The 125194-nt window shown below is 37.8% G+C and overlaps 2 protein-coding genes across 2 annotated transcripts; one reads left to right on the forward strand and one right to left on the reverse strand.

Moving 5' to 3' along the window:
- Positions 1–51008: 51008 nt before the first annotated feature.
- On the reverse strand, positions 51009–99079 carry LRRIQ3 (leucine rich repeats and IQ motif containing 3). Its single transcript, XM_063299860.1, has 8 exons — positions 98809–99079; positions 96664–96987; positions 93503–93636; positions 83742–83898; positions 79468–79600; positions 65784–66504; positions 60094–60296; positions 51009–51334 (listed from the first exon to the last, which is right to left on the reverse strand). Exons 1-7 carry the CDS (start codon positions 99070–99072, stop codon positions 60098–60100), a joined length of 1932 nt encoding a protein of 643 aa, XP_063155930.1. The 5' UTR covers positions 99073–99079; the 3' UTR covers positions 51009–51334; positions 60094–60097.
- A 14898-nt stretch (positions 99080–113977) lies between these two features.
- On the forward strand, positions 113978–120815 carry FPGT (fucose-1-phosphate guanylyltransferase). Its single transcript, XM_063298130.1, has 4 exons — positions 113978–114089; positions 115109–115276; positions 117074–117166; positions 118940–120815. The coding sequence occupies exons 1-4, from the start codon at positions 113993–113995 to the stop codon at positions 120382–120384; spliced, it is 1803 nt and encodes a 600-aa protein (XP_063154200.1). The 5' UTR covers positions 113978–113992; the 3' UTR covers positions 120385–120815.
- Positions 120816–125194: the final 4379 nt, after the last annotated feature.

The raw sequence follows: 125194 nt of genomic DNA on the forward strand, positions 1-125194 counted from the left end.
TTCTTTATAAACAATGCTTTCTACTATAACATTATGTCAGATTAACTACCAATTGTAAATCCAGAATAAAATTAATCCATATATTCCTTGGATACCATCTAATTACATGTCAAAATATACACTGATTTCCACAGGAAAACTAATTGTATAATTAAATGGGATGGGATTGTAACTTTTTGGTAAAACATTGAAAAAGCATAGTCCTACATTCAATCTCCAGCATCATTCACTAAGTCTGAAATTTTGGAAAATTGCTGCTGATCACCACCACTACCACTCGTGCTCCCATCATCAAGCACTTTGCCCAAAATAAAGGATGTTTGTGACTGGGTGGTAGTTGGCAAGACCCTTTGGACACAGAGGGCTTCTTCACAAGTGTGTGGATCACTGTCTCCTTTGAAACTGGTAGCAGGAATATATTATGCAAGAATGCCTTTAAAACACCCTGGATTCACCTTGTCAGCCTTTTTTGGCTTGATGTAATGGGCTGTGAGAATGACCTTGGGGGAGGAGCCACAGTTTAGACCAGTGTTTCTCTACCTTGTCAACTTTAAGATATGTGTACTTCAACTCTCAGAATTCCCCAGCCAGCATGCTGGGGTTAGGTTAGCATGCTGGCTGGGGAATTCTGGGAGTTGAAGTCTACACATCTTAAAGTTGACAAGGTTGAGAAACACTGGTCTAGACAATGGTCAGACAAGAGATATCTCAGCCCACAGAAGGAATGGGAGGGGAGAGAAGGCATCTCAGAAGGGATCCTCCTTAATTCTCTGGAAAGCAAAGGCAAGGAAGGGGAGAAGTGCTTTCAGACTTGGAACATACTGTTACTGTAGCCTTACAATAAAGGTAATGTTAGTCCTCATGGTTTTAGTTTCTTGTCTGGACTACCTCGAAGGGCTGACACTTACTCAAATAAGCTAAAATGGGGAGGAATCAAGCAAGCATCAAGCAGGCAAGTGAGCTCTCTGTGTCTTATCTGTATCCCTAAGCCTCAAAAATTGAATCAATTAGGCCAGACAGTGCACTATAAACCTCACATGTACTGTATCAAAAGCAGTGTTAGCATGAAGATGAACAACTTTATCTCAGGCTGCCTTGCAAATCTGTCACAGCAGATCTTTGAGGTCTCCAAAGGTTTTCTGGGAAAATGACTATAAGCCTTTGATAATTCTTATAGATTCTGTTGGATATCTACTTAAGGAGATAGTGCTGGTTACAAAGTATATTTTTGGCAGCATTCAGTGCCATACAGTAGATACAACTTTGTGTATTAAAGTATGTTCGGTCATCCCCATAATGAGACTAGTTTCATGTGCATTCTAGTCATCTCTTGTCCTGTTTCATCACCCAGAGTTCCTTGGAAAACCAAGATGAAGCCCAAGTTCCACACTACAGAATAATTCTGTAGACAACCCATTTTGTTTGTCTATTTTATAGGTCAGATGATGGTCTGATCTTGACAGTGATTTCAGTCTATATCAAAACTTCCTCTCACATTCTGAGGTAAAATCTAAATCAAGGATGTGCCCTGCCCTATCTATTGGTCCAATGAAGTTTGAGACATGCCCTACTAGGACAACTTCACCATGAATGTTGAAGTCCCCTGGCCAACCACAATCCAGTACCATACATAAAACTGTCTCAGTCAGGTGGGTGGGCAGAAATATGAATGGAAACTAGCAGCATCCATAGGCTGTCTCATTGACTCAACACCAAGTAAATGTCCTTGTAGCCTGATCAGTTTGGAGAGATTTCTTGGTGATTAAGATGGAATTTCTGTTTACCACAGTGTTTCCCCATTGCCCCATGTGTCCAATCAAGGCTGATGTTTCACTGAGAAACTAGGTAGCCAGAGTTGGGACAAATCTGTATCATACCAGTACCTCTAGCCTGGCCCCAGTAAAATGCATCAGATCAGTTCCTCCATCCATAATCATGTCATGAATGAGTCTTATTATGAACCCACCTGATATTTAGAAGCTAAATCATTAGGCACCTGGGGACAGATGCAGTGGTGACCTACAGCCATCTCTGTGTTATAGCTCTTTAGTATCTTCTCCCAGTCCCTCTCCCTTCCTGAGTGGTGATTACCTGAACTGGCATGCTGCCAATCTCTTCCCACTTGTCAGCTATGGTAGAGGAAGATGTAAGAAGCAGACCCTGCTTTCTTGGCATTGAACAGGTCACCACCATAACTGCTTCTTCGCCACATGCTCTTTCCTGGCCATCCTCCTGGCCCTGAAGATGAGTCATGGATGACTTTGAGATTTTAGTCTTCCACCAATTGTAAAAGATTCTTCAAAAGGAATGACAGCATTAATATATATTTCTAAGAGAATGATATTTTAAGACTTTCAAAAACAGGCAACTCAGTTCAATAAACATCTGGAAAGAAGTTTTGTAATAAGATGATAAAAAATAAGAACTTTGACATACTTACTATACTCTTTACCGCAGCTGCATCACCATTAAAGGGTAATTTTGTTTTAATGAACTAGATTAAAAGCCCTATCTAACTTTAATAGCTAACAGTTTTTTTAAAGTTAATATTAAAACCTTAAGTGCAAAAAAACTGGCTGAATATTCTAGTCTTCAGTGGTACTAAATATAAGTATATGTATGCATGTGTGTGTGTGTGTGTGTGTGTGTGTGTGTATTCAAAAGAAAAAAACTTCATGTAATTATAATGAGTATTTCATATATTCATGATAGGGATGATTTATTCTTATACATAAACTTCCACACAATGTAAGTAAAAAGGTTTCATGTTACTTATTTAAAACTATCCTGCAAGAGAAATCCCAAAATGAGCTCAGCTCAAAAACAATATATAAAAATATGCACAAAATGCAAGCCTTTGTTCAGCATGGCATTTCTGTGATCAATAAGAACTTTTGTGAGAAACATAACAGCTAAAATCTCATCTGTGATTCTGGATATGCTAGCTATTGATTTGACGTCCTTGTAATTACCATTGAAAGTATATGCATGCCTATTCAGAAATCAACCCCTACTGAATTCTATGGGACTTACTCAGAGGGAAGTTTGTATTGGATTACAATACAAACCCAAGCAATTTCTTTTTCTATCCTACTCACTTTGGACTTGACTGAAAAGAAATCAAAATAAAGATTGATAATATTTTTCTCTGCAGCCATTTTTAAGGCGTTGGCTTTCTATTCCCACCTTTCATGAGGAGGTGAGTGAGATTGAAGTTTCTGGTATCATTCCTTCTTCTGAATTCCTACCACTTGGTTCCATGGATCTTCCTGCTAAGGAAACCCAGGTTCAAGTCTCTGTTTGACCACAATCAAGTGATTTGAGGCCAATTTAGGGCTTCCATATTAAGAAGGAACCAAAGAGTCAGAGTTTTCTGTATCCCTTTGCTCCCATCTAGTGGCTGTCTGATTTTTGTAGCGAAGAATAGGAGTAAATAGACATTTCTCACAATGGAGGGATGTGACTAGTGGGGTCTCTGAGGGTTCTGTCCTAGGCTGGGTAGTTTTTAATATATTTATAAATGAGCTGGAATTGGGTGTGACTACAGGTAGTCCTTGTTTAATGACCACAATTGGGACTGGCAGCTCTGTCATTAAGTGAAACAGTCGCTAAGTGGGAAACCACATTGCCATGACTGTGATTTCTTTTTCTCCACTCCCCCGCCCTTTGGAATGCTCACCCCAGTGCTGGGATAATTAGCAAGAAGGGAATTAATGCATGTATTTACATTTGTTGGAGAGCAAGAGATTACAAGACAGTAAGCACCCAATGGGGAATATACATCGAAAGGAGCATGCTCGGGGCTGGAAGCTGCAAGCGTGCTATGCAAATATACAGTATATTACAGTATATATATGGAATACTAATTATAATTACATGAATTAAGGTTGTTTTTTATTTTGAGTTTTGAATATATATCTATACACTATTTAGTATTATTGAACACTAGATATATTTAGTATTACTGAAGACTAGATGCCCATTGTATTCCCCATTGTGTGCCTGATTACTCTCTTATAATCCTTCCTCTTCAATCTCTCTGCTCTGCGAGGGGAGGGGAGGGGAGGGGAGGGGAGGAGGAAAAAAAACCCAAGCAATTTCTGTAGGCAAACTCTGCTGTATCTGACCCATTTCCCTCATATTCTAAGCCTATTGTATCACATTTGTTACAGCAGGTGTTTCTGAGTCTTCATTTGTGTATCTTTTTCTACCAGACTTTAACAAAACCCTTAAGCCCAGTATAAATTTGCTGAAGACTACAGCCCATTTACAAACAAAGCCATCATATGAATAAGGCAACACTGGTTCAGACCTCTGGGAATGCTTTTTGGTTTAAAACAGTCCAGCAGCTTAGAAGGCTGTACTGTAGCTTTATACTCCTCTTCCTTTCATTTGTAATTGTGTTTGTTTCTGGTGACAGGTTTGAAGGGAAAAGAACCAGACATCTTTCCAATACTATATTATTTTGATATAACAGTAAAAAAAAAAAAAAAACAGTTCGGGGAGGGGGGACTTCCCACCCAAGGCACCCAAATCCTGAATCCTGAGTCAAATCCATCTGCTCTACACCAGTTCTGTGTTTCCATGAAGCAGAGCAGTATTCCCCCAAAGCAATCCAAATCTGGTTGGCAACAAGATGAGACTCCTTTGTGAGCAATTTGATGCTTCTAAACATTACTGGATGGCCTCACCCACCACTTTTAGCTGTTGTTTCTGTAGGATGAGGACAGTGAGGAAGGAGAGGAACCAAGCCAAGTAGGTGATATATTTATTTTCCAATTTGAGGAAACAATTCATCAGGAGTTCTCCAAAAACACTGCTTTGAGGACAAATATTAGAACTTGCCTGCAAATGCCATTTAATTCTGCCTATCAACCAAGTTATAGAACCTTTTTAAACAATCAAATAGTCACAATAAAAAAGTTTAACCCCCAAATCCCTATACTGTACCTATTCTTTGGTAATCTGGCCAGTTTCTTAACATAGGGGCACCTTGAATCTGTCAGCAATTTTCATAAATATCCCCCACCCACCCACTCACCTCCCAATATCTATAAAAATTGTTCTTGCACAATCCACTTGCATCTGTCAGGCTGAATTTGGCAGGCTTGATCACTACAGAAGGGGGCAACTGAATCTGAGTTTAAATCTAATTCTGCCAAAATGAAAATACCACCCCCCCTTTTTTTTAATGGAACAGCATTAGTATTAGGTATTGCTAGATTTGTGAGTAGGGCATTTGTTTTAATTTCACTTGCTTCTCTGATATTTATTATTTGCATTATTTTATGCTATAAATATCATGAGGAGTATAGTTGAAATATTTTAAATAACTGAATAATAGATACAGATTTATCAGATATGTTTCTAGCCAACAAAACATTTTGCTGCATTGCCTACCTCCATCTTTTCTTCTTTGTCCTCCACCATCATCAACATTCCACCTCTTTTCCTTTTTCTCCTTCTCCTGTTACTCACTTATTTGCTATATTTTCAAACCACCATATTACTGAGGACTCATGGAGGGTATATGCTGGAAACTCCAACTGTGTTCTAGGGATATACAACTCTCATTGATCCAAGAATGGAATGTTATGGAAAACTCTGGAATGTTCTATTCCTCTTCCTGTCTATGCAGATCCAGATGTTCCAGAAGTGCTCTCGAGGTAAACGACAATTCCTTACTTAAATATATAAATATTTATAATAACTTAACTGCACTTAGCCTGCTTTTCCTAGTAGGAGGCCTCCAGTCCAAGCTAACTCCTGATTCTATTCTTTCTGTCCACATAATCTGTTGGCTACATCTTCTCCTATTTTCCACTTAGAGTCATATTTTTCTACACCATTCGCAGAAAGTAACCCTTTCCTATTTTATGGAATTCTTTAATACCAGAGGCTCTTCTAGCTCCCAGTTTTCAGGTATAACTTCAACAATCTTTCCTGGGTTAAGTTAGTTGTTTTTCTAATTTTTTTCTCACCCTTCTGGAATGATTATATGTATTAGGATTGTGAGTGCTTTGAAAATGATTTGGAAGAAGTGTATGAGACTCTATGTGAGCACAACACTTCCTTGCTGTTCATTAGAGCAATCCCATTTTAAGAGTACAGAAGGACTCTTTTCCTGAACTTGAAAAGCTAAATGATGTTGTTGATTACAATTCATATGGAAAATGCTTTAAAAACTTTTTTTAAACAATCCAATTGTATCAATATGTTAAGATTAGTTGCACCTCTAAACTCTATATCATCAGATCCACCTTAGTTAGCAGTTTCATGCATTTGAAACTTCCCCTTGTTAGAGATATGTCATGAGGAAAGTAAACTTAGTTCCTAGGATAGGGTCCAGGGATCATAGGGTATGTCAGATTTCTCTGACCAAAGAGGAATTCCTATCCCTGTCTCTGAGGTTAACTCTTGAGAAATGTGGGGAGATCCCAATCTTGGAAAAACCCATAAAGGAGCATATTTGGGATATATGGAACAGGATGCACAGGGCTAAGAATCCCTCATATCCAAACTCCTTTAACACTCCACTGTGATCCCAAATGCCAAATAAATGTAGAGTAGCTTATCCATTCATTGTTTATAGTGGGATATCTAAATCTATATATTTATATTGAAGCTGGAGGAAACAGAAGAAAAGGTATACTATTGTCAGGCTTCTTCCGAGCAAGCTGGACTGGAGCAGATAAGCAAGCACACAAGATGTAAGAATTTCTGGTTTATTATAGAGAAGCTAAGAAGCTATTATGAAAAAAAAAAATCCAGCAACTGATGTGGATAAAATATAATTTCTATTTTTGTTGAAATCAATGGTCTAATTCTTGTACCTCCTTCTCCTGCCTGCTCTACATAAAGGGCTAAAAGTATGACTCCCTTTGGGGTATGACGGACCATTTCCATCTGTTCCTTGTTTTGGTAATGGTCAGATCTGAAATCAGGCTGTTTGCTTTGGACCATGTAAGAATTACTCCCACGCCTTGTTCAGCATCTAGTTTTTGTTTTTGTCAGCAGGACGCTTAGAAACGCTGGAGGACTCTAAAGACAGCATAGAATTGCTCTCTAAAGCTGCTGTCCTATTCACACTCGCTTGGAAGAAGTCCCATTGAAGGAAGTGGGATTTTCTTCCAAGAACTCAAGATCAAGTCGTACAAATAGTTCTGTTAGTGATAATTACTCCCATAAAGCAGGTTATTATTATTTCCTCTACTTTAAAGCTCTTTTAGTGCGAATGTGGTTTAGTACAAAAGGGCATTTCATATTTCTTCTTTAACTACACGTACAAATACACATATTGGAGCATGATTTTTCAAATTTGAAGTGTGAATGTATCCATATCAAATAGATTTCTGATGAGAACCATGAGAACTCAAATTAGCTAAGAAACAGTTAATTGGCTATTCTGGACAAGCCTATAAAAGGAAGGGGCCAGCTGCTGGGTTATGTGCTGGACTTATACTGAAGTGCTCAACACTTGGAAAAGGGCAGAAACAAATGCATCTTGAAAATGATGACTTCTCATAATGTTGGCTCCTTGAGCTTCTCTTACTAGGAATGTGGCCAGAGACTCAATTAATGGATTACAGCATTGCATGTTCACAACAGTCACCATAGAGACTATTCATTTATTGCTCAGTGGCCTCTCCATATGCCCCTCCTAAAAATAAGCAGTTGATATTTTTCTGGCTAACTGTTGTGCCAGCCTGGTGTCCTTCTGTGTATGTTGGTGATAAATAAATATGTGAGTGTGCACACAACCCCACCCCTACACCCCCACACACAGGTCAAGCAAATGGCTTTCCCTTTTTGCAATTAGGAAGTCAAAGAACATCTAATGTGATTGAAAATATGCTTCCCACTCAAAGTGGCTTTTGATTGCAAAGCAATTTACACAGCTGGGCAGGCCCCTAGGTGGTCCAAAGTGTGATAGGCAGGTGGTCACCTATTAGAGAGTAAAGGAATATGCAACTGATTGCCTATCTCCCTGGGATACGATTTTGCCAGCTATTAGCCCCTGTCACCATTGGTAGCAGGTGGCCATAAGTGCACGTTTGGCTGTAAGGAGGATCTCTCATTATTAAATATTAACTAGCTCATTATGGCAAACTATAGTCTGATAAGTCTTTTTCTGGAAAAGGCAAAGAAAAATTATATTTAGAATTTCTACATATGAGGAGCTTCTACAAACACCTCTGCAGTAAAACCCAAGGACGAACCTATAGATCCCAGATTCCTCAAATATCTGGGAATCTGAGAGCCACAGAAAGGATGCCCAAATAGCATGTCAATTGGGCAAGTGTGGTTTTTATTAAGTTTTAGAATCAGTTGTCACTAGAGGTAATAACTTAAAGATTTAATTGTACTACCAAGTGAATCAAAGAAGGAATAAGAATGACTTTATGCACTAATGGTAATTCATTACAATAGAACAGGGCATTTTCTAAAGCTTTTATAGTAACTGAAATGTTGCGTTAGGAGATTTTCCCCAGTGCTGAACTGAAGTGCTCTCTACCCATTCTGGGGTCAACAGAAAGCCATACAGGCATGAAATTTGATATCCTTGTGCTGTTCCCTATGCATTGTTCAGGCATAATGAATGGACAATCTAGAACACATTCTACACTCCTGTAGTTAGGGTTATTAGCACACGTCTTGGTGTGGCCATGGAGTAGAGACAATAGCATCCCACTTCCCCTGGTATGTTGTAGACCTGGATAGAGAAGTTCCTCTTTCACCCTCCATTGCCTCCTCTGCCCGGTGTTGCTACTGAAGGAAGGACAGTTCTATTATCATGGAACAATGTATATGGAGAACTTGGTGAGATACTCTAACCCTACTAGCATGGGTTCTGATTTCTTTAGGATCAGAATTGTTTAGGTTGAACATAGGAGAAGAAAGTGGCTTAATAACAATTGATTCTTGGGTCAAAACTTAAACACAAACTCTCCAGTATCTCCCCCACTCTTATTTTTTTAATCACTTCACAGTTCCTACCTACAGTGACTTTTGAGACTTGAGACTAGTATTCTACAGACAGACAGACAGACAGACAGACAGACAGAGATAGATAGATAGATAGATAGATAGATAGATAGATAGATAGATAGATAGATAGATAGATAGATAGATTTCTCAGGGGATTCTCTTCTCTAGGCACAAAAAGCTTGAGTGATCTTCCACTCATGCTAATTATCCCCTTTGACTTACATACAGGGTGTCCACCAAGCATCTTTTTTGTATGCCTGTTCTTGTTTGGTCTTCTAAAAGTTTTCCTTCTGACTGGGTCTCTGCTCCTCAGTGTCTCTCCACACTCACCAAATGGCCTGACATATTTCTCCTGTCTCCCTGGTAACCAGCACATTCAGCCACTCATTTCCATTTCACCACCAAGCCCTCCATGCTCAACAGTTAACACCCTATATAAACTCCACTACAATATGCAAAATGGGGGCAAAATAATTCCATCCACAACCCTTTAAAAAAATAGCAAGAATCCATATGAGACAGAGGTATGCACTTACTGAAGCATAAGATGCAATAATAAACAGCAAGGAGGCACTCCATGAAAGACTGACTTTTCCTTGCACAGTATAGTGAGAAATCAAGTATATAATATTCTATCAGTTTTTCCATTAAAACAAAGCCTCCCGTACAAGGAAAGCAAATATGCTTTCTTCTTCTTGTTCTGTCTTTAAGGTGTGGGAAGTGACAATTCTACTTAAGACAGGACAGACTTATGATTCCTTCTCTTCCCTCATGTCCTGGTTTGCCTTCACAGGACAGTTGTTCTTGCACCACCACTGTGGCAGGAAACTGACATACTGGTCCAGGAGCAGGCATATCCTGAGGAATGACTGTGCAGAATATCATTAGAAGATTTGGATTCTACAGCATCTAAGCATCCTTTGATTGCTTATGATGGGTCAGTCATAATGTTATCCCTTCCCTCTTTACATTGCTAATGTCCTCAAATCATAATAATCATACTGACTAGACAAATCAACTTTCAGCTTTTAGAGATAAGTTCTTATTTACCTCGTGGAACTGAGTATCATATAGCATGTTTGCAAATTCAGAGACGCATGATAAATATAGACCATAACTGTGTGGATAAGACTACGAAATAAAGGCTAACAAGCCATCTGCTTCATGACACATGCTTTTATAAATGTCATGAAACACCACTCCTTAAAACAGTACCATGGGAAGGGAGCATCTCTTCTATTGCAAAGGGCAACTGCTCTTTTATTTTCTTTTTCTGCTTCTTGATAGGACTTGAATCCAGAAAAACAAACAAAAGGAAGTAAACCAGACAGAAATGCAATGCATAAAACTGGTAAAGTAGAGCCATTTGGTTGGGGCAATTAACAAATGTGGTAAATTAATTAAAGTGACACATGCATTCATTGCATCTCTCAACCACTTCTTTATAGAGTGATGCTTCCCTTGCTCAAGTTGAAACTACAAATTTCCAGAGCATGTCACACTCCTTAAAAATCTTGCTTTATCCAGCTATAGGCATCGTTAGCACATGGTTTAGGTCAGCTAAACCACACTGGGAGTGATTGGAGCTGTAGTCTATATATCTGTAGATAAACATCTTGGGAAAAACTGATTTATAGTGTTATTTAATTAAGTCATTCTATATTATTGGAAGGCAGTGATAATAAATGAAAGGTATTTCCTGCATTGTATGTGATATTAACAAATCAAAAGCTTTAGTGTGATCAGGACTGATAGATTATGCATTGGACTGGATCTGCAAGATCCTGAAGAATTTGACTTATAATTCCTAGTCTGTTGCCTTGACTGTAGAGCACTGCTGGTTGACTAGAATATTATTTATGGAACTATGAAAACTTTTGAAAAGTTCAGACACATAAATAGGTGCATGTGTATGCAACTGCATGCACACACACATACACATTATATAAATATATTCAATTTATACGGCTGCCCACTCAGCATATGACTGGGTGAACAGCAAGTTAAAAACAATAAATTAACAATAAAATGGAAACACATCATATATGGTGCAGCACACATTTCCACATTAATAACCATCTAAAAATGGGCTCACCTAGTTTCATGCCACAGCACCCAGGGGAAAAGCCAAATTTTTAATGCCTCACAAAAGGACATCAGGGTCAGACAAGCAGAAATAATTGGAGACAGTTTATTTATTTATTTATTTATTTATTTATCAATCAATCATATTTTTATCACCGCCCATCTCCCCCACACGGGTGACCCTGTGTGGTTGTCTCAAAAATGGTTTGGCCCTGTGTCATAAAGGGCTTTAAAGGTGACATCCAGCACTTTGAACTGCACCAAACCCCTACTGGGAGTCCATGCAAGAACTGATGTTACATCGGTATACTGACGTGTGTCCACAACTATCTGTGCATCTGCATTCTGGATGAGCTAAGTGGTCTTCAAGGGCAGAGTCATGTAGAGTATACTGTAATAATCCAAAGCGGTGGCCAAAGCATGAGTGACTGTGAGCAGGGCCTCCCAATCCCGGAATGATGCAATTGGTACACAATACGTAGTTATGCAAGGACCCTCCTAGCCACAGCTGCCACCTACTCTTTAAGCAGGAACTGGGAGTCTAGGAGGATGCCTAAGTTGCATATCCATGCCATCACATTCCAGTGAAGAAAAACGTGGCTTTGTTTTCCATCCACATATTAAGGAGGATTGAGAGTAAATAATTGTCTCCCTGTTATTATTTTTGTACTAAATTTGAAGATTTATTTATTTATTTATTTATATTTCAAATTTCGATCACCGCCCATCTCTCCCAAAAAGGGGACTCTGGGCGGTTAGATATTCGCATTTTCCTACTGTCGAATCAGCTGTTTTGAACTTTCAGTTTTCTGCTTCTACTTTCCCTGGGGAACTGTCTGCATACCTCACTTTCACTTATGTAAACAAATTCCAGAATTCTTTAATATCTCCAACTTTTGCTGGTTAAGCTCCTGGGGGCACCACAATCTACTGCATGAGACATGGAGGATTTTAAACAGACTTCCTCTGACTTCCAACAAGATTTTAAACAGATTCTTTCTTATTTTTACCAAGTTTTTATGCAAGGCATTCAGGACATTGTGGAAAATATGAGGTCTAAAATGTGTCATCTGATTGGAGGTATCATGGATGAAACTGAAGAATTTAACAACAACAGTAATGTCTCTTCTAAGGGTGAGATCGGGACTGCTGTTGATATGCTGGATGAAGATTGGATAATTGAGCTGAAGAAATTAAAGGGAAAGATCGAGTTGCAAGCCACAAGTGAAATTGATCTTCTGATGGGACACCATGGAAAAGAAGGGGTTATTGTGTATGGGAGGTCTCCTGAAGAGAAGTTGGAGTTTTTGAGGGAGGCAGTTTGGCTGTTTGATCTTTTTAAGAAAAAAGCTCTGTGCACATTGTGGGGATATGTAAATGCTCTGGTTTATTTTGAAGTGGGATAAGGGTTTAAGAATATTTATCTGGATTGCTTTTAGGGTTTGGCTGATTTCATTTATCTTTAATGATTTGGATTAAGATTCTTAAGGTATAATTAAAAAATATAAATGTCTGGTTTTGCGTTTAATATGATTAAGATTATTAGAATTGTTGTATTATCAAGTACAATGGCATAAAATTTATATGTTCTTTAGTTTGATCTTTATTGTAGTAGGCAGGAATGTATAGAATAGTAATAGGAAGGAAATAATTAAATAAATGTTCTCTTTGGGGATAATATAGGATATATATATTATAAGGGGAGGGGGCAACTGTATTTAGTGATTTTTATAATGTGCCAATGGAATGATTTATAGAAATAATGTGATTTTGGTTTAATATAGAATAAGGGACTGATTATGGAAAATTGTGCTATATCCTTGCTGTTAAAAGTTGGAAGTCACCTATTTTTGTAATTTTGAAAAATTTTTCTCTTGTGTTTCTACACTTTTTTAGGGTTTTTTTTTCTTTTTTGGTAGTTTTTGTTGTTGTTTTTCTGTAGCTTTTATCTTTGCTTGAAACTGAATAAAATTCTTATAAAAAATAGCATCTCCTTGTATCACATTTTTATTACCTTGGGACACATGGATTTGACAAATAAATCAAAATCCAGTAATCCTGAAAACTCTCTATTTGGAATAATATTCAGTAGGCATTGATTTGATACCATTCTAGATCCTTTAGCTGCTATGACTCCAGCTCAGGTGATGTTTCTATTATTCTTCCAGTCCTCTGTACCCTTACAGGATCCTCTCCCTAGGGTTCTAAAGTACTTACATAACTATGGAGTGGTTTGTTTGTTTGTTTTTTGGTACCTTCAAGTCAGTTTTTGAATCCTGGCAACTACCTGGACTAGTCCCTGCAGTTTTCTTGGCAAGATTTTTCAGAAGTGGTTTGCCATTGCCTCCTTTCTGGGGCTGAGAGAAAGTGACTGGCTCAAGGTCACCCATCTGGTTTTATGCCTAAAATGGGACTAGAACTCACAGTCTCCTGGTTTCTGGCCTGATGGCTTAATCACTACATCAAACTGACTCTCTATGGAGTGATTTAGGAGAGCTATTTGGTCTTAGCCTGAGACTTCAGTCCTAAAATATGGAGATCCTAAATCTGGCCTACATTCCTGGGTTTATGTTGAAAGAAGTAACAGAGAAATTCAAAAAGTAGAAAAGAGAGAAAAGGTGACAGCAGGGTAGACAGCATAAGAGTCTACCCTTATTTTCTACTTCTACATTCATTGGTGTCATTGCAATAGCTTTACTTGTATTGTCCTGATAGTGATATTGAAAATGATGACATTATGGGGTGTGGATGCTTTGAGAATGCTTCAGAACTTGTGTGAGTGCAGCAGCTCTCCTGCTATTCATTAAAGCACCCCCCCTTTTTTCCAGGCTTCGGCACAACGTTGGCCAAAATTGCAGCTGCTTTAAAGAGTCAATGCATTAAGGACCTGTGACTGTTAAAGCAGCTGCACTTTATTTGAGCGGAGGGGTTCATACAATAACAAGCCTTTCTAGAACTCAGAATGCAATATAAAATGTTGATTGGAATTAGCATGTTACTGTTAAGTTTATGTTTTTTTTTCCATTTTTTATAGTATGTTTTTTGGTTTTTAAATGCTGTCAGCTACTCTGGGTATGTATCAGAATGAAAAGATGGGGTAAAATCAAATAAATGAATGATCAGGTAGTATTTGATCCCTTCTTTTTCTGCTATATCAGAGAAGCCATATAAGGCATCCCAAAGCCCTTTCACTGGATTGTAATTTTGTTTATGTGACCGCACAGTGAACATGAATTTGAGTAAACTCCAGGAGACAGTGGAGGACAGGAAGGCCTGGCGTGCTGTGGTGCATGGGGTCACGAAGAGTCGGACACGACGTAATGACTGAACACCAGCTCACGTTTGGAGTGTAGCTTTGCCCACATATCAAAGTGTTGTGCTTTGTCTGAAAAAGTATGTGGTCTGAAAAAAAATGTGATAAACAAACCTGTTCCTGCTTTCCATTTTGTTTAGCCAATGCAAAACAGCATATATTAACATTAACAAGATCATGCAATAGACCAATGTTTCTCAACCTGCAATAGACTGTAACAAACACAAGTTACACTATATTTGGGGAGAATACAGATATTCTGTTCAACTCGCTCATGATGTGAGTAATGATTTTCCAGGTGAACTGTAGCAAGGAAGCTTGGTACCACCATCACTCAATTATACAATCTACAATTTGAAAACTTTGGAAAAAAGTTTTTGTTTGTTTATATTACTATTCTTGATTTTTATTTCTTTTTCCTTTTGGGGTATGTGCAGCCTGGATGAAGGAAGTTAGAGCAGATGCCATGTGGAGAAACTTATCTTGGGTGGTTTCTAACATTCAAATCTCAGCTCCTAGAATTCAGTGCACTGAATCAGCAATAACAAGCAAAACTATTGGAACACATTAAAAAACTTCCTAATCAGTCTGTTAATTGAGGCTATCAGCTTCCCATTATACGGAGACAAATTAAGCAGGTTAAAATGGCTCTCAAAAAACATCTGCTGAAGCAAGTCAAAATTAATGATAAATAAAATTGAGTTCCCTTTGTGGTTGGTTTTTTTCCCTCCTCTATCCATCTGCACCTATAAAAAGGCTATCACGAGAAGCCATTCATTACTTGTCAGTTCCAAACTGCTTTAGAATTTAGCCTTCTTAAAATATCTCTTCAACAACCTTTTCATCAAAGACAAACAGAAGTGTATGTTCAACCACTGAAGTACTGCTTCCTCAAGAGAGGTAATGTAATGTGATGTATGTAACAATATGCACAGAGCTCAGAAACAAAACTAGCCAGAGCAGAGGGAGGAAATCTGGAGGAGGAAGAGGAAATGAAGGTTATATGGATTTTTTAATAAAAATTTATGAAGTTTCAAGACAAAGATAAAAGCCACGAAAAAACAAAAAACTACAAAAAAAGAAAAAGAAACTAAAAAGGTGTGAAAATGCAAGAGATTTTTTTTTTTCAAAATTACAAAAAGCTGTGGCTTTCGACTTTCAACTGCAAGGATATACAAAAATTTCCATAATCAATCTCTTACTCTGTCTTAAACCAAACCACATTATTTCTATTCCACTTTAGCACATAATAAAAATCAATGTGCAGTTACTCCTCCCCCTTGTATTAAAAAAGAAATAATTCATATAGACCTCATAAACAACTTTTACCCCTCAAAAGATAATGCATATTTAATTATTCCCTTCCCACTACTATTCTATACATTTCTGTCTACTATAATAAAAATCAAATTGAAAAGCACATAAATTGTCTGCCATTATACTTAATAGTTAAAATCAGTCAAATCCTTAAAGCAAACCAGATGAACATTCTTCAACCCGTATCCCACTTCAAACTAAACCAGAGCATTTACATATCCCCACAATGTACACAGAGCTTTTCTCTTGAAAAAATCAGACAGCCCAACTTGTTGGCAGAGTGCTAGAAAGCATTTGGCCCAGGAGAGATCAGAAAAGTCACACACCAGGCATTTCTATAAAAATAATTTTATTTACAGAAAACAAACATATTTAAAGGCTGTTTGCTGAGAGGAGAGATTTCTCTCAGCTGCATACTCTCTGCAAGCCTACGCAGAAGGGAAACTGAAACTAAAACAAGTTCAGGCAAATTCCTCCCTTAGGCAATGCAACCATTAACACATGAAAAGGGGACAATTAAATTCAACCTTTTCACCCAGCCAAAATGATTAGTTACCATAGTAACCTTTATCTGTAGTAGAAAACATATTAACACAACTGTCCCCCTCCAGCTGCTCCCCAACCCCCCCCCCATACATAATGACCACTTATTTTTCATGGCATTGCACCAAGAAGTCCATTTCACTTAATGCTTGCAGATCTCTCTCCTTTAAATTTCTCCAACTCCACTATCTAAACTTCATCCAGTATCTCAATAGAAATCCCAATCTCACTCTTAGAACAAACGTTTCTATCACTGTTGAATTCCTCAATTTCATCCACCATATCCCCAACCTGATGGCACATTTTAGATCTCATATTTTCCATGATGTCCTGAATATCCTGCATAAAATCTTGGTAAAAATCAGGAGACATCTGTTTAAAATCTTGGTGGAAGTTAGAAAGAATCTGTTTGAAATCCTCCATGTCTCACGCAGTAGATTATGGCGCCGCCTAGGAGCTTAACCAGTGAAAGTCAAAGATATGGAAAAGTTCTGAAACGTGTTTAAAGAAGTGAAAGTGAGATAAGCAGACAGTTCCCAAGGGAAAGTAGAAACAGAAAGCTGAAGGTTCAAATCAGCCGATTCAACATGTAGGGAAATGCTAATATCTTCAAATTTAGTACAAAAATAATAACAGGAAGACAATTGTTACTCTCTATCCTCCTCTATATTTGGAAGGAAAACAAAGTCCAAAACTTAAAAAAGATTTTTTAAAAAGTAATCCCATAAAAAGCAACAAGCACCAAGAGAGCCAGCTTCTCCTTGTTTTAGAAAGCCTCTCTTAGGGTGTGCGTGCTTTAAAAATATATATATAAATTGGTGATTTAGAAATGGGGTGGCTGGTCTTAGTGTCCCTCTAAGGCTTGTAAAATGATGATGGCCGTGCCTCCCAGCTAAAGCTCTTACCAGTCAAACGTGAAATGCTGTTTGCAATTTTCTGGCTACAAGCAGCCATCCGGAGGACAAACGGGATGATTCCAGGCATTCTCCTTTATCTGGAGAACATTTCTGGGCTTCAGAGAAACCTGCCTGATCTCAAAAAGAGTCGCTGCATTGTCAGCTCTGCCTGCTTAGCCCACAGGCACAGCTGTTTAGTCCACCATTCCTCACCAGAAGCTCGCAGGAAATGAAGATAATATGATAGTTAGAGAGGCAACAAGATCTCAGTAGGCCCAATAACTGCTTTTTAAAAATCTGTTTTCATAAAATACTGTGTTGATGTTAAGTTGGAAGTTGTTCCATCGAATATCAATACTGCTGAAACACAGTGGATGGAGTATTGTATTTTGGCTGGGGAGTATTGGATTTGAATTCCTCTCCAGCCATTTCCACTCAGCCTAAACTAAACTGAAAGGTATTATATCCTTCATTTCTTGCAGGAAAGCTATGATACAGATTTGTACCTTGTTGATTACTTGTATAAGAGCTAAGCTGTATAGAAGATCATTTAACCATACATTTGGACAGGCACCACAAACAAATCAACCTGATCCCTACAAAGAATCATGTAACAGAGAATTGCTTCATTCCTTAGTCATGGGACCCCATGAGTCTGGCTTCTAACTGTGAAAATTTATGTAATTATTGCTCAGAAGTAAATCCCACCAAGTTACAAGGGACAAATGCCCTAATAAGTGGGATTTAGATTGCAACCTAATCTGATGATTGAGATGAAAATAATATTTTCCAATGACAATGAAATAAAAAAACACCAAATATTCTCACAGTATATCTATCAACATCTTCTTTTAGAAGAAAACATTGTTATCTACCTCCTGCCATCAGTACAAGAAAGATTAATAAATGGAAATTGGATTTGGTTTTCATTCATTTGTAAATGCCTTTTTTTTGGACTCTCTGAGCAGAAACTGCATACAACAAGGAGGAGACATCCGTAACCTTCCAGATGTTGCTGGACTGCCTTAGCCCCAGCCATAATTATTGCTAATTAAGAATGGTAGGAGTGCAAAATGGCAGGGAAAATTCTGCAGATGTTTCAAGAATCTGAGACAACCTGCATGCCTCATGCTGTTCAGATAGTATCTAGCAAGACAGGTGTCACATTTTTCACCTACTTGCCAACAGCAAGCTGATTTTATTTATTTATTTTTTATTTTATTTTTTGGCAATAAAAATTTTTGAGGAGGAAAAAAATTATCTACCCACCCTTCAAATTACAAACACAGAGGAAGCAAGAACAATCCTCTTCTTCATCTCCCCTCATCCAAGCTATAGCACTGACGTGAGAGCTGCAAGGACAAAATGTACCGTAACATCTGGGAAGATTTCCAGATTCATCTTGGTGGGAGAGAGATACTCTGTGCAGCATGCACTGCACAAGGTATTTTCCTGCCACTTTGCCACCGGCCTCACCAGATAAAGCATTGAAGATTCTGGCTGGTGCACTAGACAATAATGTTTCTTTTTTCCTCCACAGCCAAGTATCATCAAGTTTCTTGGTAAATGAGCAGGTCTTGGTGACACTGATAGACATGTCATTGGGGAACAATTCCCTCCCCTTAAAACAGCTTGAGAAAGCTTTGCCTATATTCACCAGTGGATGACAAATGGCTCTGAGAGTTTAGCTACTTAGGATTTTGCTGGGAGTTTTGTGTGTGTGTGTGTGTGTGTATGTGTGCTGCTGCTGCTGCTGCTGCTGCTGCTGCTGCTCCTACAGCTGGGGATTTTTTGTTTGCTGGTTTGTGATATCCTTAAATCTGCAAATGCCCAGGAGCCATTGCAGGAAGTCTCAGTTCTCAGCAGAAGACCAAAACCACAATATTGTTTTTGGAGCAGTAGTGAAGCAAACAATCATAGCTATTTAAGTGAAGATTTTGTAAAGGCACATGTTTGTAAGAGTGCTTCTTTGTTTGGTTTGGTTTTTTTAACACAATTTATAAAGAATGGATGTTTGGCTAACTCAGGATAAGAAAAATACTGAAGTATCATCCTTCACCAACCTTTTGTCCTTTCCAGTTTAGGGAGAATAGCTCCCACAATTTCAACCCAACGAAACTAAGAAAGAAAATGTTTTATATCTAAAATAAGACCAGATTTTTAGATGTCCGGTATAGTAAATTGTATTATCTCTTCATCACCTCTGAGAATAGATAGAGATAGATACTCATCTAAACAAATTGATATAGTAAAAGAACAGAAGAAGAGAGACAGAGAGTAAAAGTGAAAGGTTGGTAGACGCAGTGAGAGATACTGTTCATCTGTTAAGATCAAATCCTAATATTGTGCAAATACACAGTATAAAAGGATGGTGGATTGATCTTCAAAAGCCATGTGTAATTTTCAGAATACAGCAGTGGTGAATCACAATGTCCTCTCATATTCCTCATAGTATCAATCCAGTCCCTCAGCACAAAGGGTGAGCACTGAGAAAAACCATTTCCATGGATGGTTAATATGATTCACCTCAAACAAATTCTAGAATATTACCTGAGCAGTCCTACCTTGATAGCAAAAGGTTCAAGACAAATCTGAAACCATTATTGGGGGAAAAAAGTACATTCAAACAGGATTGGTTTTCCAGATGTATCCCAAGTGTGATTCCCCTTCACTGCAGCTAATGCCTAGGGTAATTGTAGCCAAGTATCAATGATAGAAGATAGATAATTTATCATAAGTGACAGTATATAGTCCACATTGTTTACTAGTAAAATATGTGAAACTGTAGCTGTTCCTTGAGTGTGAATATCTGAGTACCTGTTGCTGATGTCACAGCATTTTGTGATCATCTGGAAAGATATTTAAAATACCAATAATATCAGACAACTTTCTGAGTTTAATTTGACAGCTATGGGTTGAACTGCAGATGTTATACTATTGTTAGCCATAGAGTAAGTTTCAGGTCTGTGGGGAAACAGAAGAGGTTATCACTGATACCACTATTCATGGTTCTTTGGAAGACCTAATTAGAAGTCCAGAAACAATGAAATATCCCCTTTTAAAACTATGAATCATCCAGTGCCTAGGCTGGTCTCTGGAGGGTCATTTTCACAGTAAATTAATCTTCCCAATGTCAGGCTTAAATTATCAGCAGTGACATGCTTGGCCACTGTATTAGCAATTGCAGCAACCGCAACAGCTCCGCGGCAGGAAGGTGTGGTGGCGACACTGACATTATCAAAGCTGACACTGTATTAAATTGGTTTAAAATTAAAATAACTCTCATGACAAGCAAAATGGGGGGGGGGAACTCTTCATCAGAACCTAAGAATATCGTTTCAGTTGTAAGTTTGGTGACTTATTCTGGATGCTGGAGAAAGGGGGAATCTAATGAATATTACCTTTCAGGGAGAGAGGTGGTGGCTTGTCATGTAACTACACTCTGGTTGGGTTAGATATTTAAAAAGCCACCTAAGGAGACCTGAAATCTATGCTGCACCACAAATTGCTCCTTATCGTCTAAATAGAAGTCAGTCGTCTGGCTTCTTCCTGTCCTAAGAGGGCAGACACTTACTGTTGCTTTTCTTTCTTCAGGGGAAGTGAATGGAAATTCTTTCCTTCACAAATAAAGCTAGGAGACACAGCGTGGATATTGCAGCGATGGCAGTCAAACTGACTCTGCAATACTGAACAGATTGACAAGAAAGAGAACAGAGAGGAGAAAATAATAGTCTTTCTCCATGAGGTGGATACAAATCTGTAGGATGCAGCCTCATGATCTAACAGACAGGGATATTATGAGATGTTTTCTTCTGCACAGATCACAGCATTGTGATACAGAGATTCAGATTAATAACCTTATCCCATTTGAGGCTTAGCTTGTTCCAGGTGGGGAAAATAAAAGCTGAGAGCAGTTTCCAGTCAACCCAGAAAGAATGATCAATAGCTTCTGCTTTGTAGCCACATCCTGCCTGCAGACATGAAAACAGATGACAAAAATCTATTGGTTGTAAAAAGTTCAGGGAGAAGAGTTTCTTTATTTGAAAAAATGTACAAAGTCAGTAATGTAACAATGTTGTGAAATTGTGCAGGAATCCCTTCAAGCCCTTGGTTCCTTCACGGCTTGCACCCAGATGTTCAGAGAGGTATCAAATGCATGAAGTGTTCACAGACAGACATTCTTCCCAACATGAACTACAGGAAGCAAACATGCTACTCTACCTGTGAAACCATCTTTCTGGAATTTGATCCTGGTTATTTATGGCAAATTAGTGTACTCACTGCTGTGACCTTAGGGTATAAGTTTCATTAAAAAGACTGATTATTTATAAAAGCCACAGGAGAACATTAGAGAAGCGGCTGCTTGACATACTGAAGGATTTCCAGCCATCTTTGCTTAAAAGTAAGGAGTGGAAATTGGGGACTGTTGCTAAAGGATTGAATTATTTCTGTACAGTGGATTTAAGCACAGTGAGCTCCATTTCATGTTTGCCAAGTCAAGGGATGTGCGTTGCATTTTCCACTGCCTTGCAGGAACAACAATATGCAAAGCAAGAAGCAAGAACACTTCATTATTTTGAAATGGATTTTCCTATAAGGATGCTAAAGTCAGAGCATATAAGCAGTTATCTTGTCACAACTGCTGGATGGATATGCTTAAGCTGCTTTAATAACGAATAATGGTAGATGCAAATGTAAAACTATGTTGTGACATTGGTCAACAGAACCAGTTTCTAGGTCTTTCCTGTATAAATTCCTGTATGTATAAATTCCATTTTCTGTTTTCCTCATATTCATTCCTTAATTAAGGGGATTAAGGAATGAATATGAGGAAAACAGAAAAAAATATTATTTCCTTGAGAAAGTGCAGGAGACCAAAAAAAAAAAGTGTCTTCATAATCAGAATAATTTGAAAAGAGAGTTTTATATTTGAGGCTTTCTGCAGAATGAATACTACCATGAAGACAATAACAATCATTTACATTAAAGCAGAGTTGAGAGAGAAAGACAGTAAGTTCAAAACAGCTAAGTAGGGAAGAATATTTAGAATCTACAATAGAATCAGAGTAAGAACAATATAGTAGAGGAGAAAGAAGTGAAAATTTCAGGATCTAGACAGTAACAACAATTAAAATTATAAACAGCAAAAGAAGAAGAGAGAGACCAAAGAAGAAGCTGGTATGTTGTAGTGATTAAGTAGTTGGACCAGGACAAGGTGATCCAGATTCAAATCTACAGCCACTCATGGAAATGTATTTAGTACCATTAGGTCCACCACTTTATCTCACTTCAGCCAATCACACAGGGTTCTTGTGGGAATAAAAAGAAGGGAGATCCCAATGAAAGCTGTCCTATGCTCTCAGAAGAAATAAATCTATATCTATCTATCTATCTATCTATCTATCTATCTATCTATCTATCTATCTATCATCTATAATGGATTAATCTGATGACAGGTGACTTAAAATGAAAGCTTCTAGATTGATCTAGAAGCTTCTAGATTGATCTAAGGACAAATAAATTTGGAAGATGAATAGTGGGTTAACTGGACTGAGGAATTAAAAAGGGAGTTGCTAAGAAAACCAAAAACCACAGAACATAGAAAAAGAGCTAAAAGAATCAGGAAGTCAATAAACAAGATAAAGAGTAAAAAATAGAACCGCATAATCCACTGATTCTGACATATTGAACCCATGTTGATAACATTCCTTCACCTTTCGTTGAAATGTACCATTCAATTTGATTCACTTGCATGATTATATTCAAGTGATGCAATGCAAGGGTAGCAAACACAACTTGCAAATTCACCAGCTAAACTAAAATTATACTTGGTTGATAGCGGACTTTGCCTGTGAGTCAGGTCTTTTAAAGGCTTTTGGGTTCTGACCTATTCCTATAACAGACATTGACAAAGAATATTAAATAGCATCTCCTTAAGATAGTAATTCATAACTTTAATCAAGTTTAAACTTTATCAAACTGAAAACAATTTTGCTATTATTTCAAAACTAGTTATATTGAATTTTTAGGGTGTTGACTATAATACCCTAGTATTATTGAGTACTAGTAGATGTAGAGGATTAATTAACTAGGATTCTTTACTCAATTGACAGATTGATTAAACTGTTATACCATGTCACAATTTTTAATGAATGGCTGAAATAAAATTACAATCAATCAAATAATTACCAAAATGCGTACATCAAAATTCAAGAGCTTGTCTTTACACTCAGTTGCTACCCCATCCTATAATCACAAAACAAACAATGCAACAAGAATAAATGAGTGCTGTAGTTTGTTATAGTTTTTATTGCTGTAAAAATATGTGAGAGATTATAAATTGGGCTTTGTATTAAAGATCCTAAATCTAAGAGCAAAATTGTGCTAACTTGTTTGTGGTATTCAGCATATAAAGATGACAAAACTATAAGGGGAAAGAATAAAAGACCTGAGAGGGATGGAGCATATTGTGCTAAAATTCTGTAGATAGAAAGAAAAATCATAACTGAAAGTTGGAAGTACTGAGTTTGGAATTCTATCAAACAACTTGGCAATCTTTGTTCCCTTTGCTGAAGGGAATTGAAAGATATCTGAAGTGCACTAGCATTGGGTTGGATTCAAATGCTCCCTAGTCCATAATATTCTTGATTATTATAGGTTCATAGTTCCAAGAAACTGTCATTAGATTAAGGAATCAGACAGATACCCTAAAATCAGAACTAGGACACAGATGATGGGCCAGTGTGAGGTTCCAGCCAGCCTCTGACTCAGAAAATGAAACTCTTTTTGAGTCAGAGGGGGAAACAGAAACTTACCAGGCTGAAACTGGGAAAGCAAAACCCAGAAATGACTCAGCAGCATGGAAGAATTCACAGATGCTGGTTGCTCAGTCTTTGGAGGAGGATTTGAATCCTCCAATCAGCATGCTCAAAAGATGTGCCAAAAAGCATGTGAAGGAGAAGGCAGCCCGATTGGCTACAGAAGGGAATAGGCATGCAAAGGATCGTCATAAAAGGCAGAAGCGTGAAGAGCAAGTTGCTGGAGACAACTGATCCTTCGAGCTTGCAGTTTCAGCAGAAGAGTCCTTAACCGTGTCGGAAACATTGTCTGTAGCTGGAGGGGAATCAGCACCAGTGTTTCCTATTGGAGAAGACTTGGATCCTGCCACCACTGCCACAGAGGATCTTCTCCCTGCTGAACCCAGCAACCTCAGCCTTGTGTCCAGCTTCGGACCTCTTCGTCATTGTTGTGCGAGTTCTAGATGTGCTTCCAGCCTTGCTTCAAGTTTCCAGCCATGTCCAGAGTCTCCAGTCCAGCTTCGTCATGCTTCAGGTCCTCAGCCTTGCCCAGAATCTCCATCCAGCCTTGCCATGCTTCCAGCTCCCAGCCTTGTCCAGAGTTTGCAGTACAGCTTTGTTGTGCTTTCAACCTTCAGCCTTGCCTTGGATCTCCAGCCCAGCCTAGCTGTGCCCCAGTTGCCCAACGTTGTTCAGGAACTTCAGATCTATCTTGCTGTGAATTGGGTTTTCAATCTAGTCTAGAACCTGTGGTCCAGTCCAGTCATGTTTCAAGTTCTTCGCCTAGTCAAGAACCTCCAGTCCAGCCTAGTCATGTGCCAAGCTTCCAGCCCAGCCTGGAATCTCCAGCCAAGTCCAGCCTCGCTTCAAGTTAGCAGCCTTGTTCTGAGTCTCCAGCCCAGTGTACTCAGTCCAGTCTGAGTTACCTGGTTCGGTCCAGTCTTGCCTTTAGAGCCAAGCCTTGCCCATGGTCCAGCTCAGTCTTCCCCAGTTCTTCAGTGCCAGCCTAGTTTGACTGGTGTTTTAGGTCATGTCCGACCGCCTACAGTTCCACTGGTGCCACGTGCCCTAGCTTCTTCCAGTCTTCCAGCTCCCATCAGTGAATCCTGCTTCACTGTTTTACCACAGTCTTCTCCTGCAACATTGCTGGTTTCCTCACTGTTACCCAGTTGGTCTTGATCAGAACCAGCCTACCTCTTGACCATAAGGACTTATTTATTGTAAATAGTTATTTAATAAAGAGTGGTTTTGACAACAAACCTGCCTGGCCACCTCATAGTCTGAACAGGACAGCCAGATAGATTGAGATACACAGTGAGAGAGCTTCATATGAGAGAAGAAATGAACTTATCAGGAGCTCCTATACAAGTCTTCAAAACTGTAAGTATAAAAAGTGACAGGGATGCGTACCATGACATTATCTCTTCCAGTCTCAATCTCCCCATATTTGTTCTGAAGTGGAAATGCAGCTGCACCCAGCTGAAAATCTTGCCTTGCCAGATTGCTGCCTTTCTACTTGATAGCTTCTGGGTAAACATGGGTGGAGTTGGTAGAACCACAACATGCAGTTCCATCCTTACAATTTCAAAATTCATAAAGGGGCTATCAAATATCCCATAATCAAACAATCTATTTCCATCGAAATCAACTAAATCCCTCAAGAGGCTTCAAACAAGATCTGAACACAGTAGCTTATACACTCATTATATATTCTCTGCATCTGTGGCAAGCTATGCCTCTAGATGTGGAACTTCCATTGAGTTCTCCTAGATCATTCTGAATAGCATCTAAGTTAATACACTCTGGACAACTTCATGCTTTATTTCAGACCGGGACACATCAGGATACATGCAGTTGTAAAACAGGATAATTGTGCAGTTATTCATGCATTTTATTTGCCACTAGGCCATATTCTAAATGTTCCATTTCTGTGAGTTCAGCAAAAATAAAAGAAGATAGATGTAGGATTTTGTAAAATTAGAACTGCAATCTTCTACCCACTTCTGTCGGAATAAGTTGCATTATGTGCAATGTGCCTTACTTTAGAGGTACATATTACTGTATTATATTAAAACACAAAGGACAGCATGTTATACAAATGGGCATGATTCTGTATGAAAAGATTGTATGAACATGCATTTTTTTTAGATGCAAGTATGATAAAAGCTAAATCTTCCTGGCCAGATGAATTTATAGGAGCTTTCTTGAAAGCTAGGTGGATTTGGGTATTATTACACAAATTTGGGGAAAGGATTGTGACATTGTCCCCCCACCCCTACATGCAATCCAAATTCCCATTCTTCCCAAGCTAAGAAAATGATGACAGTATAAATGTAAAATAAAGTGGTTGATGAATAGTGAGGACTACTCCATGCTACCCTAGTTAGCATGCTTTTGATTTTCAAGAAGGCATAGATGAACATCTGCCAAAAATCTCATTGGCTCACTAAGTCCTGCACTAATGACAATGGAAAATCTATTAACTTAGAAGTCTGTGATGGGAAAAGATAGTTCAGAGGAAAGACTTAAATGAGCTCCATTACTCCTCCAGTGGGGAGCTTCTCTGTGTCCTGTGGAAGCTGATTTTATGCACTCATGTGAAGCAATAAATTATTTCCCCAAATGCCTAGTGACATCTCAGGTGACAGAGGAGGGTGGCCAAAGCCATAAATACTGAAATAGATGTTAGAGGAACAGACTCTAAGTGGGAGACACTTTAGGGTTCAGGGAGTAGATATAACTGCTCGGAAACAATAAGACAGAAAACCCAGAATGAGAATGAAGCCATGAAAAGCGGCATGAGATGCTGGGCATGAGCAGAATGCCGGAAAGAAATCTGGACAATTAAATGAGCTTCAATAGAAGTAACAGGGGAGCTATAGCTATCCACATGAAATTGTGGGTTTGGTTGCTTCTCAGATATTTCTGTTTATTAAGCTTTGCTCTTCCTAAAGGGACTTACTTCAGGCCAAGAAGTTGCTCACAATACACACCAATATTACTCTCACTCTTTCTGAAGACTTCCTGGCAAAATAATAATAATAAAAAAAAGCACTGAAGGATACTGTTTATGAATCATTGAACTTTCCATTTTCCATTCACATTCTAGAAAGCAGTATGAAGCTGTGAAGACAGGAAGTACCATAATGCATTGAATTTTTCTAAGCTTTATTAAAATGATACATCAAGGAGTGGGCAAATCTGAAATGCACAAAAGTGGAACGTTTGCTTTCTGGAGAGGCCAGAGGGAGATTGTATTGTACATTGCTTTAAATTCACTGAGTAGTTTTCCACTTTGAAAACTATCATTTAAGATCAGATCCAAATCATTTTGGTCAATGAGAGGAAACTTTCTTATATGGAACATACAAAGGGGGCTAGACCTCCTAAGAGTTATTTTAAGATGTCTACCCTAGACACACACTGCTTGTTGATGTCTGGCTTGTTCCTATCTTGTTCTGGAATTACTGCAACACAAGGTTACACACACACACACACACACAATTACAGCCCAAAATATTCCCAATTCCCAACCCTTTAACTATGGGGTTAATAGCTAAATATTACTTTATGCCAAAATGCAGCAAAAGTGGATAAACAAATTGCTGAAGCGCACATGAAGATATATCCCAAATTCCGGAAGACACTCATTTAATGGTCAGATTTGAAATTGCATGACATTGCCATTTGGAATATCAATGCAAAATAAAAATGTCATTTCTAACTTGGGGATGGGAATAAAAAAAATGGTCCCAATTTGTTCTGTTTTATTGCACTTCTAATTATGCATCAAAATAGCCATTCAAGGCATAAATATAATTTCCATAATTGATCTCATCCTTTTGGTTTCTAATCACTCCTGCCATCAGATTTCTGTGCCCTTCAAAAATAGGGGCAAACTGCATGCAACTGTGACAGCCTAGTTTAGACGGAGATGTCCATGTATGGTTTTTTCTAAACTGCTAGTCTGTGGGTAACCAAGATATAAACCAAGATGTGCACACTGGGCTTACTTTTTAGCCTTAACTGGGGTTTTACAAATTTCACAAAAATTACCTTTCCAAGTATAAGCATCTATAGGATTAGGCAAGGAAAACAAACTAACTATTAATATTAATATTTAGTTGACTTTTTTGGCAATTGTTTTCAGGGAGAAAAGATGGCTAAAACATGGCTAGGAGTTTCAAAAATATTCTAAATATAACATCAACCCATCAACTGATGAAATAAACAAGTTGATGGGATGCAGATGTATAGGAACAGACAGGCCCCAATATATGGAATGCAGCTGAGCAGTGAATGGAATCACAGCAATAATGCTTAATTATTAAAGCTAAACATCTATTCTTTCTCCCATAGTCTATATTTATTCTTTTAATCAATGTGTAAACAGTCAAGAAAAATCTACTCTTGTTTGTTAAGTGCTTAACTTTTTTTGAGTGTATAGCATAATTATAAGTGAATTGATAAGTAATGAAAGCATTAGCTGTTGTATACAGATTATAGTTTTGAAGTCTGGTTAACACAATTAAATTTGATGTTTGTCTCACTGTCGCACTTTGAATAATGATAAGGCTGCTTCTGTGAAAATCCAAGCAGTACATTGATAACATTCTTCTAAATAAATAAACATTGTGCTAAAGGTCTGATAATTGATACTATTCATTAATAAAGTATGCACTTAACAACCTCATTTTACATCTAACGTAATAATCTGTAGCATTTGTATTAAGACATAGGCTTGAATTAGCTTTCAAGCATAATATTTGGCCTGGTGAAAGACTGGCTGAATAGAAGGATTGAAATAACCAGTTATTGGAAATGATATCAGCTGGGTTCATACTTCATGCTGATTTGGTTTTGGTCAAGCACACTGCATGAATCTAGCCAATTGTGTGTGTTTATGTTATAGAAAAATGTGCAAACCCAGCCAATTGTGATTTATTTAAAAAGCTATACAAGTAGTCTTCACTTATTAATGGTAATTTGGACCAGGAATTCTGTTGCTAAGCGACACAATTGTAAAGTGTGACATCATGTGACCACACCGACTTATAACAGCAGTTCCAGCAGCCCCATTGGCCATCATTAGGCAAATCCTGCATGGTTGCAGCATCCCCAGTCACATGATCGCTATTTGCTACTTCTTGCCGGCTTCCCCATTGACTTTGCTTGTCAAAAGCCGACAGTGAAGGCTGCAAATGGCAATCGTGTGACTGCAGGATGATGCAATGGTGTAACTATGAGGACCTGTCATAAGTACCTCTTGTTCAGCACCATTATAACTTCAAACTGTCACTGAACAAATGAACGTTAAACAAAGACTACCTGTATTTAAACAAATCATGACATAACATATGTGAACCCAATCACAGAAGTAGTAGTAATATTATATAACAGTGTGGCACAGATATTGGAATAATGGAACAGAAGATCAAGAAACAAGTCTACATTTTGTGGATAAGAAATCTAGCATGGCCTAGTCAGTAGAGACACGGATTTTACAGTGTAGGAAAAATCTTACATAAAGAGATTTTAGCAGACAAAGAGAGACACTTTGCAGACTGTAATTTTATTTTACATATTGTAAATAAGATTGTAGATGAAGGTCTGTGTGGTACATTGGAAATAGAATCCCTTGCTATGCTTTTTCCTGCCTAAGAGCTGCCCTTCCATGTGATTTCCTGATTATGTTGCCACCAAGTGGGAATATTAAAAATTGGATAAAGGTTTTCTGCATCTTACCAACAAGAACCTATTATGGGGTTGTCCTTGCACCACTCTGGTCACTCTGACTTGTAATATTCAATCTTAAAAATTGTAAATGCCATTTCCTTGTAGACTATTTTTTTTAAAAATCTCATGCAATTCAATGGAATTGGTGTAGTGGTTAAGGTACCAGGCTAAAAACCTGGAGATGGTGAGTTCTAGTCCTGCCTTAGGTATGAAGCCAGCTGGGTGTCCTTGGGCCAGTCATTCTCTCAGCCTTGGGAAGCAGGCAATGGCAAACCATATCCAAAAAACCTTGCCAAGAAAACTGTAGGGACTTGTCCAGGCAACCTCCAGCAGTCAAAAACTGACTCGAAGGCAACAATAAATAAACAAACAAACAGTCCTTTTGGGCCAAAAAAAAGTTAGAATGCAATATATCTAGTACAGAAGCAATTGAATCATTCATTGCATATAATTTATTCAACCTATTTTAATGTAGTATATTCAATAAGACTTTCAACGTATTTTGTACATTTTCTGACCCAGTCTAGCAACATTATTAAATGTCTCTCTGTGTTACGGTATAATGACAACACAAACAATGCAGCCCTGCATGTGTGATCCTAGAAGCCCAATTGAGTTCCATCCAGCTTGTTGCCAAGTATGTATAATCCTTTACCTCTTTATGTCTGGGAATAAAGTTCATGGAAATCAAGGTAATTTGCTTCTGAGGAGACAGATATAAGAGGCACTGTAACTCAGACATTGTGACTATCAAGAATTTGTTGGTTGTTATTTACATTCCTCTTTGATGAACCTTTTGACAAACAAGTTAGGGGTAAGCTTTTCTTCTTATAATTCACTGGAACGCCTAGAAGAACAAACCAGTGAGTCTGCAAGAATTCCAACATATACCGACAGCCTAAGATGATCATAAAACTACTAGATCACAGACATGCTTAATCAGCCAACAACATTAGCCCAATACACTCTGTCCTAACCCAGAAACACAGATTTTAGCAAGCCTTGTGCCATATCAGATCAGTTCCGTCATCCTATCTGACTGGTGGCTTGAGATTTTAGGTTTCCCACAATCATCACAGTACATGGTAGAGAGGATGGTTAGAAAGAGATCATCTTAGCCTTGTGCTTGAATAAGCAGGACCTCTTTGCTCCTCCTCTGCATTTTTTAAGCACTATCCTCAGCTTTATAGAAGAATTTAAAGCCAGTCCTTTTGGGAGACTGAGTTGCTGTATCCAATCAGAGAAAATGATGTTGTTCTGTCTCTAGCCAGCAAACCCATCTTCCTAATGACTCTTAGTGGAGTTATAAAGATGCACTTTAGTTTTCACTGCCTGTATAAAATGATACTAAACGGGAAAGGGTTTTTTTAAGCTAAATTCCATTTATTCGGGCTTCTTAGCCTGAAATAAAAGCACCTTACCAGATGCTTTGGAGATATAATGGTGCCATACAGAAAAGCTAGGGAGTTGCAGTGACGGTGGATGGGTGTTGCCCACTAACACTGGTTTACTTTGAAACTATTCTACAGTATTAGTGAAACAGCCCCAATGGGCTGTCATTACAGCCATTAAGTCAAGGTCTGAATTTGTGTAGGTAGGCTCTACTATGAAATTCAAAACCACCCCAGTGATCCCCTTTGCCAGCTTAAGCAGGGATGATAATGGGAAGCAGGTGGGTGGTATACCAACAAATCTGGCTTTATGGCTCAGAACCAAGAATAAATCTTTACACTGTTTCCAAGAGGTGGCTTTCTGGTAAGATAGATCAAACTTTGATAGATGACCACAACACCTCCTTGTTCATTCTCTGACCTACTGTATATTGTTCTGCACCAAATACCAAGCTGGGCACAGCTATGACAGATCCAGTTTGTCATTTCACCCAAGCCACATTTCATGATAGAAACCATGTCAGCTCTTCCTGGGGAACATGCACAATCACCTCATCCCTCCAACTCTTCTGACATTTAGATTCTCATCCATCCTAAATGCCTCTTCTCCCCTAAACCCCACTATATTAGCTTTCTCGGGCTTCTTTCCACAACCCCCTTCATCCAGAAACAAATCATCTACAAAATCTGCAGCATAATTAGTCTACTCTATTTTATTCCCAGAAAACAAATGCAACACAAGCCAAAATGCAGAATGAACTATTAACACAGGACCACATTCTTAAGTCATGCCTCCTTCTTTAACCTTTCTTTTATGAAAGACCTCTCAGAGTGGTTAAGATGTTGGACTAGGACCATAGAGAAGCAGGTTCAAGGTCATCTGCTATGGAAATTCATTGAGTGCTTTGGACTAGTTACTTTGTCTCAACCCAACCTATCACATAAGTTTGCCATTGCGGAGAAGAAATGAAAAAGTTCCTTGTGAAGACTGCCCTCAGTGGCTCTCACCAAAGACCTCTCAGAAGCTTTTTACAAAAGCCTCTGCTTGTTGAGTTGTCCTGACTGTTATACGTACCACTTTCAACAATATAAAAACATATATTTTCAACTTCCCTTTATATAGCTCTCAAGAAGTATGAAAAAGTGACTTGCCTATTTAAATGCCAAAGGCAAGGCTGGTACAGGTTGCCATTACAGATGTTAGGTTTCAAGATTAAACCATGGTTTCTTGGTTTGCACATAATGAGAAATTTTGAATCAACAAAAAGAAGAAATAGCTAAAGAAGATGGAGTGAGGGAAGGAAAAAAATGTACTCTGATTCAGTACTTATTCTTAGTTTTATAGTGTGTTAGACGGAGACTGTAACACCTAAATTGGCCCCACGTCTTCTTTAAGCCAACACATTTGTTTACAGTGCTAAAGAAATAGTTGTGTCATAGAATATGCACAGAAACAATATAACACATACCTTTATATTTGTAATTAAAATTACTTGGCTTTGGCAGCAATATGCATCTAGTATTTTTGAGAGGTTTTCAAAAATATCTTTATATATGTATGTATGTATGTATGTGTGTATGTGTGTGTATGTGTGTGTGTGTATATATATATATATATATATATATACACATATATTTACAGAGATGCTGAAAAATAAACAGATGAATAGTCTTTTGTGCAACCATCAAAATTAAGAGAGCCTAATTAACAGAACTTTTGACTTTGGCACATCTAACTACTTCCATATGGCTGCCAAGAAAATTAAATGCATGTGTCCATATAGTGTCAGCAATGGAGCATGAATTAAAAGGGTCTTTTAGGGCTATGCAAATCCTTCAAAAGATGTGCTATGGAAAGTGCAAGATTCTATTAAAATAGCTACCAGTTGTGTCCAGAAGGAGGTCAAAAAATTGAAGATGGCAGGCAGAGCTGTGCTATCAAAGTCCAGCTCCTTTTTTAAAATGCTTGTGATAACGCATAAAAAAGGGGCAGAGCTATAATTGCACATCCCCTTGCCCCACGGATACCCTTTTAGCCACATCTTTTTCCAGGCTCCTATGGCTAGTTCCACAAACCATTTCCAGCTGTTTCTGTATAGTCTTTTCTTGTCTTGGTTGAATTCTAGATTTTAACCTTCTCAGAGCACAGATCTGTTTTCTTGGGCTATGTAAATTACCAAATAGCCTGATAATAAATTTTATTATTGTTATATATTGATAGCAATACATGACATAATTCTCTGAACAACCATTAAATATACTGTTATTGTTACTGTTAATTAAATATACTGTTACAAAAACAGCCTAAAAATATTAATCAGGCATATGCTGTACTTCTCCCTATCTGTGTGTCTATTTCACCCATAGAAAGCAAGGCTTCTCTGGAGATTCTTCCTTGACAGGCAGCAGGAAGTCAGTATAGTTGTTATTCTCGATTGTTACCAATGGGATGAAGAAAATGAAAAACAGAGACCTGGTGACAAAACATATTTTTTATAAAATTGAAAATCTGACTCCCCTTCAGCACTAACCAGTGCAAATCAGAGCTTACAATGTGTGAATTATTTAGGTTTCACTTTTTTAATCTGTACAGCAGATGCACACACACACACACTTGACATAATATCTCATTAGTTGATGGTTCATAGCTGAATGTGTAGAATATCCCAACACAGATCTGGCTGGGGACTTCTGGAAGTTGAAGTCCGCGCATCTTAAAGTTGCTGTTGTTGAGAAACACTGTCCCAACAGAAAGCATTTGCCTAATTTGATATGGAAGTTCTACTGATTGAAATAATGCATTCACACACAGAGCTCACTAGCTGATTCTACATCAGAAAGGTGTGTGGCATGGATATATGAATTAGCTTCTGTCTGATTTCAGATTCACATTAATTTCCATTAATGTGGACAGAAGCTAAGTTCTATAGTCATGTATAAAACAACAAGATGAAACTTGTTGTACAACATATGTATTAATAATTATGAAGTGGACAAATATGTTAATGGGTCAGTCCCATGGTCTTAATAACTTTGAGATTTCAGTACATTAATACCCGAGAGCCAGTTTAGGGCTGGTTTGTAAAAGTATTAATTTCCCTACACTATGATGGTCTTCAGCTTTACACTTGGTAGAATGGAGGCTGTACCATGTTGTAGAGAAGGTGATTGATTCTGAATTCCCTACAAGATAATTAGATGCTAATGTCATCATTTTGCCAGAATGAAATGAATGTCACTTCATAACACTGCAGTGTAATACTAATTTCAGAGGGACTGTAATGTCACCTTGAAATTTGCTCAAGATAATGATGATCCAATTCCAGTGTAACCCTATATGTTTAGATGTTCAGCTCCAGAATGGGAAAAATTGATTACTGTATTAAAAATACAAACTGCTTAGTAATTCCAGATGGTATTCCATAGGAAAAAAAAAACATAGACATAAAGCAAAAGCACCTTGCGTTATTTGGTCACGACACTTCATTCAGGAATAAACAAAATCTCAAGAATTGAGACAAAGGTAGTTTGTGTCTCTGCATTACTATGCTGCAGAGAATCCAGCAAATGTTAGGTATTGGGTATGATGGTAGAAATATTCCAATTAAATCAATGCAATTTAAAAGTACTAAATATTGGTTGGAAAGTGAGCAATATTATTTGCATTCTTTTTGTTTTCTTAAAAAAAACATAGTGAATGGAGGGCAGCTAGCAATTAGAATCTAGCGTTTTGGCTGTGCCTTTAATACCTGAATGGCTCTTTATTCCCAGCAAAGACATAACATTTTTTTGAAAAGCAGCTATTAAAACGTGTTTCATTTGCATGACAGTGACCCACACAGTGAATACCACAGACTCAGAAGTTTATATGAGTTTATTGCTACTGTTGAATAGTTTAACTACATATGATTTTAAATAATTCACCTGCAGCTTGGTGTGAGGAATTTTGTTTTGTTTTTTAAATATTTTAGTTGTAATGAAATTTGTCAGAAGGATGAACATTTTCAGTCAGGGAAAAGGGTGAAATAATTTCCCTCCTTGTCGTGATCCAGCCAGAAATCTACTTAGTAAGTCGCTTAGCAAGTGGGCAAATAAATCCTACTTGAACCTTTTCCCCCATCACTATTAGCAGGAGTGGAATGGAGTGGATGTTTCTCAGGAAAACCATGGATGAGGAAAAATTCCATCTTGCATCCTTACATACTGACCCCCCTCCTTCCTCCTTCTCACCCCTCCCCCTCTTTCTAAGCAGGACATTTAATGCCATATATACTTAAGCACTAAGAAAAACTGCCTTAACAGGTGAAAAATCACATCAAGTTCAAGCACTTCTTAAATGGAACGGAGAAATGCGATATTGGTAGCTGCTGAAAATTCATTAACATTTCTCTTCCCCCCTCTTCTAAAAGTGGTTGCTACTTGGGGATGATTTTGTACTCAGGATATAGGTTTATGTGTCATTTCTCACATTAGAATTAATATGTTGTCTCCAGATATTAATGAGACCAAACACAAATACGGCCTACCATGTAACAATACAAAAATTTCTATTCACAAGCACTGCTAGGAGCAGGCACATGAGGCTCTTTCAGGAATGTAAATGTTCCTTTTTTTTCCCCTCCACTGGATCTGAGGAGGTGATGAGGATGGGAATAGGACAGGGACTGACAACTCCTTGAGTGGATGTCTAGAGGAAATTTTTCCTCCGACCTTTTCTCAGCCAGCTGATTATTCCAAACCCCATCCCCATCCTTCTCAGGATCACCCGCTGCTTCTGCAATTCATGTCTGCAATCCTATTTCTTGGCTCTGCTGTAACTCTCATATTCTAGTTTTTCTATGGTTCCATGGGCACTGACCTCTGAAGATCACAAATAAAACATGAAAATATTACCTTTGACATCTTCAGTTTTCTTTTTTTTTTTCCTATAATAATTTTATTAAGCATTACAACTAAAAAGATAAAAAACTAACACAAACTAAGAAAAATAAAAGAATAAAAAATAGAAAGTGCATAAAAAAATAGAAATAGAAACAGAAAAGCATGAAAAAATAAGAATATAGCAAAGAAAAGAAGCGAAATATATAAAGAAATGACTTCCTCCTTCATCACAAGTATAAACCGCCCAGAGTCCCTCCTTAGGGGGGAGATGGGCAGTGATAAAATAATTAAATAAAAATAAAAATTGGTAACTTATCACCTTCTCTTAGAATACAACAAATGATCTCTTCTTCCCGTATCCCATCTCTTATCTATAAACAAATCCTTAAAACCTTGTTGTTAGTCCTGATCAGTAAAAGTCCATGATGGATTACCAGAGATGACAACGTATCTATTTTAACCTTGATCAAATAAACCAACTTTAAATTCCTTCCTTTTAATTTTAACAATCTTAATCTTTAATCCCTTCAAGTAATGCCCTAGAACTTGATTTCTTTTCATTTTTTCTTTGTCCCTTCTCACAAAATTCTTCAAAAGTTAACAACTCCCTTTTGTAAGTTCAATATAGGAAAATTATCCAGGTCACTCCTTCAGTTTGTTATTAGTATATCCCGTTGAATTATTAAGACATCGGTCAGTTTCATCTGAATGTCCAGTGTAGCATCTTTCTCTGTATCATTCTTGTAGCCTGTCATTTTTAAATCCACTTTCAGATCAGTCTCAAACTTGTCTGGTAAATGTTGTTCCTCTTCCAAAACACCTTTTAAACACAGTCTATCTATAGAGGCAGACACTCTTAAAATTAACTTCTGAGTCCATTGTTCACAAATATCCTTCAATACATCCAATGTTAAAATATTTTGCTACATTCTGTATTAGTAAGTCAAATTTAAGTGTTCTTCTCCTTTAATTGTAATTTAGCTCCTTCTGATTCCCTCTAGTGTCCAACCTTCAAAGTCCCATCCTATCATGTTTATTTTTAAGAGTTCAAAACAACAGCATTTCCCACAGGAAGGATTCATTCTTATAACTAATTTCAAAATCATATTTCAAACCTATCTGGGCCCTTAATCCATTTGTAACTTTCCAAAATCAAAATTCGAATCACCCCTTTTGAACTCCACAGTGGTGTGATGATTAATTTAAAAAGATGGTTAATTAAATGATTAATTAAACAATTAAATGATTAACTTTAAAAAGATTAATTTTTTTTTTTTTTAAATCCTTAGACTTGTTTAAAACTTCTTTCACTAAGGATTGAAAGAGACTCACCCAGTGTTATGAAACTTGTCAATCCAAAGGTTTCTAATAGCTGAAAAACAATTAATAAGCAATTGCCAAATGTGATTAGAAAAGGAAGTGTGTGAACCCAGTGTCCATAAAGGCTCTGACTGCAGTTTGGGTGAAGATGGTGATCCCTCACCTCCCAGAGCTCTAAACCCACCAGAGACCACTGTCTTGTAGTCTCTTTGCAAGAAGCAAATGTCTGGATTACTTGTGGGTGATCCCAAGTCCTCTCCTTGTCCAGAGAGGAATCCCAAAGAGCTGATCTATTCACCGGATCTTCATTCTGCAGCAGTCATTGGCTCCGCTCTCAGCAAAGCCATCTTCAGTTCACCATTTCTTCCCCAGAAGTCCCTGACATCTTCAATTTGCAACCAACCAATCTTTTTTTTTTCTCTCAAGATTGTCCATTCTGTTCTCTTCAATCTACTTTAGAGGTTTCCCACCATATTACATAGTCAATCAGCATTCTGTCATTAGCGTTATTTGGTTTTATCCCTTAGGGTTGTTTGTTTTTGAATTGCTGCAAAAATTGAAGTTCCTTTTAGCCCACCAATATCTCATTATGTGCGTGGATGTTGCCATTTTAATCAGTCTGAATTTGCTATTAGTATATTGAATTGCCATGTTTGTACATTGAGCGAAGTGTACATAGAGGCCTTCACACTAAACTTTAAAAAATCACTATCAAGCCACTGAGACCAACTAAAATCATCAATAGTATAGATGTAGAACTATGTTCATTTCCAACAATGCATTAATCTTTCCTGATTTTTATAAAAGACAATAATCAAAATCTGGACTCATTAACTACTCCAAAACAGACAAAAACCTTTTCATCTCAACTGGATTCACCTATTAACCTGAACCTCTGCTCCACCGAAATCAAAGAAAACACCCAAAGTACAATGGGGTAAAGAATGAAATGGCAAAAGAAGAAAAAAAACTAAAAATGTGTAAAGTGTGTCCAAAGCATATATCTAAACCTTCCACAAGATTATCTTATATCAGGAGGAAATCATTATTTGTATAAAGAGATGCCAACTAATGCTGGTGATTTGAGCTGTTTTCTTCTTCCATACAGCCAAGACATGAGAAGTGTCAGATGAACTCCAGTGACCTGTTCCTTTAGCAGGAGAATGAGACATCCTTGCAATAAGATCACCAAACAATGCTGTCTGGCTCTCCCCTCCACATGGATGTTTCTCTTCTTTGGATTCCAGTATCTGTCCTTAAAATTTAGTTACTGAACACTTTCAAGGACAGGCAAATCAAGGTGTCCGTAAATAAATGTCCCTGCGGTTTGTGAGAAACAAGCCCATATGTTTGATGCTGAAATGTGTTCTATTGGGAACTCTATGAAAACCCGATTCTTGAGAATTAGATGATTTCATGCCTCATAAGTTTAATACTAACTGGCGGAAATCAAAAGGAATTAACTTTTTTTTCTCTCATGCACAACCGTGTCAGAAGTGGAATGGCCCACTGTTGTGCCAAACACTAATTTTAAGAAACAAAAGGGAGAAAAGTCGTAAGCGCTTGGTACTTCCCTTGAACTTCAAGCAATGATTTTGTTGTGTGCTGCAGTAGTGGTTTATGTAGCGTGCAGAGAGGAAACAATGATTCCTCACTCCAAGGAGAAAATAAAAAGCTTTATAAAAACTACTAGGAAACATTTCTAAAAAGGCTAACAATAGCAATAGTCATAAAACTTACATAGAAATGCTTTACTGACTGTTCAAGGTTCTTTTTATGGGTTATCACAGTCATGTTTTAAACAACTAGAGTAAACTTCAGATTTTGCTGAATTGTCAACTGGATTAACAATAATTTTACCATGCTAAACCAATTAACAAAAGGAAAGCATATAAGTACATATATCAGTATACTAAAACATGAAAACATAACTTAAAATTTAAAAATCATACTAATAATTTCAAAAAGACAGATGGGGGAAGAGAGGAAGAAAACACCTAGAACGGAAAATCATGTTATAAACAGAATTCCACAACCATTGCCCATATTGATCAAAGGTTTTCTTCTTTGTTAAAAATAACTAATTCAGATGCTGACAATCTACACATATCTGTAATCTGTTGCTGAACATCAGATGTAGATTTCTCTTTCCGCTGAAGTACTCTTTTAGCCAACTCTCATGTTGAATCGAAGTGAGGTTCTTATGGCTAATGTCTACTCACAGTGAGTGGATTTATCAGGGTTCTCCAATCACAATGCTTCTCCTCGTTTTGCTTTATTGCTTGAAAAAAAGAAAAAAGAGGTGAAAGGAACAATTTTATGAAGCTAGATTCAGCAAATTCAGCCAAATTGACTAGGGTTGAGACAGAAGAAAGGTCTTCCTCAGTTAGCATTTATTGTGTTTGCTGCCACAAAATCAGAGCAAATAAAATGTGGATGAAAATCCTCTATCCTGGCAGATTTTGGGGGCAGGGGGCGCAGTTCTACCACTCTGATCATTGGATATGCTGGCTGTGGAAGTTGATTTAGCAGTATCTGGAGAGGGGCAGCTTCCACCCTTCGACAAAAGCTAACCAGATGTGAAGCCATTTTCCATGTTCATTGGGATCAACCATGTAGCTCCAACTATTTATTCTGAGGGGGGATATCAGTTCTTCATCAGCCCAATTCATGCCACAGCAAGCTACAAACCAAACAAGAATGAACAAGCCACAAAATGATACAGAGGAGGATGCTTTGATGATTCATGGTGGACTTCTAGGCATTTTCTTATTGCACTAATCCAACACTGCCTTACTTCTGAATTCTGTTACAAAGATGATGCCCAGGAGATACATCATCCTTAGTTCACAGCAGCATTCCCAGTTGCCTGCAGCAGTGTTGTAAGTGCAAAAACCTTGCCAAACTCTTCACAGTTCTGTCATAAGTCGGCCTGCAACTTTTGGTATTTAAACAATCAAAGTAGCCATTTGCACATCTTTGCCACTGAACTCCACAGAGTGTTGTGATAATTTGAAGTCTTTGCTCCAAATCAAGAGAGCAGAGCACACTGGAGAATCGCTTGTATTCCCATCATAAGAGACATCCAAAAAGGGTAACCAAAAGTCATCACCGTAGGTATGTGACCTGGTTTGCAGTGTGTGTGTTTGTGTGTGTGTGTGTATTCCTCACTATAATTGAAATGCCTCGTGGCTTTTCAATTATAGAGGGATGTTATTTAAAAGTCTTGCTGGATTTTCATTTTCTTTATTCTTGCTGTGAAGGTGCCTGGTGCCTATTTTCTTTTTATTTAAAGAAGTCTTAAAAGGGCAAATACAAATATCCACTATTTTCATAGGAAATGCCATTGATCCCATGACTCATCCTTCACACATTTTTTTAAAAGTTATAAATCATTCTTGGCCTGGATTTTGAACATACAGTAAGCCTGAAACCACCTCCTATGCTTTCAGAGTAAGAAAACAGTTAAGAAATATAGCCTGCAGACAGCCAGAGATGGAACTGGTTGTCCCCCAAATAATTGATAATATTTCATTATTGATTTTCTCTGAATTAATGCTAGGTTGTGAAATGAGTTACAATTTTTTTCATTTTTGAAAAATATATTTCTTTTCATTCTCATGGTCTAAAAATATTGACAGCTTTCAGCAAGGCAATATATATAAGGAAATGTTCTATTAGTCACCTGATCTCACTGCCTTATATCACAAGAGTAAGTTTCATTACACCTCCAATGACCTGCTCTCCATAGTTGACTGTTTCATTAGGTCTTTCTAGATTAACTTATATAATGTGAAAATTGGGAAATGTTTCATTTCTTGCATCTTTAAGCACGTTGTGTTAAGTTATAATAAGACAACAACAGTACATGTTCAATCTATTCAGTGAGCCTCAACATGAAGGTATCAATCATAATGTGAAGTCGTCACTTTTAGATGTTAGTGATACACTTTGAGTTATAAGAATTTTTTAGAAATTCACACTATTCTGCATTGTCACTTCTCTTCCTCCTGCTAATTGAGGAAAACCGTATGTACCATATCTGAAATGCAATAGTGTAATGCAAAATTAATTTGAATCAGATCTAAGTGCAATCTTCTGAATTTGGATCCATTCCACTACTGCTGACACATGCCATGTTGATACAACCTCACAATGTGCAATGCAATATATAGCAAATATGTAGTGTATTTTGAGTGCTACATTATATGCACTAATTCCTACACCACTATTGGACTGATCTGTGTTATTATCTCTATCTATGGATGAATTCCTGAAGCCATTGTGACTTGGTTAAAACTGTTTACTGAATTCATGGAAAGATTCAGGTTTGAAGGAAGTGGGATAGAACTGTCTAAAATTCTTCAGCAGAGCATATGCTAACATTAAAACAGCTTATGGTGATTTTCTATTGGCAGATGAGCCCTACAGAATTAATGTGGTATACTGTCAATCTAGAGCTAACAATACTCAAGTTCAAATCCCTTTTCATCAGAGAAGCTCATTCTGATCAGTTACTGGCTCACTGAGTTATTGCTGGGAATAGAATATTGAAATGGGAGAAGAAAACATAGTACACCATTTTGAATTCCTTGGGGAAAAGGTAGAATAAAAACATAAGAATTTGCATAAGAATTTTTTTTTTTAATCCTTCTTTGTACAACAGAAATTAGAATGACCTTGTTCTGTGTTCAGTAAAAGATTCATTTGAAGCATGAGAAGATATAACAAACATTAGCCTGGCCATCCATGTGATGAAAGCCTTTTAGAAATAATATTTTGTCAAGCAGTTACAAAATAAGGAAGTTGAGCCATATGAGATAGTATGAAGACGACATTTCCATTATAGCATTAGATTAGCTACATACAGTACGTGCACGCATACAGCCCTTGGGCTAAGAAAAAGACTGTAAATAATACTATTAACCTAAACCCCAACCATGTAAGATTCTCATTCACACTGTTTGGTGGGAAGTGTGAAAGAGAATTCCAAGATTATTAGTGAAGTTGATGACATTAGCAATTGTCTCACTCTTAGATGATTTCCATGGGAGAGAGAGAGAGAATGCAGCTACTGCTTGATCTCTCTGTGTCCATGATATCTTCCTGGATACCTTTGTGAGCTGGGTTGAAGGTGCTGTATTTTATACACAAAAGTTGCATGAAAAGTAATGCCTCCACCTACATAGCTTTAGTTTAAATAGGGGTATTTCAATAAATAAAACAGGAAACATGAATAATCCACATATTCCTGTGAAATGTCAATCTTGATAACAATTTTTCTTTGAGTGATCTGCTGATTGTCCTTAATCAGTTAATCAAACTTTCTCATGTGAAACTCATACTTTGTCCAGTTCGTTTTTGATCACACAAATCAGGTGTCCTTGGTTCACCATTTTTACATTTTTGGGCTCAGTAACACACAGTACTCATGTCAACACAATCATCACAATAAACAAACTGCATTTGGTGGTGAATTTCAATTGGAGAGACTCTTTCAACAATCAAAAATTCAATCACGGCATGTTACTTAAAGCACATTGATGAGTAGTCACTGCAGGCTTTCATTTCACAAACAACAGCAACACAATCTTTTCTGACAGCAACTTCCCACCAACTGAAGTGAACAAATAAATGCTAAAGAACATTGTAGTGCCTCAGTACTTCTATCTGTTGGCAACTTAAAACACTGGTTGCATTACTTTTAATTCAACCTTTGGGTCTGAGTGTATGTTTGTGTGCATAATTTTTAAGAGAAAAAAAAAGGAATAACCACACACACATTGAGAGAGGAGAAAAGAGGCAAAAAAGGAAAAATAAAGCACAAAGCAGATAAATGTGGGGTTACAAGCATCATAGAATTAATTTTTTCAATATTTTATTAGCTTTAAGTAATTGAATAACGATATATTTAAAACTACAAACCATTCTTAAAATACAAGTAATACGTGTATATGAATGTCAAAGCAAAAATCAGCACATAGAAATCATAAAATGAGATTAAGAATTCTTTAAATATTTTATAACAAGAGAAGCCCAAATTTTGGATGTAGTACAAGCCTGTATTATAAAATCTGTCATGTGAAATATTGTCTAAGACGTATGTTCTGAGTTAAATTACTGGTCTCACTTACTTTTGGTTTACTTTCTTTTGGAAGACCAATGCCAATGATTTGTCCTCCTATGACTTTTCTGCCCCATTCTAATACCATGTGGAATAGACAAAGCCACGCAAGTAGTTAATCAGAGACCTTGGACTTCTGATTCAAATCCTCCTTGGACAAATGGACAAATGGAATGATAGATCTAAAATTCCATCTTACTGTCTCAAAGATGTCTTTCATCGTACTTTCACATTTCCCAATTACCTCAATAGAATTACTTCTGATACACCCAGAATAGCAGTCATAGGAACAAGGTTTAATGCCTTACCCTCGATGCTGATGGAAGAGAATATAGTAACATCCCTTATGCATAATGTTTCCATGGTTGTTTTATTTCTGTAGTCAAATCAAGAGGGGATGTTTTCCTTCACTGACCTTTCTATCACATCTCATATACAAACGCTAATTCACTGTGTGGGCTGGTTTGAAACTAAAATTACTTGCTTTTTATCTGCTGACTTTTCTGTAATTTCCAGAAATATAGTGAGGTTTTGTTCAGTGCAGCTGCTGTTAGAAGACTCTGGGTTTGATTCTTATGCTGGTTAAGGCAATGAACTTCCACATGTATGTATAGTTTATCTTTATTGATTATTCTATGCTGTTCTGTTCTGACTGAAAGTTAGCATATTATCACTAATCTCCTTCTATGACCTGCTTCTTCTTATGGTCTGATCTTTGGGAGGGTTCTGACCATAAATTAAGAAATTGTGGCCAATTCCTGACTGGCTTATCTGGCCAGCTATATTGTTCTACCTTTGTTAAAGCAACTGCTTTGGCTGACAATTAGGGAACAAGTAAGATTTTTAAGATTTTGTTTATGACATGTAAGATTCTAAACCAGCCAGGACCAGGATATCTGGTGGAACTTCACTGTTACAGATCTGATTGATTGTTGAGGTTGTCCAATCAAATCTGTAACAATGAAGTTCCTTTTATGGTCTGTTTTTCTGTGCTGGAGTTGGGCTGTCACTAGAGGACACTAGATTAGGGAAGGCTGATTCCAGACAGATGTTGAACATTTTACTATTATGCTGAATTGGTATATTTTTATAAACATTTTATCTGAAACATACACATACACAAGAGATTGTTGGGGAGATCTACTCCATGTGCATAGAACTCTAGAGTGTCATCTTGTTGGACATTCATGGGTGGGCTTTGTCTCTCTAAACTGGAATGGTCTTTGTCCTGAAATTTGAATGTGCTTGTTGTTACACCTTGTAGGCACCTGTTGAAATTCTCTCTCTTCACCCAAAACTTCTCAGTACGAATGGTGGATGATTCCCTGACACACACACACCCAGCTTTTTTTATCCCTCTTTGTTTTTTACTGTATCTAGCTTTTAAAAAAATATTTTATTGTGCATTTTACATTCTTTAAATTGCTTTGAGAAGCAATATAAATATAGATAATAACAGCAACAAAGTAATAACAATGTGGGAAAATGAACTTGCATGACATCTCCACCATTTTGTCTGCAATCCACCTATGACTTTGTTTCTGTGCTTAAATCGATTGGTACAAACCAAACAAGCTAATTATCACTTCGATAATATTACAAGCAGCCCATGTTCCTAATCAGCTCATCAAGTGTTTAAGCAGAGCTCTATGTGGGAAAATAACATTTAAACTTATCTGTATGTTACAGTGTTCCCTATGGGGCAAAGCAGTCTATTAAAGCAGTTTGGGAAAGGGAAATATACAAAACAAAACACCATATATATTTGAATGAAGGGACACAAAACTCCCTTATTTCAAAGGGCTTAGTTCTTAGAGCTGTTCAGTGCTTCAGATGTGATTGGAAAGATCTGCTTCAGAACACATGGGAGCATGGACACATTTTCTATGTGTGACTCATTAATGCAGCCACATCTTTTTCAGACTTACCAGGCTGCCATGGAGAGATTTCCGCTGCAGCCACACAATAATGGAAACAGATGCAGCTGTTTTAATTAATCTGCCACAGGTGCTCTGTTCACCCTCCCACATGTTCTGCAACACTTCTTCCCCATTAAATCTAAGCCCTGCACAACTCTACTAGTTATCTTGTCATTAAAATTAGCAAGAAGTGAGGGCAAAAGACATCCAGTGAATTTGAATGTGGAGCAAGTCAAGGCACACAAAAAGAAATACAGTGCATAATTCAATGATGGCATTTCCTAACACGAGATGGAGAATTGCCAGTTTGGAAGAAAACTAGATAAATTTATCGAGGACAAGTCAATCTGTGACGACTTAGACATACCCTGGTTATAGTGTCTCTAGCAGCAGTCAGTGTATCTCTTGATATAGTGATATATTTGACATAGCAGTTGCTGGAAAATATAATTAGGAGGGTTCTCCTGCACTGATTGCTCATAGGTATCTGGTTGCCCACTGTGGGTTCAGAACACATGACATTGGTCTGATTGAGCATAGTTCTTAGATTCTTTAAAGGGAAATGTTATATTTGATTGCCAGCTGAAGTGCTTCTTTATATAATTCTTGCTGAGCAATTCATAAGTTCTCTACATAGTCCTGATATTTTATTGACTTTATATAGAATCTATAGTGGGTCCCTTCAGCAAAGGATCGTTACCTTGTCGTGGTGCTGGAGCTTGAGCACCTCAATGATGCCATGAGCTAAACCGTGAAGGGCCACCCAAGACGGGAAGGTCATGACAGAGAGGTCAGACTAAATGCGATCCCTGGGGAAGGTAATGGCAACCCACCCCAGTATTCTTGCCGTGAAAACTCAATGGATCAGTACAACCAGAGATATGTCGGTATACCATCGGAAGATGAGACCCCCAGGTCGGAAGATGGTCAAAATGCTACTGGGGAGGAACAGAGGATGAGCTCAACTAGCCCCAGACGTGATGACGCAGCTAGCTCAAAGCCGAAAGGACGGCTAGCGGCCGACGGTGCTGGTGGTGAACGGCGAATCCGATGTTCTAAGGATCAACACACCATTGGAACCTGGAATGTCAGATCCATGAGCCAGGGCAAATTGGATGTGGTTATTGGGGAGATGTCAAGATTAAAGATAGACATTCTGGGCGTCAGTGAACTGAAATGGACTGGAATGGGCCACTTCACATCAAATGACCACCAGATCTACTACTGTGGACAAGAGGACCACAGAAGAAATGGAGTAGCCTTCATAATTAATAGTAAAGTGGCTAAAGCAGTGCTTGGATACAACCCAAAAAACGACAGAATGATCTCAATTCGAATTCAGGGCAAGCCATCTAACATCACAGTGATCCAAATATACGCCCCAACCACAAATGCTGAAGAAGCTGAAGTAGAGCAGTTCTATGAGGATCTGCAGCACCTACTGGATGACACGCCTAAAAGTGATGTTATTTTCATCACGGGAGACTGGAATGCTAAGGTGGGCAGTCAAATGACACCTCGAATTACAGGTAAGTATGGCCTGGGAGAACAAAATGAAGCAGGACATAGGCTGATAGAATTTTGCCAAGACAATTCACTCTGCATAACAAACACTCTCTTCCAACAACCTAACAGACGGCTTTATACATGGACTTCCCCAGATGGACAACACCGAAATCAGATTGATTACATCCTTTGCAGCCAAAGGTGGCGGACATCTGTACAGTCGGTAAAAACAAGACCTGGAGCTGACTGTAGTTCAGATCACAAACTTCTTATTGCACAATTTAGGATCAGACTAAAGAGATTAGGGAAGACCCACAGATCAGCTAGATATGAGCTCACTAATATTCCTAAGGAATATGCAGTGGAGGTGAAGAATCGATTTAAGGGACTGGACTTAGTAGATAGGGTCCGGGAAGAACTATGGACAGAAGTTGGCAGCATTGTTCAGGAGGCGGCAACAAAATACATCCCAAAGAAAGAGAAAACCAAGAAGGCAAAATGGCTGTCTGCTGAGACACTAGAAGTAGCCCAAGAAAGAAGGAAAGCAAAAGGCAACAGTGATAGGGGGAGATATGCCCAATTAAATGCAAAATTCCAGAGGTTAGCCAGAAGAGATAAGGAATTCTTTTTAAACAAGCAATGCGCAGAAGTGGAAGAAGACAATAGAATAGGAAGGACAAGAGACCTCTTCCAGAAAATTAGAAACATTGGAGGTAAATTCCAGGCAAAAATGGGTATGATCAAAAACAAAGATGGCAAGGACCTAACAGAAGAAGAAGTGATCAAGAAAAGGTGGCAAGAATATACAGAAGACCTGTATAGGAAGGATAACAATATCAGGGATAGCTTTGATGGTGTGGTCAGTGAGCTAGAGCCAGACATCCTGAAGAGTGAGGTTGAATGGGCCTTAAGAAGCATTGCTAATAACAAGGCAGCAGGAGATGACGGCATCCCAACTGAACTGTTCAAAATCTTGCAAGATGATGCTGTCAAGGTAACGCATGCTATATGCCAGCAAATTTGGAAAACACAAGAATGGCCATCAGACTGGAGAAAATCAACTTATATCCCCATACCAAAAAAGGGAAACACTAAAGAATGTTCAAACTATCGAACAGTGGCACTCATTTCACATGCCAGTAAGGTAATGCTCAAGATCCTGCAAGGTAGACTTCAGCAGTTCATGGAGCAAGAATTGCCAGATGTACAAGCTGGGTTTAGAAAAGGCAGAGGAACTAGAGACCAAATTGCCAATATCCGCTGGATAATGGAAAAAGCCAGGGAGTTTCAGAAAAACATCTATTTCTGTTTTATTGACTATTCTAAAGCCTTTGACTGTGTGGACCATAACAAATTGTGGCAAGTTCTTAGTGGTATGGGGATACCAAGTCATCTTGTATGCCTCCTGAAGAATCTGTGTAACGACCAAGTAGCAACAGTAAGAACAGACCACGGAACAACGGACTGGTTTAAGATTGGGAAAGGAGTACGGCAGGGCTGTATACTCTCACCCTACCTATTCAACTTGAATGCAGAACACATCATGCGACAAGCTGGGCTTGAGGAATCCAAGGCTGGAGTTAAAATTGCTGGAAGAAACATTAACAATCTCAGATATGCAGATGATACCACTTTGATGGCTGAAAGTGAAGAGGAACTGAGGAGCCTTATGATGAAGGTGAAAGAAGAAAGTGCAAAAGCTGCCTTGCAGCTAAACCTCAAAAAAAACAAGTTAGAGGGAGAAAATGTAGAAGCAGTGAAAGACTTTGTATTCCTAGGTGCAAAGATTACTGCAGACGCTGACTGCAGTCAGGAAATCAGAAGACGTTTAATCCTTGGAAGAAGAGCAATGACAAATCTCGATAAAATAGTTAAGAGCAGAGACATCACACTGACAACAAAGGCCCACATAGTTAAAGCAATGGTGTTCCCTGTAGTAACATATGGCTGCGAGAGCTGGACCATAAGGAAGGCTGAGCGAAGGAAGATCGATGCTTTTGAACTGTGGTGTTGGAGGAAAATTCTGAGAGTGCCTTGGACTGCCAGAAGATCAAACCAGTCCATCCTCCAGGAAATAAAGCCAGACTGCTCACTTGAGGGAATATTAAAGGCAAAACTGAAATACTTTGGCCACATAATGAGAAGACAGGACACCCTGGAGAAGATGCTGATGCTAGGGAGAGTGGAAGGCAAAAGGAAGAGGGGCCGACCAAGGGCAAGGTGGATGGATGATATTCTAGAGGTGACGGACTCGTCCCTGGGGGAGCTGGGGGTGTTGACGACCGACAGGAAGCTCTGGCGTGGGCTGGTCCATGAAGTCACGAAGAGTCGGAAGCGACTAAACGAATAAACAACAATAGTGGGTCCACCAAGGAGTTCTTGACTTTAAAACGACAGGCTCTATACCTTCAATGTCACAAAGTGAGTCATTTGTGTTCATTTGTATAAACTTGCATTTACTACTTATTTAGATTGCTGCAAGGTTGCTGGAGGAGAGTTGAGAGCTATTATTAACCACCCAGAGTCCCTCTGGTGGGAGGAGAATGGTGGTGACAACTTTGATAAATAAATAAAACAAATAAATAAATTATGCACAAGACTATTAGTAGCACCCATAATTGTAGCTGTCAACAAGCAGGGCTGGGCTGCTCAAAGTTCAATTAAGTAGGGACAAAAATACCATTAGGATTAAACCAGTAACGATGCTTCCACGCTTAACGTAGTCTTCCAAATATGTAACATTGATGTTAATTTTTTATAGTTTTCTGGTGCTTGGTAACATGAGGCTATGAGAAAGGACACCATTTCATATATGGAATGTTAAATCAGTGGTCAACCAGTTGTATCTGAGTTGGAAAATACTATGACTCAAAAGTCACACCTAAGTAATAAGAACATATTTTGCATCTAACTGGTCTCAGTCCACATCTTTTCATTTCAGATGAAAGGATTTACTAGGGTTTTAAAAAAGCCTATGTGTATATGCTGAATAAATAAAATTGGCTATGTAAGTGGGTCACTAGTTATGTTATGCTGGCTAAGATTAAAAAAAAATAGAGGCAACAATATTTTTATTAGGCTAGCTGAAGATTTCCAGAATTGTTGCAAGCTTTCAATCACTATTTATCTGGCAAGATAATTACTATCTGGGGGAGTGGGGAATAGAAAGGGATAGAGGAAGAATGTACTTGACATCTAAGTTATGAAGAAATGAAGACTTCTTGGAAACTGAAAATCTTGCAATGCAAGGCAGCTTTTTATTGGTCTGAAGGCAAGACTAATCCAGACCAAATTAAAAAAAAAAGTATACATTGTATAGCACAAAACATGTCTCCAACTCTTTCCACACCTTTGCTGTGTAATTACATATGAAATTTCTCTGACCAAATCACAACTCTGCTAGATATTCCTCCTACATTATGCAACCAAGGACACAGCACTAATACTAGCAAGTTTCTAAGCAATGTTTCTAAGAACAGGTGTCAAACAGCATGGTAAACAGGCCTGCTGCCTCCCCCAAATAAACCAGAACATTTGTTGTTGAAAACAATTTAGCTGATTTTCTACCCAAAGGATAATACGGAGATTGTTATTTTGCTTTTCAACTGTTACAACAGTTTACTTCTCAGGATGAAAAGCCAAAATTAGATTTAGGAGGGAAAGAGTTTGTATAAAATATCCTGAGCCAACAATGGAAAAAAGTCAATTCATTCCTAATATATCCCAGAATTCAAATGTGAAATCCTGGCTTATCTACTATGAACTACATAGTATTATTGGCTCCATTCATGGGAAAAAACACAGACACACACAATGTGGTGTGGACTGAAAGACTACTATGAGCAAAAATAAAACTACCCTCAGCAATATAACACTATTCATAATTGTGCTTTGACTGTAGGGAGGCCAATCTTGTGAGGTGAACCTTGGATTTTCATTGTGTGAATATGTTCATTAGTCCATAGATTTGATTCTGAGGTGATTGTGATCTAGAGGTTCATATCTGATTGTCACACTAAAATTTGCAGAGGACAGGATTTTTAAGCATTTATTCTTGACTTCCTGGCAGCCAGAGCATTATTTCAATTTCCACAGAGTATGTACTGCTTTTGTATATGGAATAGATGTACATTGTTATGTGTTATGCCTAAATATGCCTATTTTGTGCCATGTGATTGTATCAGGAACCTCCAATTTGTGGCCAGTTCCTTTTAATGTGCAAGATTCTTTGCACAGAAGCTATGTAAGAAATACACAGCTCGAGTAGCATAAGCTTGTAGAATGTTGCAATCTGGGAAAAGAAAAAAAAATGGAGTATTTTAGTTATTTAAATAATGCCCTCTCTAAAGCAAAGGGACTTTTCAAATTCCATGTTTCTGATGGACTCTGAATTAAATACTTCCTGTTCATAACTACAACAATTTATCATAGCTTGCTGGTCGATCTTTAAAGCAAATCTGATCTATAAAACTCAGCTACATTTTTACTCCCTTTGTGTTCATCCTTGTTATATTGTATCTGTTAAAAAAAAGAAGAAAAGAAAAAAAAAGGCCTGGTCAGGCAAACAAAGATTCATTTTATCATGAATTAAAGTAAAATTATCCTCCAATTTGTTCAAGTGTTTATTAATATGAAAATCAAGTAATAATCAAATATTTGGTGCCTTCATCAAACATGGATACCTTTATAAGAGCGTTTCTGGACAGCTATTAACATTTCCTTCACAATTAAATGAGATTTTTGTTGCCATTTATTCAGTACTGCCTTTTAAAATGACTGAATGATGCTGCCATCTACTGGAAAGTTCTACTGAAAATTTATATTCAAAGATTAAAAATACACGGCATGAGTACATTCTTTTATATCACACTATATGTGTGTTTAAATAAGAACATAATATATAATACTGAGTCTTGAAAAAAGGATTGGTCCCAAAATCTCACTGAAAGTAATGTTCAAAGCAAAGTGAAGAGATTCCTTTTCAGATGAAATATCTGAGGAACGTCAAAGAGAGACTAAAGGGTTTTGTACTTTGAGATGAAATTGGAGATTCCTTTTCAAGCAAAATGCCTGTTTGAACTCTGAAGGAAGCAATAAATGTTTATAGTTCAATCCCATGTATGTCTACTGTAAAATAAGTCCCACAGTGTTCAATAGGACTTGCTCATGGGCCATTATGTTTAGACTTGATGACTGCTGACAATACCCTGAGGGGTTTGGGATTTCACTACCTGGAACAAGGAGTGAAAATTACATTGGAAATAAACACAAACATCTGTGAAAAGTATGTGTCTTTCAGCACATGGTGATATTCTTAGTTTGCATAATATACCCTTGTTGATCTCATCAAGAACATTTATAGGGTAAATGTAGCAGGCAAAATCAGATTTCTTTTTTTCTTTAACTGGGCTGCTTAACTGAATAAAGCTCACATTTCTATATCAACTGAGAAGTGATTTTGAATGAATCAAATCAGCCAACATGCCCACTGTCGGCATATTTTCATGATAATTTATAAATCTCTCTGGGGAATGATAACACAAAGGAGATATTCTCTCATGCCATGTGTCTTTTTAGAGAAGAAAGGAGGGGAAAAAAGAATAGAATGAGTTTCAGACATGACAGTAGCCACCACACCTGGCTGACATAAACATGATGGGGCTTACATTGTTTGCCATAATATCTCCTTCCCCCCTCCTCCCCCCCACCATTGGCTGGGCATATACATAATTCAATTGTAATAATTTCATGATTTTTCCTTTAAATACACTTTATTCATTTCTACAGTGAAATGGCAGCTATTCCCAACACAGACATATGGCAATTATTGTTGTTAGTTTTGAAAGCTTCTGTAGGACCACTGAATCCAAAGCCTAAAAATATCTTGGTGAACTGCACTGCACAAGACTAAACCATTATGTAAAATATGTGGGAGATCCTTTTCCCCAAACAAAGATATAGTTGTTTACCAGAAGGAATTTTACTTCAGCTGCTTCTATCTTGCAAATATATAACTAACTCTTCATTATATACTCAGCATATAATGTACATATACTCAACATATAATGTATATTACAGCATATAATGTACATAGATTTTAACCATTTTACTGTTATTTAGTAGTATTTATTTAGAATAAAGCATAGTAACTGAAAATAATTTCATACATTTATGTAGAACTTCCTATTATTAAAAAAAAAACATCATCCAATCTCTTCTGTTTCTCCTTGACATGACTACAGCTAATGATTTTTGCTGGTCTTGGAAAAATCTCACATTTTTTGACTGGTAAGAGCAGCCAGGAGGCTGGGACATCACCATTTCCAAGCTGCACTGTAGCCTCAAAGAGATACTAAGACTGGCCACCCCATTTCTAAATCACCCAATTTATATTTCTTTTAAGTATGTGTATCCCAAGAGAGACTTTCTACAGCAAGGAGAAGCGATCTCTCTTTGTGCTTATTGTTATTTCTGGATTTTTTTTTAAAAAAAATCTTTTTAAGTTTTGGACTCTGTTTTCCATCCAAATATTAAAGAGGATTGAGAATAAATAATTGTCTCCCTGTTATTATTTTTATACTAAATTTGAAGATACTAGCATTTTCCTACAAGTTGAATCAGCTGTTTTTTGAACTTTGTTTTCTGCTTCTACTTTCCCTGGGGAACTCTCTTATCTCACTTGTATAAAACACATTCTAAATTCTTTCATATCTTAGACTTTCTCTGGTTAAGCTCCTAGGGGGCACCATAATCTACTGCTTGAGACATGGAGGAGTTTAAGCAGACTTTCTCTGACTTTCACTGAGATTTTAAACAGATTCTTTCTGATTCCTACCAAGTTTTTATGCAAGACATTCAGGACTTTGTGTAAAATATGAGGTCTAAAATGTATCATCTGGTTGGGGATGTCATGGATGAAACTGAGGAATTTAACAGTGACAGAAATGTCTCTTCTAAGAGTGAGATCGGGACTTCTGTTGAAATGCTGGATGAAGATTGGATAGTTGAGTTGAAGAAATTAAAGGGAAAGATTGAGTTGCAAGCCACAAGTGAAATTGATCTTCTGATGGGACACCATGGAAAAGAAGGGGTTATTGTGTATGGGAGTTCTGAAGAGAAGTCGGAGTTTTTGAGGGAGGCAGTTCCGCTGTTTGGTTTTTTTAAGAAAAAAGCTCTGTGCACATTGTGGGGATATGTAAATACTCTGGTTTATTTTGAAGTGGGATAAGGGTTGAAGAATATTTATCTGAATTGCTTTTAGGGTTTGGCTGATTTCATTTATCTTTAATCCTTTGGATTAAGATTTTTAAGGTATAATTAAAAATAAATGTTTGGTTTTGGGTTTAATATGATTATTAGAATTAAATTAATTTTAATTAATTAATTAAAATTGTTGTCATAACTCCTGATGCATGGGTCATTCAGTGGGAAGCTAGGAAGCTGAGAGAGTAAAGAGTGAGGGGGTGCCACAGGTGGGTGGGGAGTTTCTGGGAGGCCCAGTGCAAATCATGCATGAGTTGCAGGAGTGGGGTACTGCAGTGCACTGCAAGCTCAGGAAGGCCAGGGAAACAGCATGTGGGGTGCATGCAAGTACAGGAAGGCCAGGGAAAGAGGGTGCAGTGTGTGTGCATGCAGGCAAACACAGGGAGGCCAGGAGAGAGGGTGTACAGTGCATGTGAGCATAGAGCAGTTGGGGAAAGAGGGCATGGGGTGTGTGCGAGCGAAGGGGGAAAGGAGGGCATGGTGCATGTGAACAAAGAAAAGCTGGGGGTGGGGGAAACTTATCCAGGTGACTTGTGACCTTCCCTGCTGGCTTCCCCATTGACTTTGCTTATGGTAAGTTGGCAGGGAAATGGCAATCTTGTGAACGCAGGATGCTGCAACCAGTCTTAAGTGTGAGCTGGTGCTTGGATTTTATTCATGTGACCACGGGGCCACTGCAATGGCCAGAACTTAGGGGACCACTCGTAAGTCCCTTTGTTCAGTGCTGTTGTAACTTTGAATGGTCACTGAACGAATGGTCATAACTTGAGGACTACCTGTACTTAAATGGCACAGAAGTAAACAAAGATAATCTGAAATATAAAGGATCATTTTGTTTAATTTATATCAATTAAGAAAAATGAGATTTATTAATCAGATTAAAGTTAATGTTTGAGAATTATATAAAATAGCAAAATAAATACAAAATAAACATTGAATTAAAATATGTCAGTGTTCTCTAATCCCCATTTGCAGTTTGTAATTTTATGCAATTGTCAGCCCAACAAGGTAGATCAGACTAAGAAACCAATGCCATATAAATCAGGACTACTTTTATTGTAACAGTTATAGTAGCAGAATCTTGCAAGTCTGAATGTACTTCCTCCTCCCTCACTTTATCTTCATGTGAACTAGGGAGGGGCTTGTCTGAAATGTTTTCTCAAGTTATTTTCTTGGCCTGGACTCAAGCCCGGTAATGGACCAACGTAGAGGAATATGGAGATATCCTTGAAGAAGATATGCAGCAGCTGTTAAAAAAACATGAATTTAGCCCAGAAAAATAGGAAGGGATAAGAAACTCAAGATAGCCCTGCATTGACTCTCTTTGGTATAAAAGGAAAATCTGCATCTGTGCCTGATAACTAAAAGAATGTTGTTATTGTTACTCTACACAAAAGGAAGTGTAACAAGAATAAATGCAATGGGGGGTGGGGGGATTTGTGTCTCTGGGAGAAGTTTGGCAGAATTCTGATTAAAACAGCAGAAGAGGAGACAATAAACAAAATTTGGGATGCGTAGTGCAGCTTTATAGTGGGCAGGGTATGTGTAGCCAGATTTTTGCTGTTTAGGAAATCATCGAAAAAGTAGGAAGGTGAGAAAAAAAGTTCCCGGTATATTTGTTGAGTTAGAGAAAGCATATGGTAAAGTAAATAGGCCTGAATTATGGCATGTTTTACATGAATATGGAAATAAAGGTTAGTTGCTGAATTACAAAGTAGATGATGAAAGTATACTATGCATGAGAATAAACAGAATGCTTAGCAAATGGTCAACTTTCAGCAAGGAGTAAGACAAGGCTGTTTGATGTCCTCTTGGTTTTTAATGCATTTATGGATAAATGTGTAAGGAATGCTTATGTTGACATTATAGATGTAACGGCTGGGGACACAAAAAGTGCATGTAGTTGTGTACGCAATAATATTTTGTTGCTGGCTGATTATATAGAGAGCATAATTGCGGGCTGAATTGCCAAACAAATATGTGAGAAGTGAATGTGTCAAGAGGAAGGGAAGACTATGGAAATTATGGTTGGATGGAGCTGATGAAATCCTCAAAATGAGAGAGGTGAGAAGTTTAAAGAAAAGGCTGTTATGGAGTAATATATGGGCATGGTGAAAACAAGAATGATTTGCAAGGATAGAAAGGAATGAAGATGTTTGTATAGTTTTACCCACGTTTCTTATGCTTCTAATATATTTGGCTTACTAATTCATACTCTTTTTCTGTTCTGTGTATAAAGTTGCTTACCCCAAAAGGCAATAGAATGATGGACATATATGTATGGCAATACATGATCTTACATAAAAAGCCATATTTTAAAATTACTACCAATTGTATATAAAAGTATGGGAAAATAAAACTGCAAAAGTGCATTCTTTTAAAGGAAATTAACAAAATTAATTTTGTTAATTAACAAATTAACCAGAGCCAGTTTGGTCTAGTGGTTAAGGCAACGGGCTAGAAACCAGGAGACTGAGAGTTCTAGTCCCGCCTTAGGCATAAAAGCTGGCTGGGTGACCTTGGGCCAGTCACTCTCTCTCAGCCCAACTCACCTCACAGGATTTATTTTATTTATTTATTTATTTTATTTTATTAAATTTATGCCACCACCCATCTCCCCCAATGGGGGACTCTGGGCGGTTTACAATAAAATGATACTAAAAACATATCCACCTAATTTACCATTAAAATTTAAATAGAAAGTGAATATAAAATCCAAGTGGAGATGGAATCACAATCAATAGGGGGTGCTATGATGCCAACCACCCCCAGGTGGAGCTGTTACCCTCCCCATCCCAAGCAAGGCGGCAGAACCAGGTCTTCAAATTCTTCTGGAAGGCTGAGAGCAAGGAAACCCATCTCAACTCCGGGGGCAGAATATTCCAAAGGGCGGGCACTACTGCAGAGAAGGCTCGCCTCCTGGACCCCGCTAGATGAAATTCCTTTGCTGATGGGGTCTGTAGCATGCCCTCCTGCCTGACCGGGTGGGGCGGGTCGATGTTACGGGAATGAGACAGTCCCTCAGGTACCCTGGTCCCATGCCATGCAGGGCTTTAAAGGAGATAACCAACACCTGAATGAGTAGCTTTACACCTCACAGGGTTGCTGTTATGGGGAAAATAGGAGGAGGAAGGAGTATTAGGTAAGTTCACTGCCTTGAGTTATTTATAAAAATAATAAAGGCGGGATAAAAATTAAATAAATAATTGACTATAAGGAATGGTAAAAAGAGCAAATCTGCCATCTTGTTCAAAGGTTGAACAAAAAGTATATACATATATTTAAAAGAAGAAATGTTGATTTATTTGCATGCCACTACAAGTGGTGAGAACGATCCACAATCAGATCTCTACTAGTAGGCCTGCCCTTTATTTATTTACCAAATTTTATCACCGCCTATCTCCCTCCCAAGGAGGGACTCTTTAAGTTTTCTGCGTTGTTTGTTTTCCTGTTGAAAATCAGTGGGAAATGGCTCAGCAATTTACCATCAAGTTTCTACATATGATCTTGGGGATTCGGAGGCCACAAATAAAGGGGCTGAGGGCTGCAGACTGTCTATAGATATCACACGTATAAAAGTGTTGAGTGCCAAAAGTGCCTTTGGAAATGAGTAAGCATGTATATCTGATTATAAAGATGAGCCTCTCTTAAAAAGCAACTGGAGCTATCAAATGGAATATATATGATTTACTGAAAAGCAAAACTATGAGCAGAGGTTGAAAGTTAAAATCCATGGTTTTCTCTGATGAGCAGCAATGATGTGATACAGTAAGTAATTTTATTGTTTATCTAGCAGCTAATGGTCTTTTAAGTCTGAAATAATACCAAGCTAGAGTATAACCTCTGTTATTTTCCCTGACTCATCATGCTCCATCCTATCCTTTTAAATTAATCTTTAGAAATATTACAGTCCTTTCTCAGCATTATTTCCCCACCATCACCAACACACAGACCGGCATTTTTGCCAAAGTCTACAACAAAGAATAATGATTTGGTTCTTTGTTGTAGCTTCCTCCAGGCTCTACGGGGCTGGCAAGACAGCTACAAATGATTCTCTGCCAGACAGAACCATTAATGTAAACATGGAACAGATTCTCTAGATCTCAAGGCTGTGAAAATGGCTGAGAATCCATTGACTCAAAAAGATGGTAAGAGAACGCCTACAATTTCAATCTTGGCAAGTATCTAGGGCTTCATTCCTATGTTTTGCAATAAGCAGATTTTCTATATATCCTCTTTCTTGTCTGCAATAAAACAACTTAAGTAGCATCTCAAGTCTGTGAAGTAGGGCTGAGTTTTTGGAGAGCTGGTATTAACTGCACTGCCTTGGTGTGAAGTCTGGCAGAGCTTCTAGATGACACCGGAGAAACATTATGCTTAGAAAAATATATTCAGTTTCACATGGTCCTTGTGAGAATATTGTGAACAAAATGTGAGTTTCAGTAATATTCCTTTTTTCAAAACTGCAGTCCCTGTGGGACAAACTATTACTTCATTATAGAATCTGAAGATTTTATATATGTATGTATGTATGTATGTATGTATTAAAAAGCAGGGAGGGGGACAGACCCTAAAAATAACCAGTATCCATTTCTGTAACTGTAAATGTTACAGAAGCATAATTGGAGTTCAGAGCATTATGGGCTTAGAAAAGAAACACAATACATATTAAGAAAAATTAGCAGGAAACTTTGGGCATAGAGGAGAATCTCAAAAAGTGATACTTGATTGGCTAATATAAATTTGGTTGGTGATACAAATTTGGAAAACAAGAATAATATTGTAACAAGTAACCAATCCTTACCACTGTGTGTGTCAATTCATAATTAGAAACTGAAACCCAAACAACAATCTCAAACTGAGCAGCACAAGAATATGACATGGTATTATGTAAAATAGACAACCAACTATAAAGAAGAAAACTGCTTCTTTACAAAGGAAATGGCGGGAACACCCCACTCCCTGCCCAGATCCAAAATGGAATCACCCGAGGGATAATGTTAAAATTTTCATTTTTTCTTTTCAATTAAAGTAGTAATTAATGCATGAATGATATAATGTGTAGCTTGGTCCCAGCTCTCCATAACATCATTCTCTGCATCCCATATGGATGTACAGGGCAAAATAATAATTAAAAGAGAAGATCTCATCCTGCCTATGGTATCATGTCTAAATTGCGAAAAGAGCACTCTACAAAAAATGAAAGGACACTTACATAAAATGGTGGAGGTCTTTAAATGGCTGTATAAAATTAAAATATGTTGATGACTGAATTAGGAGAAACAAGGAATTGCCTTACCTCTCTCCTACCAATTGCCTGGGTTTTCCATTCCTGTCCATGACACACACGGAGAAATATATATACAAAGAATTAAAGTAGAATCAACTAGAAACATAATTAATTACACATAGGAAAGCAGCTAATGAAACTAATCAAAGTACACAGCATGTTAATGAAAGTTAGCAGCTGGGACCAAATTATTGCATTAGGCATAGCCAGAGAGCAACTGAAAATACATTCTATCGAGAGCTAATAGCTTATGGCATTGTTCTATATACAGTTACGAAGGAATCACTGAGGCAAAGCTCCAGCAGTCCTGCCTGCAATAAGTATAGTTAACATGTTTAATTACACTCATGCTACTTGGCTACATTAGCAACCAGTGAATTTTTCCCCAATTATTTTTATATGGCATTGAATAATTTAATTTTAAAGCTAAATACAGAGGTAATTGTATGCATGCTTGAAATGTTTGCTGCTTAAAAGTCAACATTTGCTAACAATTAGCACAACAGGCTACAGCTGTGTTTTCTTCTTCATTTGGAAATGCTGAAATATTTCAATTTATGTATTATATTTAATCATCAACCTCTTTTTTCTGAGCTCTCTCTCAAAATCAGCACTAGAAGAAACAGATACAAGGTTAGTTAGGAGATGATTTAGTATTTTATCTGAAACATTTAAATGACACATCAAAATTAAGTTTATGATCACTTTCCATATTTTACATTACCTTCTTAACCATCATACTTCGCAATAGGCACTGCAGTGCCTGAACTGCCAATGAGAGGTAATGTATATAATTTTTTCAAACGAGGTTCCTTCATGGCTTTGACTTTTGCCTTGGATTGCTCAAATCTCTCCCTTGTCATTACATGCGTCACACATTCCCTAAATGTTTTCTCATTCATGTTTTGCCTTTGTAACATCTGTTGCCTGGGGGAAAAATGGAAAAGAATTCATAATTTTCACCAGTTCTAAATCAGACATTGAAAACCTGACTCTGTTCTACATGAATCCCTCCCTTCCATCATTGTCTTTATTGGGCTTGGTAAATTCAGTATGTTCTTCGTTTACTTTTCCATTTTAATAAATCAATTAAACAATGTCACACATTTTTTGAATGACATAAATGGAAGCCATAAGACCCTTAACCATCAGAATGTGCTTTTTCCCCAATTAGTGCCCCCAACTATTCTGTGTGACCCTATCAGTAACAAAGCTTGTTAAAAGAGCCTTTGGAGATTCCATTTCAAAAGCTCCTGTGCAGCACATCTGAACTGTTTTGCTGAAGTAGATTTGGGATTGGTCAATCTAAATGGAACTGTATGAATTTCACTTAGCTTCCACAATGAAAGAAGAGTAAAATATTTTCGATATATCTATCTATCTATCTTCTCCAGGCGTTAAACAAGGCAAGGCCAGGCTGGGATGAGAATGTGGGTGCATTAGAGAAGTGAGGCTGTGGCGCCAGATTTTTCTGTTTTTATTTTTATTGCTGTCAGTTTTATACTGTTTTATACTGTTTTTGTACTGTTTATTGGTTGTAAGCCACCCAGAGTTGTTTTAAGATGGGTGGCTATATAAATGTTTTAAATAAACAAACAAATAAATATCATTAGATTTACAACCTGCCTTTATTTTGTACAACTCTAGGCGGTGTTAAATAGATTTAATATTTTAGAATTTACAGTTGGTGTTGTTGTTGTTTTGGTACTATTTTATGTATATGTTACACAACATCTTTATGAAGTAATGTTAGTATTTTTTTCTTCCTAGTATTAATGTTATGTTCAAAATGTTAGTATTTTTTTTCTTCCTAGCATTTTCCCACTTGTGCAGTGTCCGCTTTTTGGATCAATCAAATGTTGATCCGTTGGTTGTGACAGGAATTGACCGACTTGTCGCCCAAGCATGACATCAATAAATAATCAACCAGGGACACACAATGCTATAACATTTTACACGTGGAATATATTGTATTTCATCCAAAAGGAAGCTGTTAGGACTTTTGGCTTCCATTTTTCCACCTGATTTTCCATAATACTCCCTTTTTCCCCATATGCCTCAGTCCCCTCCATTCAGCAAGTCAGCAGAAAGCATTTTCAAAGACTTCTGCAGACTAGGGGGGAAAGAGAGATGATAATCTGAATCCAACCCATATTCTGAATGAGAAAATATATCAATCAAAATTTAAATTAAATTCATTCCTCTCATTCCAATTGCTTTCCCTTTTAAGAAAACAGTGTAATTAACTATGCAAAAAATAATAATTTTCAGTTAATTAAATTCACTTTTACAGTCTACGCTAGATTTTTAGGCATCAGTCTTTCATTAACTTCCTTCTGTAAAAGTAACAATAAATGTTGGCAAGAATAGACATTAATTTAATTAATTTCCTACAAAACACAACTAACAAATAAAGACTTTTAACTAACATACATTTTTCCTGCTGTATGGAATAAGCCAATGCAGAGGGTAATAGAAAAAAAAAAAAGAATGACAGTTCACATTATATTTTAGCAGAAGATTATTCACTGACTTAATCAGGCAAAAGAAAATCTGCTAAAAAACAACAGAATTGCCCAGGTGTCACTAATGTCATAATTTAAAAACAATAAGATTGTTCAGGTGTAAATAGGCATAATTCAATATTCAAAAACTTTTTGTTATTGTTGTTGTTGACAAGGACATTGAAACTGAAATTTAACTAATTCTGAGGCCAGAGTTTCAGTTTGTGGTTGGGTAAGGGGGAGCCTTGGATACCTGTAAACCAAGCAAGAAACTAAGAGAAAATATTTTAAAAATCTGGAATATCATTCATAGAACTGAACTGGAAGTACTTAGTAGTAGTAGCAGCAGTTTTTATTATGTGCAGAATAAGATAAGAATTGAAACAATAATATATTACAATTAACCACAATTTCATAATATAAAATAAGGCATTTTATAACTAAAAGGTCCATAAAATAAAATGTCCTCACTTTTAAGAATTACAGGAAAGAATTTACAGTGGTTATTTTAACATAAACTGGGAAATACAAAGCAAGAGGTTGATACTTCCTCTTTCTCTGGCTCTAATGATTAAGAGCTGAACAGAAGAGCTGTGAATCAAATTCACCATTATAAATACAGAAGGAGGGAAATGGAAATCACTCAGGTTTCTTCTGTCCTCACTTTATACACGCTTTATGTTTTAGCAGTCTCAGATGTGCATAGTAATTGCTAATGAATGTTCCTGGCTGATGTCAAGAATTCCTAAATACCAACTTTTTCCATAAATTAGAAATATTTGTGGAGGACTACAAACTATTCATATTTTATTTTAAAAGACTTATTTCTTCTAATTAATTAATTAGTGGCTAATATTCAATTGAGAGCCAGTTTGGTGTAGCGGTTAAGATACCAGGCTAGAAATCGGGAGACTGTGAGTTCTAATCCTGCCTTAGGCTCAGAGCCAGCTGGGTAACCCTGGGCCAATCACTCTCTCTGTCAGATTCCCTGATCAAAGGTTTCACAGAAACCCTTATCAGGACATCTCCCATTGTGTCATTCTCATAAGTTGCAGGATGGGAAGAAGATGGGAGGAGGTGTGTGAAGTTGGAATGTAAGAGATTGTTTTGGCTATAAGCACATGAAGGACAGGAGGTTGAGATACGACAGGAATACCATCTGGTTGGGAGAGGGAGTGACACATTTCATGGGAAAGGGAACTAGCTAAGGGAATGTAGTTTAAAGTAGGTTTTGGCGGGAAGTCTTTATTCGCAGCTTACCGTTCATTACGCTTCAATAAAACAGTTCAAAGAAATCCAGTTTCTTGACTGTGTGTGTGAATGCTTGAATGAGCAGGTGCTGACACTCTCTCAGCCCTAGGAAGGAGGCAATGACAAACCAATTCTGAAAAACCTTGCCAAGAAAACTGCAGGGACTTGTCCAGGCAGTCTCCGAGGACTGGACACAATTGAACAGATAAATAAATAAATATTTCCAATACCTAAGAAGGTAGACTAGTGGGTAAGATCTTTGTGGAAGCTGCACCTCTGTTGTGGCACATTGTGCTGAAAGGAAGTTTTGACAGACAATAAAGACTATTCACTGGCTCTTTACTTATGAGATTTTGTAAGGTTTTTTATATATATTCTATGGAAGTTTGTTTTTTTCTCCTGTAATTCATTTTTCTTGGTTTTATATTTTATTTATAATTGCCCCAGGTATCTATGGTTAATCTGGTTAAAATACAGGATTCACCAAGTCCTAACTTTGTTATACTTTGGGCTTGCCTTATCTTATCCAAAGAACATACTTCTTATACAATAATGTTTTTTCAATAAACCATTCATAAAAAGAAGACAACTGTATGTATGTATGTATGTATGTGTATATATATATATATATATATATATGTATACTCTAAGACAAAGAAATAACCAGCTAAATTAGAGGTTCCAACAGCAGCTTCAGTTTTAATATTTTTTATTAATCATGCTTAAGATCTAATTTTTAAACAAGTCTTTTAAAATAAAATATGAATAGTTTGTAGTCCTCCACAAATATTTCGTTCTGTAAGGATAATCCACTGTCTTATCTAGCTTTTGAACCAAATGTAATTATATCTTCCTGACAAAATCAGCTGTCCTGACTACCAGGAAACACACTGAGACAATGACTCGGTCTCTAATATTTATTACTAGTACTTAACAAGAATCCTAACAAACTGAGGAAGCGTGGGAAAAACCCAGCCATATAAACCCCAAAGGTTAAGGCGGTCCCGATCTGTGTCTCTTTGAATGGCTGAACAGTTCCTCAGTGCTACGCATGCGCTTGACAGTCTGGGTGAGAGCCCCCTGCTCGCCATTCTTACTCATGACATTAGCACTGAGTAATATTTTGCACCAATGATTTTACTTTTATGAGAACGTATATCAAACCCATGAAACATACCAATAAGGCACAGTACTGGGCAAACAGTTCATTCTTATGTTTAGCATCACTGTTTAACTAGTTTAATGACCTCATACCCACCTATATTAGCAAAACAATGTAACAATAAGCATTTAAAAGCAAAATGGAACTATCATTAAAAACAGAAGAACAATTTCCTCAGTCTCCAAGTCCAAGAGCAAGTTAAGTTGGAAGTTGGGTCTTTGCACACCTTACCTTTGTTTTCCTACATAAAACTAAAGTTTGTTTATTGATTTGAACAAGAAAAAATAACAGTGCTATACATGAAGATACAATTGCTAAGGATAAATCCTTCTGCCCTAAGATATGGCTGAGAGCAGTTTCATAAGGAAGATAAAAATTTCTCAAAAAACATTTTAACTATAAGCTCTATGAATGTCTTTGGGCCTTTCCCAAAATTGTGGTGCTAGCTGCCCATCCTTGCTATTCCTATTGGCACTTCCCATCCTGCTTTTGTGGCCAATCACTGCCAGTCACCTAACCTTTCCCCATAGTATTAAGCCTAGCAGATTTCACACACTTTAGGCTGCTTTGGGATGGTGTCAAAATAAGGAGAAAACACTATTTTAACACTGGTACAGCTAACGATAACTTAAGTCCATCTCACTCATAAGCTAAGAACAGGATGATGGCAACACCAATGGGAAGTGGTAGAAAAGCTAATGTTTCCAGGTCATGTATGTGCTGTCCACAGTTGCCCATGGCAATAAGGGAGACAAGTGACAAAACATGCAACATGATGCAAACTCTGGCCTTTATCTACATGCATGAGATGTTTCCAATGCACATACAAAAATAAAGAGCTTTTATTGTGACATCTTGACATACATTTTGTCAGTTTGGCATCATCTTGGTTTGGAATGGGCTCCTGCAGGGCCGTGGTTAGGTGAAAGTGGGGACATTTCATTTATCTCTCTGGAAGAAAAGCTATGAGAGGTTTCAGAGAGAAAGTTGCTCACCTACATCAGTAAATAAATGAAGCAATGCCAACATATGAATTACAAAAACATTTCCCATAATAGATATTTCCATCTATTTTATTCACCCTTATTGCCCATATTCACCATAGATTAGTGAAACAGGATATGTTTTGCAGGCAGAGAACTGGTTCAATTCCCAGCATTTCCATGTCCAAAGTTCTCAAAATATCAGCCTTGAAAAAAAGTGGCCTGTGAATCCTTTCCTTTCCTTTCCTTTCCTTTCCTTTCCTTTCCTTTCCTTTCCTTTCCTTTCCTTTCCTTTCATCTCATTTACTTCTTTGGATATTATAAGATTGCTTCTTAAGTATTATTTTTTAGAAGCAGAATGTCTCAGAATGTCTCAGGGTTATAAATATTTAAATATATACATATTCTATTTATTTGAACCCTCCTTAAAATAATCTCTTAGCTATATAGATTTTAAAAACATTATATATAACATTTATATCTCTCAAAGCAAATAATCAATAAACAGACATACCTCTCCACCTGAAAATGTTTATACACCTCTTTTCGCTGCTTTTGTTCTTGTATAATTCCTTTAAGAACTGTTTTTTTTCCACTGAGGACTTCCATGTTTTTTCTCCACCCATCAAGTTTTAATAAACCCCTAGTCAAAGAAGTATGCTGAGTGCTAAAGCGCTGAATGAATGAGTTTTCTATTGTCCTTCCTTCCTTCTTTTCTAAAAATTTATTATATTTTTTTTTCATCTTAAAAAACAACTTGGATTTTTTCTCTTTGGCCTCCTTAAAATGATTTGCAGTCATCATCTTTTTCTGTTCATAATTCTTCTGAATTTCCTCTATTTTTTCTTCATGTAAATGATGAATATATTCTTTAGCTTCGCTTTTAGCGATCAACATCCGCATAACATCTCGCTCCTTCTTAGCGTGCAGATCCAATTTCTGACTTTCCCAATATGCTTTTTCAATGGCATATAAGGGGTGAAGTCTTATCGTTCCATATGCTTTAGCAAAGATTCTTTTTTCAATGCTGCCAGGCTCAAGTATTGGCAAAGTCTGTGGTGCAGGATGTGTGATGTTACGCATATCATGAATGATATCAAAAAATCCTCTCTCTCTCTCTTCATATATTTTCAGATGTTCATTCAGTGAATAAAAAGGCATTTTAGATCCTGAAAGTCTAAATGTAGTTGCCGACTCCTTACTTTCCATTTCAGTTTTGTCTCCCTCTGCGAAATCTAACATGAAACAATTCAATGGTTATAATCATACATTTTTAATTTACCGACAAATTCATCATAAAAAGTGCCAATATATCATTTATTACCATGATTACAACTACATCCCATTGGAAGAGCAATGTTGTTCTCCCAACTGATTTTAGGCTTGTAAGAATGAGACAGGAAAGAATTACCTTACTGGTGAAATTCAGTCCTGAAATTTAAAGCTGCCTGTAACCCAACGGGAAAACTTAAGATCGTTTGTTTGTTTTTACTCTCATTCATCTAATAAAAAAATCATTCTGGACCAGTTAAAGGTCTTGTGAGAAACTCCCACTGAAACCAATGGAGCAAATTAATCAAACCTATGTATTTCATTGTTTAAAGTTGGATACAACTGCAACCATTTTTAATCATTTTCAAAGGTGTTTGAGTCTAATTTATTCTCTTAGCTTCTAACTGATTGAAAAACTTCATGCTAATTACTTCTTTGTTCCTGAGCATCAACACTCATTCACAAACTGCAATGGCTAAGTCTCAGAAACATTTAAGCTTTCCTCAGGGCCCCTTCTACGATCACCCAGAAAAAAAGCACCCACTGCAAGTCAAGTCCATAATTTTGTCCAGAATTTAAAGAATGTAATTCTGCTCTAGATGTACCTTGTAAACTTGAGTTATCAGTCTTACTTGCCTATTTTCATGCTTGCCTCTCCTACCATCCACTAGATCAGCAGCACTCCCATATTTGATAGGCTCTTGACCTATTTCCTCTTTCCCTGTTAGTTGCTTTGTTACCTTGCTTCATATACCAGAAATGGAGCAAATAATCCTCCCTCCCTCCCTCCCTCCCTCCCCCCTCTCCTCCTTCCTTCCTTCCTTCCTGTGTTATGCAGTCTGGTACTCCAAGAAGCAACTTTTGCAAACTATTTTGAGGAGAAAGGTGGGTAAAGAAAATGATTTGTTTCGCTCCTCTCTAATTCTGGCCACTTTCTCCACTCTTACCAGAAATCAGATATGATCAGAGCACATATCATGTGATGTTTGGGGTAATGTTTTGGAGGTACTCAAATTATAGTACCAGGACTAGAGATGAAAGAGCAATAGATGTTATTATGCTCAAGCCTGCCCTGATTCATCAAACAGATTTTAAATTTCAGATAGTCCAAGTCAAGCCACCCCAATGGTCCAATTCAAGGTGTTGGTCATCACCTTTAAACCCTACATGGCATGGGGCCAGGCTACCTGAGGGACCACCTCTTCCCTGTTACATCAACCTGTCCCATCTGATAATGCAGAAAAGCCATGCTGCGGACCCCATTAGTAAGAGAATTCCATCTGGCAGGGTTCAGGAGACGGGCCTTCTCTGCAGTAGCTCCCGCCCTCTGGAACATCCTAGCCCCCGGAGGTGAGGCTAGCCCCATCGTTCCTGGCCTTCCAGAGGACTCTGAAGACCTGGCTCTGCCACCTGGCTTGGGGCAGGGAGGGGAATAGTCACATTTAGGGATGGCTAGCACCCTAGAGTGCTCATCACACACATGGACTGAGTTAGATCATCTGCCATTGGATTCTATTTTTATTCATAATTTTTGCTGATTTGTAATTGTATTTTTAGATATTGTATTTTTATTGTTTGGTTGATTGTTTTGTTGTAAACTGCCCACAGTCCCTCTGGAGATGGGCTGTGACAAATTTGATTGATAAATGAATAAATAAATAAATAGTACCTAATGACTATGTATTCTCTGCATGCATTGAGGATTTTTTTCCCATTATTTTTACTAGTCCCACATATCTTTCTTGTTTTACTTCTAATCATTTATAGGTAGGTCCAGGTGATAAACAGAAAAATGAGTAGGACTTGGAGAGACAAAGGAAACACCAATTAGTTTCTGGACCCCTCTAATAAATAAGTTGTTCCCTTAACATTAATTAACAACTATATGCAGGACACAGTACAAAAAACCACATGGAATTACAAACTAATTAAGACATACTGGAAAAAAAATGAAAGAAAAATAAAACAGGAATTTTGTGCAATGGCATCAACATGGGTAGGGAAAAGGTGCCTGGCAGCAGATGCTGCCAAATACAACCTGGGAAGCTGTCCCATTTGGTGGCAAGCCAAGTCTGATTTTTTTTTTTTACATCATTGCTGCCAAAGCAAACCAGAAACTGAATATATAACTAAAGTAGACACACTGCATTTCTTTTCTTCTGTGTAAAAAGTAATTTAACATTTTGTTTGTCCTATGGTAAGAAGATACTTTAAACAAAGAAGCAGCATTTGTTCTAGTGCATCTAAGAAGGATTTAAATATAAATAAATATTTAAATATTTGAGAGAGAATATAAAACTTCTTATGCAAGATATGTGACACATTTTCCTCTGTTATTGTCCAATATAATAGATATTACAGCAAGGTTTCCTACTTAAAAATAAATCTTAATTTTTTTTCTTAAAATTATTTATGTAGATAAAGAAGCTGCCATGCACTTATGGATCTCCCAATCTACTGCCAGTATTAACAGAACTGATTAATAGACTAAAAGATCTGGGTTGTGTTTTTTCTTGTTTTCCTCCAAATCTCTTGTTTTTCTAGAAAAGTCTTATAATTAATGTCAGCACTTTTATATAAGAATAGGCCAGAGTTAGAATAGTAATATTTTTATGAAACAATCATAGAGTGTGAAATCAGGCATCAACAGGTCCTTCGAATTGTGATATTTAACTGACAATTACTTTGCATGAAGTTTTAACTCTCCTTTCACTGTACTATGAAGAAGTGATAAATGAGAATTTAAATTCATCAGAATGATTAGACAAATATACCATTAAGAGGACCGAGTATGGACTATTTTAAACCCAAGAAATATGTGTAGATAAATTCACAGTAGGAAATTTAAGTACACAAATTAATTTATTTCCAAATCAAGGGAGTCACTTTAGTGTAATTGTTAAAGATGCTGACTTGAAGGAATTTGAGTTCTCACATAGGCACAAAACTAGCTGGGTGACTGGTCCGGCAAGACACTTCTGAAAATCTTGCCACAAAAACTGCAGGCACCTGTCCATGTAGTCACCAGGAATCAGGATCGACTCAAAATATGCATTTTCTTATGACTTTCAAAAACATACTAGGTCTAGGGATCTGTGAGAAGTGGTTATGAAAATTCAAGCCACCCTTTCTGCCAAGTTCCTAAGTAGTAGAACTGAATAGAAGTTTACAGTTAGTATCATTCTAGAAATGAATTATTTTACTAGTGTCTTGTAGGTTACTGGATTTATTATGTGTGACACAGAAAGAGAAGAAAATATCTTCACAGATTTTCAAAATAGCAAAAGGCATCTGATACAAGCTGCCCATAGCAGTGCATTTATTTTCTGCAAGCAGGCAAAGTTGTAAGAAACAGGTGTGAAGGGATACCAACCCTTAGTTCTATTTCTTCACAAATAAATCCGGAGTTGCTCAGAACCGTAATAATGCATATTACCTTAGATTTGAATTCACTGATAAACCGTCTGTGAGATAAACCTGGCCAAAATAACACACAGTTTTCTTTTCATAACTGTCTGGTTCCTTTTCTATTTCTGCAAATAATGGAACATCTTCCACTTACTTATCTCAAACCCACGGTATCCCATACTATTCTTATCTCTATCCCGATATTCAAACTTTATAGAAGTTTATTTATTTATTTTATTTTATAAATTTATTCACTGCCCATCTCCCCCTCATGGTGAATAAAGTTATTTATTGTAAGCCACCCAAAGTCGTCATTGAACGAGATTGGGCGGTGGATGAGTTAAATAAATAAATAAAAATAAAAATAAAAACTGTGGGTAGGTAATTGTTTTACAGCCAAGGGCCACACTTTTCCTCCTTATTTCTTCTGGTAATATGGGCCCACAAAGGACAGAATAGTAATGCAATGAAATCACAGAAGGGAGTAGAGTTGTTTTTAAGTAAAATAAGTATATTAGGTCTAATGGAAGGTTTACAAGCCTAACTTACTTATTAATTTGCAATAAATAAATAAATAAATAAAAATATACTGCTGTACACCTTCATATTCCTTTGTAGGAACACAATTTTGTTCTATGCCTCTGCTTGCAAACTTAAACCAAAAGTCTGGTATGTTTTTTTTAACTGTGCCCACCATTTGCAGTTATGATGAGGATAATAAATTTCAGTAGTAGCAGTTCACCAGAGTAACTTAAAAAACACTTCTTTTGGAATATACCTCCTCAGAAAAGGATATGAGATGTTAAATTTAAACAGGCTATTATCTGGATCTTGCCTGTAGAAATGCAGTGCTGCAGATAATGAAAGCACTACTAAAGATAAGCCACTGTTCTTTGGATCATCAAAGTTATCAAAAGGAGGTAGAAAGAATTCTTAGGGGGTAGAAAAGGTAAGCCATAAATCAAGTTGTAAGAAAATAACACTGTGGGAAAAAAAAAACACAGAAAATTATAAAATTTAAAATAGAACTTTACATCTTTGCCAATACTGTTCATGAATTTATGTTTTTAACTATTTTATTGAATAATTTGTTCTTCATTGCCAATATAATATTGAAATTCCACAACGAACTGTACTGCAAAGATGGCACAAAACAATAACTGGTATCAGTGTAGATGCAACTGCAACGTAACTATAAACTTGCCCCGTAATGCCACTCACCACTGCACTGACATCTCTAAACAAGGAAGCAACCCATTTGTATAGATTTTTCTCTTCATTAACACAACATAAAAGATTAATAATGAATTTCACATTGTACAATAGACATTTTTATGCTCTGCAATTTAATAAAAACAAAATAAAACAACTATGTAGAAAGAGTTCTATATAGTTTTTTGTTGTTTATTCGTTTAGTCGCTTCCGACTCTTCGTGACTTCATGGACCAGCCCACGCCAGAGCTTCCTGTCGGTCAACACCCCCAGCTCCCCCAGGGACGGGTCCGTCACCTCTAGAATATCATCCATCCATCTTGCCCTTGGTCGGCCCCTCTTCCTTTTGCCTTCCACTCTCCCTAGCATCAGCATCTTCTCCAGGGTGTCCTGTCTTCTCATTATGTGGCCAAAGTATTTCAGTTTTGCCTTTAATATCATTCCCTCAAGTGAGCAGTCTGGCTTTATTTCCTGGAGGATGGACTGGTTGGATCTTCTTGCAGTCCAAGGCGCTCTCAGAATTTTCCTCCAACACCACAGTTCAAAAGCATCAATCTTCCTTCGCTCAGCCTTCCTTATGGTCCAGCTCTCGCAGCCATATGTTACTACAGGGAACACCATTGCTTTAACTATGCGGGCCTTTGTTGTCAGTGTGATGTCTCTGCTCTTAACTATTTTATCGAGATTTGTCATTGCTCTTCTCCCAAGGATTAAGCGTCTTCTGATTTCCTGACTGCAGTCAGCATCTGCAGTAATCTTTGCACCTAGGAATACAAAGTCTTTCACTGCCTCTACATTTTCTCCCTCTATTTGCCAGTTCTCAATCAAGCTGGTTGCCATAATCTTGGTTTTTTTGAGGTTTAGCTGCAAGCCAGCTTTTGCACTTTCTTCTTTCACCTTCATCATAAGGCTCCTCAGTTCCTCTTCACTTTCAGCCATCAAAGTGGTATCATCTGCATATCTGAGATTGTTAATGTTTCTTCCAGAGATTTTAACTCCAGCCTTGGATTCCTCAAGGCCAGCTTGTCGCATGATGTGTTCTGCATACAAGTAGAATAGGTAGGGTGAGAGTATACAGCCCTGCCGTACTCCTTTCCCAATCTTAAACCAGTCTGTTGTTCCGTGGTCTGTTCTTACTGTTGCTACTTGGTCGTTATACAGATTCTTCAGGAGGCATACAAGATGACTTGGTATCCCCATACCACTAAGAACTTGCCACAATTTGTTATGGTCCACACAGTCAAAGGCTTTAGAATAGTCAATAAACAGAAAGAGATGTTTTTCTGAAACTCCCTGGCTTTTTCCATTATCCAGCGGATATTGGCAATTTGGTCTCTAGTTCCTCTGCCTTTTCTAAACCCAGCTTGTGCATCTGGCAATTCTCGCTCCATGAACTGCTGAAGTCTACCTTGCAGGATCTTGAGCATTACCTTACTGGCATGTGAAATGAGTGCCACTGTTCGATAGTTTGAACATTCTTTAGTGTTTCCCTTTTTTGGTATGGGGATATAAGTTGATTTTTTCCAGTCTGATGGCCATTCTTGTGTTTTCCAAATTTGCTGGCATATAGCATGCATTACCTTGACAGCATCATCTTGCAAGATTTTGAACAGTTCAGCTGGGATGCCGTCGTCTCCTGTTGCCTTGTTATTAGCAATGCTTCTTAAGGCCCACTCAACCTCACTCTTCAGGATGTCTGGCTCTAGCTCACCGACCACACCGTCAAAGCTATCCCCGATATTGTTATCCTTCCTATACAGGTCTTCTGTATATTCTTGCCACCTTTTCTTGATCTCTTCTTCTTCTGTTAGGTCCTTGCCATCTTTGTTTTTGATCATACCCATTTTTGCCTGGAATTTACCTCCAATGTTTCTAATTTTCTGGAAGAGGTCTCTTGTCCTTCCTATTCTATTGTCTTCTTCCACTTCCGCGCATTGCTTGTTTAAAAAGAATTCCTTATCTCTTCTGGCTAACCTCTGGAATTTTGCATTTAATTGGGCATATCTCCCCCTATCACTGTTGCCTTTTGCTTTCCTTCTTTCTTGGGCTACTTCTAGTGTCTCAGCAGACAGCCATTTTGCCTTCTTGGTTTTCTCTTTCTTTGGGATGTATTTTGTTGCCGCCTCCTGAACAATGCTGCGAACTTCTGTCCAGAGTTCTTCCGGGACCCTATCTACTAAGTCCAGTCCCTTAAATCTATTCTTCACCTCCACTGCATATTCCTTAGGAATATTAGTGAGCTCATATCTAGCTGATCTGTGGGTCTTCCCTAATCTCTTTAGTCTGATCCTAAATTGTGCAAGAAGAAGTTCGTGATCTGAACTACAGTCAGCTCCAGGCCTTGTTTTTACCGACTGTACAGATGTCCGCCACCTTTGGCTGCAAAGGATGTAATCAATCTGATTTCGGTGTTGTCCATCTGGTGAAGTCCATGTATAAAGCCGTCTCTTAGGTTGTTGGAAGAGAGTGTTTGTTATGCAGAGTGAATTGTCTTGGCAAAATTCTATCAGCCTGTGTCCTGCTTCGTTTTGTTCTCCCAGGCCATACTTACCTGTAATTCGAGGTGTCATTTGACTGCCCACCTTAGCATTCCAGTCTCCTGTGATGAAAATAACATCTCTTTTAGGCGTGTCATCCAGTAGGTGCTGCAGATCCTCATAGAACTGCTCTACTTCAGCTTCTTCAGCATTTGTGGTTGGGGCGTATATTTGGATCACTGTGATGTTAGATGGCTTGCCCTGAATTCGAATTGAGATCATTCTGTCGTTTTTTGGGTTGTATCCAAGCACTGCTTTCGCCACTTTACTATTAATTATGAAGGCTACTCCATTTCTTCTGTGGTCCTCTTGTCCGCAGTAGTAGATCTGGTGGTCATTTGATGTGAAGTGGCCCATTCCAGTCCATTTCAGTTCACTGACGCCCAGAATGTCTATCTTTAATCTTGACATCTCACCAATAACCACATCCAATTTGCCCTGGCTCATAGATCTTACATTCCAGGTTCCAATGGTGTGTTGATCCTTAGAACATCGGATTCGCCGTTCACCACCAGCACCGTCGGCCGCTAGCCGTCCTTTCGGCTTTGAGCTAGCTGCGTCATCACGTCTGGGGCTAGTTGAGCTCATCCTCTGTTCCTCCCCAGTAGCGTTTTGACCATCTTCCGACCTGGGGGTCTCATCTTCCGATGGTATACCGACATATATAGTAATAATGATATTTCTTGTCAATTCAAATTTAGTTAATCGTTTCATTTTGTGATGGAATGTGTTCCTGAAGGAGGTGGTGACGTGGTGGACATGGCTGCTGGTTCCTAGAGAGAGAATACATTCCAGACTGATAAGAGACTTCACAACCAGGGCTCTATTGATGGGAAGGTTAAGAGGTTCATGGTAGCTCCACCCTAGAGCCCTTTCTGAGTTATTTTCTCTTAGGTTAGTAATTAGCCTCAGTCTGGCAAGTTTCTGTCTACAAGGTAGGAATAATAAAGAACTAGAGTTGGAATTCTGGCTAAGTGTGGTCCTTGGCCCGGTTTCCTGACACATTTGAAGCCACCCAATGTACAATGTCCTACAAGGACCCAGAGATCCCAATCCTCCTCTAAAGGGTTTCTGAAATCCAATTTTTGGAGGCTATTTTTCAAAATATTCAATAAATTTAGTTATCATCAATATTTGATTTTTTTTTCAAACAACTTCATTTCGGATAGGGCCAAGGACAAGTAAACCTGTATTTTATTAACTTTTATTCTGTTCCAGCTCTTCAAATTACATTCCTCCTAAATCCTGATTTTCAGTTAACTGGCTGTCTTACCTAAATAGTGTGTGGCCTGTTGCGTTATCAGAAAGATCCTAACACCTAATCCTGTGCGGTATTTTATTGTTGAAACATGATGGATGCTTTTTGAAGTCCACAGAAATACTTTTAGCAAAAGATTTGGGCTTTAGAATATGTCACTCATTGTAAAGGCATCTATGATATTCTTCATAAAGACATGCAAGTGCTGTAGAACACACAATGTGTAATTTGACATAAATGGTTTTAGATTGTGTCCTCCAGTTTATGCCCTACTTTGAGCTGCCTCAGGAAAGATAATGGCATAGAAATTAAATAAATAATAGGAAACACTTTGATATGTTGAGGATGTGAATGCATCTGACTGACAACTTTTATCTTGCCTTAAATGTTAATAAGTTGTACCCAGATTCATATTCAACTGCCAGTTCATATTTAACAGGGCTTGAATAGTGCTATTGATAATGAAGTTGCTGGGTTGGTGATGATTCATGCAACACAGGAGATACTCAGATGCATTACAACAGCATTACAACACTTTCTTAACATCCCTGGTGAATTTAACCCCCCCCCTTTTTTTTAAATTGACAAAAAAGAGAAAGAAAAATTATATTTATATCTATTTAAATAAAACGACATAGTACTAGAATAGTTCTGGGATGGCACAGAACATTCACAATTATTTTCCCCGTACAGTATTGATAACGGCATATCCTACTAACCTCTTTGGGTTCAGGGGAAAAACGTCCTTGGAGAGATGTAGGCATGCATGCAGCACATCTCAACAGCTCCTTAAATCAAACTAGCCTTTTCCCAGGAAAGCACGGATCCCTATATATGCAGAATCCCTCTATATTGGTAGTGAGTCCGGCAATTTATTAAATGCATTTGTGTGAAGTCTTGTTGTAGTTTATTCGTTTAGTCACTTCCGACTATTCGTGACTTCATGGACCAGCCCACGCCAGAGCTTCCTGTCGGCCGTCAACACCCCCAGCTCCCCCAGGGACGGGTCCGTCACCTCTAGAATATCATCCATCCATCTTGCCCTTGGTCGGCCCCTCTTCCTTTTGCCTTCCACTCTCTCTAGCATCAGCATCTTCTCCAGGGTGTCCTGTCTTCTCATTATGTGGCCAAAGTATTTCAGTTTTGCCTTTAATATCATTCCCTCAAGTGAGCAGTCTGGCTTTATTTCCTGGAGGATGGACTGGTTTGATCTTCTGGCAGTCCAAGGCACTCTCAGAATTTTCCTCCAACACCACAGATCAAAAGCATCTATCTTCCTTCTCTCAGCCTTCCTTATGGTCCAGCTCTCGCAGCCATATGTTACTATGGGGAACACCATTGCTTTAACTATGTGGACCTTTGTTGTCAGTGTGATGTCTCTGCTCTTAACTCTTTTATTGAGATTTCTCATTGCTCTTCTCCCAAGGATTAAACGTCTTCTGATTTCCTGACTGCAGTCAGCATCTGCAGTAATCTTTGCACCTAGAAATACAAAGTCTTTCACTGCTTCTACATTTTCTCCCTCTATTTGCCAGTTCTCAATCAAGCTGGTTGCCATAATCTTGGGGTTTTTTTGAGGTTTAGCTGCAAGACAGCTTTTGCACTTTCTTCTTTCACCTTCACATAAGGCTCCTCAGTTCCTCTTCGCTTTCAGCCATCAAAGTGGTATCATCTGCATATCTGAGATGGTTAATGTTTCTTCCAGCAATTTTAACTCCAGCCTTGCATTCCTCAAGCCCAGCATGTCACATGATGTGTTCTGCGCACAAGTTGAATAGGTAGGGTGAGAGTATACAGCCCTGCCGTACTCCTTTCCCAATCTTAAACCAGTCCGTTGTTCCGTGGTCTGTTCTTACTGTTGCTACTTGGTCGTTATACAGATTCTTCAGGAGGCAGACAAGATGACTTGGTATCCGCATACCACTAAGAACTGGCCACAATTTGTTATGGTCCACACAGTCAAAGGCTTTAGAATAGTCAATAAAACAGAAATAGATGTTTTTCTGAAACTCCCTGGCTTTTTCCATTATCCAGCAGATATTGGCAATTTGGCCCCTAGTTCCTCTGCCTTTTCTAAACCCAGCTTGTACATCTGGCAATTCTTGCTCCATGAATTGCTGAAGTCTACCTTGCAGGATCTTGAGCATTACCTTACTGGCATGTGAAATGAGTGCCACTGTTCGATAGTTTGAACATTCTTTAGTGTTTCCCTTTTTTGGTATGGGGATATAAGTTGATTTTTTCCAGTCTGATGGCCATTCCTGTGTTTTCCAAATTTGCTGGCATATAGCATGCATTACCTTGACAGCATCATCTCGCAAGATTTTGAACAGTTCAGCTGGGATGCCGTCGTCTCCTGCTGCCTTGTTATTAGCAATGCTTCTTAAGGCCCATTCAACCTCACTCTTCAGGATGTCTGGCTCTAGCTCACTAACCACACCGTCAAAGCTATCCCCAATATTGTTATCCTTCCTATACAGCTCTTCTGTATATTCTTGCCACCTTTTCTTGATCTCTTCTTCTTCTGTTAGGTCCTTGCCATCTTTGTTTTTGATCATGCCCATTTTAGCCTGGAATTTACCTCCAATGTTTCTAATTTTCTGGAAGAGGTCTCTTGTCCTTCCTATTCTATTGTCTTCTTCCACTTCTGTGCATTGCTTGTTTAAAAATAATTCCTTATCTCTTCTGGCTAACCTCTGGAATTTTGCATTTAATTGGGCATATCTCCCCCTGTCACTGTTGCCTTTTGCTTTCCTTCTTTCTTGGGCTACTTCTAGTGTCTCAGCAGACAGCCATTTTGCCTTCTTGGTTTTCTCTTTCTTTGGGATGTATTTTGTTGCCGCCTCCTGAACAATGCTGCCAACTTCTGTCCATATTTCTTCCGGGACCCTATCTACTAAGTGCGGTCCCTTAAATCTATTCTTCACCTCCACTGCATATTCCTTAGGAATATTAGTGAGCTCATATCTAGCTGATCTGTGGGTCTTCCCTAATCTCTTTAGTCTGATCCTAAATTGTGCAAGAAGAAGTTCGTAATCTGAACTACAGTCAGCTCCAGGTCTTGTTTTTACCGACTGTATAGATGTCCGCCACCTTTGGCTGCAAAGGATGTAGTCAATCTGATTTCGATGTTGACCATCTGGGGAAGTCCATGTATAAAGCCATCTCTTAGGTTGTTGAAAGAGAGTGTTCGTTATGCAGAGGGAGTTGTCTTGGCAAAATTCTATCAGCCTATGTCCTGCTTCATTTTGTTCTCCCAGGCCATGCTTACCTGTAATTCCGGGTGTCGTTTGACTGCCCACCTTAGCATTCCAGTCTCCCGTGATGAAAATAACATCCCTTTTAGGCATGTTGTTCAGTAGGTGCTGCAGATCCTCATAGAACTGCTCTACTTCAGCTTCTTCAGCATCTGTGGTTGGGGCATGTATTTGGATCACTGTGATGTTAGATGGCTTGCCCTGAATTTGAATTGAGATCATTCTGTCGTTTTTTAGATTGTATCCAAGCACTGCTTTAGCCACTTTGCTATTAATTATGAAGGCTACTCCATTTCTTCTGTGGTCCTCTTGTCCACAGTAGTAGATCTGGTGGTCATTTGATGTGAAGTCGCCCATTCCAGTCCATTTCAGTTCACTGATGCCCAAAATGTCTATCTTTAATCTTGACATCTCCCCAATAACCACATCCAATTTGCCCTGGCTCATAGATCTTACATTCCAGGCTCCAATGGTGTGTTGATCCTTAGAACATCGGATTCACCGTTCACCACCAGCACCGTCAGCTGCTAGCCGTCCTTTTGGCTTTGAGCTAGCTACATCATCACGTGTGGGGCTAGTTGAACTCATCCTCTGTTCCTCCCCAGTAGCATTTTGACCATATTCCGATCTGGGGGTCTCATCTTGCGATGGTATACCGACATATCTCTGGTTGTACTGATCCATTGAGTTTTCACGGCAAGAATACTGGGGTGGGTTGCCATTACCTTCCCCAGGGATCGCATTTAGTCTGACCTCTCTGTCATGACCTTCCCGTCTTGGGTGGCCCTTCATGGTTTAGCTCATGGCATCATTGAGGTGCTCAAGCTCCAGCACCACGACAAGGTAACCATCCTTTGCTGAAGGTGTGAAGTCTAGCTTACAAATATTTGGCCAGCAGCTTGCATTGTATAGGAAATATGTTCTAAGTGAAGAATAGCAGGTCATATCTTTTTCAGTTTTATATGTTCCAACTAATTTTGCAAAATGCCCATCATTTTATAAACAAAATGTATTAACAATCCCTTCCTGACACACTGCACATAAAAATGCTGATTATGTTGATTTATCTAGTCTTTTTATCAAATATTTATGCAAATATTTGTATGTAACATTAAAGCTTAAACACAACAATCTTAAATGGATAAAATTTGAATGAAGAAGAGAATATAACTATCAGATATCAAAGTGAAAGAATATTCAGAAATTAGTATGTACTATAGAAATGGCACTTGTTTTAGACATTAGGTAACTAACCCTTCCTTGTTGACCTTGGTTTCTTCTGTTTAATCTTTTTCTTCTCTTCCGGTTTGAGTATGGTTGAGATAACAGGATGTTTTAATCTTCTTAAAGTTAAATGAAATTCTTTAAGATTGTTCATATCTATAATCTGTTGAGATCAACATTTCAATCATTAAAGTTTTGTGAAAACAAAATAACAGCATGCTTCAAACAGCAATATTTGTTTTCCCATGGCTTTTTTTATTAACTCTATTACTGTACATTTAATGGTGCAGTAAAATCATGCTAATTCTTCTTTTCTTCATTTTTAGACTTTTTTAAAAAATTGTTTGTCTCTCTAGGCAGCATCATGGTTTGCATGGATGAGTGAATACTTGTTGCAACCTCACACCTCTATGCTCCTTGAATAAATTCCAGCTTTTAGACTAAACAACCCTTTCACTCATCATCTGTTACACCAAGATGCATTTCTTTGCAGCGAATAGATGACAAGGGCACCTTAGCTTTATCTGTGCAAATAAACAAGAAAAGCTCTCAGTCTGAGCAGAAGCACTTGCTACTCTTAGGGAATTTTAAAATTACTTCAGAGCTGCCTGAGTTGAAAACCTTGGTTTACACAAATCTACAAGTAGGAGCTATAGTAAATGCAGATTGTTATTTCCAACCTTTATAGTAGTTAATCAGTGGAAGACATGGGAGCAGGTGTACTGTTTAACTAGTTTAATTAACATAAATATCTATAACCATTGGAGAAGGTAATTCTTAGCTGCCATATTGGAAAAAAAAACAAGGATAAGAGTTTCCAAGATCAGTAAAGCCTGATTGCATTCCTGCTGGCAGGATGACTGAAGTGAAGGAGAAATGGGCTTTGTTGCCATTCCTCCCTTTCCTGGCCATTTTATTTTTAAAAGGAATTACCTGTCATTGAAACCAATGAGAAGCCAACCTAAATTACATGCCCATTTGGGCACATCCCAGGAAACTGGAAAGACTTTGAATGTAATGGGTCTACGTTATCTCCCCTGCCAGGTAAGTATGGTGTTCCCTTAGCACATGTTTGTCTCTTTCAAATAACTGAATTTTCAGTGAAAAAAAATAGCAGGATGGGATAGGCTGACAGGGATTAGTGAATTGATTCCCACCATTGGCTTTATCCCCTTGAACTTGGGAGGATGAACCCTGAAAACCCATATAGATCTTAGGTATTCTCTCAGAGACAATAGGATTCCAACATTAACCTTTTAACTTTTTGTTTGAAGTGATACAGAACACTCCACAGAATGGATGTCTTGTGAAAAATCGGAAAATACAAGGGAAAAGTAGAATTTGAACAAGTAGTTTTATGGAAACTAATGTGAGTTTGTTAAAGCTGTTATTGTGGGCAATGACACTGTAAATTGGAAGACTTTACATGGCTCTTTTTATTTTTTCTATTGTTCCTTGAACTCAAGACTGCCAGCCTGTAGGCAGGGTTTGTTTTAACTAATTTATATATTTATTGGCAGTATTTAAAAAATTAATTGTCTTATTAATAAGAATGCAATGATGCATTTCAAATGCTATGAGTATATTTTGGTAGTTCAACTTGTGCCAAGTCATAGAAAAAGGAGGAGTTATTATGAAGACAAACATATCAGGAGAAGCTATGTTTGGCAGCTGAGTGCTTCAAGATGCTGCAGAAAAGAGGAACATATCATTCTAAAGGAGTTTTATAGAGACATATTTCTGAAATGTATATTCAGGCTTTGATGATGCCTACATGGCAGAGCCACAGGCCACCATCACAGGAAGCTGTAGCAGATGTTGCACCACAGCTGAAGTAATTGCATGTCAATTTAAAATATATCACTGCAATTCCTAGTAATGAACAAGCCTTTTTTATTTCAATCCATTCACAGATTGCAGCCAGTTTGATTTAATAATATTTGCTCTTACTTTTGAATGTAATTTAGACACATCAGTGCTGAAATTCATTCCAATAGTTTATCCAACCAGGCTGCCAGGATTATTTCATATCAATTAAGAATATCAATTAAGACATAAAATAATGCTAGTATGCTTAACTATGCTTTTTAGAATTCCACATTATATGTTTACATCTGCTAGTACAAAGTAACATTTTCTCAATTTATTTTCTCGATCTTTTTTCCCCCTGGATGCTATACTGACTAATTAAAAAATGCAATCCAGAAACTAGGTGCAATTATTCAAGTTCTAAACATTCCCAGTTCTTCAAGCTGTCCACATATGGCTTAGTTTTTACCCCCTTGATCATCCTTCTCTTTGTCTGACCTATTTTGTATGAACCCTTCTGAACATGAGGTGCCCAGAATAGGACATAAAATTCAAGGTAAATTCTGATCAAAGCAGAATGAAATACAATTATTACTTTGCGTGGTCTTAAAACTATACTTCTTTTGAGGCATCCTAAAATGGTATTTCCTGTTTTTGTAACCATAGCACACTACTGACACATATTTACTTTGTAATCAGCTACTATTCTAATATCTTTCTCACAAACGAGTGAAATATATCTGTGCTTCAGACTGGTACAGTTTTGAAAAAGACAAAACGTTGCAACTTTGGGGGATGAAATTTATGGGAATAGTAGAAGTTTCAGAAACAATTTCAGAAAAAGCTGGAGAGGTATGGAAGCTAGACTCCTTTAAATTCTGTTTCATTTTGTTTTCACTGGAAAGAACTAAAATACCATTCCCGTGTGGATAAACTTTGTCAAATTCCAGACAGATTGAGGTAGGTTGCAAAAGAAGTTGAACAAAGTTAAACAAAGGGGAAAAAAGCATTAACACCCCCCATTGTTTCCTGAACAGTGCCAATGAAAACTGTAGCAAAAAATATATATATGCCAAACTGGAAGACTATCAGTGAAAGAAGTATCATTCTTGGTCAGATTTAAATGATTTTTATTGAGAAGATGATTTTTTAAATACACACACAGTATATATGTTTATTTAAAAGACTTATGTGGCCACTCAACTCACAGAAGTATAATTCTGAGCAGTGTACAGCAATAAAAAATTACAAAATTCCCAATAATAAAATTGCCAGAAATCAACAAGAAAACATAGAGCTCACATGTAACTTTATGTTCCTAAAGCATAAAACTAGTGAATTCAACCACAACAAGCAAGTTACTTCAGAGATGTTCCACAAAATCTTCCAACAGTATTCAGTGTCCTATTTAGTACATTTCCAGATATTGTAACTGAAAGTCTTCAAATGGTTTTTAATAAACGATGAATTATTTTCTTTATTAGAGAGTAAATATGTCAATCAGTCAGTTTCATTTCTCTCCATCCAATTTTATGGGTAAATGCAAACAGTCACCATTTCAGTTCAATTGGGGAAGATCCTAGTCTGAGATTCTGGGAAGCTGCCCCAATCACTATTAATAAAGCTAAGCTAGATGAACTGATGATCTGACTCAGTATAAGGCAGCTTTGTATATTCAAACAAAAAAAATCATTTAAACTATAAAACTATTGATAGAAACTCCATTAAGAGTTTAATTAAAATGTCTTCTGATCACATATTGGTTTGTTTTCTAACATTAGAGCCAGTTTGGTCTAGTGGTTAAGGCGCTGGGCTAGAAACCAGGAGACTGTGAGTTCTAGTCCCGCCTTAGGCATGAAAGCCGGCTCGGCGACCTTGGGCCAGTCCCTCTCTCTCAGCCCAACTCACCTCACAGGGTTGCTGTTGTGGGGAAAATAGGAGGAGGAAGGAGTATTAGGTATGTTCACTGCCTTGAGTTATTTATAAAACTAATAAAGGTGGGATAAAAATAAATAAATAAACTAATAACTGGATACAAATTTACCTCCAAGTAAATACTTTTGGTATAAATCTTGCCTTCCATATATTTGACTTCTAAAAACCAGGAAATAAATAAGGGAAACAAAGTTATTGAACCTCACTAGCATCCTGGCCAGGTCTTCACAGCTTCTGGACCATCCATAGAGATATTTCACCAGATATTTGGCCAGCCTATATAATTACTTTCTATTGTTTTTACACAGAGATTTCATATAAAAAAGTGAAGTAAGCAGAATCAGACTTTCCATATTCACTCCCATTCTGACATACCCCAGGTAGTAAAGTTTTAGTTTTATCAGAGCAGAACACTCCACTATCAGAGAACTTTGATTAGTACTATGCATTACATTGCTATGTTTTTAATGCTTCTCCCTGGATCTACTAACTTTTTTGCTACAATATGCAAATTGCAGATTACTGTAATTTCTAAATTAAAGTATAAATAGCATACTTACTTGGATCCCAGGTGTACCTTTCTTAAGTTTTGTATGCTCTTCTGGCTTAACAGTATCAGAGACAGACCTTTTATCACTACACACAGAAGCTACGTGTTGCTTTTTTCCACCTCTGATGTAACGGTTATACCACAGAACTTCACATACAGGACTCAGGCTATTAAAGAAATAGTTTGGCAATTTTATCTCAAGGAGTTAAAACTGGATTAATAGTACATTCAAACAATATAAGTAAAATGAACTTGATTTTTGTACATTTTTCTTGCTGACTTTGTATGTTGTATATATTTTCTAAAGCAAAGAACCAGAAAATTACCTGTCAAAACATTATTCTTATATTATTGAGAACACATAACCAAAAGCTGCATCAAATTGCTACTGACAAAAATCCTGTGATCCAGTTGTCTTAATTTTATTTTAATAAGCAACATGTAAAATTCAGTTGGATACAATCTCTTTTCACATAGTATTATTTTAACGTAATTCTATGCAGGTTTATTCAGATGTCCAAATATAGACAACTGGACTTATTCCCAGGTAATGGTACTACAGCTCTGTCACTCTGTACAGTATATGACTTATTTGGCTGTTACTTATAGATCACTGGTATTTATTATCATAATGCCCTCCATTAATCCACATACCACAAATTTATGCACTATGTTTCAACACAATGGCTACTCGGTCAAAATTAGCTGAAACCACCATTCAAGGCAACACGTACATAATTCATGTTTAACGTGTGCACTTTACAAGAGAATGACTTAGTTAACCTATCATCTCCATGCCCTCATTCACCCACAAAAATATGTGGGGCCTAGTATGTGCTGCCTGTAATGTACATGTTTACCTGTGTACTTATCCCTAATTGCTGGGATAAAAACTGAGATAGGGAAGTTTACATTCGCCAAATCAGGAATGGATGGAAATACTTTGAAAATGGTAAGACAAGGTATTGGAAAGATGTAGCCAGACAACCCTAGGCTTCTGGTGAAAATGATAGGCCACATGGGTCATAAATAAAATTGAAGTTCTTATGATTCTCTTATTCCAGAGGATCTTTAATTCCTGGTTAGGCACAGATATTTTAAAAACACAGTGTGCATAAATTGCCCTCCAGTCTCCAAATGTTTGTTACAAATTCAGAAAGTATCTAAAGTTTCAAACTACTTAGGTAAGTTTAAGTACTATGTTTGTTTATTTCCCGTCTTTTGCCACTCCAGGCAAAATTTAACAAAATGTAAATCAAAAATAGTATATACAAAGTTAAGAGACAATGTAAAATTAACAGTAAAATAATTACTAAAATTATCTAACTATCACAAGCCTGGCATAAATCATGCCTATATAGATTTCCAAAATACTGAGAGAGTGGAAGCCAAACATAAATCCTGAGGGAATGCCTTCTATAGCCTGGCTTGTGAAAGGAAAAGGCCCTCTTCCTGGTGCCAGAAAGATGAGCCTCAGACAGTAGAGGCATCTTCACTTACACATCCTCTTTATGGAAAATGAGGAGGTAGGGCACTATTCTTCTCCAGACTGCCTCAAGCAGATTATTCACTGACCATTTCATTCACTAACCATGTCCTGTCATTCTTCTTTAGAGAAGTTTATTTTTCAACTGATATCCTCAGCATTCAACAACAAAAGCCCTTGACTTTTTTTTAGCTTACTAATGTATGCGCTGCTGCATAATCTGAGAGTCACCTGACTATGCAGGAATCTTATTTAGAAATGGCCCCATTTTACTTCCAAGCTGAGGGGCATTCTTATATATCCTATAACGATAACGCACAGGAGCTAAAATAATGCCTCATTAAAATAATACAATAATATGCAGTGCATATTCAGGAACTTAAGTGTTTCGCAGTTCAACTGAGTAGTATTTGTTTAATGGGCTAGGATCTATAATTAGACAGACATTTCAACTGTACACTGAAATACCAAATATGAATATCTGTACAACTAAAACTTCTTCCTCATCCAACAATCTTGTCAGCTTTCTCAGGGATATAGCATATTTTATAAATTTACTCATAGCTCCCATTGAATGTTATGGGCTTTAGTTCAAATTTCATTTGAATCAAAATTATTTGTATTTACTTTATAATGTATAGCTGCCCAACTTACAAAATGCAACTCTGGGGGAGCTAACAAGGGATTAAAAGCAAAACAAGGTAAACAGTAAACATAAAAGAATCACAACACAATGTAAAACAACGTAAACAACAGAATATATCATATTCAAAAGGTTAAGCCCATTTTTCCAGATGGGCTTATCCAATGTCCTAACCGAGGACTCAGGGGAAAACTGTAAGACTTTTTAAAGCCTTACAGAAGGCCAGCAGGGTTAGAGCCATCTGAACCTCAGGGGATATGCTGTTCCAAAGGGCAAGCACCTTGGCAGAGAAGGCACACTTCCTGGGTCTCATTAAATGGCAATTCTACCAATGGTTATTATAGAGCATAGGATTATATTGGGTAGCCTTCACCGGACCAGCAATTCAGCCTCCCACTTCTCCCAACTTCAAAATATGGATAATAATACAATCCATCTTATAGGGCTGTTATAAGAATGACCAGGGGAATTACACTTTTCAACTTAAGTCTTTAACTTGATACAGATTTGAGGATGATGCCAGCACTTACCCTGATCAATATCACAGTGGCTAGGAAATCAATATTAACTGTCTTTATAATCATCTTATTTATCTAGTTTCAGCCTAAAGGTTCACAAGTGGTCACAGAAATGTTTACTTAACTAACCTTGTTTCCTAAAAGGATCATGACAGTTTAGCACCTAAGTGTACTCTTGTGAAGTTATGCTAACAGAGAAGGGACAATAATAATATGGAATTTTTTAAAACAAATTAGCACAATGGATAAACATTCCATTATTATGTGTGTGAAAGCATACCATTATGATTGTCATTTCAGTCTTAAAATATGTGTGCTTGTAATATCACTGTTATACTCCTAAAATACCAGAGCTGCAGAAAAAAGTGAATGACAGAGCTGCATTTCTATTTAAATTTTTCAACATTGTCTGTAGATACACAGCATGGTGCCAACATGTAAAGGCATGCATTTTATATTACATATCTTCTGTACTCACTCTAAAATGCATTGGGCTCATGAAAGTGCAACCTGAAGACATTAGTTAAAAACAAGTAAATTGTCACTTCCTTAAAGAAAATGTGACCTTCTGCCAAAATGATGCAGTATCTGTCACTCTTCATCAAAATAATAGCTTGAAAAGTTTATTGTTGAAGTATTTCATTTTTCTTGCCAAATAATGGTGTGTTATCAAGCAAGATGGCTGTCAACATTCAGTCTTATTTTAAGCAATACGATATATAGACAAGCAGTTATAACATGATTACACGGCTTTCTATTCTAAATGTTCTCAATTTTCCAAGAAGCCTCTTCAGGAAAACAAATAAACTCTTAGAAATTTATGGCAACCTCTCCAATCTGGCAATGTCCAGATATGTTAGGACTACAATTCCTAACATTCGCAAGCTGGCTAAGAATACTAGGGGTGGTTGTTGTAATGCATCTCGAGCCTGCCAGCTTAAGGAAGGCCTTTATATAATAGTCAGCACCATTATGCAGCTACTTTTCAGTTTTTCTGTCACAGAACCACAGCAGCACCTCTGCTCCAACCTTTGCTGTGTTTGCTATTTCTTCCTTCTAATCCATTAAGCCCTCCTTCCCAGCCACTGGTGCTTCTTCATTCACTCCTGCAGGTCAGCCCTCAAACATGAAGACATTATTGCAAAGCTGCATTACTTTTCTGTCCTCTTCCTGGTGTCTCTCAGTTTCAGCATATCTCTGAAAGTGGAGACGATTCAGGAGTTTGTCCCTGTAGTACAGCCTTATGGCAGATTTAATGATTCCTTTTCTTGAACTGCCAAGAAGGTCTACCTGAACTCTTCAAAGAAAAATATATGCAGTTCCTGAGCTAGTTGGGCTGCCTGAGTCCTATACAAATGACCAGCCAATCCAGCACAATGAGATTCATTGATCTAAACTGACAACCTTTCTAATCTTACTCAGTATAAGATGCTGGAATTGATGGAGTGTATTTTGACAGATGTGGTTTGCTTGGTTTCTGAATGCTTCACAGAGCACCATCTGTGTACAAATAATACAAAGGCACAAGTCAGTGCTTTTCATCTTATAAATTATGATGCCAAGCATGAATTTACCATCATCTGGTTCGGGGTATAGTTCACCCAGTACATAAATTCAGAATATCTTGGAGAATATACTTTCTTTCAGAGATCACACTGAAAAGACCCAAGCAACTTTAATATTGAGAATAACACTCCAGCAAGTCATTCTCTTCACCTTGTCACACTTACCACAAATGCATACTATGCATACTGCATCCCATTAAGTGGTGTCACTACACCCATTGCTGCTTTGTGGTAGCATATTATCTTTGACATACAATAAGAAATTAAGATATCTATTTAAAAGTATAGGAAGCAGCACCAGACAAAAATAACAATGAAAAATCAAACTTGTATATATACAAAATTGCACTCAAATCAACAATGCTAATATTTTGTTCCTCTTCTCCAGTTCTCAGAGAATTGTGCTTGTAGAAGCTAGATTCTATACGTCATAAATTTGATGCCGTGACTGAAAAATTCACAACTATAATGTTGTTTGTGTGGTCATATAATCAATCAAATAAAGTGACTTAAATATTCATGAGAAGCATTTTAACAGTTTTCAGTAAACCATAATGGATGGACATTTCCAAATCTAATTTCAGACTTCCACCAAGTAAAAATCTTATGACGCAAGATTTCCAGATCTGTGCTGCAGCAATCTAGATGACCAATAGATGTCAGCAAATAAGCACCTAATAAAACTCTCTTTTCTACCCTCTAGTAGTCATCAGGCTTATTACAGCCCAGATCTGGTGGCACTATTATAATGGATACAATATAATACACTAAATAGGCCTTAGAAAAATTAAAGAGAATATTACTTAAATATTACTTAAATTCTTAATTTTATAAAGTTTACTATTTGCTTCCATCCATATTTATAGATTTAGAGCCAAGCACACATTTATCACACCAAAAGAAGCTGTAAAACAAGACTCTATTGAGAATGCCTAATTCAGAAGGTAGAGGTAATTACATGCAAAACTGCAGCAAAGGGCTTTTTCTCTCCATTGGCTCTTTCTGCTGATCTTCTCTGTCCATTACAGCTGATCAGTTCTGTCTACTGCACCTGCTTTTAAGCACTTAGGAAGCATTACACAGCAATCCTAAAGCCAGTCAAAGGGCTGCTGGAACCATAAGGAACATGATTTTGTTGAGAAAGTAGTGCATCTGCCCTGGAGGTCCTTTGATGTGCTTATAGAAATTTCTGCTGCTTGTTTAACTGGCAATGGGGCATTTTGTGAATATGTCAAGGTAGGATGTGGTATCCAAAACACCTTCATTTCCCAACCCTTCTATGAATCAGGCTTGAAGCCTCAGCAATGACATACTGGTATTCTTATTTTCCATCCCATCAGGAAATTGGAGAAATAAAATAATAACAATGACAAGGAATATGCTCCTCCTGCTTGCTTGGCCAAAGAAACTGCTAAGCTTAGGAAATGGCAGTTCTTACATTCTAGGTTTTTACATATACCTTTCTTCTCAATATTGGTAAAGAAGAAAAAAGGTAACAGAAATACAGGGCAGGGAAGAGTAAACAGTAGCTACTTTTTCCATCTGTTTGAACACAAGCCCCTTCAATCTTCTGCCTGTCTCTAGAAAAATTTCAGAAATGTGAAAAGTCACAACCTTACTTAATTATGGTATATTTGATATAATGAATATTACATGGAGCTAGGCCCTTCATTTCATACATATTAGACAATGAAGTTTTAAAGGATTCATTTACTCATGTTTTAAGATAACATTTGAGAAAAATTATCATTAAGAATCTAAAGCCAATTCTGCCTGCTAGAAATCTGCTTGACTACTTTTGCTGGATATAGTTTATATTATGTGCATTAATTAAATATCTCACTGTATACTTCGTAGAATCAACTGTTTTGCACTACTCAATATTAATACCAAACATTAATTGGTGTGTTAGAGAAACATATGCAGTTGAGTAGGGCAGAGTGGTTACCATATGTGCATTTGCTCATAGACCAATATAGTTGGAGACATTTTCCTTTCTGACTAAAACTAGCAAGGCTCTATCTTTCCTCACAATACAATGGTTAGTGTTGAAATTTAATGTTAGAAGTACTGAGAAAGCACTATTTACATGAGTGTCCCATTTCTCCTCTCAAATCTTTGGTGTAATCTTCAAAGCATCCTTGTTTTTAAAAAACTGGTAATGCAATTTGTACCAAAATTTAGTATTCATCCTTCTCGGAAGTAACTGTCTACAGTGTTTAAGAAATTATTATTGAACTGATTAATTCACATATTGATTTATATTTTTTATCTGCTTAACTGTCCCATTTCATGATAACATGGTTTCTGTTAGTTGGTTCTGACTACCTTATCTATTATAATTTATTTATACAACATCTAGGTATCACTAACCAGAACAGTTGCTTATGGCTACTTTCTATACTTAGCCCTGTGTCATGGCCCAGAACTCAGACTCTAACTCTGAAGGAGCTGTTCCAGCTGAAGCAGTGGAGTATCAGCCTCAGGAGACACCAAGCCAGGAATCACCTGAAGCTGAACACAGGCACCATGGGAACAGCTGGAGCAGTCAGATGATGAGGTACTGCCTCCAAGCCCTTGAACTCGGCAAGTAGAGAGGAGAGCAGAGCAAAGACTCTCAATGAGGCTCCTTGCCAAGCAAGGGAGTCGCTCTCTTAATTAAAGACAGCTGGCCGCAGCCTGATTTAAGGGGCAGCCCTGACCCCTGTTTCTCCATTGGAAACAGCTGTCTGATTTTCTGCTCTGGCATGTCATTTCTGCAAATTCTGCTTGTGAAACTCTGACCTTGGAGTGCATGACAAACCTGACCTGGCTCTCTGAATTTTGGAATGGATTTTGCCTTCTCTTCTGCATGCTCCTATTGAAAGCGAAACCACCCAGGCAAGCTTACTTTCAAGAGATATGGTTGATTTATATTTCTTCCCTTGTCTGCTGTTAACTGCTCAGCTTTGAGTAAGTTGCTTTCCTCATATAGTAACTGTGTGTGTGACTTTGTGACCTGAAACAGGACAGCCCTGGATATAACCACATGTGTTCTATATTCAAGTATGCTTAATTATAAACAGACACTGGATGGATATTTTGTTGGCCACACCACTTAGGTGAAGGAGAAAATATTTGAACCCATCTCAGGGTTTAGCATATCATAAAAAAAAGTCCTACCTGAATATATCTTGTCTTAAATCACTTAGGGTCCTATCATAAGTCATTTTACTTACCTGGGAATTAACATCACTGCACTTGGTGGGATTTACTTCTGAGAAAGCACTTACAGGATTATATTGTTAGTACATTTGTGGGAAAAACAATATCTGAATTAGGGAGTTCCTCACAGTTTAGACATTTTAATTAATATAGACTTTTTCTCACTTGTACCTAAACATGCCCTGGCAACTTTTTTTTTTTTTTTTGCTGTGTCCACATGACATTGCTTTCATTTTTCTCTCCATTCCTTAAGTAAGACAGGCTTAAATTTTTCTTTACTGTACTGATATTAAAAATAGTTATTCATTATGAATGCTTTTATGCTGCTTCTGTTTATATTTTAAAATACTTGCAAGCAGCAAAATACAAATACAGTAATAGTAATCATAAAACAAAACAGAGTCATAAAAATGGTAATACTTCAGTCATAATAATTTATAATCCCATCATAATAAAACGGCCAGACAGTATCAGACTCTCCCATCACACACCCAGGTACTTATTACTCATCATACTTCAGTCCCCAAACATGTGCTGGAAAAAACCACCTCTTCCAAAACCTTTCTGAATACCAGGGGTGAGTATGCAGATATTATATATGAGGAAAGGAAATTCCATAGAAGGGGAGCGTTTGCAAAAAATGCTTTGTGTGAGGTGGTAGGGGGACTTCCACCCAGAATTCTCTGAAAACACACCTTTGGCATTTGGAGTAAGCAGTCTCATGGGTAACCACACCTAGGTCATGTAGGACTTTGGAGCTTGTAATCAGTATCTTGAATTGAACCCAGAATCAAACAAAAAAACCAATGCAGCTCTTGCCATATTGGTGGTGCATGATAATATTGGGTTGTCCCTGTTAACCTGTCAGCTGCTGCATTTTACACTACTTGCAATTATTTTCCTCTTTATTCCAACACCATCTAAAGGCAGGTTCAAGATGTATAAAATCTATCAGGCTTTTCCATCCATTATTCTGCTGATTCAAATATGGGTCAATAGCACTTCAGCTTAAATTTTTACTGTCAGTACTGGTGTTAAAATAATACTACATACACACCCAATTCCAAGACTGTCTAAAACCAGGAGTGTTTCACCACCTTTCACAAAGGTGTGTGACATTCTCTAGGCTTTGTCATTCATTACCTTGGAGGAAAGTTAGGTAACTGATGTGATTAAATACAGACCCATCGAAGGAAAGAAATTTCATCCTGCTGTGGCTGTCTGTTGATTCAAAGATAGGTGATAAGTATTTCAACTTAGCAAAGGAGAAAGGTTCTGTGGCACACCCGTTTTGATGTTGGCCAATTCCTACTTCTCAGAAAATATAAATTACCATGTGGTATTTTATATCATATATAAAATGTGACACAGAAATGACACATTCAGGATCAGACAGCCCAATTGTAATTATTTGTTTTCAGTGAATAGAGATGCTTATCATTTAGTTCTTATTTGAACTTTTCCTTTAAAAATCCGTAATTACTTGGTATCTAATGACTCTAACTGTAATTTTTGTATTAATGTTCTTTCTAGAAACAATGGCAAATGTTACGATTGTTATAGACATTAATGTATTCATAATAATTCCAGTTGGATTTCAATTGTAGCCACTTCACACAGCAGTTGTAAAGCTAGTTTAGAAAAGTGTAAATTGCACAAACCAAAATAAATAATGACTGTACTGTATATAATTTCAACTTACTTGCTTTGAGCACAAAAAAGAAAAACCTCAGAAACCCTTATCAAGTAGAAATGGCAGAATTTTACAGTACATATTATGTCTGGGGACACACATTGCTTTTGTGTGTGTTTTCTAATTAACAATTCTATCTCACAGATTTGTTTCAGTTTACACAATAACCTTAAGCATTCAATCTTAAAATGAGAGCAAGTATGTTAGTGCCGTCAAGACTAACTAGATAGCTAGTAGAAAGCTATCTAGTTAGAATATCTTTGCTACACCAACTGGTTTTTCAGCACAAACATTTCATTATATAAATGTTTATAGAGCAGCAAGAACATTGGTGGAAGTGTTCAGAATTAAAGTAATACCAATTTTTAGTGGCTTAACTCTGTGATTGTAATAGATACAATCTAGAACTATTAAAATCAGTGCACTTTCCAAAAGCTATTAGTGGGTATGCAAATTGTAGAGTCTTGTTCTCACAATACTGAAATAACAAATGACAGCAAAACTCTTTAATCAATGAATCAACAATTATATCTTTCAGTTCTAAATCATTCAGTTAAAATCTGCTCAGGATTTCTCCATATACATTTGACAAGGCAACTTGAATTAGATACTGGTCTGCATGAAAATATCACCTATTAAAATTAAATAAAAAATAAACTTACCACAACATTTTTCTGACTAAATATCCTCTGATCCACCTCTGTATAATCAAGATTGGTGAATGATGTACTAGAACATGATTGATCTTGGAAATTATATTTCTTACTGTTTTCATTTCTTCCTGAAATGTAGTATCCTAAAAATAAAACAAAGCAATATAGCAATGTTCTATCAAATTGCATTATAACCAACTATGCTTTAAAACATGTATTTTAAATGATATTTCTGAAAGCAATTATTTTGGATAAAGCATCCTAGCTATTTTGTTTTGGCTTATAATTTTATGTATTTTGGTAATAGATTGCCTTTATGTAAACCTCTGTAACTGAACTCCTAAGAGATCATAAATTTCTTCCATTCTCTGGTTATAGTTCCATTTATCATAGGAACAGACATATACATCATTCTTCTTTTGCAAGAGGCACTTCATATATTTTTGCTGTACCATGCAGCAGTTTTCTTTCCATTTTAGTTTACCTGGCTTTTGTCAATAGCTGTCAAAACCAGAAGCAGGGATACTCACAAGTTAGAAGTTGATGCTAAGTACTAAGCAACAGTAACAAATTCAGTAGAAACGGTACTTTCCACACTGTTAGCAGGATGGATATAATGAATTATAATTCATCACTGACTAGATTTTCACTGATGCATATAAGGTCCTAACTTATCTATTTGGTATGCACAGCTATCCTAAAGGACAATGTAAAGGTATTTTTCAGATCCCATTTGTACAAATCTGTTCTTATTTTATGTCTGATTGGGATTGGTAGCACAATGCCCAAGAACATTGCTCTACCCCTGAATATCATCTGGGTGCATGGGATCTATGCCTGTTAATTTAAGAACAATCTTTGCTAAATTGTTTAACAATGTATATTTAATGTGTGGGGGGTGGGGGTGTATACTTATAGCATGAATGTTCTTCCATGAATCCCAGAAATGCATAAATATCTTGTTCTTGACTATTTTGAAGTGTAGTATTTTGTCTGTACAAGTATTTCATGAATAAAGATTCAACAGGGATTTTTATGAATAGCACTTTTTACTCAGTGAAGAATTTGGTACTTCAGAATTCAAACATAATCAATTAAAAATATTGTTGCCTTTCTGTATTTAAGCATTCTAATAAATAAATGTTTATTAGCATATGTCATCAGAAATGTGACCCATTTTTACTGGAAGCAAACTTCAAAGCAATAAAATTTTATATGGTATTCACTGAAATTGAGCTGAGTCAGGATTCATCTTTTCACAGAAAGTGAAATTGTAAACTTTGTCTGCAAATCCATTCCACCGTTTATAAAACTGCTGATCATTTGAAGTGTAGCAAAGTCACTTAATTTTCTGAACATGAGATAGTACTATAATAACCTGGAATTAATATCAGTTTATCACAGGGAATAAAAATATATCAGATTAATGTCTAATTCCAGATCCAGATCCTTCCTCAGAGTTGGTCTCCAAGCAGAGGGAGAAGTTGAGGCCTACCATACAGTGGTGCTTAAAAGTTTGTGAAACCCTTTTGAATTTTTATATTTTCTGCATAAATATGACATGTCATCTGTTCTCCACACATCCTAAAATTAGATAAAGAGAACCCAATTAAACAAGTAAAAAACACTATACTTGTTCATTTATTTGTTGAGGAAAATAATCCAAGCTACATATTTGTGTGAGGCAAAAGTATGTGAACCTTTGCTTTCAGTAACTGTTGTGCCCCTCTTGGGCAGCAATAACTGCTGCTAATTGTTTCCAATAACCGTTAATCAGTCCTGCACATCGACCTGGAGGAATTTGAGCCCATTCCTCTTTACGGAATACCTTCAACTCAGGGATCTTGGTGGGCTTCCGCCCGCTTCGGGTCCTTCCACAACATTTCTCTAGGATTAAGGTCTGGACTTTGACTCAGCCATTTCAAAATAAACTTCCTTCTGCTTTAACCATTCTTTGGACATATGACTTGTGTGTTTTGGGCCGTTGTCTTGCTGCATGACCTACTTTGTCTTGAGCTTCAGTTCACAGACAGATACCCTAACATTTTCCTATAGAACTTGCTGCTACAATTCAAAATTCATAGTTCCATCAATGACAGCAAGCCGTCCTGGTCCGAGGGCAGCAAAGCAAGCCCAAACTATGATACTGCCACCACATTTCACAGATGGGTTAAGGTTCTTATGCTGGAATGCAGCATTTGCCTTTTGCCAAACACAATGCTTTTCATTCAAGCCAAAAAGTTCTACTTTGGTCTCATTCGTCCATAGAATGTTCTTCCAACAGCCTTCTGACTTATCCACATGGTCTTTTGCAAACTGTAAACAGGCAGCAATGTTCTTTTTGGAGAGCAGTAACCTTTTCCTTGCAACTTTTATTACACAGGTCTCAGTTATTTAATGTTTGAATTTACAAGTGGGAATTTCAGGGCAAAGAATGGATGCACTGGAGGCAACTGTGGATCCTCTAAAGTCAAGGCTTCTTCATTTGCAGAAGATATCACAAGATCACCCATCCCTCTAGGCCAGCCTGGAGTTTGCATTAATAACTTGGCACTTATGTTAGAAGAATGGAAGACAGAAGAAAAATACCTCCCCTGTAATTCCAATCCTGAATGGTGCAAGGCAAGAAGACTTTGGAAATGGCAGGGAATCAACCACTTTGCATCTCTTCTATCTACTTAGGACAAAATCCTGTAATACTTACCAGAGATGGCTCCCAATTAATTCAATGCAATGTACTTCAGAAAAGCCAGATATAGGTATTAGGACTATGCTAAAAGCAACTCATGTAGAGTTATGACCACTTTCCACATTTTTTTTCTGAGAGAAGCAAATATTTCACAATAGCATTTCCCGGTCTTCTCTCTTAAGAGGCAGAATCTCTGCTCACACTGAACATTAAATGCAAACATGTACTGGCTGGAACACAGGTAAACAGGCCCGCAACTAGGGTCTGTGTCACCTGGGACAAACATGGATTTCGCGCCCATTTTGGCACCCCCCCAGTGCTCATTTTGGCACCCCCCCCAGTGTGGTGCCCGGGGCACATGCCCCGGTTGACCTCCCCAGCTGCAGCCCTGCAGGTAAAGGCTACAGATTGTTACAATATACTTGAATCTTAGTATTCCTAGGAAGGCATACATAATAACATTAAATTACCCTATGTTTACCTTTCCAGAAAGAGGACAAAAGTCAACAAAAAAGTTCAGAGTAAATGGTTTGTACTTTTCAGGTAGTCTCCAACCTTCAGTTATTTCTTCATCAGAAATGACATAATAGTCCAGTGCTTTGAGTGAAAAAATGCTGTTAACAACAATGTGCCTATAGGCAATTTTCAAGCACAGTGGAGTGTTAAATAAGGTGAGTGCAGTAAGATTAGGGCAAAAAGATAATGAATGCACATTTTCCAGTGATGAAATTCCATTATCATGTAGATATAATAATTCTAAATTCTTCATGTGTTTCCAAAACATTGGACCAGGAAGTAATTCTAGCTGAAATAGTGTTGAAAGACAATTTTAAAAGGGAGAAAAAAAAGAAAAACAATTTAGTAAATATATTACTACACTTGAAGAGTACATAATTCTTCAAAATGCACAAACATCAAATCTGGTCTATAATTATTTAATATTCCAAAAGCTTGCCTTTTCAACTAAGAGGGAAAGCCCAGCCAGTGTCCGCTACATACTTCTAACTCTATAAAGGTTTCTAATACAAAAATGACACAATGGAGAACATTCATGATGGCTATGTCTAGACCAGTGTTTCTCGACCTTGGCAACTTTATGATGCATGCTGGCTGGGGATTCTGGGAGTTGAATTCCATGCATCTTAAAGTTGCCAAGATTGAGAACACAGGTCTAGGGGAAAAAGGGGGAGGGAGAATCACCAAAATAGCTAATTTAAAACTACAGGCAATCGACAATGCCTACAGCAATTGACAGTGCTATAACAATGTACAGTATCAGTTAAAGGGAATGGGTGGAATTCCAGAAATGAAGCAGTGAACTCTCAGATTCACCAGGAGGATCTCCAGATATATGGGAACTTTAGAATTAGAATGATCCAAAAAACTTCCTGAAATTACAAAATTTGCCTACAGCACTTTTTTTAAAGGAGCATCAAGAGATTTATTAGAAATTATTAACCTTCAAAGCTTAAAAAAAATGTATAATCAGCTCTACCTAGAGACTTCTAAGATATTTTTAATATAGGAATTATTTTTATAGAAGTTATAACATAAATTGTATATGGTCTACGTAGGCCATTCTATCTTGTATACATTTTAAGTTATGAATTTATTTCTTTATAGAAATAGTGAATTATCACTAAGTAAAGGAAATATCAACAAACAAAATGATGATAGAAAATGTATGTTCCATTATCTTAAAGTCCTGGACCAGAGTTGCATTGGTGTTCAAAGGCATGATTAGGATTCTCTATTCATATAACATTAGGATTCTCCTAACATTAGGATTTCTTCTTTCATTAGGATTCTTCTAACATTAGGATTTCTCCTAACATTAGGATTCTGTATTCATATAACACAGAGGGACAGAACCTGACGTCATCATCCTGAATCTGTAAACTTGACCATTCCAATGGAATGTCTAAAAAAAGAAGTAAAATTCCATCCTTCACAGAAATATGCAAATAAAAATAATGAAAAAATACAACAAGACATAAAAGAAGACAAAAATTGATCAGATATTTTTCAGGCTGCCATGAAAATAGTTATTTGGAGTGGGGTTATGAATTATCAAACGTTTTGAGCTAAAAGAAAATATATCAATTTATAATGCTTCAGCCAGTTAATTTTATCAACATTAAGCCTAGAAATAAAAATTTAAATACTGAAAATAATATGACTGACTGCCAGAGTCTTTGAATGTGTTTCTAATGAAATAAAACCTCGGTTCCCTTTAACCCATGGTCATCACACAGAAAGAGCCACTGAAATTTCACAGGAAATGTTACAATGTATATTAGTTTTCAACTAAGAAATACATATATTTCCAAAGATGCTCATTGGGCCAGTTATTCAATAACAGTTGGAATGACCAAAAGAATCGTAATTGATTTAATGATCCATATGCAGTTTCACTGGAAAACTCCATAATACTAAAACATGCCTAACTTGATGCAAACATTAAGAGTTGGTAAAATCAATAGTTAGCTATGCTGGGTATACAAAATGTCATGACTGTTGGTCATAACATTAATGAACACACCTAACACCACGAAAAGGGACCCTATGGCATGGCATAGATTAGATTATTTCAACAAATTAGACTTTTGAGGCTATTTCTACTCACCTGATTACTATGGAGATCCAATTTAATTAAATTAGTGCAATATCCAAGTGCATCAATATTTGTAAGGAAGTTACAAGACAAATCACATATTTTGAGTGAAAAGCAATATAGCATGCTTCGCAGATCATTTAGGTACTGTGCATGTAACCTAACCATAACAAGATATCGCAGCTTTTTTTCATCACTTTCATCAGCAGTTCGGCCATATTCAAGTAGTAGTTTTTCAGAAGCACAGACAAGGTATTCTAAAAATTCCTCCTCCATAGTTCTCTCTTTTATGGTTTATCCATGAAAGATCTAAAGGAGAAAAAGGATTACACAGCACATTACATTTATTCAACTTTCCTTTTAAAAAGGTCCTTCAAATACACAAAGTAAATATCCAACTGCTTGATACAATACCCCCTGCTTTATAAAAAGACCAGTCACAACAGGAAAGGGACGAAGAAAACATATCTAAGAGAGCATTTAAAAATCAGTAAACAACTGGGGGGGGATTCCATTTTACATTATCATATAAAACACAACAGACTTATGCCACCACAAATGGGGTAGAGAAATATTCTCAATTGAAAATTATTGATTTGTTTTATTATATGATGGATTTCCTTCCTGGATCAGGTGCACCCAAAGCAACAAACAAAAGAAGTAATATAATATAATGACACTTTAAAATTATGTAATTCAACCAATAAAAAAATGTATTTCTAGAGCTTTGGAATAATATATGTGTTTTTTTGATCATATGGCTATTTTATTGATGATATACTGTAGATAGCCATATGATCAATAAAACACATAAATTAAAAACCATTTGAAACAAATTTCACTTTAAAGCTTTCCAAATCCTGAAAATGAATAGACAGATTATTTCATAAAATTATACTTGTCAGAGGGTTTCAAGGTATAGGGATTCTATTGAGAAGCCCAACTCACCTCAGAGGACTATTGTTGTGGGGAAAATAGGAGAAGGAAGGAGTATTAGGTATGTTCGCCGCCTTGAGTTGTTTATAAAAATAATAAAGGCAGGATAAAAAATAAGTGTTCCACAATCTACAAAGGTTGTATCCATGGCTTCAAAATGGCTACTTAAAGAATCATGTTTTTTTTTAATGCTGTTTACCATTCTATTTATTTATGTATTTGTTTTTATTCATTATTCAGGCTTATATGTCACTTCACAACCAGCTCTTAAGTAGTATACACTCCAATTCAGTAAACAGATTTGACAATACAGTAACAGAATACAAACACTAATATAATTCAAACCATACTATGCCAAGGAATAAGATACTGAAAAGAGCTAAACTACTGCAGAGGGGATTCCCACCTCTCAAATCAGTCCCCAAAGACTTCCTAGAACAGCCAGATATAGTTTCCTAAATGCCAAAACGTTGGTACTGAAATACAACCTCTATTATTCCTGAATTTCATGAACTTAAGCCAGCAACCTTTTCAAGTGTGAAACTAAACTGGCAAAAGGAAGACCTAGGTTCTTGTCCACTATCAGTCACAGAAGCTAACTAACTATTGGTCAGTCATTCCTAACTCATAGAGGAGGGAGTGCTATGTATACTATTTTGAGCTCCTGAAGAAAAGATGGGATATCAATCAAATAAATAAATAAATAACCATTGTTGTTGTTTATTCGTTCAGTTGCTTCCGACTCTTCATGACTTCATGACCCAGCCCACGCCAGAGCTTCCTGTCAGCTGTCAACACCCCCAGCTCCCCCAGGGATGAGTCCGTCACGTCTAGAATACCATCCATTCATCTTGCCCTTGGTTGGCCCCTCTTCCTTTTGCCTTCCACTCATCAGCATCTTCTCCAGGGTGTCCTGTCTTCTCATTATGTGGCCAAAGTATTTCAGTTTTGCCTTTAATATCATTCCCTCAAGTGAGCAGTCTGGCTTTATTTCCTGGAGGATGGACTGGTTTGATCTTCTGGCAGTCCAAGGCACTCTCAGAATTTTCCTCCAACACCACAGATCAAAAGCATCTATCTTCCTTCTCTCAGCCTTCCTTATGGTCCAGCTCTCGCAGCCATATGTTACTACGGGGAACACCATTGCTTTAACAATGCGGACCTTTGTTGTCAGTGTGATGTCTCTGCTCTTAACTCTTTTATTGAGATTTCTCATTGCTCTTCTCCCAAGGATTAAACGTCTTCTGATTTCCTGACTGCAGTCAGCATCTGCAGTAATCTTTGCACCTAGAAATACAAAGTCTTTCACTGCCTCTACATTTTCTCCCTCTATTTGCCAGTTCTCAATCAAGCTGGTTGCCATAATCTTGGTTTTTTTGAGGTTTAGCTGCAAGCCAGCTTTTGTACTTTCTTCTTTCACTTTCATCATAACGTTCCTCAGTTCCTCTTCGCTTTCAGCCATCAAAGTGGTATCATCTGCATGTTTGAGATGGTTAATGTTTCTTCCAGCAATTTTAACTCCAGCCTTGCATTCCTCAAGCCCAGCTTGTCGCATGATGTGTTCTGCATACAAGTTGAATAGGTAGGGTGAGAGTATACAGCCCTGCCGTACTCCTTTCCCAATCTTAAACCAGTCCGTTGTTCTGGGGTCTGTTCTTACTGTTGCTACTTGGTCGTTATACAGATTCTTCAGGAGGCAGACGAGATGACTTGGTATCCCCATACCACTAAGAACTGGCCACAATTTGTTATGGTCCACACAGTCAAAGGCTTTAGAATAGTCAATAAAACTGAAATAGATGTTTTTCTGAAACTCCTTGGCTTTTTCCATTATCCAGCGGATATTGGCAATTTGGTCCCTAGTTCCTCGGACTTTTCTAAACCCAGCTTGTACATCTGGCAATTCTTGCTCCATGAATTGCTGAAGTCTACCTTGCAGGATCTTGAGCATTACCTTACTGGCATGTGAAATGAGTGCCACTGTTCGATAGTTTGAACATTCTTTAGTGTTCCCCTTTTTTGGTATGGGGATATAAGTTGATTTTTTCCAGTCTGATGGCCATTCCTGTGTTTTCCAAATTTGCTGGCATATAGCATGCATTACCTTGACAGCGTGGGACATGGTGGCGCTGCGGGTTAAACCGCTGAGCTGTCGATCGGAAGGTCGGCGGTCCGAAACCGCGCGGCAGGGTGAGCTCCCGTTGCTCGTCCCAGCTCCTGCACACCAAGCAGTTCGAAAACATGCAAATGTGAGATTAATTGGTACCGCTTCGGCGGGAAGGTAACGGCATTCCGTGAGTCATGCTGGCCACATGACCCGGAAGTGTCCTATGGACAACGCCGGCTCCAAGGCTTTGAAACGGAGATGAGCACCGCCCCCTAGAGTCGGACACGACTGGACTTTACGTCAAGGGAAACCTTTACCTTTACTTACCTTGACAGCATCATCTTGCAAGATTTTGAACAGTTCAGCTGGGATGCCATCGTCTCCTGCTGCCTTGTTATTAGCAATGCTTCTTAAGGCCCATTCAACCTCACTCTTCAGGATGTCTGGCTCTAGCTCACTGACCACACCATCAAAGCTATCCCCAATATTGTTATCCTTCCTATACAGCTCTTCTGTATATTCTTGCCACCTTTTCTTAATCTCTTCTTCTTCTGTTAGGTCCTTGCTATCTATGTTTTTGATCATACCCAATTTTGCCTGGAATTTACCTCCGATGTTTCTAATTTTCTGGAAGAGGTCTCTTGTCCTTCCTATTCTATTGTCTTCTTGCACTTCCGTGCATTGCTTGTTTAAAAATAATTCCTTATCTCTTCTGGCTAACCTCTGGAATTTTGCATTTAATTGGGCATATCTCCCCCTATCACTGTTGCCTTTTGCTTTCCTTCTTTCTTGGGCTACTTCTAGTGTCTCAGCAGACAGCCATTTTGCCTTCTTGGTTTTCTCTTTCTTTGGGATGTATTTTGTTGCCGCCTCCTGAACAATGCTGCCAACTTCTGTCCAGAGTTCTTCCGGGACCCTATCTACTAAGTCCAGTCCCTTAAATCTATTCTTCACCTCTACTGCATATTCCTTAGGAATATTACTGAGCTCATATCTAGCTGATCTGTGGGTCTTCCCTAATCTCTTTAGTCTGATCCTAAATTGTGCAAGAAGTAGTTTGTGATCTGAACTACAGACAGCTCCAGGTCTTGTTTTTACCGACTGTATAGATGTCTGCCACCTTTGGCTGCAAAGGATGTAGTCAATCTGATTTCGGTGTTGTCCATCTGGTGAAGTCCATGTATAAAGCCATCTCTTAGGTTGTTGGAAGAGAGTGTTTGTTATGCAGAGGGAGTTGTCTTGGCAAAATTCTATCAGCCTATGTCCTGCTTTGTTTTGTTCTCCCAGGCCATGCTTACCTGTAATTCCAGGTGTCATTTGACTGCTCACCTTAGCATTCCAGTCTCCCGTGATGAAAATAACATCTCTTTTAGATGTGTTGTCTAGTAGATGCTGCAGATCCTCATAGAACTGATCTACTTCAGCTTCTTCAGCATCTGTGGTTGGGGTGTATATTTGGATCACTGTGATGTTAGATGGCTTGCCCTGAATTCGAATTGAGATCATTCTATCGTTTTTTGGATTGTATCCAAGAACTGCTTTAGCCACTTTGCTATTAATTATGAAGGCTACTCCATTTCTTCTGTGGTCCTCTTGTCCACAGTAGTAGATCTGGTGGTCATTTGATGTGAAGTCGCCCATTCCAGTCCATTTCAGTTCACTGACGCCCAAAATGTCTATCTTTCATCTTGACATCTCCCCAATAACCACATCCAATTTGCCCTGGCTCATAGATCTTACATTCCAGGTTCCAATGGTGTGTTGATCCTTAGAACATCGGATTCGCCGTTCACCACCAGCACCGTCGGCCGCTAGCCGTCCTTTCGGCTTTGAGCTAGCTGCACCGTCACGTCTGGGGCTAGTTGAACTCATCCTCTGTTCCTCCCCAGTAGCATTTTGACCATCTTCCGACCTGGGGGTCTCATCTTCCGATGGTATACCGACGTATCTCTGGTTGTACTGATCCATTGAGTTTTCACGGCAAGAATACTGGGGTGGGTTGCCATTACCTTCCCCAGGGATCGCATTTAGTCTGACCTCTCTGTTATGACCTTCCCGTCTTAGGTGGGCCTTCACGGTTTATCTCATGGCATCATTGAGGTACTCAAGCTCCAGCACCACGACAAGGTAACAATCCTTTGCTGAAGAAATAGCCATTATGCAATATCATATATTTAAACTTTGCAAACAGAAATTCAATATTCACATTTGAGATTTTCAGGATGTCCTGGCCTTTAATACTTAAAGTTGTAAATAAATCTGCCAGGCTTAACTTTAGTACTTAAAGTTATAAATTCAATCCAAATTTAATGCAAGTATAAGCAGACTCACCGAGCTGACAGTGTTGAAAAGAACAGCAACCAACAAAGAGAGAGAATCGAAAGTCAAAGCATGTAAAATCCCAAGGACAAGTCTTGACAGTTAGGACTTCCAAGACAGGAAGATCAGCATTGGTCCAGGAAACTTCCTAAGCCCTGATTTCTCCCTATAAACCAACAGTCTCTGATCCTGTCAAAGCACAGTGGTGTTGATCAGGTCTAACTGTCTTCAGGAGGTTATTTCTGAGAAGTCCTGACATGTTCAACTATCTCCCAGTGAAGCTGAGCACTTGTATGCCTCTTTGCTTCACATAACAGCATTCTTGAGGGTTAGGCTGAAAAGGCTCCTGTCTGGTTCAGTCTGCTGGGTCCAGAACAAGAATGATCAAGCCCATAGCAAAATGGCTGGAGACCACTGTTGAGTCTTGGGTCTTGACAGCACAGCATTTGCTTCTTGTAATTGCTCCCTCCTGGTCCTTTTCCTCACTCAGAAGGGCTATTACCAGGACATAACACAAAAGAATAGTGAAAGGTTTCAGCATTGATTTTAGGAGATAGAAGACCTTTACATAAAATGGGTATATTATCAGGAAAGAAATAAGGGAAAAAATACAATCTATTAAACTCCTGGTTAGAATGAAAGAGGTCTTGCAATTTCCAAGAGAAATAAGTTGGCCAACCTTAGAGTGCTGGAAAGGCTATCCTTGAAGAAAAAGCTTCTGAATGCCGTTTTTTCAGAAACAAAAAACTGGTTGTCCACAAATTGTGGTATTATCTACAAGTTTATAGTTTAGATGTGGTCCTTTAGATCAGTTATACTTTTGGGCTATTTGCTGGATGTCTACAACAATCTGCAGTATCTGTTCCATATAAGACTTGTTCTCTTTGGAAGATGATGCCCGGGTGGCCTCCCATTGCTGGACCCAGAAATGATACATCAGGGCATTTGAACATGACCAATAACTAGAGGTCAATATATTGGTGGTGATGCCAAAGTAGATTCACAGCTGACAGGATTCAGAAATGAAGCCAATAAAACCTCACTAGTGCCAGCCAGTACAATTTCTGAATTGAAGGACAGTAGGGCAGTAGACTATACTATAGTAACTGGATCAATGTTTCTGGCAGGAAAAACAGAAGTCACCCTGCTGATTCCTGAATTTCTGCTGCTTTGGTCTTACAACATTACACATAACATCTGATGGAATTACTGAGAAATGCAAGACAGATATGGGGTTATGACAGTATTAACAGGAATACTATAACCCGCTATGGTACCAGAAATGTTCGAAATAAATTTTTCCTTGAGCAAAGTCAGATGTTCCATGATCAAGTTATAAATCAGTTATAAATCCCAGGAGAAGTAGAGCTAATAAAATTCACCATTCTAAGGTAATGACAATCCATAGCAATTGCAGTAGACTATATTAGGAGAAACTTTATAGTCCAGAGAATAGTGAAACATAAATATCTGGATCACACTTGAGAACTTTATGATGTTAAAGGGAAGAAAGGTCCAGTATCTCTCCCTTTCAGCGTTGAAATGATGGAATTGGAGTCACAAGCCCAGGAGTAGTAATTATAAAATACGTTTCTACCATAGTATGTTTAGAAAGAAATGCTGGCTTGAATGTCTTCATCTTCTTTACTGAAATGTCAGTTCCATGTTTTAATATTGTTTCTTCTTGTGGAATCACTTATTTCTAGGTGGAAAGACTGCCACTGACTGCACCGGTGGCAGTGGTCAGATCATTTGGAATGGATGGGATTTCAAGTACGGAGTTGGTCTAGGTCCAGTAGGATCTCATGATTGCAACTGTGACTGTTTCATACTATTAGCTGGTTCTGCCACCATCAAAGCAATTAAAGTCAAGATGAGCAACTCCTTCAAGCCTGGTCGATGAAGATTCTCAGTCATCCAGGTGGAATTGTCGGTAGGTTGAGTCATGGCAACTGGATTTCTTTCTTTTTGGTTGAAACGTTTCGCTGCTTGTCCAAGCAGCTTCTTCAGTCTGGGCAAAGGTTGGTAAGGGGACCCCATATATGTCTTCCAGGGTGGTTGCATTGTCCCTACACCTGAATGGCTTGTTAATTGTGCCATGGAGGTGTGGATTGTCTTTGGGATGTCTTACTCCTAAATCCCTCACTCATCCCCAAGTGGATCGTTAAGAGTGGCCTTCCTGGTGAACTTGTGAAGTGGTCTTAATCTTTCTGGGGACTAATGAAAGAGCAGCATGAAAAATGGGGGACAAGTTGTGTCTGAGGCTTCCGCCACTATTGAGGAAAGGATTTTCAACTTTGGCATGAATGCATTCCTTAACCCCTCTCTCAAACCACCTATCTTCTCTGTCCAAAATGTGAACATTATTGTCCTCAAATGAGTGTCCTTTTTCTTTTAGATGAAGATAAGCTTCTGATTCTGGTCCTGTGGTGTTGCTCCTCCTGTGTTGGACCATCTTCTTGAGTAAAGGCTGTTTGGTTTCTCCAATGTAGAGCTTAGAACACTCCTCACTGCACTGGATTGCATATACTACATTGCTCCTCTTATGTTTCAGTGTTAGATCTTTAGGGTATGCAAGCCTCTGTCTCAGTGTGTTAGTGGGTTTGAAAAATACAGGTATGTGGTGTTTTCCAAATATCCATTTTATCCTTTCCGACACGCCGGCCATGTAAGGAATGACCAGGTTCTTCCGTTGACTCTGGGTCTCAGCTCTGTCTGCCATTGTTTTGGGTCTGGGGGTAGACTTAGATTTAATTCCTTCAAGCCTGTTTTATATATTTCTGGCAATAGACACAGGTATTGACTACATCACCTTCACTGAAGAGAAGGAAAAGTGAATGCCAATCTGTTGACAGAAGTCAATCAACTACATTACTTGGAGGACTTTCAAAATGACGTTCTAGCAATTATAAGCATCATGACATGGCATGAAGCCCAAGAGGCCAATAACTCTATTCCTTCATCTCAAAATTTGGTCTAGTGGTTAAGGTGCTGGGCTAGAAACCAGGAGACCGAGAGTTCTAGTCCCACCTTAGGCATGAAAGCCGGCTGGCTGACCTTGGGCCAGTCACTCTCTCTCAGCCCAACTCACCTCACAGGGTTGTTGTTGTGGGGAAAATAGGAGGAGGAGGAAGGAGTATTAGGTATGTTCCCCACCTTGAGTTATTTATACAAATAATAAAGGCGGGATAAAAATTAAATAATAATAATAATAGTCTTGTCTCCCTCTCTCTCACTGGAAAAAAAAGGCAAAAATAGAGGCAAAGAAGAATGGTAAGTACAAAAGTAGATAGAAATTTTTTTTAAAAGTTGAAAACAGAGACTTCAGCCATGCTGAAGAGTACAGAAGAGTTATCTATAATGGGAAGAGTGGGAAGAGTACAGAAAGTTATCTATAATGCTTATTTATTTACAATGCTTATAATTCACCCCAGTACTGCAGGGCTCTGCAGGGCATACAACATAATAAAAACATGTAGTAAAAATTAAGTATAGAAGCTGAATGTCCCCACTCAAGACCACTAGGGGCTAAAGAAGCATTGAAACAACACAGCCTTGGCTTGCTTATAGAATATTTAAAATGTAGGATCTGCAGGAAGAAATTCCATAAAGTAAAGGCTGTCATAGAGAAGGACTGATCATATCTAATCCACACTTCATAAATCTCATTAATCGGAAAAAACTGTCAAAGAACTTTCTCCAGCTAACTGGATCAGATGGGCAGATTCAATCCAGGCAAGGTGTGGCTGATATATCCTAATGCTGCACCATATAGAGCTTTAAAAATAATGTCAACATTTTGAACAGTCCTAGAAGCTTACTGGCAATTAATGCAGCGCCTTAAATATACGTGCCACTCTACATTGGTGGGATTGTCTTGCTGTCATATTTTGTACAAGCAATAGCTTCTGAGTTGTCTCCAAAAGCAGCCCTACACAGAGGTCACTGAAGTAGTCCAATCAGGTGGTGAATCAGGGTGTGAGTTACTGTGGTCAGGATATTCTGGTTCAAGCAGAGTTATATGTGACACATGAGCAGAAACTGGGTAAAGGCTCATCTGTCTATGACTTCCACTTACTTGCTATCTGAGCAGAGGTGAGTAATCAGAAGGATCCCCAAGTCATAAGCCACCTACTTCAGAGAGAGTACAATACTGTCCAGAGTAATAACCAGGACCAACATTACTCAGTTATACTGACTAACAAGTAAGTTGGTAGAATTTAATCCAAGCTTGTTTTACCCCATCCAGATCCTCACAGCCTTCATACACCAATTCAGGATTTGCTTAGTATCTGTGGCTTGCTCCCAACAACACAACTGCAAAAATCCTAGGGAACTGATGGAAGAATGGAAGCATATGTATATTGGGCACACTTAATGCCTAAAATTCCTCAGCCTTAGCAGATTTCAGAAAAGGATTTTGGGTGAGGCAAAATCTAATTGTTTAATGCAGAGAGATTATAATGAAGAATAGAGCTGTAACATGATTCTGAATTAATGAAGTTCCGCAAAACAATGATGGCTGGTTAAACAGTTAAATTAGGGATGGGATTATGCATATTAAATCCAAGGGCCTCTTCTTTTTATTTCTGTTCTCTCAATAGCTAATAACACTGAAAGCAGCTTCTCTATGAAAAGTGCATCGCTATGAGATGGGAGTAAACAATCTTACTGGAAGAAACAGGATGGCAAGTGTATGGAGAGTACTCTTTTGGCCCTGCAGTCTACTCTACTCCTATACAGTACTTTAAGTGCAGTAATCAGTCTTGCACAACTACTAAATAATTTTTTAAGATATAATCCTTTCTAACTTTGCACCATCAAAATCTCACTTAGGTCACTGGAGATTGCTACAGAAGTAATTTATGACTTCTCTAGTCTTAACCGAGCAAGACATAAAATTAAATGAGACTGTACTTTAAATTAATTTTTATGGATCCATTCACCTCATGTCAATATGCTTTGTCATGGTTTAAAGAGATGTCAAAGTAATATTTACAGAATTAGCAAAACAATTTCAAAAATATATTTCTTCTATATTTAAAGATGGGAAAACCATTCAGTTTCCCACCTAGAATGCTATTTTAAGGGGCAGATAAAACAGTCATTTTGTTATGCCAAGACTAGTTCAGACAATTCCTTAAAGAGAATTCTGCCTTATTCTTAAGACTTCTTTTATTGCAGGATTTGTGCATGGTAAAACCACATCAAAGGGCACCACTGCTTCATTTTCTTTCATTTGCACTTTGTACCCTTATAATCTCTGGAAGACTAGGCATGAGCTCTTAAAATTAAAAAGAGAGTAAAAGTATCTGCCAAGAATAGTAATATAAAATGGGCCATGGTACGGAAAAAAAAATTAACACACCAATAATCTTACATCAAGACTTTTCCTTAATGCTTCTGAGACTTCATACCTGGCCAAAGTTAAAACTGAGATCCACCAGCAGAGACAAACAAACAAACAGCCCTATAGAACTGTAAAGTTTATTCAACTGAAATTAACTGATGCATTTGCTTTGCAACCCCAGAATTAAAATTACTGTAAATATATAAAAATAGAGTACCCCATTTGAAGAACAAGAAGCCTAGGCAGAACGTAATTCCTGGTCATCTTTTCTTTGGCTCTTCAGAGAAAGGCATAAAAATTTTGTTCTGCTGGAAAAAGATTGTGTTTGTGGAAAAACTGATAAATCAGTAAGTGGTTTAATTAATAGGTTTCAAGTGACAATGACAAATGAATAAACTTTTTACTTCAAGCCACAAACATAGCTAACTAATACTATTTTTATTTTGTGAATTTAAATACATGAATAAATGAATGAATGAATGAGTGATACTGTACATACATACATACATTTGTGGACTGGTGGTACTTTGGCTGAAGGCTCAGAAAATGCAATCACCTCTATTGTAACAGGAGGGTAGAAAACATTCGGTTGTTTTTAACCCAATGATTGCAAGAATTAAGGCCCATCCTCAGAAGGCATTAGTTTCTGGGAAAGAAGAAGCTGATTTGTTTTACATTATCAGGACTGTCCCCAAATATATTTCTTACTATATTTCTATGATCAAACACAGAAATAATATAAGCTATTCAAATCTCAAATCTGTAAAGGAAGAAATTTTCTTTACACAACTGGTCCCTTCAGCTCTGGGCAGCGTTGGCAGGGTTATCCAGAATTCAGAAGGTTTTTTACTTCCCTCTACAATTCTAGGATTAAACTAGAATCTTTTCCTAGTGAAGCATATACCACTGACCTGTGTACCTTTAAGAGATCTGGTACATGTACACATATTGTTTAATGTCTTTGTGCAGCTGTATCTACAGTACAGTATGAGGAATATCCCATTTTTCTTTAATTTAGAGAATTTGCTTTGGCAATTCTCATGAAACTTATGCTGATGTAGAGGTACCATATCTGGGCTGCAACTATCCAGACAACTACTAGATAGCAGCAAAAAGCTAGAACTTTCAGTATATACAGAATTTGCCTTCCACTAGCAGACATCTGGGGTTTGGTTGCCCAGATATAGTAGCCCTATCAGTAGTAAACCCAATTAATTGGATTTATACTCTGGTCCATGCGTAGGCTACAAGTTCCTGAGAGCAGCAACAAGTGGACAAGTCATAGCTGCTGGTGCCTTTGTTTACACACACATCCTCCTCTCTCTGGCTCTCTGACTTCTCAGATATTACCCAACTACACTTTAACTTAGTATGTTGTGTTAACTCAGCCTGTGTAATTAGTTCATGATTTAAGGTAGAGCTGCTTATTTTTTTTTTCTCTCAGGACTCCTTCCCACTTAAAAATTATGAAGGACCCGCAAAATAACTTTTGTTTGTATGGGTTATATTTATCAATATTTACTGTATTAAAAATTAAAATTGATGCATTTGCTGCTGCTACAGCTTCTCACGACTGTTTGATGGGATTTTAATATTGCATTATTTTTCAACATAGGCTGGCGAATACATTACTTTTGATTGCAGAGATTCCTGAGAGGGTTTTGGGATACCTCCAAGGGTACTAGGACCACACGTTAAGAAACACTGATTCAGGCTGTTAGGCAAACCTCAGTTGAATTGAGCTAACCATGAACAATGCAAGGAAGACTAGGCCCAGCAGCCCCGCCCCCCTAAGGTAGAAAGAGGCATGGAAAAAAGAACAATTACTGCTCTGATAAGTGACCAATACTTCTTTTTGCTCATACCCCTACCTTCCCAGGGCAGCGTAGTTTACAGAATTAAGCTTGCTGGATGGAGACTTCTGGTGGGGACATGGCTGACTAAACAGCTGTGCCCGCGAGCTCCGCGGGCACATCTGACAGTGTGGCTTTTTTTATGGGCTCAGGCAGGCTTTTCCTAAAGCCCTAGAGCATTTTCATAGACAGAAAATGCTCAGAATCATCCCATTGGTACTCCAGAACGGCGTCTCGCAGCCAGAGGATTGCGAACAGCATTGGTGCTAATCCGTTAAAGAGACGCCAGGAGGCTGGGATGTCACCATTTCCAAACCGTGCTGTAGCCTTAAAGGGACACTAAGACCGGCCACCCCATTTCTAAATTACCCACTTTATTTTTTTTTAAGTTTATGTACCCCAATAGAGGCTTTCTACAGCAAGGAGAAGCGATCTCTCTTGGTGCTTATCATTATTTTTTTGGATTAATTTTTTAAAAATCTTTCCAAGTTTTGGTTTGTTTCCCCATTTAAAGATTAACGAGGACTGAGAATAAATAAGTGCATCCCTGCTATTATTTTTGTATTGAATTTTGAAGAATTTGATTTTTCCCTATACGTTGAATCTGTTGTTTTGAATCATCAGCTTTCTGTCGCTACTTTCTCTGGGAAGTTGCCCCTTATCACTTTTACTTTTGTAAAGATAGCTGGAAATCTTCTATTAACTCTTACTTTTGCCAGTTAAGTATCTAGGGGGTGCCATAATCTACTGCCTGTAACATGGAGGATTTTAAGCCGACATTCTTGGAGGTTCATTGTGAGATTAAACAGATTTTCTCTGATTCCTATCAAGCTATTTTGCAAGGTATTTGGGACAATGTAGAAAATACCAGATTTAAAATGTTTCATCTGGCTGAAGAGGTTGTGGGAAATGTTGATTCTAGTGAAGATGGAGATGTTTCTATCGACAGCAAAACTGAAACTTTTGTTGTGCCAGATGATGATCAGATTCTGGTGCTGAAGGAGTTAAAGGGACATACTGAATTGCAAATCACAAACGGAATTGTTTTTTTGGTGGAATGTTATGGGAAAGAAGAGACTTTGCTCTGTGGGAGTTTTTTTGCTGAGAAGTCTGAGTTTCTAAGTGGGGCAGTTGGACTGTTTGACTTTTTTATGAAAAATGCCTTATGTGTATTATGGAGATATGTAAATGCTCTGGTATATTTTGAGGTGGGGTAAAGATTTAAGAATGTTTATTTGGACTGATTTTAAGGCTTGTATTCTATTCTTTTTTTAACGATTTGGATTAAGATTAATTGGATTGCTTTTAAGGTTTGCCTGTTTTTATTCCGTCTTAATGATTAAGATTTATAAGGTATAATTGTTTGGTTTTAGGGTTAATAGGGTTAAGATTGTTATAGTATTATTAATTATAAAAATAGACAATTTATATGTTTTAGTTTGATTTCTATTATAGTTGACAGAAATGTACAGAATAGTAATAGGAAGGAAATAATTAAGTAAATGTCTTTGGGAGAGTTAGTTGATTAGGAGGTTTATGTATTTTTCTTTTAATATAAGGGGAAGGAACAATTGTATTTAGTGACTTTCATAATGTGCTAATGGAATGATTTATAGAAATAATGTAATTTTGGTTTGATATAGAGTAAGGGTTTGATTATGGAAACTGCTATATATCCTTGCTGTTAAAAGTTGGAAGTTAACTCTTTATGTAATCTTTAAATTCGTCTTATGTTTCACACTTTTTAGTTTCTTTTAGTTATTTTCTATCCCACCTTTATTATTTTTATAAATAACTCAAGGCGGTGAACATGTCTAATACTCCTTCCTCCTCCTCCTATTTTCCCCACAACAACAACAACCCTGTGAGGTGGGTTGTGCTGAGAGAGAGTGACTGGCACAAGGTCACCCAGCCAGCTTTCACGCCTAAGGCGGAACTAGAACTCACAGCCTCCTGGTTCCTAGCCCGTTGCCTTAACCACTAGACCACACTGGTTCTTTTTCTGTTTGTTTCTTTTTGTAGTTTTTTGCTTTTTTTGTAGTTTTTATCTTTGCTTTAAACTTAATAAAATTCTTATTTTAAAAAAAAGAGAATTAAGCTCGCTGGGCCCAAGGAATCTCAGAAGGGGGGATCGCTCCTTCCATGACTAGATCCTTCTCCGGGAGAGATCTTCCCAAAAGGAAGCAGCCCTCGTTTCCTTTGCACATTGCTCTCTTAATAAAAGGTATTTGGGGGAAGGTGTGGGAGAGAAGGTTTCTCGGTTGAAAGCTTTCCTCCCTCTCGGTCCTCCCAAGCTCTACAGGTCAGAAGCAGCAAAGCTTTTTTCTCTGAGCAACTCCGGACACGTAACTCATCCAGCTGCGATCCTCAGCCTCGGGATCCCCTTGCTCTCTGTCCCCTCCTTCCAGATCCCTGCTCCTCACTCACCGGCTCCCTTCCATCCTAAGCGGCCCGTCGCCCTCCTTCCCGGGGAACAGAAAGCAGACCAGACTCAAGGGACGCCTCCGGGTTGCCGAGCAACCGGCCTTTCCGCGACGCCCAAGGTCAGCCCGGCCCCGCCAAGGAAGAGGCGGTCGCATCGCCGGTCTCAATGCGGAAGCGCGAGAGAGCAAGGCGGCGCGCGGCCCCGGGATGCCGCTGGCGGGAGAGGCGGAGGCGGAGGCGGAGGCGGAGGCGTGGCGGCGACGAGCCACGCGAAAGAGGCTGGAGAAGTTTGCTGGGTTGAGAGGTGGCTCGGGGCTGCCTGGGTCTGCAGCTGGGGTGGCGGGGAGAGCTATCTTCGTTTGGGTCTTCGGCAGCACCTTCTTTGGGCGGCTACCCCGGTGGGCGGCTGTGGGAATACGACGCCCCTGTAATTGCTCCTGTAGAAAGCAGCGTTCAGAATCCCCCTCCCCGCCCATTATTTCAGTGGGTGAGCTTAAAATGCCAGTATGTTGGGCGTTGTCAGAAAGCCTTTCTCTCAGATTTCCTTGTAAACTGCTCGGGAGCATGTTCATGCGTTTGCACGAACAGGCTTGGTACTCTTTTGTTGCCCACTCGTGGAGTGGGATTTCAGCACCCTGTGGAAAAATGACACAAATTGAAAATCCAGATTGTGAAGAACTGCGGAAGTGAATCTAGCTGCTTGACATCCAGAGATAAAAATTATATTGAAAAGGTTGGAGCACATACCCCATCTCTTCCAAGGGAATGGCTGCCATTTCCCTGCTTCTCCTTTTGGTTAAAAGGAGATAATGCAAATTATGTGCTTATGTGACCACAGATAATATGTGGTATTTTTGATTTCATCTGCTTACATCTGAGAGAAAGGGTGTTGGCTTGTGTATCTGTACCCCAAATGTCCCTACACATTCCAAAGCACCTTTTCCCGATTATTTTCAATGCATGCACTTCTTTTGTTGACACTTTAGGCAGCAAGAAGGAAAGCATTAACGGACAACTATATATTAGAATCAAGTGAATTTGAGACCAAGGAAAAAGAAAATGGCTAAAGTTCAGTAGTTTATTGCAGAATAAGTAGAGTTGTAGGTGGGTTATGGTGGAGTTGGAGGAATATCAGTTGGGGACAGCTGGAAGGTAATAGAAAATTTGAATGGCCAGAAAGGTATGAAAACTACAAAATCTAGCCAGAGAGGTAAGGAGTAGGAATCCCGATTCAAGGTTTTTATATTCTTTTTTGGAGTGAGACCATTTGAGATCAGTTTGGCAATTATATCCCTTGTAATGACATTTCTTCTTTCCAAACAGGTAAAACTGTGCAGACTGGAGAATTTTGGGATGTTGTTGTAATAACAGCAGTTGATAAAAAGCAAGAAATAGCTTATCAAAAACAATTATCAGAAAAGCTGAAAAGAAAAGAATTGCCCCTGGGTGTAGGTTATCATGTTTTTGCTGATCCTCCTGGACCAAAAATTGGTGGGTTCTTATACTGCTATTTAGAGAAAATTAATAATTTTAGCAAAATAAAACAAAACATGTACACATAAACACACACGTCCATACACACATTCAAAGCATAATCCAATCCTTTCAGCCATGGTGCCATGAGCATTCATAGCAAGGATGAGCAGGGCAAGTCCTTATCCCAGAAAATCGGATAGAAATGCATAAAAGCAGAATTTGCACTGTGAGGTTATAATATAATCTCGGTTTGCTGCAGATATCCATGCATGATGCTCTCTCAGCATCATGATTAGTGTTGAACTTCAACACATGGGGAACAGAAGGGTTGAAAAGGCTGCCATCATCCAAACTTAAGTACTTCTGTTTTCTTCCATTAAAATCCATATGATTTAAAAATACTTTACATTAGCTGGCTTCTGCCTCAAGTTTGTTAAGTTTAACTTTTCAATCATCTGGTGAGCAGAAACTGAGGCAGTTTGTGGTTAAATGTTCAGTATAATTTGATTAATTTTCAGACAGATAAAAAGGTTCTCCTTCTGGTGCATATTATGACAGCTGTATCTTTTACTGAAAGATTTCCAGAATGTCATTAGAAGCTGAATTATATTAATTAAGCTTCCTAAAATATGTTCAAATACTATTATTATGCTTCTTTTGATTCAAATGTGAAATTTTCATCCGTATTAATGAGCTGGATGTTCTTTTGGACAATATGTCATTTGAATAGATTCTTTAAGGTTCTTTCTAGTTTAGGTAGTATTCTTACCAAATTTTATGGTGTCTCAGACTGTGAAACCTTTTCCTTTAGAAGCATTCCAGGGAGAAAAAAGAGATCTGGACATGGAGGTGATATATTTGATGGGAGCTTCATGATTTGTATTGTATATCATTCAGTATCCAAAAAAAAAAAAATGCTCATGACTAGCAAAAATTATTTACATTTTCTACTCTTCAGTCCCAAAGTTCAAAAATGTTTTTTAAATTTAATTTTGAAACATTTCAGAGTCAGATCTTGACAGAAGAGAGTACTTCTTATAAAACCGGTTCATTTTAATCTTGAGAAGATAGTCTTTTCATTTGCCTGATTTGGCAAATAAAAAAAATAAAATAAAAAACATTTCCATGGCTGTTGTTTGATGTTAGAGTTACAAACAGAGGTCATAAGCCAGCGTTGCCAAGCATCTTCCCCATGGCCACAGTGAAAATGCAAATAGTCAATGTTTGATGAGATTCAAGATTTCAGAGATAATAAAAGTATCAATTTTAGGTAATAACATGCAGTATGTATTCTTTGTAAATGGTATTATATCAGGTTTACCTTCAGTCTGGCATTGAATATTTATTTTATTTTATTTGTTTATTTATTTATTAAATTTATATCACCGCCCATCTCCCCCAAATATAGATGTTTGAAGTTAAATGTATAAATTGTTCAACGACTTTTATCCTTTAAGTCAGTAGAAAAGGCAGGCCAAAATCAGATGTTCCTTTAGGAAAAATGGGGCACAAATGTATGGATATGATCATTTTCCTATATGTAAATATTTGCATACCACTTGTACATGTTTTCACCAATTTTACCTTCATAATCTTATGAAATAGTTTAGGCTGATGACAACCAATCCAAGTTCACTTAATAAAATTTATGGTTTTGTGTGATTTGAAGTATCATGTCTTTGAAAAGATAGATATATCAATTGCTTGCAAATTAACCCTGTTAAGTGGTTTCACACTGCAAATGAATACCTATGATATATTAATAGTCTCTTGTTATTCCTAAATTTAAGCACGTGTTGAAATATTTTGTAGGCAATGGTGGATCAACACTTCATGCCCTTCGGTGCTTAGAAGAGCATTATGGAGATAAATGGGATACCCTCACTATCATATTAATTCATTCTGGTAATTTTTATCCATCAAATTATACTTCTCTTATATTATGTTGGGTGCATGTCTGTTTTTTCCCTGAAGAGAGTAGTGAAGATGAATTAGGTTTCTTTCTGCTACAAAATTATACTCCAAGTCAGATAGGCATATTTAGGGTTAAATCAGAACCAGAAAAAATGGTTAAAATTCTGCTCAAAATTCCTGAGAGAAAGGAAGGATTGCAGAACAGATAATAGTATTAATGTCCCACAAACATTCAGTTATTTATAATTCACCTAAAGCTGGAGAGGATAACGTATGATATTGACACACAGTGTTTAAGTCAGAAATACTTTATGATTTTTGGCATGATGATTTTTGCAACTCACTAGAAAGCAGTCGTTTCAGTGTTACTGGGCATTAGAATATGATGAATCATATGTTCTTTGATTTCTTAAACTGATGTTTGGAAGTAGAAGAAGACAGACAATCTGTAACTTCCTCCAGACAATGTAGAAGTGCTGAAGATAGGAAAATAACCATTTTAAATGAGGTTTACAGCAAATAAGTGAATTGTATAGATTGGGAACTCTTCCAGAGTTTTCATGATGGAAATGCAGGGTGCAGGAGTGCTTTTCACCAGTTTAACATGTATATTAGCTTTAGCCTGTCTGAAGAAGCCTTACTGTCTTGGTTATCCATTAGGGTCTCTATGTGAGGTAGCATTTAAAGAGGATTCAACAACTACAGTTAATGCACAGTGAAGCCATCCAGGTGTTGGTAGGAGTTAAACTGCATCACCTGCACTAGATAGAAATGTGCTTCTGAGTTCAATGTCAACTGCTTGTGTTAACCTGTAAAGCTTTGAGTTAAGTTCTCCACCCATACCAATCTGCTTACAATCTTCCTTTCTTTGCCATTTTTATAATTATTTTAACTCTTTTATTTTACAACTTTATATAAATAGCAGATTCATTTTCAGCATATACAACTTTTAAAGATTGTATTGCTGAAATGTTCTGTAGACTCTTTGTTCAGTTAAGATGGTTTTATTTAGAAAATTCACCAAGGCAGTATATTTCTGTTCACTTTCTTTGGGTTGGGCCTGATAAGCTCCTCTAAACAATTATACAGACACTACTACTGGTTATATCCCACCCCTGTTGCCCCTCCCCATCATTCCCAAATATATTTTACAAAGTTTTACAAAGTATGTTTCACTCTCTGAAACAAATGGTAAGGATTTGCAGAGAAAAGGGGAAAAGGGCAATTCCATTGCACAAACAGAAGAACTTTTGCACTGCATTGGACTAGTCCCATATGTATAATTTTACAGAAACAATTGAAGCAATGATTGTCTTAAAGTATGCAGTATGCTACAGTTTGCTTTTTGTACAGCATATAAAAGTAACATTTATAAAACTAAGGAATAATTAAGAATCCTGTCATTTCAATGCAGTTGTATAAATTGAGGAAAGCTATTAGAATTTAAATCTAAGCTTTTACTTGTTTTGTAAATATTTACATATTTAAAAAAAATATTGTAACCTGCTCTGAGCTTTTGGGATATTTATAAAACTAAAATCCATTACATCCTGGGTTTCAGATAGTGAATATTCTAAGTGTTATCAGGGGAAGTTATTAAGTATGTGTGTTTTCACAAATCTGTTTCGTACATCATATTAAAATATTTACACAAGATGTTGTAAGAATAAGCCTTGAGTAAAATTCTTTAGAATCTGGCTGTACATGAACACATGCATGCTCTATTTATATTAAATATTCTTTAATTTTTGTGTTTTTATAAAGGTGGTTATAGTCAACGTTTACCGAATGCCAGTGCCCTGGGAAAAATTTTCACAGCTTTGCCTTGTGGGGATCCAATTTACCAAATGCTTGATTTGAAATTAGCAATGTACATTGATTTTCCTGCTTGTATGAATCCAGGTGTTTTGATTACATGTGCAGATGATATTGAACTTTATCATATTGATGCAACAGAAGTCCTAAGGTTTGATCAGCCTGGATTTACTGCATTAGCTCATCCTTCCAGTTTGACCATTGGTACAACTCATGGAGTATTTATATTGGAACCTCCATTACATCTGACAGAAAAAGAACTTGAATACAGATCTTGTCATCTTTTTCTGCACAAGCCTAGCATTGAACAAATGTACCAATCTGGAGCAGTGTATAAAAGGACTAATTATCAGGCATCACCTTCTGGAGAACCGGGAGATTCATTTGTAGAATCTGAGTTTGTATATACAGATAGCTTATTTTACATTGATCACATCACCGCAAAACTATTGCTAGCATTTTATAAACAGATAGGCATACTTTGCTATGAAATAGATGCCTATGGTGATTTTATGCAGGCTTTAGGGTCTGGAGCAACAAAAGATTATGCAAAAAAGGCTGGAAATGTCACAAAAGAATCAGGTCTAATAGAAATAAGGGAGAAGATATTTACTGTGCTGAAAGGTTTGCCTCTCAATGTTATACTCCTAAATAACTCCAAATTCTATCATATTGGGACTACTCGTGAGTGTTTGTTTCATTTCACTTCTGATAGAAATATGAAATTGGAGATGGGTCTGCTGCCAAATGTTTTTAGCATCTGTTCAAGCAGTGCAGAAGACTTGGGTAAATCAGCATGTATCATTCACAGTATGCTCAGTTCAAAGTGTTTTGTTGCACCTGGTTCACTAGTTGAATATTCTAGATTGGGATCTGAGGTTTCAGTGGGAACGAACAGTATCATCAGTGGCTGTTCCATTGACACAAAAGCAGAAATACCACCAAACACTTTCATGGCAACCCTGAGCATAAGAATTGATGGAGAATTAATGTATGTGAGCATGGTGCTGGGCATAGAAGATAACTTGAAAAAGAATGTAGAACATCTTGCAGATATACACCTACTAAGGTTTTTTGGCATTGGTCTTAAACAATGCTTAGAGCTCTGGGGCTTGAGAATTTCAGATGAGCTCTTTTCAGGGGACAAGACATGTCTGAGTTTATGGACAGTTAGAATCTTCGCTGTGTGTTCCCATTTAAGTGATTCAGTGAAAGTATCATTAGGGATTTTAAACTCAGTACAGAGTAAGTCCCCATTTAAGCTAGATGGTTTTAAGCTGTTGTCTATTGAAGAAATGCTTTGCCACAAAGATGTGGAAGATATGCTGAAGTTCAGGCGGCAACTTTATGAAGAAATCAATCTGCAGAAACTGAAAGAGAAATCTTTTATATAGAACTGTTGAAAAATGGTACTTTCCCCATATTTTAATTCAATGAGGGCTAATTGCTTTCAAGGTTTCCATACCCCAGAAGCAAGCACTATGCATATTTTTGTGTTTCATTGAAGTAGAAATAATGAAACTGCATTAAGACTGTTATTGTAGCATAACATTAATAATGCAAAAAATGCAGATAAACTATTCTTTTGATGAAAACATTAATGAAATATTTCAAATCTTTAAAAACACAAAGGAAGAAATTTTCTTTGCTCCATATTATTACGTTTTCAGGTTTTTTTTATTCAAGTGGGAAATGGAAGTTATTAATTAGGAATTTGATTGAAAACTACTTAAAACTTATACAAAGAAAAAGTTACCTCTGACAACATTGTTACTCTTTACAAGTCTGTTACAAAGAGACGACAAAGTTGTATTGTGCTCTTAAATGTACGTTCATAGCACTTCTGTGTTTCATGTGTAAATCTTTATCCTGAATCTGTTTACAAGGCTGGGGTCAAGTGAAGCAAACTAGATTGAAATGTGTAAATTAGGTAATTCAGATTTCCCAAACCCTGTTTAATCAACTACGTTTCATGGCTAAACATGAAGTGTTGCTGGGACAACTGTCAAATTTTGATTGATTATAGTTTCAGTATAGTTACAAATTATAAATAAAATACCCAGGCTAGATAAAGTTCATTGATAGTGCCAGGCACATCCTGGCATTATCATTACCACATAATTATGGAATGCTTTCTCCAAACAGGTTAAATCCTAATGTAATATATATTTGGGCATCAGGGAAATGCTATGCAAGTTTATACAGAAGGAATCAACTCAGTTCATTACGGACTTGATCATGATAATATTTGGCAGGTTATATTTATAGGTAGCTTTTTAAAATCTTAAATATGCAGCTTCTTTTGACCCATTTTTGTATAATGATGTCATTATTATAAAAAGGTGGTTTCAAAATGCCATTTATGTATAATGATCATGTCAAAATAATAAAGTTATTTTAAAATGCCTATTTATTTATTTCGTGAATCTACAGTATATGCCCACCCATCTCACATGTGTGACTGGGTGACTTACAATAAAATAAAACACATACAATACAAACATTAAAAAAAAAAGCAGCTGGGAATCATAAAAAACACCGTTAACATGACTAGGAAGCAGGCTCCATCAAACACCTAGGGCTCCAGGTTCAAGCACAAAACCAAGTTTTCAAGGCTTTACAAAAGCCAGCAGACTTGGGGCTAACCTGAGTTCCAGAGGGATGATGTTCCGAAGGGTGAGCACTACAGCAAAAAAGGCTGTTCTTCTGGGCCCCACCAGCAGATGCTGCTCAGCCAACGATAGCCAGAGTGTGCCCCTCCTGCCAGATCGGGTAGGACAGGTAGAAAATGGGGAGAGGTGGCCCCGTAAATAACCCAGTCCCAAGACATGAACGGCCTTCAAGGTGACTGCCAGCAACTTGAATTATACCTAGAAGCACACTGAAAGCCAATGCAGCTTGCAGAGCAGTGGTGTCACATGTGCTAAATAACTGACCCCATTAACTGCCTGTGCTGCAACCTTCTGCACTAGCTGAGGTTTACAAATATTCAAGGGCAGCCCTATATACAGCATGTTGCAGTAGTCCAGTCTAGAGATTGCTCTTTGTAAGCTCTCTGACATATATCTCATAAAATACATTATTTTCAACAAAATAGTTTTTAAACAAAATTATTTAAAAGTTTTAATATTTAATTTACATGTTCCTACAATTTTCTTCTGTCAACCTTTTTTAGAAGTAGATTCTGAAGACAATCTAATCTAAAAACATAAACCATAGTTCAGAATCTAGCTAAAGTCTGAACAAGTAAAAACACTACTGTGTGAAAATTGCAGGCATGAATCCAAAGCATCATTTTCAAAATACCCAAAACTGCCTCTCAAGCACCTTACATTTGAAGTGTTCCAGGGGGAAGCAGTCTTCTCACAAAACAAACTCACCTTGAAGATACTTGTTTTTTATAAAGTTAACTTCATACATCTTTTCAACTTACTGGAGCTTTATTAGTTATGCACAAAAGTGAAAATGTAAGCAAGGGTGAAGGGAGGTGAAAGAAACAGTTTCCTGCTTCAAATGCCTCACCAAAGCTGCTCTGGACATTTTGATTCAGGCTCTAGGACTACCTGTTGAACGCCTGTGTTCTCCAGCAGTTGTGGCAGCTGGCAGTACCACCAAGGTGATAAGCTGTCCTCGTGCTGGTGGATTAGGGCAGTTGGGCATTGCTTCTGGCACTCATCCCAATGCCCCTGTGTCCTGCCATGCACTTTTGGATAGTGGCTTACCATTAGATGGCCACCATTTTCTATCTGACAATTGGGCTCAATTGTGTGCAGCTTCAGCAGACATTATCATCATTATTGGCTCAACTGTGTCAGCTTGGCACCTTCGGATTCCTACTAACTCTACTGTGCTGGCAGAAAGTGAGGCACGGCAGAAGTAGGTTGCTCTTAGGCTAGGCCTGGATGATGGGGGATTTGTCATCTGGCTTGCACTGGGCCTATGCAGATGTCATCTTGGATCTGTTGCAAGCCCTGACTCTATATTGTGAACTCAAATTTGTGTGTTGGTTGGTTTGAAGATTTTCTGTGTGGTCTGAACTCCCCTGGCAGAGGAGTTTGAGGGAGTCATATTACTCCCTGGGTTTTGAGTAGCTTGGTGGAGGGGTACAAGGCTGGACTGTGGGTTCAGCCAACTCTCTGGGACCAGCCACTCCCTCCCAGGGGTAGTTTGTTACATCCTGACAATTCAGCTCACCAGAAAGCGGGGGGGGGGGGGGCTTGACCTTGCTCCAATCAAACCCAGTGTTTTGGTACTTGGGGTGCTGGATTTTTGCTTGGGGAAGACCCCTGTGATACCTGTGGCTGGGGTGTTCCTGCAGAGCTCTCCCTATTTTCCACTTCCTGTTTGGGAGCCATGGAGAGGGGGGAGGTAAATCAATTTGGGTTATCTGGGCTAGGGTGGCCCCCCATGTAAAGGACTGGGAAGTAAGGATAGCCTGGCCAGCAGTAACAGTGTCAACTTGGGAAGGGCTCTGGTATTTGGGAATGCTGAGAGTGTCTCCTGGTACAATATTCTGTTTGGTTGCTGTTTAATTTTTTCCCCTTCCTGTTTTGTAATTTCTGTCTTTTTACTGTTTGGTTTTGTAGTTGAGATTAAAAATGGGGTGGGGGGGAGGTTGAATGCTTGCACCTCTTGCATAGAGGGGTATACATGAGTGGCATATGGCCAGACTGCTGAGTCGGGTGGGGGGAAAGAGGAAAGAGGTGTATTAGCTCCTATGCTAGATAGGATTGAGGACATGAAGCAGTGGGCTAGGGGAAATTTGGTGGCACTATCCCAGCTTTGTTGGTCAGGGGAGGTATAGTGGGAGACACCAATTAGGCCATTTCAGGGGAAGAGAGAACTTCAATTTGTTGGCAACCCCTTCTTCCATTTCAGCTGTCTCTACCTGGGGACATGGTGGCCAGATTATCTGGGTACCTGGCCTCAAGTTGGTGTTAGTTAATGCCAGGTCTGTCTGTAATAAGAGTGTGTCCATCTACAGTATCATCTAATGGTGGATGAATGGGCAGGCTTGGCATGTATCATTGAGACCTGGCTGATGGAGGGCAGTGATATTGCCCTCTCAGAAATCTGCTGACAAGGTTGAAGGTTTTGCACCAACCTCAGTACCAGAGCGAGTGAAGTGGTGGTCACTGTTTCCAAGGTGGCTCTGTTTTGGGAGTGGCCATAGGACACACTCAGGAACCTTTTGGTGTACCAGTTGTCCTGTTGCATTTTAGGATGCCTTCTTAAGGTCTTGGACCTGTTTGCTGGCTTCGTGATGGAGATCCCCCTCTGTTGGTACTGGGGGACTTTAGTCTTCAGGTGGATGGGTCTGGGTCTAGTAGAGTTCATGAGTTCATGACCTCCATGACCACCATGAGCTTGTCCCGGGTCATTTTGGCTCCAACTCCTGAAGGTAGCTACATGTTAGACCTGTTTTTTGCCTCCAAGCACTTGCTATGTGATCTAGATAGAGGGGTATTACCATTTGCCCTTTGCCATGAACAGATCACTTCCTGGTCCAGATGTGATTGACTGCCACCTGTTTTTTTCCACAGGGCTGAGCCTATTTGGATGGTGTGCCCCAGAGGCTTTATGAATCCACCTGGTTTCTGGCAGGCACTTGGAGATTTCCTGTAGGTGAGTCAGCTGAGGGTCTGTTCGCAGTTGACCTGAGAAGGTGTCTGGGGCCCTTTAAGAAATTGTTCCTGAGCAGAAATTGTTCCTGTCTCTGTCAGCCAATCTGTTTCACTTGTTGGTTCACCAAGGCTCTACAGGATTTGAAGTGGCAGAAGCAGGTGGAGAACAACAAAAATTGGGTTTGGCCAAGCATAGTTACATGTCCAAACCTGGGCCTACTCTGTTGAGCACAAAGTGTGGTAAAGTATATAAGGCCAAAGCTCAATCCAGTAAGACTCTGGACACGAAAAAACTTTTCTCCATTTTATTTGGTACCAAGTGAAATGGAATTCCTCTCCCAAAAGTGGAACCCTGAACTTCTCAAAAACCAAACATTTTATACTTTTTCAAGAAGGAGTAGTTACAAGCAAAAAGCAATAATTGGATAATTTTTGCTGCAGTGGTCTCAGGTATCTCTCAGGTATGCATACATTTGTGCTTTTTCCTAATATAGTTATATTTTCTACTTCCTAAGAATCATCTCCACCTTAAGACGGGAAATTACCTAATGGAAGGCGTGATTTTTACCACGTTAATGAT

This window comes from Candoia aspera, chromosome 3 (genome assembly GCF_035149785.1).
Source record: "Candoia aspera isolate rCanAsp1 chromosome 3, rCanAsp1.hap2, whole genome shotgun sequence".
NCBI lineage: Eukaryota > Metazoa > Chordata > Lepidosauria > Squamata > Boidae > Candoia > Candoia aspera.

Coding starts and splice junctions, on each gene's coding strand:
- LRRIQ3 (XM_063299860.1), bottom strand. CDS start 99,072: ATGGAGGAGGAATTTTTAGAATACCTTGTCTGTGCTTCTGAAAAACTA. Junction 93,637..96,663: donor TTTGTCCTCTTTCTGGAAAG/GTAAACATAGGG, acceptor TTTTATTTTTAG/GATACTACATTTCAGGAAGA. Junction 79,601..83,741: donor AAGGTACACCTGGGATCCAA/GTAAGTATGCTA, acceptor TGATCTCAACAG/ATTATAGATATGAACAATCT.
- FPGT (XM_063298130.1), top strand. CDS start 113,993: ATGCCGCTGGCGGGAGAGGCGGAGGCGGAGGCGGAGGCGGAGGCGTGG. Junction 115,277..117,073: donor TCCTCCTGGACCAAAAATTG/GTGGGTTCTTAT, acceptor AATATTTTGTAG/GCAATGGTGGATCAACACTT. Junction 117,167..118,939: donor TATCATATTAATTCATTCTG/GTAATTTTTATC, acceptor GTTTTTATAAAG/GTGGTTATAGTCAACGTTTA.